This window comes from Salvia miltiorrhiza, chromosome 3, assembly GCF_028751815.1.
Source record: "Salvia miltiorrhiza cultivar Shanhuang (shh) chromosome 3, IMPLAD_Smil_shh, whole genome shotgun sequence".
NCBI classification, from domain to species: Eukaryota; Viridiplantae; Streptophyta; class Magnoliopsida; order Lamiales; family Lamiaceae; genus Salvia; species Salvia miltiorrhiza.
In genome coordinates, this window is record NC_080389.1 from 6,612,828 (window position 1) to 6,757,006 (window position 144,179).

The 144,179-nt window shown below is 37.5% G+C and overlaps 9 protein-coding genes and 6 long non-coding RNA genes across 20 annotated transcripts; 6 read left to right on the forward strand and 9 right to left on the reverse strand.

Annotated features, from left to right (window-relative positions):
* Positions 1–238: 238 nt before the first annotated feature.
* On the reverse strand, positions 239–3,273 carry LOC131017247 (uncharacterized). Its single transcript, XR_009099496.1, has 3 exons — positions 2,880–3,273; positions 1,131–1,212; positions 239–534 (listed from the first exon to the last, which is right to left on the reverse strand). It is a non-coding gene; the product is annotated as an uncharacterized LOC131017247 (long non-coding RNA).
* Positions 3,274–7,560: 4,287 nt separating this feature from the next.
* On the reverse strand, positions 7,561–9,202 carry LOC131018214 (uncharacterized). The gene is made up of 5 exons (XM_057946939.1): positions 8,811–9,202; positions 8,440–8,622; positions 8,203–8,259; positions 7,993–8,088; positions 7,561–7,881 (listed from the first exon to the last, which is right to left on the reverse strand). Exons 1-3 carry the CDS (start codon positions 9,200–9,202, stop codon positions 8,247–8,249), a joined length of 588 nt encoding a protein of 195 aa, XP_057802922.1. The 3' UTR covers positions 7,561–7,881; positions 7,993–8,088; positions 8,203–8,246.
* A 1,125-nt stretch (positions 9,203–10,327) lies between these two features.
* On the reverse strand, positions 10,328–13,866 carry LOC131017249 (uncharacterized). The gene is made up of 3 exons (XR_009099498.1): positions 13,175–13,866; positions 11,008–11,067; positions 10,328–10,502 (listed from the first exon to the last, which is right to left on the reverse strand). It is a non-coding gene; the product is annotated as an uncharacterized LOC131017249 (long non-coding RNA).
* Positions 13,867–34,782: 20,916 nt separating this feature from the next.
* Positions 34,783–38,257, reverse strand: LOC131017250 (uncharacterized). The gene is made up of 3 exons (XR_009099499.1): positions 37,636–38,257; positions 35,469–35,528; positions 34,783–34,963 (listed from the first exon to the last, which is right to left on the reverse strand). It is a non-coding gene; the product is annotated as an uncharacterized LOC131017250 (long non-coding RNA).
* A 20,512-nt stretch (positions 38,258–58,769) lies between these two features.
* On the forward strand, positions 58,770–61,529 carry LOC131017251 (uncharacterized). The gene is made up of 7 exons (XM_057945989.1): positions 58,770–58,936; positions 59,042–59,106; positions 59,329–59,469; positions 59,594–59,671; positions 59,786–59,857; positions 59,946–60,059; positions 60,557–61,529. The coding sequence occupies exons 2-7, from the start codon at positions 59,073–59,075 to the stop codon at positions 61,354–61,356; spliced, it is 1,239 nt and encodes a 412-aa protein (XP_057801972.1). The 5' UTR covers positions 58,770–58,936; positions 59,042–59,072; the 3' UTR covers positions 61,357–61,529.
* Positions 61,530–64,002: 2,473 nt separating this feature from the next.
* Positions 64,003–65,696, forward strand: LOC131017256 (uncharacterized). Its single transcript, XR_009099506.1, has 3 exons — positions 64,003–65,051; positions 65,235–65,392; positions 65,487–65,696. It is a non-coding gene; the product is annotated as an uncharacterized LOC131017256 (long non-coding RNA).
* A 72-nt stretch (positions 65,697–65,768) lies between these two features.
* Positions 65,769–68,578, forward strand: LOC131017254 (uncharacterized). Its single transcript, XM_057945991.1, has 13 exons — positions 65,769–66,027; positions 66,117–66,241; positions 66,327–66,405; positions 66,489–66,618; positions 66,689–66,852; positions 66,935–67,055; positions 67,132–67,318; positions 67,395–67,442; positions 67,552–67,641; positions 67,707–67,766; positions 67,845–67,940; positions 68,131–68,208; positions 68,466–68,578. Exons 3-13 carry the CDS (start codon positions 66,383–66,385, stop codon positions 68,531–68,533), a joined length of 1,065 nt encoding a protein of 354 aa, XP_057801974.1. The 5' UTR covers positions 65,769–66,027; positions 66,117–66,241; positions 66,327–66,382; the 3' UTR covers positions 68,534–68,578.
* Positions 68,579–69,295: 717 nt separating this feature from the next.
* Positions 69,296–73,102, forward strand: LOC131017255 (uncharacterized). Of its 6 annotated transcripts, XR_009099503.1 has the most exons (6): positions 69,300–70,070; positions 70,243–70,315; positions 70,425–70,525; positions 71,152–71,272; positions 72,570–72,673; positions 72,931–73,102. It is a non-coding gene; the product is annotated as an uncharacterized LOC131017255 (long non-coding RNA). The 6 variants fall into 6 exon arrangements; XR_009099505.1 differs by having other exon boundaries at positions 69,296–70,133; positions 70,243–70,525; XR_009099501.1 differs by having other exon boundaries at positions 69,298–70,070; positions 70,243–70,525.
* A 1,994-nt stretch (positions 73,103–75,096) lies between these two features.
* LOC131018215 (F-box/kelch-repeat protein At3g06240-like) lies at positions 75,097–76,233 on the reverse strand. Its single transcript, XM_057946940.1, has one exon. It carries the CDS (start codon positions 76,231–76,233, stop codon positions 75,097–75,099), a length of 1,137 nt encoding a protein of 378 aa, XP_057802923.1.
* Positions 76,234–76,552: 319 nt separating this feature from the next.
* LOC131017252 (uncharacterized) lies at positions 76,553–78,633 on the reverse strand. Its single transcript, XM_057945990.1, has 4 exons — positions 77,662–78,633; positions 77,290–77,473; positions 77,053–77,109; positions 76,553–76,938 (listed from the first exon to the last, which is right to left on the reverse strand). Exons 1-4 carry the CDS (start codon positions 78,423–78,425, stop codon positions 76,720–76,722), a joined length of 1,224 nt encoding a protein of 407 aa, XP_057801973.1. The 5' UTR covers positions 78,426–78,633; the 3' UTR covers positions 76,553–76,719.
* Positions 78,634–79,964: 1,331 nt separating this feature from the next.
* Positions 79,965–80,834, reverse strand: LOC131018216 (F-box/kelch-repeat protein At3g06240-like). The gene has a single exon (XM_057946941.1). The coding sequence runs from the start codon at positions 80,832–80,834 to the stop codon at positions 79,965–79,967; it is 870 nt and encodes a 289-aa protein (XP_057802924.1).
* Positions 80,835–93,635: 12,801 nt separating this feature from the next.
* LOC131018217 (glycine-rich cell wall structural protein-like) lies at positions 93,636–94,205 on the reverse strand. Its single transcript, XM_057946942.1, has one exon. The coding sequence runs from the start codon at positions 94,203–94,205 to the stop codon at positions 93,636–93,638; it is 570 nt and encodes a 189-aa protein (XP_057802925.1).
* Positions 94,206–101,980: 7,775 nt separating this feature from the next.
* Positions 101,981–103,128, reverse strand: LOC131018218 (F-box/kelch-repeat protein At3g23880-like). The gene is made up of 2 exons (XM_057946943.1): positions 102,533–103,128; positions 101,981–102,041 (listed from the first exon to the last, which is right to left on the reverse strand). The coding sequence occupies exons 1-2, from the start codon at positions 103,126–103,128 to the stop codon at positions 101,981–101,983; spliced, it is 657 nt and encodes a 218-aa protein (XP_057802926.1).
* A 13,628-nt stretch (positions 103,129–116,756) lies between these two features.
* LOC131017257 (protein C2-DOMAIN ABA-RELATED 5-like) lies at positions 116,757–118,123 on the forward strand. The gene is made up of 3 exons (XM_057945993.1): positions 116,757–117,049; positions 117,542–117,637; positions 117,719–118,123. The coding sequence occupies exons 1-3, from the start codon at positions 116,939–116,941 to the stop codon at positions 118,007–118,009; spliced, it is 498 nt and encodes a 165-aa protein (XP_057801976.1). The 5' UTR covers positions 116,757–116,938; the 3' UTR covers positions 118,010–118,123.
* Positions 118,124–135,010: 16,887 nt separating this feature from the next.
* Positions 135,011–136,753, forward strand: LOC131017258 (uncharacterized). Its single transcript, XR_009099507.1, has 2 exons — positions 135,011–136,265; positions 136,506–136,753. It is a non-coding gene; the product is annotated as an uncharacterized LOC131017258 (long non-coding RNA).
* Positions 136,754–144,179: the final 7,426 nt, after the last annotated feature.

Here is a 144,179-nt window from a genome sequence, read left to right on the forward strand (position 1 = left end):
CATCTTTAAAACGTTGAAACTGCAGTTACCTTCTTTCCTTGATTGAGCACGATGCAATGGAGTGTTGAGCGGTGCCATATGAACCCATGTAAGTATAAAGAATCAAACTAGACTCGACTCTTTAGAATAAGGTTTCTAGGGTCAGAGCGAACGAACCGCTCTGATACCACTCTGTCACAGCCCACTATCCCAATGACGGGTTAACCGGGGTTATGACTTGGGTGAACAATAAGAAATAGAAATGGACAATTACTTAACATTAAAGTATATGGAAATGTCACTCATAGATAAAATGCTAGGATCATATATGATTATTTGGATACTTATAAAACATACACATAAATGAGAACTGATTAAGGTGGTTTACCCAATAACACGTGTAACAATTTCATAACATAAAGTTATCCTAATCAAAGTGTTTTGCAGCGGAAAACGTGTGAGATATACATATGAAGATGTATACTCAAGGTTACATTTCTTGAAATGTCAAAGGAACACCCGCTCAACATCATTCCATTCCATCAACTGCTCAACCTGCACATTTAGAAATACATGCAGGGCTGAGTATAAAAATACTCAGTGGGCATAGCCGAAAATACAACATGCATACATATATAAATTGAACTGCCATAACAGTAACACACAGGGGTTTTCTTAAATGACCTGCGCTTACTAAAATATTTCTTTCATTTTCATAAAGTCGATCGGCCGATCATTTTCCTTCATATGATCCATATCTGTTCCTTTCTGTCACGCGCCGGGAAGGAGGCCTCCTTACCACGGACGCCAAGACCGGTCGCAAGCGACTCGCGGTCTCCATAAGTGTACACGTTAACCCTAGCTAGCGACCTTTGTCTAGCATAGGATCCCAATTGGATTTCCTTTAAAGTTGGCGAACCAACACAGATAGGATACATATAAAAACATAAACATTTTTGGCAGTCAATCATTTCATAAACATTTCATTTCATTTCATGAACATTTCATTTTCATTTCATAAGAGTCATTTATCATTTGGGCATAATAATAAACTGAAATTAACAGTTAAAATCATCTCATGCATATATTCGTATAAGAGGCCTACGACACGCAGGGGATCTCTATATACGTATAGTAAAAGTAATGCCCACCTGGTTATGCAAAGCCTGAAGATCATAATCACATATAAACCCGTCTTGGGAAAGCAGCGCTAATCCCCTTGGTCCACAAAGCCTACAAGAAATTCTATTCTTAATAGGTCTCCTTGAATCTAATCTTAAGTCATGGTGTAGTGCTTAATATTCTATGATTCACTTAGCCGGTTTTTCAAAATTTAATGAATAAATAATTGAAAACATTTCTCTTAAGTTAAGAACACCAACAATATTCTTACTCGTCTTTCTTTAATAATTGGAATTATAATTAAAACCAATTAAATACTTTTATTGCAAGTAAAAATGCAATTTCATGTCATGCTTAGCATATAATAAGTAATTTACTTAAAATATGCACATAATAATAATTTAATATTATTATGAAAACAAATCTTTGAATAAATTAATTAAACTAATTAATAGTCCAATTAATTAATATAAGTGTAGTCCATTTAATTAATAGAAGGCAGCCCAAAATTTTAAAGGAATGAAGGCCCAACTATTAATTAAAATTGAGTCCATGTTAAATAAATAAAATCAGCCCAAAGTTTTAAATAAATAAGGGCCCAGCTAAGATTTGGAAATGGCCCAAGCTTTTAAAAAAAAAAACGCAGCCCAATCTAATTAAAACCCGGCCCAACACTCAAGCCCACTCCCCAAGCCCTAGCCCAACACTCTCTCCCTTCTTCTTCCCCCCATCAGCCGCGCCACACACACATTCACTACCGATCTCACTCTCTTTCTCTTTTTCACACTTCACAGAGCAGCGGCGCACGCCGCCTCCCACCCCTTCTCCGGCGAACGACCGCGCCGACCGCCGCTGACTCCCCTCTACCTCGTCCTCTCTCTCGTCCCTCGCTCACCGAACGAGCACGCACACACTCCCACAACTGAGAACGCCGCTGCCTCTCTCCGAAGTCCGGCGGCCACAGTGGCTAGCGGAGCTAACCACCGCCGCGTGCCCGGCCCCTGCCTATCTTCCTCTCACTCTGTGTCGGACGGACGACAGCAACCAGCCATCGCCGACCGCCTCTAATTCCCACCAGTCTCCACCTCCCTACCCTCTGACTTCCGGCGACTGCACGGCTGGAAGACCGCCGCCGCCGATCCCCAGCCCTCAAGCTCTCTCTCTCTCACTTACTCGGCCAGACAGCAGCTCGGAGCCACCGCTGACCGCCGCCTGCCCTCTCTCAACTCCGGCCGATAGCAGCAGCCATATGCTGCCACCATCGCCGATTCCCAGCAGCTCTCTGTACCCCCCCTTGTTCTCTCTCCTCCTCGCTGCTCTCATGGCCGCTGGAGCTCGCCGGAGCAACGGCGACAACCACTGCCCCTCGGTTCTCCCTTCTCTCGGCTGAAACAGGCCCGACATCCCACCGCGAAGAGCGGCGCCCGAGCCCTCGCTCCCTCTCTCTCACCGTGGCCGGGCGACAGCAGCGCCGCTGCCGTCGACTCTCTCTCTGCCCTTCCCGACTCAAACGCTCCAAACACTCAGATTCGACAGCAAACCAAGTTCAAGACTCCATTTTTCAATAAAAACAACAAATCTCCTCTTCTGCTTTTCTTTTCTTTTAACAACAGTCATGTTATGATGTATGTGTATGAATAAATAAATGTCATTCTTTTGAAATGCTTGAAATGTTTTGCTGTGTAAATCATGAGGTTTATTTGTGGTTTCTGATAAACCAATTTGGAGCTAGAGGCGTAATGTATAAACAGAGGTAGGCGAAAAAGTCAAGTGGTTACCTTGGCGAGGATTTCAGTTGGTATTCTGATTTTTTGCTTGTTTGCTCAATACTTGATTTTTGGTGAAATGAGCTTGGGCAGCCGATGAAAATTTTCAAAATGAGTGGAGCATGTTTCTAATAGATAGAAGAGTGCAGATTGGAGACTATAATTGTGGAGGTTGCAGTGTAGAATGGTGAAGGGAGTTGCTAGCTGGAAAGCATGATTGAAATTAGTCAGTGATGAATGAGGTGTAATGCATGTATGGTAGGTGGGTAGGTGGGTAGGTGGCTAATGGATGATATAGGGTGTAGGTGATTTGACTAATAAAATATCTGTGTTGGTTTATCGAACTGTAATAATTCTTCAGTGTTCGCTAAATAAAATAGTTCGTGTAAATGATCGATGCTCAATTAAATAAATATATAATGCATATAAATTTAATAACTAAATTTACATATATATATTTTTGTAAATCGTCTTTGTTGGAATTAAAATAAATTCTTTTTTTCTCAATCCGGCGTGAATTATCTTACTTCTAAATTTAAAATTATTCTAAACTTAGCTCGAGGAAACGGGGTATTACATTCGGCAGCAGCTTAGGTGTGCTGACGATTGGGAACGACCAGCCTTGGTTGAGTTGTGGCTCAATTTCTTGTGTTGTTGTCTGTGTTGAGAGTGCTGGTCAGCGGCGGCATCCGCGCAGTTTTCTTAGCTGCTGATTGTCGGGCCGAGCCAAAGAGAGTGGGTCGACGATAGGGAACGGCGGTGAGATATAGGTGGACGGCTGATTGATGGAGAGAACAAACCGTTCTGGTTATTCGCCGGAAATTAGAAGAAGGGGATTTGGGATTTGATAGTTGGGGATGAGATTCACTCTCTGTTGCAAATGTGAAGTGCAGTGAGAGAGAGAGAGAGAGAGAGAGGTGAGAGGGTACACAAAGAGAGGAGACTATGGGTGCAACCGAGAATGAGAGAGTAGAGAGAGCACCGTGGAACAGGGGCAGTATATTGTGGGGATTTTAAATAGTGTATGTTTGGAATTGATCATGACTACAGATGATGATAATGAGATATTGTTGGATTTGATGATAAGGATTAAGGAATGGGCCTAGAGTTTTAACTTAAACTTATTTTGATTAATTAATTGAATATAATTGATTTAATTATTGTTTGATTTTTTACTTTTACAATGTTTACTAATTGAAGTAATTTCCGGAGGTATATTGGAAGTACTAGACAAAAATATAGTCGGGTGCTTTAGGATTATAAATAAACTTTGATATTCTTAGTTTTTCATGTACTAATTTTTGTAAAAAATGTAGTAGTATTAATATGACTTGTTTGATTTTTTCACGTGTGTAATTTAAATATTCATGTGATTCTTTTTTCTAAATTATTCCCAGACACGTGCTCTTTCACCGACATTCACTTCTTCAAGAGTTACATCTCCACGGGCGTAGTGAGCATTATCTTGCACTTGAGTAAGTCTCCATAACATGCATTTTCTCTCTTACACGTTGAAATCACGATAAATTAAAATGTAGTATTAGTTTTTATGGTCCATGTTAAAATGTATAAACAACTTGAGCTGCCTATGGAACATCAATTTTTCAAACACACCAACAAATTATGCCAATAGATCATATCACCATCATAAATATAGAACTACAACTCTGGAGAATCTTAGGTATACTATCATGTAGCCCAACTCAATACAGTAGACTCACCTTTTCTGAGTCTGATAAAATTTGAACAAATAATTGATCTCTCCACCTGGATAATCATCAAATTCAATATTGGTAACTAAAATTGGGTTTAAGTAAATAGCATAGCTACTAGAACTCTATAAGTGACGTTGGAAATGAACTTCAAGTCGTAACTTTAGAAAGTTGAAGCAACACTACTTTTAATTTGGAAACACCTTCGTAGCAGGATTGGTGATTGTAAATGAAGTGATATTCCCTTATGAAGAAAAAAAGATGCTTCATCATTAAATAAGGAGTACTATAGTTTATTCCTAATTTCCTATTAGGTGACTTGCTCACCTTTTCTGTTGGATATTTTTCGTTCTTGTGATTTCCAACATTTATTTTTACTTTCTAATTTTTTTTTAGCGTTTTGTCTTTCTACTCCAAGAAAGCTATTCCACTTCTCCAAATTTAACGGTGCACTTCGTTTTGTTCTATTTTTTTATTTGTGGTGTGATATTTTGTTTTCATGTGTTTTGCGCTCTTCCATTGTATTTAAAACTTAAAAGTCATTTCCCAATGATCGTTTAGTTATAGTAATCATTTCGAAGTTTAGAGAATGGGATTCATTACTCTAGGATTAGGCTTGGGTTATTGCCTATAGCCTTTAAGTTTTTTAAGAATTTGTTACTTTGTGTGTTATACGGAGATTGTTATTTTTGGTTTCCGATTTTCGACAGGTGCCCTCACGGTCCGCTTGTCTTTGCTCACATCGAATTTGTTTGCTGGAACACTTTTCATCCATTAATTACACCTTCTGTAAATCACTACCCTACTTTGTTCTCAAAATAGTATCTTTGTGCTCTATTTTCTTTTCATATTTTATTGTACCACTCACCACTGACTAAATTATTGAATTCTCATTTTGTGATTTTGCTTTAGAGAATGGTGCATGGTAATTTTAATTCTTCTATAATGCATGTTGCGAGCTGTGTTCTCAACCTACCATGTACTTCTCAATTCTTTGTTGCTTGTATTTGTTTTGCAGGGAATTTAATATTAAATCTATGTTCAAATGTCTTGCACGACCATGTGACAACTTCAAAACGTTTACGTTTTAGCTTACCTTATCCATCTGCAACTGTTATGGCTATGCTAAATATTTTGCCGTGAGTGTTCACCTGCGCTGACTACTTGGCTGACTACTTGGTCGAGAAGCTTAAGAGGTGCATAATTATATTTGTTGTGTCACTGTCTAGATTTGCACAATTCAATTTATCATTATGTTATATTGTTTAGTAAGTGGTGTTCCTATTAATTTTTTTATTGACTGTGGTTTGTAATTTTCAAATAAGAAATCGATAAAAAGAAAGTTGTGTGTTGTTGTTGACACTGGTGGGTGTTCCAATCTCATAGGTGGGCTGCGTGATATGGGTTGCCGTTACATGATGCACTAGCACTTGTTGCGAAATTTGGACTCCGAGGTATTTTTCTCACAATGACTTGTAATCCAAAGTGAGTGGAGATTCGAAGTGAATCATTTCCTGTTGAAAAGAGTCATAATAGAGATGATTAGTATGCAAGATTTTTCAAGAGTAAAAAAAGAGTACTTGAAAAGAGTCATAATAGAGTTGATTAGTATGCAAGAGTTTTCAAGAGTAAAAAAAGAGTACAGTACTTGAAAAAGGAAATCGTAAAAGACTCGTTGTTAGGGGTGGTTGCTGCTTATTTTTATGTGGCGAATTTACTTCCACATGTTCATTGCAGTGGTTGCCGAGAAATATAAAGGTGAGTATAATAAGGTGAATATTCCACATGAAACAACGATGTTAATAGTTTAATGAAGTCATCAACAATTAAGAATAGTATGCAAATACATTATTGTTTGTCATTAACTAAACGCCAACACTTGTATGTACTTTGAACAATTCTATGACTTTTCGTAGTACTACACCATGTCAGTGATATTTTATCAATGTTTTGAGGTTGTCTTTTGTATGTACATTGTATATGCCTCGATGTAGGTTCCGGTTGAATGCACTGCGTATACATGATGCATAATGTCTTAAAAATATTTATGTAGTTAGTATATAAAATGTACTCTGTAGATTGCTACAATGTTTATGAGTTTATGACTTGTAGAAATTCTCCTAAAAGTCATAGTATAATATGGCTGCACTTGGAAATGATTTGATTAGCATTGTTACTGATCCCATAATTCACGGAGCAATTATAGAAACACCGCGTCCTACGCGGTGTGAAATTTCTAGTATATTAATAGGAGTAATAAATATTAGTGAAAAATATTATATATTAGTGCAAATGCAAATGAAATAAGATTAGTGCAAATGAATCTGACGTAAGATTAGTGCAAATGCAGATAAAGTAAGATTAGTGCAAATGAATCGACATAAGATTAGTGCAAATACAATTGGAATTTTTTGTTACGGATTTGAGTTTGATTGCAGGTGGGATGGATGAATTAGAGCTAGAATGTGAAGTTGGGGATGTGAGCTGCAAGAAGTTGAGGGTATTGGGAGTGGTGAAAATGTGTTATAATTAATATTGAGAGTTGTGAAAAGTGAAAAGTAAGAGGATTATAAGTGGTGGGGTATAGTCCAAATATGTAGGAAGTTCTTTTATGGACGTCCCAAAAAGAAAAGATAGGAAGTTCTTTCGTGTACAGAGGGAGTAATTCAGATGTGGCCCACAATTTAGTGTGTACCACACTTAGCAAATAGCAACTTAGGGCTCGTTTGGTTTTCAGTAAAGGATTATGTAGGATAATTTATAACCAGGATATTTAGTGTGGATAATAACAGATTATTATTAATACTGAGTTGGTGTTTGCTATCATGGCTAAATGCAGAATATCCTGGTTTAAGTTAATCCTAGGGGGAGGTGGTATTATTAATCCTAAAAAATCTGGATTAATAATACTGGGTCGTGGGATTAATCCGTGTCATCCGCAGTATTACTAAATAATACCAAACACTAGACTGATCTGTACTAAATTAGCTAATACAATGTATTAGCTAATATCAAACATGCCCTTAATATGAAATAAAGATAGTTCTTGCAACATAATAAAGATAGTTCTAGCAACTCGGTTCTGAAACACCAACTATTCACTCAACTCTGCCAACAAAATTTGTTAGGACAACCTTAATTATTGGCATATTTTAACATCATCAACACTTAGAATCCACATCTAGTTTATACCACTCCAAACAGCTGAGTTCATTACTCTCTGCTTGGAGTGATTGACACAACGATTCCAGTTTGTCCTTCTGATTTCTCGTTTCCTCCAGTTGTTTCTTCAAGAGTTCACGCTGCTCGGAAACAGACATTACAAAGTTCAAAATAGAAAGAACAAGATCAAAGGGAGTTTGTCGACAGCTAATTGTAGTTCATATAGGTGCATGAGCAAAGCCTTAATCTACCTCGTTGGTCAGTTCGATGATGGTGATATCTGATTTATCGCAATTGCTCTTCATGATGGTGTTTTCCTCTTTAAGGTCCTTCATTACTTTCGCCATCTAATTTTGCAAACACAAAGATTATTATAGGAAAGGAAACAAATTAATGTGGGTCACGTAGAGGAATATATATCATTGGAAAAAAAGATGCTTTATATGACACTGTCTCTCTACCTTCTTGATTTCTTGCTTAAATGTTACAGAAACCTCGTTACTCTTCAATAATGCTTCCTGGGAAACATGAATTAGAAAGTGGGAAAAAGGAAAGAAAGTTAGAGAGAAAGAAACACAATGAACTAGCCAGAGGCTTAATTCAGCAATTCATGATTGATATAAAATTCAGTCTGGAAAAACAGAAAAGGTGTCAGTCAAACTAGATGATCTGAGCAAGCCTACAAGTGAAACATTTACCATTGGATTCCACTCATCTGAACATATGTTCGAACCACCCTCTCTCTTATACAGATGATGTCTAGAGATGTTTCCCTGAGGTGTTTTCTTTTTTTTCCCCCTTGTGCATCAGGATTTCCAGCCAATTGATTCTTTGATATATCAGGACCAACCTCCTCCTCCGTATCACGAAGGATGCGGAATCTACAGTCACACATGTTCAATTAGTAAAGAAACTACATATATGAAAGTTGCTTTTCATTAGAAAACTAGTCTAAAACACAAATAATTTATGCTACTTAAAAAACTAACTTTATATATTCAAAATTTATCTTTATGTTTCATTTGTAAAATGTCAGAATTAGGACATATATATCCACAAAAAAACTTACCCATTAGCAGCAACATCTTCAACACTAAACTTGTAGGCATCGCTGTAAGGTTGACAACACTCGCATCCTGGACCCTTGTTCCCTTTGCATCCGCAATGCCTTATGAACAGGTTAGGAACCTTGACTAAAGGAGGATTAATAAGAAATGAGGATCCATTGATTGCCTTTCCAAGCTTTCCATGGGGCAGCACAACGGTGCCCTCAGCATAACAAAGGATATGGTTTTTAACGCCATAAGTATAAATACCGAGTTCCTTGCAGTCTCCCTTAGTCCACTCGTAAGCTACTAGACGATGTTCATTATCACCCAGTTTGCCAGACCTTCCATAAAGAAACAAGAATGTTCCGCATATAGTCGCCGGTACTGTACCCATAGCACCACCAAGAGACATAAATTAGGAAAATCGTAGAACTCTAAAAAAGTATTAAACTTTTAAAAAGTTTAAATTGAGAGGGAACTTGATTGAGATCACAAAAATTATTTTCGTCCAATATTTGCATCATAGAACTCTAAAAAAGTATTAAACTAAAAGAAAATTAGGAAAATCAACCGAAATTTCACGTGATTCTTAAATTTTTGAGTTGGGGACTATACAGTTCTTTTTAGAGTTTATAAATGTATAAACGTGTTTCTTAATCAGATTATGATAGGGGCTATAAATATTCTTAGATTGCGATAGGCGCTATACGTATTTATTCTTTCAGCTTTATTTAAATTAAATTGTTAATTTACAATTTATTTTAATTTGTGACCTATAGAATATCGAGCAAAATAGTAAATTTCAATTTAATTATTATTACTATTATTTTAAAAAGGGGCTGTAATACCATCACCCAACAATTAATAGCTAATGAAGATGTAATGACCCACCCTTTTTAAACATTTAGTTAAGTCTACTAATGTAGACCAGTTATGATCATACAGATTACGATTATTAGTTTAAGCCAATTCAGTAATCTAAATTGAGATATCAATACAAGAAGCGATTGATTTAAATTATGTCTTTTAGCAAAAATCATGTTATTTATTTTATAAGAATACTCATCGAAATCTGCATATGTAATCAGTGTTCTCAACAATCTGCATATTGTATAGGAAACCTGAAAAGTTCTATCTAGAAATTAAATCAACTTAATATGAAATTAAACTCAGTTTGGTCTTCAATAAAACCATGAAACTCCTCGTTAATTGATATGGCATTTCGAGCTAGATCGAGAAATAATCACATCAGATAAGAGAATAACCACAATGTTTTATTTGTATAGAGACATTGACTTATTCAGTTCATGATGTGAACACAAGTTCTATAGACTATATATAGAGAGAGAAAGAAAAGAGCTTCATGTCACGACCGGTCCTAATTAAGGATAATTAAGCCGGGGAAACCGTGACTAATGGAGGGAGATTAGAAGCGGGGTAGAAAGGGGAATAATCAAACAAGAAAGGATCGTATTTCATCAATGTTAACACCATGGATATTTATAATATAACGGAGTTTTAGTCGTATAGACTCAAATAACTAGTAAATTCGGATAACTCCGACTTATCCAAAATAACATAAAACTTCTGAGTACGCAGCGGAATAAGGTTCTGATTACATGTATGAAGACATGTAACCCTAGAGTTCATTAATACATAATAAAACAAAAGAGTCCCGCTCGTCACTTCATCACCATCGGCAGCTGCTCAACCTGCACATTTAGAAATATATGCAGGGCTTGAGTACAAAAGTACTCAGTGGGCACGTATGCCTAAGTATAAAAACACATGCTTCAAAACTGTAAATTGTCATGCCATCATAAACAGTACAGCAAGGGAGTTTTTCGCTAAAAGGCCCAAGCTTACTAAATTCATTTGTGATTCTTAAAGTTCGACTGCAGTCTAAGTTCTCTTGTAATCTATCATATCTGGAACTGTGTGCCGGAGAGGTGGCCACCTCTCACGGTCACTTGACCGGCCAACCCGCTAGATGACTCACGGTCACTGGTGTACACTAGCCCTGGCAGGATAGCTATCAACTGCTCAGGACCCGAATTCGATTGCATAATAAAAGTCACATCAGATAGATATCATACTGAAATTTAAATATTTTATGGCAAGACAATATTTGAAATAACTTCAATTAATTTAGTCATGAAATAACTTGCTTGAACGTAACATTTAAACTCATTTGATATATATGAAAGTAATGCCCACCTGATAGTAATTTTCTGTGATACAAAAGCTCCTCAACAGATTATCAATCTCGCCCTTGACCTTTATTACGAGAATATATGTACATATATAAGATATTTGCTCGAATAAAAAAAATCCTCAAATGAGAATGTGTATTTAACTATGCATGATCCTTATGCATGAATTATTATTCTGAAATAATAATCAGGAAATTTCTATTGTTAATCCAAGCTATCGGATTTAAATAAAAACTAAGTTTCGTCTCATGAAGCCGGATAATTAATAAAAATTAATCCGTTCTCTTAGGGTGTTCTAATCCGCCAATTAAATAAACCTTGCTCCTCGTAGTCAATAGAAAATAAATACTTCAACTTATTCGCTTTATAATCTCATAATTAATCGGGCTTAATAAATAAGAACAAGTAATGTTATAAAATTTAAAAAAAATAAAATAAAATAAAAAGGCTCAACATAAGGCACATAAGAATCACAATCAAACATCATCAAAACATGCTCTGTTTTTACACTGACTCAACTTCAAAATTTAATCTGTTCTGACTCCGACATCGCCTGGACTCGAGACTCATACCGAAAGAAAGATCTTCGAGTCTAGTTTCATATAAAAAAAAGTAGAGTCGAAAACCCCAAGTGGTTTGAGAGATATGACGTTTTTACCACGATCTACCATGTTCGGTAGTTTTGAACAATCGAAAACTTGGATTTTTGAAAAATAGTAAACGTTGTCAAACTGGGCTCAACTTTGGTGGATATCTAGCTAACACAATAAGGTTAATACCATAAAAATTTGGAAAGCTAGATCACACAGGAAGCTACTGAAATAAATGACTCTTTCATCTGTTCTCTGAAATTCTCGGTAGTAATGTGCAGTTTAGGTTTCGCATTTTAAAGAAGTATCAAACGAAGTTGGAATGGCTTGAAATTTTACCAGGGTACTCAAGACTCATGTCGGGACTTGCTATAAAATTTTCAAAGCTGTTAGACATCAACAAACCGTCGATCACAGTAAGTCAGTAGGCCTACGAAATTCATATTTATAAGTCCTTAAAATAATTTATATAAATCAAGAAATAAGAGTTTAATCCCAAAAATATTCATTAAAAGTCCATCATAATTTAAATAAATAACGGACCTCATTTAAAATAAATATTCCCAAACTTGTTACGCACATATACTAAATCTTTCACGAAACATCCTTTAAAATAAACTTTGATACATAGAAAATAATTCAACAACTTGAGCTCTTAAGGGTTTGTTTTACAACAGACACCAAATCTACCTCGGATCTCCAAATGAGGCTCAAAAAGACATTCTGGAAACTAGACATTTCAAGGATAATTCTCCAATTTGAATCGAATGAAAAACAATTCAAACGAGCAAGATATGCCCTCTCAAAGATGGGTATTTAACAAGCAAAAATCTGAAAATTTCATATTTCCAGATTACAACCAAGTCAGTGGGCTTTCTTTAAAAATTCATATCTCCCTTTACAAAACTCCACTGGGAACCCCAAAGGTCAATCTGGAAACTAGGGAGAGATCATAACACTCTCCAGTTGGATTTACTCTAAGAACCTTCATGGTTTGGAAGATATGACTATCTAAAGTTCAGTGCACAAAAAGAGTTCAAATTTGGCAGATTCAGAACATAAATCGGAAAAACCACTTTAGGCTTCACCAAAAATTCTAAAACTGAACAAGTAAGTTCCCAACATGTCAGTGAATATTCAGTAGAAAGATAGGCTTGAGAATCAAATATTTAAGTCGGCCTTTTCCACCTCAAAGTCGTAGGTTTGTAAAATCTACTGGATGGTACATGGAATAAGAACTAGATTTCAAGAATTTATACCGGTTGTTTCCCTTACTCAAAAATGGTGAGGCCGATGTCAAAAGAAAGATACGGGAGTCTAGAGTGACATATTCAAGTTTCAAAGGTTTTCACAGATTGAAACTTTACTTATGATCTCCCAAAGATTGTTTACCAAAAATGTATTCCAGATGGGCAGTGATGTTTACAAATTCATAAATAAATCATGCGAGCTCTAAATATTCTGAAATTTTACCAAAATATAGAAAACGTATGAAAGATGATACACAATTAATTTGAGAATTTTTGGGAACCGTTTGGATGATATGAAACCGAATTCAAAATAAAGAAGCTTAGTATATACCTCTTCAAGTTACAATTTGGAGTTGGAGGAAACTCTCTCTCCCTTTCTCAACTTCTTCTACACGTTTTGGTGAGGGAAGAAAAGACTTGATGGCTGGAACAATATGTGTTGTTGCATAATTGAGTAGTGGAGAAAATGGTGGTGAAAGTGGTGGGGAAAATGGTGGTGAAAGTCAAAAAGTAGATTTAGTGGTAAAATGAAGTGGGGAACAAAATTAATGGAAAGAAAAAGAGAAGAAAAAGAAAGAAAAAAAAATGTAGAGGAGAATTATTGATGTATTTTCTCTGTCTCGGTGATTCTGTAACTGTAAGATGGATCGCGTGCTCGTATCTGCTTGATACTGTTTATTTAAATAATTCTCGTATTTCGACATGTGATTTCTCGCTTAAATCGATAAATTATAAAATGAATCTAAATTAAATCCGTAGATTTAATTCGTTTGTTGTTCTAATATTTAAATTAAATCCGCAGATTTAATTAACTCACGAGTCAGAAATAAATCACGACTTGAATAAAGATAAAATCTAATTTCATCTTGCTTAAATAAATAACGTGACTTTGCTAAGTCAGTTATAACTCTGAAATAATATCATTGACTGCTTTAACAATATAAATTCAGGATCATAAGCTGAATTCATATTAGGATAAAAACCGTTTTCATTCACTGATGAACAAAAATAAACACTCATTACTAGATTTAAAATATATAAAAGAGCGGGTCACTACATACTACCCCTCTTAACAAAAATTTCGTCCCGAAATTTGCATATTTCTTCTAAAACAATTCTGGGTATTTCTCCTTCATTTTGTCTTCAAGCTCCCACGTGGCTTCCTCTTGTCCGTGGTGTCTCCATAAGACTTTCACTGATGTGATTGCCTTATTCCTGAGTTGTTGTACTTTTCGATCTAGAATGGCCTCTGGTCTCTCTTCATAGCTCAAGTCTGGGCAAAGGATCATCTCTTCTTGGTGGATTATGTGCTTTGGATCGAAAACGTATTTTCTGAGTTGTGATACGTGGAAAACATTGTGAACGTTTTCAAAACTTGGCGGTAACGCCAACCTATAGGCTACTGGGCCTATTCTATCCAAAATCTCATAAGGTCCTACGAATCGGGGCCTAAGTTTTCCCTTGACACCAAACCTAGTTATCCCCTTGGTAGGAGATACCTTTAGGAAGACCTTGTCTCCTATTTCAAAACATAACTCAGTTCGACGTGCATCAGCGTAAGATTTCTGTCTATCTTGTGCCTCTTTTATTCGCCCTCTGATCTGGCGGACTGTCTCAACCATCTGATTGACCATGTCTGGTCCTAAAACTTTTCTATCACCCACTTCATCCCAATAAAGCGGTGATCTACATTTTCTTCCATATAATGCCTCATATGGTGCCATATCAATAGTAGCCTGATAACTATTATTATAGGCAAATTCAATCAACGGCAGCACTGCTTCCCAACTTCCACCCCTGTCTAAGACCACTGTTCTCAACATATCTTCGAGGGTCTGAATTGTCCTTTCAGACTGCCCATCTGTCTGCGGGTGAAAGGCGGTGCTAAAATTTAGCCTCGTGCCTAACTCCTTTTGTAAGCTCATTCAAAATCTAGAAGTAAATTTTGAGTCTCGGTCTGAAGTGATTGACACGGGTACACCGTGTAAGCGTACAATCTCTCGAACATACAACTGAGCTAGCTTGTCTGACCCGTGTGTGATCGGTATTGGTATAAAATGAGCACATTTTGTGAGTCGATCCACTATTACCCAAATTGCAGTGTTTCATTTCTTTGTTCTGAGCAAACTAGTCACAAAATCCATTGCAATGTTTTCCCACTTCCATTCCGGAATTTCTAAAGGTTGCAACTTTCCAAATGGCCTTTGGTGTAAAGCCTTCACTTGCTTGCAAGCTAGGCACCTCTATACAAATGATGCTATGTCTCGTTTCATACCTTCCCACCAAAAATACTTCTTCAAATCTTGGTACATCTTAGTACTTCCGGGGTGGGCAGTATAAGGGGTATCGTGAGCCTCACTCATGATTTTATCCTTAAGCTCATCATCGCGGGGAATGCATATTCTTCCCTCAAAGAGGATAGCATTATCTGCTGCTTCTTGATAATTCTTGACTCCTCCTTTCCTTACTGCTTCCCGTAGTTTCTCCATTTTCTCGTCTTTTCTTTGTGCTTCTACAATCATCTTTTTCAAGTTAGGTATCGCTTGCTATCATCCCTGGTGGTTTAACCACTTCTATGCTCATTTTTCCAAACTCTTTGATGAGCTCATTCTATTGGGTGACGAGGCATCCCAACCTAGATTGAGTTTTACGGCTTAATGCATCAGCTACTATATTGGCCTTACCCGGGTGGTAGTTAATACCGCAGTCATAATTCTTCACTAGTTCGAGCCACCTCCTTTGTCTCATATTAAGGTCCTTTTGCTCGAAAAAATACTTCAGGCTTTTGTGGTCTGTGAATATCTCACACCTAACTCCATATAGGTGGTGTCTCCAAATCTTCAGCACATGCACCACTGCAGCTAACTCCAGATCATGAGTCGGGTAATTCAGTTCATGTGGCCTAAGCTGTCGTGACGCATATGCTATCACTCTTCCTTCTTGCATTAGCACGCAGCCAAGTCCATTTTTGGACGCGTCTGTGTAGATCACGTATTCCTTATCAGCTGTTGGGACGGCTAACACTGGTGCAGTAGTCAACTTTTCCTTGAGTTCTTGGAAGCTCTTCTCGCACTCCTCTGTCCAAGAAAATTTTATTCCCTTCCTGAGTAGTTGCGTCATTGGCCTTGCAATTTTAGAAAATCCTTCCATAAACCTCCGATAGTAACCTGCCAATCCTAAGAAACTTCTTATCTCATTAGGGTTAGTAGGCGATTTCCATTCGCGCACTGCTTGCACTTTTTCAGGGTCCACTTTAATCCCTTCTGATGACACAATATGTCCTAAAAACGTGACTTCGCTGAGCCAAAACTCACACTTGCTGAATATGGCATAAAGGTGCTCCGTCCTTAACGTTTCTAGAACAATTCTCAGATGTTCCTCATGGTCTTTCTCATTCTTTGAGTAGATCAGAATGTCATCTATGAATACCAAGACAAATTTGTCTAAGTACGGATGAAATACTCGATTCATGAGGTTCATGAACACAGCTGGCGCGTTAGTTAGCCCGAATGGCACAACTACAAATTCGTAGTGGCCATACCTAGTTCGAAATGCCATCTTAGGTACGTCTTCTGGTCGAATCTTCAGTTGGTGATAACCAGACCGCAAATCAATCTTCGAGAACACGCTTGCTCCCTTGAGCTGGTTGAAGAGGTCATCTATCCTTGGTAAAGGATATTTGTTCTTGAGTGTCACTTTGTTCAGTTCCCTATAGTCTATGCACATTCGCAATGTGCCATCCTTTTTCTTCACGAAAAGTACGGATGCACCCCAAGGTGATACACTTGGCCTAATGAATCCAAGTTCCAAAAGTTCTTGCAGTTGTATCCTGAGTTCTTCCAACTCTTTAGGAGCCATTCGGTATGGTGCCTTCGAAATGGGAGCTGCCCCGGGCTCCAAATCAATGGTAAACTCAATTGGTCTGTCCGGTGGTGGCCCTGGCAGAATCTCTGGAAATACATCTGAAAAGTCCCGTACAATTGCTACATCTTCTATGCTCCTTTCATGTCACGACCGGTCTTAACTAAGGATAGGTAAGCCGGGAAACCGTGACTAGGGAAGGGAAATTAGGAGAGGGGACAGAAAAGGGGTGATAAATAATAATAAAGGAATTGAACTAAGATTGAGACATCATATGAGAAAAAAAACACACATAAATAGATAAGAGCGAGTAATCGGTCAAGAGTATCCGATTTAAGTGTTTATACAATAACTTGATTTGACAATCCAACATAATAGGATAATATGCATCATAACTGAGTGTTCGCAGCGGAAATAGAACGTGATACATGTATGAAGACATGTATCGCCAAGAGTTTATTTAGTAAATATGACAAAGCTCCGCACGACACCCCATCATCACTCATCACTGCTCAACCTGCACATTTAGAAATACATGCAGGGCTGAGTACAAAGTACTCAGTAGACATATGCCGAAAATCATATACATACATAATAAATGTAAATTGTCATGCCATTTCAATAGTATAACCAAGGGTTTTTTTTTACTTAAAAAGGCCCTAAGCATACTAAATTCATTTGTGATTCTAAAGTTCGTCTGATCAGACTAAGTTCTTTTGTAATCTATCATATCTGAATCTGTGTGCCGGAGAGGTGGCCACCTCTCACGGTCACTTGACCGGCCAACCCGCTAGATGACTCACGGTCACTGGTGTACACTAGCCAAGGCAGGATAGCTATCAACTGCTCAAGACCCGAATTCGATTACATGATAACTGGCAAAGCCATATCAGATAGATATCATACTGAAATTAAAACATTTTATGGCAAGACAATACTTGAAATAACTTCAACTCAAAGATTTTGTCATGAAATAACTTGCTTGAACGTAACATTTAAGCTCATTTGATATATACGAAAGTAATGCCTACCTGATTGCAGTGTTTTGCTACTTAAGACAATGATTCTCTTTCCTTAGCGCGATAGGTTACTCAGGCGCTTTTGTTTATTTGAACCTTTGATAACACGAAACATGTGTTCGAGTGAATAATAGAAAAGATAACAACAAATGCAGTGAATCACTATTCACTCATTTCTCTAACTACCCATATTTCCTTAAACGACTGTATCTAACTCATATACAATCGTTCTTCTTTTATCGAAATACTTCATGTACCTTTGAGGATGTAGGAAAGCCCATTTTATATTATTCCTTTATTTATCCATTATAAATAAAGAATAATTTATAAAATATTTTCCTTTTCCCCATTTAATAATGCCAATCAATATATATATATTGCTACTATTAAAAGAACTAATAAGTCATTAATAAATTCTAAACATTAATTCCTGATGAAAATTTCATTGTGAGATTTTAGGAACATTTGTAAAAATATTTTAAAATAATAAAAGGAGTTAACTATAAAAAGAAATTTTCGAGAAGATCTAATAATTTTAATATTTTAACCATTTAATTAATAAATCTTTAATATTTCATTTATCAACTATTCCATCTAATAAAATTTTACCAACAAGTTCTCATGAAATCTTTCTCAGAATATTTATATATCTCAATAGCTCATTTATAAACTAAAAGTGATATTTTATCAACAATAAAACTTTAAAATCCTTAATAAGAATTATTTTGAATCATTTCCATCTCAACAAAACTGTATATATTCAACTTCAACTAATAAACTGCTTTTACTCCGAACTCGTATGGAGTCTAATTTTATATCAATAGAAACCTCTTTGAGTCTAGTTTAATTAAAAAAAACAGTATGTTGAAAAACTCCAAGTAGTTTAAGAGATATAGCGATTTTCCCATCGCCTACCAGATTCGGCAGTTTCTGCCAACTGAAAGTCCAGATTTTTGAAAAATAGCAAACGTTACCTGAATGAGCTCAAATTTTATATGTAGATAGTTAACACATATATCTTCATAGAATAAAAATTTGAGAGCTAAATATCAACATATGGTTACTGAAATAATTAACCTAATCATCTGCCTCACGACAGTTTTAGCAGATACGGGCAGTAGACTTCTCGAATTTTAAAAGGGTAGTAAACGAAGTTCAAATGATATGAAACTTTGTACGAATATTTACCACACTCCCATCTATACCCCAGAAATTTCTCATAATATAATAGAAACGGGAATGCATCGAAATAAGGGCGTCAACTTACCCTTGTCCAAGTGAGCACTAATGGAAGTTGTTCGCCGGGGTTTTTTTTTCTGGTCGTCGTTCCGCGATGGGGTTTAGCCGCGAAGGTCTACGACTTAGTTTTCCTCGTGCGAGATAGATCAGGCTACACAACGGTGGTTTCTCGATCCTTTTTCGTCGTAAGGATAGTGAGAAACGAAGGCCGTAAGTTGGCCGGTGGCTAAGTCGGGAATTCGACGTTGGCCTCCGAAGGATATTGTGGCCTTTGGTCGGGAAAATATAGAGAAGGTTTTGGCCTTTCGATTGTTGGGTTTGGTAGCCTAAAGATGGAGGAACGAGTACACGTTCTCGGTTCAGAGCCTAGTGGCCGGTCGACGAAGAAATGGCCCGGCGAAGGGAGCTCACTTGAGCTCTTGCAAGTAAAAAAAAAATCTCCTAAACTCTCTCTTGCCTCACACCTCTTGCTGCACTTCTTCCTTCTGCAGAACTCTCCTCAATTTATAGAGGAGTTTCTGCAGACAACAGAATCAAAATGGTGGAAATTTTGGTACCGGGAGTTGCAACTTTTGAAGATTTGATCGTTGAAATTTGCATCCTTTGACAATTGTGATCTTGCCGTGAAATTTCTTTCTCGGCGTGCTGAAGCTTTTGAAAATTGTGGATATTGGCGTGATTTTCTTCTCCTACAGGAAACTTTGGGGTGTGATGGAGTTCAGATATGCTACAGGAAGAAATCTGAAATCTTTAGAAAAACTTCTGCAGTAATGGTGTATTGGAGGGGAAGGTGGAATAGTATAGGGAATAGTGTAGGGAATAGTGTAGGAAATAGTGTAGGAAATAGTGTAGGAATTGATGTGTTGGATGAAAAATCGAGACATACGTGTAGTGCCGTGATCTAGTTTCTCCTAGTTCCTGTAATAATTCTCCAATTCTCGTTTAATAAATACTCCTCGTATTTACATAAATTAAATCCTCAATCTTGAGATTTAATACGTGAAAGTCGGAATTAATTCGCGACTTAATACCTTAACTCATATAATGTGAAATAATAAAATTATTATGCATATGATCTCAAGTTATAATTCTAGCAGTTTGATTTAAATAACACGATTTATAAAATCGGTTATAAATCTAAATTTTCTAATAATATTGATTAAATCAATAAACTGGTAAAACAAAGTCTCAAACGTATAGTTAAACCAATAAATTTAATTATTGGTTTCATTCATGACTGAATATTAAATCGCAGCTCTGTATCTCTTATACAGACTTTTGCTGAAATAATATTATCTGAACAAAATAATCACCATAGATAATTAAAAGAATTTTATAACTAATGCACATATTTAATCTAATATGTATTTAAAAGAGCGGGGCATCACATACTACCCCCCTTTAAATAAATTTCGTCCCGAAATTTGCATACCTTCGTTAAACAACTCTGGATATTTTTCTTTCATCTTGTCTTCGAGCTCCCACGTAGCTTCTTCTTGCCCATGGTGCCTCCAAAGAACTTCCACTGAGGTGATTGATTTATTTCGGAGTTGTTGCACCTTTTTATCTAAAATCGCTTCGGGTCTTTCTTCATAGCTCAGGTCTGGATTAAGGATCATCTCATTTTGGTGTATCACGTGCTTTGGATTGAAAACGTACTTCCTAAGTTGTGATACGTGGAAAACATTATGGACATTTCCTAGGCTTGGCGGTAATGCCAGCCTGTAAGCCACTGGGCCTATTCTTTCTAGGATCTCATAGGGTCCTATAAATCGGGGTCTAAGTTTCCCTTTAACTCCGAACCTAATGATCCCTTTTGATGGAGAAACTTTCAGAAAGACTTTTTCTCCATTCTCAAATTGTAAGTCAGTTCGGCGTTTATCAGCATATGACTTTTGTCTATCCTGGGCCTCCTTAATCCTCTGTCGGATTTGGCGAACGATTTCAATCATTTCACCTATTGTGTCTGGCCCTAGGATTTTTCTCTCGCCCACTTCATCCCAATAAAGTGGCGATCTACACTTTCTCCCATACAGTGCTTCGTAGGGTGCCATAACGATAGTCGCTTGGTGACTATTATTATATGCAAACTCGATGAGTGGCAAAATGTGCTCCCAGTTTTCACCCTGGTCTAGCACTACTGTCCTCAGCATATCCTCCAATGTTTGAATCGTTCTTTCAGACTGACCATCTGTCTGTGGGTGAAAAGCTGTACTAAAATTCAATCTTGTGCCCAGTTCTTTTTGTAAACTGATCCAGAATCTGGATGTGAACTTGGAATCTCTGTCCGATGTAATTGACTTTGGCACTCCGTGCAAACGCACAATTTCTCTAACATAAAGTTGAGCTAACTTGTCGGATCCATGGGTGATTGGGATTGGTATAAAGTGCGCACACTTCGTAAGTCTGTCCACAATGACCCATATAGCCGTGTTACCTCGCTTGGATCTTGGCAATCCTGTGACGAAGTCCATTGCTATATCATCCCATTTCCATTCTGGTATCTCCAAGGGTTGTAGTTCCCCGTAAGGCCTTTGGTGTAAGGCTTTCACTTGCTGGCAAGCAAGACATCGTTCAACAAACGAGGCTACATCTCGTTTCATTCCTTCCCACCAGAAATTCTCTTTTAGATCTTGATACATCTTAGTACTTCCCGGGTGGGCAGTATAAGGGGTATCATGGGCTTCGCTCAAGATTTTATTCTTAAGTTCTTCATCTTGAGGAATGAATATCCTTCCTTCAAAGAGTATGGCATTGTCTGGTGCTTCTTGGAAATCTTTGAGATCTCCTAATCTTATCTTTTCCCGTAATTTTTCCATCTTCTCATCCTTTCTTTGTGCTTCTACCACCATTTTTCTTAAACTAGGTATTGTCTCAACAACGCCTGCTATAGTTCCAGGTGGTTTAATCACTTCTATCTTCATCTTGTCAAATTCTTTTATAAGCTCACCTTCTCTCGTGAGAAGATGTCCTAATTTTGACGAGACTTTTCGGCTTAATGCGTCGGCTACTACATTAGCCTTGCCTGGGTGGTAGTTAATACCACAGTCATAGTCCTTTACTAATTCGAGCCATCTCCTTTGTCTCATGTTTAGATCTTTTTGCTCGAAAAAGTACTTCAGACTTTTGTGATCAGTAAAAATCTCACACCTAACTCCATATAGGTGATGTCTCCAGATTTTTAATGCATGTACTACTGCAGCTAGTTCCAGATCATGAGTCGGATAATTCAACTCATGAGGTCTAAGTTGTCGTGATGCATATGCTATTACCTTGCCATCTTGCATCAACACGCAACCTAGTCCATTTTTGGACGCATCCGTGTAGATTACATATTCTTTGTCTGGTTCGGGGACTGCTAAAACCGGCGCAGTAGTTAGCATCTTCTTGAGTTTTTGGAAACTCTCCTCACACTCGTCCGTCCAAGTATACTTGATCCCCTTCTTGAGCAGTTGCGTCATTGGCCTTGCTATTTTCGAAAATCCTTCAATAAACCTTCGATAATAGCCAGCCAATCCTAAGAAACTCCTGATCTCGTTTGGATTTGTTGGCGACTTCCATTCTTGTACTGCTTCCACTTTAGCAGGATCTACCTTGATTCCTTCTGATGATACGATGTGTCCTAGAAATGTGACTTCTCTCAGCCAAAACTCGCATTTGCTGAATTTGGCGTAGAGTCGTTCATTCCTTAGCGTTTGTAGAGTGGTCCTCAAATGCTCTTTATGTTCTTCTTCATTTTTGGAGTAGATGAGGACGTCATCTATGAACACTAAGACGAACTTGTCCAAGTAGGGGTGAAAAACCCTATTCATGAGATCCATGAATACAGCTGGTGCATTTGTTAGCCCGAATGGCACAACTACGAACTCGTAGTGGCCATACCTTGTTCGAAAAGCTGTTTTGGGTATATCTTCTTGTCTGACCTTCAGTTGATGATAGCCAGATCTCAAGTCGATTTTTGAAAATACACTCGCACCCCTAAGTTGGTCAAATAAATCATCTATCCTTGGCAAAGGATATTTGTTCTTGAGTGTTAGCTTGTTCAGCTCTCTATAGTCAATGCACATTCTCAAGGTGCCATCTTTCTTTTTGACAAACAAAACTGGTGCTCCCCATGGGGATACACTAGGTCTGATGAAACCTAGGTCCAGTAGTTCCTGCAATTGAATTTTTAGTTCCTCCAATTCTTTTGGAGCCATCCTATACGGTGCCTTTGATACTGGCGCCGCTCCCGGTTCTAAGTCTATGGTAAATTCCACTTGCCTATTAGGTGGCAATCCTGGCAAGTCTTCTGGAAACACATCACGGAATTCTCGTACGATATCCACATCTTCAATTGCTCTTTTTGTCTCAGCTTTCCCGTTTAGGTACACGAGAAATGCCTGAGAGTACTTCTTATTCATCATCTTTCTTGCTTGTAGGGTGGATATAATTGGTATTCTCCTACCCATTCTTGTCCCGTGAAATTCCCAAGCATTTTTTTCTGGAAATTTGAAAGAGATCTTCCGCTCGTTGCATAAGATTGTAGCGTAGTTTTCAGCTAGCCAATCCATTCCTAGGATTATATCAACGTCCGACATTGGTATAACATATACGTTGTTTGCTATGACCTCTAGTGATCCTATGTTCAATTCTAAGTTCGAGCAAACATGCGTTACTGTCATTGTTCCTCCTATTGGTGAAGAGATACTCATGTCCTGATTAGATCTTTCTATTTTGAGTCCTAGGGTGTCCACACATGCACTTGCAATGAAAGAATGTGAAGCACCCGTATCAAACAGAAGTACAACAGGTGTGTTGAGTAGCATGCCCATACCTGCCAGGTTTCCCTGGTTTTTCTCGGGCTGGTTCTGTTTGATAGCATAGGCTCTTGCGTGATACGGTTGCATCTTTTGTTGCTGCTGACGTGGCTGTGGTTGTGGCAGCTGTGGTTGATGTGATTGTTGAGGCTGCGGCAATTGCAGATGACGTGGCTGGGGTAGCGCTTGGATAGCTCTCAGATGTGGGGCTTGGAATGGTGGGTTTGGCCTTAAGCTCATCCCGTGTTGCTTATTTGGGCAACGATTTGCATAATGCCCCTTCTGGTTACAGATGTAACAACTATCACTGCCAGCCTTGCAAATTCCACCATGGTTTTTGTTGCACTTTGGGCAGGGTGAAGTTTTCTGTTGGTTGTTCCCCGCCTGATTAGGAGCAACTTGCCTTCCAAAGCCCTGTTGCTGGGGTGGTTGTCCCTGCCATGGTTTCTTCTCAGTTTGGCCATTGTAATTGCCTTCCCATTTTCGTTTCCCTTTGTAGTTCTGGGATTGGGCTTGTGGGGGTGGTGGCATAGGTGTTGCCACTGGTCTTTCCCATGGCATTGCTGCCTCAATGTCTAGAGCTCTACTGAGGGATTCAGTATACGACAACCCTCCATGACTAGCCAAAGCCATCCTGATTTCATGCCTCAGACCGGCACAAAATTTTTCAGCCATTTTCTCATCTGTATCAACTAGTTTTGGGGCATATCTGGACATGTCGCAAAACATCCTATCATACTGTGTAACCGTCATCCTTCCTTGTTTCAGGTTATAGAATTCCATCTCTTTCTTCTTTCGGTAACTTTTGGGTATATATTTATCATATATCCCAATCTTGAACTGCTCCCAGGTGAGGTTTTCTAGTTGATCAGCTGTCATTGTCTTCATTCTGGCTTCCCACCAGAAGTCAGCCGATCCCGTCAGTTGGAAAGATACACAGGTTAAACGTTCCTGGTCGGTGCAGCGCAGAAAGTTGAAGATGCGTTCGATTGCACGCACCCAAGTTTCAGCCTCAGCTGGATCTCCTGTACCGCTGAATACAGGTGGGTTTTGACGTAAAAACAATTCCTCTATTCTACGTTCTGGCCGTATTGGTTGTGGAGCTATTTCTGGTTCTGGCCCTGGTTCTGGACCTCTTTCATCATTTTGTGGAATTCTTCTCCCACCTCTTGGACGTCCTCTCTTTGGTGGCATTCTGATAAGTCAATATAATATGTTTATTAGTACATGGTAGATGTATTCTAACACTCGTTCATGGCTTCTTCAATTCCTTGTACTAGCTATATCGTATGCAAAACTTTTAAATCAACGAAATATAATAAGTACTTAACACACGAATTTACTGAAGGCGTGAATTTATATATAAGTACTTAAAGATTCTGCCTCCTAGAGGCCTCTTCGAATAATATGGAGTTATAGAACGGTCCATAGGTAGTTACCGTTCCTGTAGTAACAACTTCCTAGATAGATGAATATTACAACCCACGAGTTCGAGATATATCATACAAGCAAATACAACTGCCCTAGACTATCGATCCATGGGAGCTAGCAGACTTGCTCTTCTTCGGATCCTCTTCTGGGTCTTCCTCCGGATCCTCTTCTGGGTCTTCCTCCGGATCCTTTTCGGAGTCGATATCCAGGTAGCAGTCCTCTGTTTCCTCACCCTCTGCCCCGAGCTGAACACGACCACCGAGAAGTCGGATTTTCACCACATCCTTGCAGGGCGTTCCTGCATCGGAGGTCGTAGTACCCTTCTTAAGGGAAAGAGGCTGAGCAGGTAGTGGCTTCCAACTCGTCTTGCCTGGAGTTTTCTTCCTACTTCCCCCAGTGTCATCATGGGCTGGAGTTTTCCCTTTTTCAGCAGTCTTGAGTGCCTGGCGCAAGATCTCACCTTCATCGTTGTCAGTGCCTGCCAGGGCTTTGCCCTTATCAATAAGTTCGCGTGCTTGACGCAAGACTTCTTCTAATTGTTTCATGGCCGCACTGTAAATGGGGTCCTCTTCCCCTGGTGGAGGTGGCTGTATCGGGGGTGTACCGACTGGTGATTGGGGTGGTGGCGTCTCTTTCCTTTGGGTTTTTGGACGTGATGTCCCGGCCTCGAAGTCGTTTCGGCATCGACGACCGAGAACAGACAGTTGTGGGGAAACACTCTGCACTGGGATGGGTGGATCTGCTGTTATAGGAGCCTGAGTAGGCATAAGTGGGGTCCTTTCTTCTGGACGAACTCCAACAGGAGCAAGGTCTCCTGGCCTCATATATGGTCCCCTGAATGCTCTGCCAAAGGCATCATAGGTGTAGTGAATTGCTGCGATGAACCGTGGAAAATCGCCTTCTGGATCAAACGACTCTTCTGCAGTGTGTACGTAGTCACCTGCGAGCTCTGTAGCCCATCCCTGCCAGTCTGGTGGAAGTAATAAGATCAAGCGCATGATCCCGTCATAACCAGTGGCTCCATGGGGATGTGCAGCTTTCCACAGTCGATAATAATGGGCGAGGAACTCTCCTAGGTCATCTCTCCAACAACGTGTGTAGGTTCGGTATTCCCTGAGGATACTTTCAGGACTTGGTCGCCTCGTCATTTGCTTTCTAGCGGTGCGTCGTGTTCTTGCCATCTTTGAAAGAATGACGTTCTATAATTAAACTCATAATAAGTTATTATAGCAGTAGGTTTCTAATTACTCTCATGTATTAACAACACAAGTCGTGATCATATCATAAGTAATATTGGTCTTAATCTCTGACTTATGCATAATTAATAATTCTCAAGTCCTAGATCGTGCAGTCATAATCCCAATACTTACATATGTATTGAAATTTTAAGGGTTGAAAGAGATTCAACTCATTGCACAAATAGTAAATCATTCAATGCACTTTTGTCACTACGAGCTATATAATAAATAAATTTATTGGGTAAGGCAATAGTTGATATGTTTGAACAATTCGAACTATGCCCGTATCATCATGAGTGACACGCTCCGTCATGTCTCTATCTTTATACATCCTCGAGTGACGCCTGATTTTCTTTCTTCTATTGTGTTTTTCATTTCAACTGTAATGAATGATAACTAAACTCATGTATATGTTTTGCTTCTATGTTCTTTGTAAGAGTGATCAAACATTTCTAACGCATCTAAGTTCATCAAGGAATCTACTCAATCATATAGCATGAGATTTAAGCACTTGTACAAACATTTGAAAATACAACTTTCTCAACATTTAATAAATATTTACCTCTGTTTCTCTGTTGAGCAGGATGTTGTGATGAGGTGCTGAGCTTTTGTCAACTGACCTTTCTAACACTAGTATTCAGTAAAGAATAAATTTTGGGATAACTCTTGGGTTCAGAGCAACCGAACTGCTCTGATACCATTCTGTCACGACCGGTCTTAACTAAGGATAGGTAAGCCGGGAAACCGTGACTAGGGAAGGGAAATTAGGAGAGGGGACAGAAAAGGGGTGATAAATAATAATAAAGGAATTGAACTAAGATTGAGACATCATATGAGAAAAAAAACACACATAAATAGATAAGAGCGAGTAATCGGTCAAGAGTATCCGATTTAAGTGTTTATACAATAACTTGATTTGACAATCCAACATAATAGGATAATATGCATCATAACTGAGTGTTCGCAGCGGAAATAGAACGTGATACATGTATGAAGACATGTATCGCCAAGAGTTTATTTAGTAAATATGACAAAGCTCCGCACGACACCCCATCATCACTCATCACTGCTCAACCTGCACATTTAGAAATACATGCAGGGCTGAGTACAAAGTACTCAGTAGACATATGCCGAAAATCATATACATACATAATAAATGTAAATTGTCATGCCATTTCAATAGTATAACCAAGGGTTTTTTTTTACTTAAAAAGGCCCTAAGCATACTAAATTCATTTGTGATTCTAAAGTTCGTCTGATCAAACTAAGTTCTTTTGTAATCTATCATATCTGAATCTGTGTGCCGGAGAGGTGGCCACCTCTCACGGTCACTTGACCGGCCAACCCGCTAGATGACTCACGGTCACTGGTGTACACTAGCCAAGGCAGGATAGCTATCAACTGCTCAAGACCCGAATTCGATTACATGATAACTGGCAAAGCCATATCAGATAGATATCATACTGAAATTAAAACATTTTATGGCAAGACAATACTTGAAATAACTTCAACTCAAAGATTTTGTCATGAAATAACTTGCTTGAACGTAACATTTAAGCTCATTTGATATATACGAAAGTAATGCCTACCTGATTGCAGTGTTTTGCTACTTAAGACAATGATTCTCTTTCCTTAGCGCGATAGGTTACTCAGGCGCTTTTGTTTATTTGAACCTTTGATAACACGAAACATGTGTTCGAGTGAATAATAGAAAAGATAACAACAAATGCAGTGAATCACTATTCACTCATTTCTCTAACTACCCATATTTCCTTAAACGACTGTATCTAACTCATATACAATCGTTCTTCTTTTATCGAAATACTTCATGTACCTTTGAGGATGTAGGAAAGCCCATTTTATATTATTCCTTTATTTATCCATTATAAATAAAGAATAATTTATAAAATATTTTCCTTTTCCCCATTTAATAATGCCAATCAATATATATATATATTGCTACTATTAAAAGAACTAATAAGTCATTAATAAATTCTAAACATTAATTCCTGATGAAAATTTCATTGTGAGATTTTAGGAACATTTGTAAAAATATTTTAAAATAATAAAAGGAGTTAACTATAAAAAGAAATTTTCGAGAAGATCTAATAATTTTAATATTTTAACCATTTAATTAATAAATCTTTAATATTTCATTTATCAACTATTCCATCTAATAAAATTTTACCAACAAGTTCTCATGAAATCTTTCTCAGAATATTTATATATCTCAATAGCTCATTTATAAACTAAAAGTGATATTTTATCAACAATAAAACTTTAAAATCCTTAATAAGAATTATTTTGAATCATTTCCATCTCAACAAAACTGTATATATTCAACTTCAACTAATAAACTGCTTTTACTCCGAACTCGTATGGAGTCTAATTTTATATCAATAGAAACCTCTTTGAGTCTAGTTTAATTAAAAAAAAAAAGTATGTTGAAAAACTCCAAGTAGTTTAAGAGATATAGCGATTTTCCCATCGCCTACCAGATTCGGCAGTTTCTGCCAACTGAAAGTCCAGATTTTTGAAAAATAGCAAACGTTACCTGAATGAGCTCAAATTTTATATGTAGATAGTTAACACATATATCTTCATAGAATAAAAATTTGAGAGCTAAATATCAACATATGGTTACTGAAATAATTAACCTAATCATCTGCCTCACGACAGTTTTAGCAGATACGGGCAGTAGACTTCTCGAATTTTAAAAGGGTAGTAAACGAAGTTCAAATGATATGAAACTTTGTACGAATATTTACCACACTCCCATCTATACCCCAGAAATTTCTCATAATATAATAGAAACGGGAATGCATCGAAATAAGGGCGTCAACTTACCCTTGTCCAAGTGAGCACTAATGGAAGTTGTTCGCCGGGGTTTTTTTTTCTAGTCGTCGTTCCGCGATGGGGTTTAGCCGCGAAGGTCTACGACTTAGTTTTCCTCGTGCGAGATAGATCAGGCTACACAACGGTGGTTTCTCGATCCTTTTTCGTCGTAAGGATAGTGAGAAACGAAGGCCGTAAGTTGGCCGGTGGCTAAGTCGGGAATTCGACGTTGGCCTCCGAAGGATATTGTGGCCTTTGGTCGGGAAAATATAGAGAAGGTTTTGGCCTTTCGATTGTTGGGTTTGGTAGCCTAAAGATGGAGGAACGAGTACACGTTCTCGGTTCAGAGCCTAGTGGCCGGTCGACGAAGAAATGGCCCGGCGAAGGGAGCTCACTTGAGCTCTTGCAAGTAAAAAAAAAATCTCCTAAACTCTCTCTTGCCTCACACCTCTTGCTGCACTTCTTCCTTCTGCAGAACTCTCCTCAATTTATAGAGGAGTTTCTGCAGACAACAGAATCAAAATGGTGGAAATTTTGGTACCGGGAGTTGCAACTTTTGAAGATTTGATCGTTGAAATTTGCATCCTTTGACAATTGTGATCTTGCCGTGAAATTTCTTTCTCGGCGTGCTGAAGCTTTTGAAAATTGTGGATATTGGCGTGATTTTCTTCTCCTACAGGAAACTTTGGGGTGTGATGGAGTTCAGATATGCTACAGGAAGAAATCTGCAATCTTTAGAAAAACTTCTGCAGTAATGGTGTATTGGAGGGGAAGGTGGAATAGTATAGGGAATAGTGTAGGGAATAGTGTAGGAAATAGTGTAGGAAATAGTGTAGGAATTGATGTGTTGGATGAAAAATCGAGACATACGTGTAGTGCCGTGATCTAGTTTCTCCTAGTTCCTGTAATAATTCTCCAATTCTCGTTTAATAAATACTCCTCGTATTTACATAAATTAAATCCTCAATCTTGAGATTTAATACGTGAAAGTCGGAATTAATTCGCGACTTAATACCTTAACTCATATAATGTGAAATAATAAAATTATTATGCATATGATCTCAAGTTATAATTCTAGCAGTTTGATTTAAATAACACGATTTATAAAATCGGTTATAAATCTAAATTTTCTAATAATATTGATTAAATCAATAAACTGGTAAAACAAAGTCTCAAACGTATAGTTAAACCAATAAATTTAATTATTGGTTTCATTCATGACTGAATATTAAATCGCAGCTCTGTATCTCTTATACAGACTTTTGCTGAAATAATATTATCTGAACAAAATAATCACCATAGATAATTAAAAGAATTTTATAACTAATGCACATATTTAATCTAATATGTATTTAAAAGAGCGGGGCATCACATTTCAGTTCCCAGTTCTCCGTGCAAGTATACGAGGTAAGCTGGGTATCCATTCTTCATCATTTTCGTTGCTTGTAGGGCGGAGATGATCATATTTCTTCTCCCCATGCTAATTCCGTGGAAATGTGACGGCTCCCTTCCTGGGGATCGAAACGATATCCGTCTTTCGTTACAAAGGATGGTGGCATAGTTCTCAGCTAACCAGTCCATTCCTAGGATTATGTCCACATCTCCCATCGGAATAACATACGAGTTGTTCACTACAATCTTGTGTGACCCTATGTTCAGTTCTAGGTTCAAGCACACATGATCTACTGTTGTCATCCCTCCTATAGGTGATGATATACTCAACTCCTGATCAGCTCTTTCCATTTTAAGTTTTAAGGTGCCGACACATGTACTTGAAATGAAAGTATGTGATGCGCCCGTATCAAATAGAAGTACAACAGGAGTATTGAGTAACATGCCCATACCTGCCAGGTTTCCCTGGTTGTTCTCGGGCTGCTTCTGCCTCATAGCATAGGTTCTAGCATGACGAGGCTTTTCATGTTGTTTCTGTTGTCGCTGCTGTTGTTGGCGGGCCTGTTGCTGATACGGTTGTTGAGGTTGTGGTTGGTACTGTAGCTGTTGGTGCTGCTGTGGCTGCTGATACTGTGGTTGCTGCCTTGGGTATGGTTGGGGCAAAGCTTGGATTGCTCGCAGATGTGGAGCCTGGATAGGTGGGTTCGGCCTTGAACTCGTTCCATGTTGCTTATTCGGACACCGATTTGCATAGTGCCCCTTCTGGTTACAGATATAGCAACTATCACTGCCGGCCTTACAGATTCCCACATGATTTTTGTTACATTTGGGGCAATGTGGGGCCCTCTGTTGGTTATTTCCCATCTGTTTCGGTGCGCTCTGGCTTCCATAGCCCTGTGACTGGAAGACCCGTCCCTGCCATGGCCTCTTCTCGCCTTGGTTCGGGTTACTGTTGTCCCATCTCCTCTTTCCTCTAAAATTCTGATTATGATTTTGATCATGTGAAGGTGCTGGAGTAAGTACAATTGCAGATCTTTCTCCTGGCATGGCTGCCTCAATGTCTAACGCTCGGCTGAGCGACTCAGTGTAAGACAATCCTCCGTGGCTTGCCAAAGCCATCCTAATCTCGTGCCTCAGTCCGGCACAAAACTTTTCAGCCATCTTCTCATCTGTGTCAACTTGTTCCAGCGCATATCTAGACATATCGCAGAATATCCTGTCGTATTGAGTTACCGACATCTTTCCTTGTTTCAGATTGTAAAATTCAGTCTCCTTTTTCTTGCGGTAGCTTTTGGGTATATACTTGTCATATATACCGGCTTTGAATTGTTCCCAAGTCAGGTTTTCTAACTGCTCTGCTGTCATCGTTTTCATCCTTGCTTCCCACCAGAAATCAGCTGACCCAGTCAACTGAAAGGACATACAAGTCAGGCGCTCTTGGTCGGTGCAACGCAGGAAGTTGAAAATGCGCTCAATAGCGCGAACCCAAGTTTCAGCTTCTGCCGGGTCTCCTGTCCCGTTGAAGGTAGGTGGGTTCTGTCGCAAGAATAATTCCTCAATCCGCCGTTCTGGCTGAACAGGTGATTGAACTATTTCTGGTTCTGGCCCTGTTTCTGGGCCTCTTCCTTCATTTCGGGGAATCCTGCCCCCGCCTCTTGGTCGTCCTCGTTTTGGCGGCATTCTATTAGGTCAAAACACAAGTTGTCATCGTATTAAAACACAATAAGGACATACTATCATTTCTATAGTTACTCCTTAACTCATCGAGTTCTGCTCCTACTAAAACTTGAGCGAACATATAAATAAAACATAGCGGAACGACTTGCCGCGAAAAACCAATAAGGTCACCATATATAACATAGGGAAAATTGCCTCAATGAGGACTTTACATCATCATAAATGTCTAGATTCAAAGACCTATCTAAGTACCACACATGATGAACTGGCTACCTAGCGAAGCCATCACAAAAAGTACTCAGTCATGGAACGCCCCAAGGTTTCGCGTCTCCGTACTAATACTAGTCAAAATAACTAAGCCAACATAGGGGCATACAAAAGTATCGAAATGATCATCGTTTTCGAAATACACAAATAACGTCCTACTAAATGCACAAGAGATTGTCTGTATGCATTACGTGCTTGACCCTTGGGTTAAAGCATACGTGTTTGACTAATTTAATCTAATGAGTATCTGTTTATCTTTGGGTCACAGAAAATCTACCAACAGCTAGTAGATCGCAATGATTCATATCACAAATGGCAATTAGGCAAAGTGTTTCAATAATTTGCCAAACAATTGAAAATGAATAACCATAGGGTAGAAATGAATTGACTGAAAGGTCGAAACGAAATGACCTAATAGTCTGAACCCGTTTGGCTTTTCAGATGAAGGTTTAAAATATATAGGTTTAAAGACCCATATATGACGACTACTGAGATTTTGGCCATGTGGACTGGCCAGGTCCGACACAACTACTTCTCAATCACTCGGAAATAATTTTCCGAACTTGGTAACTCTTGTTCATTGGCTGCAAAAGGTATATTTGGTCTAAAATCACCACTTTCTTCTTAACATCTTGAACATGTCCTTGAAAATATTCTAGAGCTTCTCAAATTTGGAGTCTGTCTCCTAGTTTAATGCAATCCTTAAACATCTTCTATAGGCGAAATAAGGTAGGTTCAACCTTACTCAACAATCTTCCTCTACATGCTCTTAATGTAGTACTTCTAGTACTTAGTGTTCATTCACATAGCGCTTGAAATGTAACCATATAATTCGAAGCACTCTCATGCCTTTACAGGAAATAGATTTTGCATCTCTGAGCATCTTTGCAAGGTATGTGTCACCACAGAAAATACTAAGTCATGGAATGACCTTAGTCAATGCTTGCATTCTGGCTACTAACTGAATGTATAATCCAAGACGTTCTAACTGAGGCGATGTCCTCGATAGGTTAAGGTATATATACTTATCTTGAGTATATCCTTAGGGTCTCATTAGAATCTTAATTCATTTGTTTCAGCATTGATCCACTATCGGCGCTTCTAGCTATTATTAAACTCTGAACCATCTTCGAGAACTTCTCTCGTCTTACACACTTGCATAGATTTTTCTAGTCAATCATAATGGTTGGTAACTTCTAGTTACCCATGGCACCTATCCTCCTTTCGATTTGTAGCAGGTGATCGTAATCAATAGGGATTCTAAATCATGCTCACGTGTAATATAATAGGTAATTGTAATAAATAAGGTTCTGAATATCTGAAACTATAAGCTGGCAGTTCTAATCGCGATGCTATAACATCATACACAAAGTGTTATAACTGCATGTGAGTCTGACTCTGAAGTTCGAACATAAATCATGAAGGTTCTCTTCATGTCATAACTGATGATAATCGAGAGTTAGTAATGAGTCTTAGCTCATTATGCGATAGCTAACTGATTACATAAGTCACACTCGTCGCTACGAGCAATGATTCACGTGATCTATCATCAAATAAGGCAATAGTCGATTCGGTGTTCTGTCACGCGTGAACAACCTGAATGAAGAACTATGCCTGCTTCAGTGATTCGTGCGTGGCACTCCGCTTGCACTGCTTTTATTGGATTCTCTTTTTTTTTTTTTTTAGCTCTTCACCATGGCTATAGTGAAATATAACTGAGTTTCTAGCTTCTATTGTTCTTCTCGTAACAGTGATCATGCATTCTTAACGCATCTAAGTTCATTGAGATATCTAATCAATCAATAAAGCATAAAACTTGAATGTAAGCATCAGTACATTCATATAGAACGTGAACTTCTCAATGTTTTAAGATCATTACCACCTTCTTTCTTGCTGAGCATGACGATGTGATGAAGTGATGAGCTTTGGCTGACTGACTCATATACTAGTGATCATACTAGAAAAATGGGCTAACTCTAGGGTTCAGAGCAAATGAACTGCTCTGATACCACTCTGTCACGACCGGTCCTAATTAAGGATAATTAAGCCGGGGAAACCGTGACTAATGGAGGGAGATTAGAAGCGGGGTAGAAAGGGGAATAATCAAACAAGAAAGGATCGTATTTCATCAATGTTAACACCATGGATATTTATAATATAACGGAGTTTTAGTCGTATAGACTCAAATAACTAGTAAATTCGGATAACTCCGACTTATCCAAAATAACATAAAACTTCTGAGTACGCAGCGGAATAAGGTTCTGATTACATGTATGAAGACATGTAACCCTAGAGTTCATTAATACATAATAAAACAAAAGAGTCCCGCTCGTCACTTCATCACCATCGGCAGCTGCTCAACCTGCACATTTAGAAATATATGCAGGGCTTGAGTACAAAAGTACTCAGTGGGCACGTATGCCTAAGTATAAAAACACATGCTTCAAAACTGTAAATTGTCATGCCATCATAAACAGTACAGCAAGGGAGTTTTTCGCTAAAAGGCCCAAGCTTACTAAATTCATTTGTGATTCTTAAAGTTCGACTGCAGTCTAAGTTCTCTTGTAATCTATCATATCTGGAACTGTGTGCCGGAGAGGTGGCCACCTCTCACGGTCACTTGACCGGCCAACCCGCTAGATGACTCACGGTCACTGGTGTACACTAGCCCTGGCAGGATAGCTATCAACTGCTCAGGACCCGAATTCGATTGCATAATAAAAGTCACATCAGATAGATATCATACTGAAATTTAAATATTTTATGGCAAGACAATATTTGAAATAACTTCAATTAATTTAGTCATGAAATAACTTGCTTGAACGTAACATTTAAACTCATTTGATATATATGAAAGTAATGCCCACCTGATAGTAATTTTCTGTGATACAAAAGCTCCTCAACAGATTATCAATCTCGCCCTTGACCTTTATTACGAGAATATATGTACATATATAAGATATTTGCTCGAATAAAAAAAATCCTCAAATGAGAATGTGTATTTAACTATGCATGATCCTTATGCATGAATTATTATTCTGAAATAATAATCAGGAAATTTCTATTGTTAATCCAAGCTATCGGATTTAAATAAAAACTAAGTTTCGTCTCATGAAGCCGGATAATTAATAAAAATTAATCCGTTCTCTTAGGGTGTTCTAATCCGCCAATTAAATAAACCTTGCTCCTCGTAGTCAATAGAAAATAAATACTTCAACTTATTCGCTTTATAATCTCATAATTAATCGGGCTTAATAAATAAGAACAAGTAATGTTATAAAATTTAAAAAAAATAAAATAAAATAAAAAGGCTCAACATAAGGCACATAAGAATCACAATCAAACATCATCAAAACATGCTCTGTTTTTACACTGACTCAACTTCAAAATTTAATCTGTTCTGACTCCGACATCGCCTGGACTCGAGACTCATACCGAAAGAAAGATCTTCGAGTCTAGTTTCATATAAAAAAAAGTAGAGTCGAAAACCCCAAGTGGTTTGAGAGATATGACGTTTTTACCACGATCTACCATGTTCTGTAGTTTTGAACAATCGAAAACTTGGATTTTTGAAAAATAGTAAACGTTGTCAAACTGGGCTCAACTTTGGTGGATATCTAGCTAACACAATAAGGTTAATACCATAAAAATTTGGAAAGCTAGATCACACAGGAAGCTACTGAAATAAATGACTCTTTCATCTGTTCTCTGAAATTCTCGGTAGTAATGTGCAGTTTAGGTTTCGCATTTTAAAGAAGTATCAAACGAAGTTGGAATGGCTTGAAATTTTACCAGGGTACTCAAGACTCATGTCGGGACTTGCTATAAAATTTTCAAAGCTGTTAGACATCAACAAACCGTCGATCACAGTAAGTCAGTAGGCCTACGAAATTCATATTTATAAGTCCTTAAAATAATTTATATAAATCAAGAAATAAGAGTTTAATCCCAAAAATATTCATTAAAAGTCCATCATAATTTAAATAAATAACGGACCTCATTTAAAATAAATATTCCCAAACTTGTTACGCACATATACTAAATCTTTCACGAAACATCCTTTAAAATAAACTTTGATACATAGAAAATAATTCAACAACTTGAGCTCTTAAGGGTTTGTTTTACAACAGACACCAAATCTACCTCGGATCTCCAAATGAGGCTCAAAAAGACATTCTGGAAACTAGACATTTCAAGGATAATTCTCCAATTTGAATCGAATGAAAAACAATTCAAACGAGCAAGATATGCCCTCTCAAAGATGGGTATTTAACAAGCAAAAATCTGAAAATTTCATATTTCCAGATTACAACCAAGTCAGTGGGCTTTCTTTAAAAATTCATATCTCCCTTTACAAAACTCCACTGGGAACCCCAAAGGTCAATCTGGAAACTAGGGAGAGATCATAACACTCTCCAGTTGGATTTACTCTAAGAACCTTCATGGTTTGGAAGATATGACTATCTAAAGTTCAGTGCACAAAAAGAGTTCAAATTTGGCAGATTCAGAACATAAATCGGAAAAACCACTTTAGGCTTCACCAAAAATTCTAAAACTGAACAAGTAAGTTCCCAACATGTCAGTGAATATTCAGTAGAAAGATAGGCTTGAGAATCAAATATTTAAGTCGGCCTTTTCCACCTCAAAGTCGTAGGTTTGTAAAATCTACTGGATGGTACATGGAATAAGAACTAGATTTCAAGAATTTATACCGGTTGTTTCCCTTACTCAAAAATGGTGAGGCCGATGTCAAAAGAAAGATACGGGAGTCTAGAGTGACATATTCAAGTTTCAAAGGTTTTCACAGATTGAAACTTTACTTATGATCTCCCAAAGATTGTTTACCAAAAATGTATTCCAGATGGGCAGTGATGTTTACAAATTCATAAATAAATCATGCGAGCTCTAAATATTCTGAAATTTTACCAAAATATAGAAAACGTATGAAAGATGATACACAATTAATTTGAGAATTTTTGGGAACCGTTTGGATGATATGAAACCGAATTCAAAATAAAGAAGCTTAGTATATACCTCTTCAAGTTACAATTTGGAGTTGGAGGAAACTCTCTCTCCCTTTCTCAACTTCTTCTACACGTTTTGGTGAGGGAAGAAAAGACTTGATGGCTGGAACAATATGTGTTGTTGCATAATTGAGTAGTGGAGAAAATGGTGGTGAAAGTGGTGGGGAAAATGGTGGTGAAAGTCAAAAAGTAGATTTAGTGGTAAAATGAAGTGGGGAACAAAATTAATGGAAAGAAAAAGAGAAGAAAAAGAAAGAAAAAAAAATGTAGAGGAGAATTATTGATGTATTTTCTCTGTCTCGGTGATTCTGTAACTGTAAGATGGATCGCGTGCTCGTATCTGCTTGATACTGTTTATTTAAATAATTCTCGTATTTCGACATGTGATTTCTCGCTTAAATCGATAAATTATAAAATGAATCTAAATTAAATCCGTAGATTTAATTCGTTTGTTGTTCTAATATTTAAATTAAATCCGCAGATTTAATTAACTCACGAGTCAGAAATAAATCACGACTTGAATAAAGATAAAATCTAATTTCATCTTGCTTAAATAAATAACGTGACTTTGCTAAGTCAGTTATAACTCTGAAATAATATCATTGACTGCTTTAACAATATAAATTCAGGATCATAAGCTGAATTCATATTAGGATAAAAACCGTTTTCATTCACTGATGAACAAAAATAAACACCCAATATTAAAAATCGCATCAATGTAGTATTCGTTGGAACAGCTAAAGGAGATAAAGAGATAGTATTTGCTGGCTCACTCATAACCGACAGCAGAGAACAACATTGCGGAGGCCAATCATCAAAATGTTCAAAAAAATAGTTCTTTAAAATGAGCCTTTGTTGGGGGAAAGATGGGTTTTTAATTGAATTTTGATGATGGGTTTTGATGAAACGTTCGCTATCAATTAAAGAGCCCCATGATTTCGAAACGCACCTGAACTTCAAAAGTGAATTCACCGCAAGTCTGGATAGTATTTCTTCAATGGTTTCTTCGGGAAGATGGAGAGATTTTCGTCTACTTTTTCCGATCTCCATACCCAAGCTTCGATATATTTTTTAGGGTTTTAGGTTTTTGTATTTGAAGTGGCGAGGGTGTTAGGTTTTTGTATTTATTTCGAGGGTTTCAGGAATAGAGAGATCAGATGATGGGCTGAAATAATATATTTCTGGATTCCGTTTGTTTGTTAATTACTAATTAGCGTTTACTAATATTCAATTTATAATGTTTATAATAACATTTTTTCAGTATTTAACTTTTAATTAATAATTCGGATGGGATCATGTCCCACAATTTAGTGTGTACCACTCTTAATTTGTTATAATTTTTAATAATGTTTTCTTCAATTTTAATTTAGGGTTAATTCGCTCTAAATCCTTAATCTATAGTCATTTTCCATTTTTTCCATCAATCTTTGAACTTCCCACAAAAAACCCCCAACTTTCAATTTTTCCTAATTTTTCCATGACGGGTTTTTCGGCCAAATCCGAAGTCGGAATTTTCCTATGTGGCCTTATTCATGCCAAGTCACCCTATACGTAGCAAATCACACCCACCCTCTCCCTCACACGTCACTCTCACCCTCCCACGTCACTCTCTTTCTCTCTTCCCCCATCCCCCTTCCCCCTCTCCCCCCGTCTGGCTCCCCCCCTCTCTCACCGCCACAACCGCCCAGATTCTCGGGACGGCGGTTTCCAGGAGACGGAACAAGCTGAAGAGCGGCGTCGAAGTACTCCGCCGGAATTTCAGAGGCGGCGAGCGAGCTCAGGCGGCGCCGGCTTGAGGACCGACATGTTTTGGGACCTCCGTCGACTCTCCCCCTTCCCCCATCCCCCACCGCCGCCACTTCCTCCCCCCTCCCTCTCCCTCTCTCCTCCACTCGATTCCCGGCGCCGATTGAAAACCCACGTTTGAAAACCCACTTCGCCCCCCCTCATCCCTCTCTCCTCCACTCAGATACCAAATTTGAAGAGGCTCGGGGCGTTAGGTGGCGTGACTGGGAGACAGAGGCTCACCAGAGGAGGCAGGTCAGGGCAGCGCTGCTATTTACGGCGCAAGCCCTAGGCGGCACGAAGAGGGGAAAAAACCCTAGCTGCAACTCTGAAAACGTGGATCAGAGAGAAGGGTTCTCAGGTCGGATCTTGGGAGCATGGAGCCTTTGAGGAGAGCGGTCATCGGGGCAATCTGTAACAGACAGGGATGAAGGCGGTAGTCTGCCGGTTTTTTGGAGGAAATGAGCGGCGGCGATCGGACATTGAGAAGAAGGTGGTGGACGTGGTAGAACGGCGACAAATTGAAGAATAACAAGCAAGAAATTTGGCGTGTCCATGTAACACCCCGCATTTTTTTTCCTCATTATAAATATTTTGAGTTTTAAGAGCATTGAGATATAAAAATAAGTTTATGATGAGATGAGATATTCATATAGTTTGAGCTAGTTTATTTTCGACGAAGAACTAGTGAATAAAATACTTTGAGGAAATAAGGATGTATAGAGATGTTGGTTGAACATTGATGAAGTTAAAAATTTCTTTTCTTTCGATAGTTTGTAGCCGAGCTCTGCTCTGGAAGCAGAGCTGAAGTTGAGCTCTGCTCTGCTCTGACGACAGAGCTGAAAGCTCTGCTCTGCTTTGGCTTTAAGCTCTGCTCTGACCTGGGAGCTCTGCTCTGGTTTTGAGCTCTGCTCTGGATGCGAGCTCTGCTCTGCCAAGTGAGTTATGTTTTAAGCGGTCTTTGCTTTGGACAGAGCTGGCGTCGATTGATCTGCTTTGAATTGAGAAATCATTCCTCTGCTATGACAGAGAAATCGTCATTCCTCTGCTCTGACAGAGAAATCATTCCTCTGCTATGACAGAGAAATCGTCATTCCTCTGCTCTGACAGAGAAATCATTCCTCTGCTATGACAGAGAAATCGTCTTTCCTCTGCTCTGACGAGCATTTCTCTGCTCTGGCGAGCATTCCTCTGCTCTGGCGAGTTTTTCTTCTCTGCTCTGACGAGCGAGGCAGAGCTGAGCGAGCTCTGCTCTGGTGGCAGAGCTGAAATCAAGCTCTGCTCTGATGGTTGAGATATGCTCTGCTCTGGTGCGGAACTGACTATAGAGAGAGAAGAGTCAAAGCAAGTGGATAAACATAGTTAACGGATAAGATATTTTATGCAAGTGGATAATTAAGCATGTGTTATTTATCCAATACTTGATGGCTAAGTAAATGGGGTTAAATAAAACAACACCTTTCTCTTTCATCCCTCATAACATACGTCCCTTTCCTCTCTCTTTCCTCTCTCTTCTCTCTCTCCTCTCTCGACTGTCTTCACCCAACACCATTGATGAGATAGTAAAAAGCTTCACAAGCTACTTGTATGCCATAACCACCGATTAAATCCAGCTGAAAACACTCTTAAATCCATAGAACAAAAGCTAGGTTGAAGGTTCAAGCTAGGAATCAAGAAGGTGGAATTATACTTTTCTCTACACAAATCATAAGAGTAAGCTTCTAAACACATGAATCTACTTATATCTAAGCTTTATGAGCATGTAAATGGAGGATTAAAGCATGAAAACATCACCTTATCTTTTCTTTAAAATTTTCGAAAATTATTTAGGGAAGGAAGTCTTCTAAAATTTTGTCATCTTCTAACTTTAAGTGGAGAGTATATACATGCTATTAAGATGTTATTTATTTGTCTTTTGAATGAAAAGAATGAATTAATTTTGAGATATGTAATATTAAAGATGTTAGGTTGTGTGATGTTGGAAAGTTGAAGTTCGTGAAGAAAGTGAGGATTTGAGTATAAAGATGAGCCTATGAGATTGTAGTTATGATAGTTGATGGATTAAAATGATGATTAGAGATGATTGATAACGATTATGATGAATTGGTTTGACAAGAAATAGAGTATGCTTGGCTATATGTTTAGGGTGGACTAATTGATGAGTTAATATGACTAGCAAAAAAAAAAAAAGAAAAAAAAAGAAAGAGCTACTGACTTGATGTAATTTGACAGGGTTATTGATATCCAACAATCTTGAAAATTTTATGGTAAGTATATATAAGTGTTAGGAACGTTCATGTAAAATTTGAAGTCATTTGGACATCGTTTGATACCCTTTTAAATTATAAGTCTCCAACTGCAACTTTCTACCGAAAGTTTGGAAGAAATTGATACTAGAGTCACTTTTCCAGTAACTTCCCCTGAGTTTATGGTTTCAAAATTTTTATATGAACAAGATGAACATGTAAGCTAGCTACCCATAAAGTTTCAAGTCATTTTGACAATATCTACGTTTTTTTCAAAAATCAAAACTTCCCAGTTGCACAAAACTGTCGAATATGGTAGACTGTAGGAAAATGGTCATATCTCCTAAACCACGTAGAGTTTTGCAACCTACTTTTTGTTTAATGAAACTAGACTTCAAGATGTTTCAAATGGTATGAGTTCCAAACCCAGGGGAGTTCCGAGGTAAAGCAGGTTATTGCTTGAAGTTGGGACAGAGTATATCAGGTCTAGTAATAGGCATTCACAACACTCCTACCTTTAATTTATTATAATTGCATCTGTTAATGGCGATAACTATACACCATATTAATCCATAAAAATGCTAATGGGATATATATATATATATATATATATATATGTTTATATATATATATATATAGATATAACACTTTTTCCGAGTTTAATTTACTTAACCAAATTTGGTTCTCTTGAGATATTTAACCACATAATGATGTCATTAAGCATTATGTGAATTATCGAGAATATATATAAGAATGTGATATAACATCATAACTTTAGTATGTGATTGTTAGATGTTATCTGGGTTTGAGTATTTAGGAGTTGTTCCTTGATGAACAGATTAGACTTAAAATTTGGTGATGAGTCGAGAGTAGAAGCAGTAAATATGTAGGAAGTATTATTTAGAAGGTACCAATGAAAAACGAAGTGTAGAAATAAGATAAGAACAGTGAATTTAGTAAGGATTTGTCTGATCGACGTTTATCTTCTTACATGAACCATCTACGCCAATAATGATATCTGAAGACACGAGTCGAGGGCATAAGTAGGATTTCTCTGAAGTACGAGGAACGAAGCTAGGATTTCCAGGTGGGCATTACTTTCTAATACCCCTATTACTGGCTTTCTAAATGATGATTATAATGATGTCTATAAGTTTTTAAGATGATTTGAGATAAATTGATGTTTGAACTAATTAACTTGCCGAGTTTTGATGTCGACGAGCCTGTACGTTACCCTCTACGGATGAAACGATTCCGGGTCCTGCCAAAGGCGGGATTGTGTACACGGAGGTAACTGTGAGCTGTATACCGGGTTGGCCGGTCAGAAATGACTGTGAGCCGACTGTCAGGTCGGCCGGTTACGGTGCTTGAGAAGGAGGCCTACTTCTCAGTACCATGATGATGATGAGTTGTAGAAGCGGTACTACATGCTAAGTATTTGTGACTGCAGTCTATCTTTCTTTACTTTATGATGCTTATAAGTTATCAATTGCTTACACGGGTTCTTTTAAGAAAAACCCCTGTGTAATGTATAAATGGCAAGTTAAATTTATAGCTCTAAGAGCGAGATTGTTTATTTTCGGCTTATGTCCACTGAGTATTTTATACTCAGCCCTGCATGTATTTCTAAATGTGCAGGATGAGCAAGGAGAGAGATTGGGGAACCGCTGGAGGGTTGTTGTTTCCAGACGACTTTTGAGTACCGTATTCTGCTCCTATACGGTAGTGTGAATTGTTGAAGACTATGTCCTTTGAACTTAATTAGGATTGTCACTCTCAGCTATATGTCCTCATACATATAGTCTGATCACGTTTTGCTGTGCTACCCTGAACAATACTCCCTCCGTCCGCCATATCGTTTCCACATTGTGGACGGCACGGGTTTTAAGAAAAGTGGTGGATAGTAGTGGATATGTAGTTAGTGGAGTTTGGGTCCCACAATTGTTGTGAGTGGAAGTTTGTGGACCCTACTTCTATAAATGGAAGTGGAAACGATATCGCGGACGGACCGAAATGGCAAATGTGGAAACGATATCGCGGACGGAGGGAGTATGAATCATTGTAATTTTTTAGTTGTACTCTCTTTATTTTCGTTGACTAGAACCCTGATACATTTGAATGTATGAAGCCGACAACGTATCTATCAAGATTGATGATATTTTATTTGCTTTAACTTGAATTATTAGTAGCTTCCGCTTGACGAGTCTTCTAGTTTCCCTTGTTTTACCCTATCATTTTATTAGTCGTATCGATACCCGATCTACACTATCACTGGCTAGATGTCGGGCTGCGACAGTCCACGTCACTTAATTCCGATTCCACGTGTGCTTGAATTTGGCCGGAAATTCCGTCATATGAATATTAGAAAAAATCAATAGTTGGTGGTTTTTTATGGGAAGTTCAAAGATTGAGGGGAAAAAATGGAAAATGACTATAGTTTAAGGATTTAGAGAGAATTAACTCTTTAATTTATTATGCTTTAATATAACAAAAAGATAACAATGGTTCACTCATCTAATCAGGGTTGATAATTATTTTTTTATATTCATTTGAATTAATAATTAATTATTTGGGTTCATTAATTCAAAATTAGGGTATATAATTTTTTTAAAATTTTAATTTTTAGTGATAAATATTAATTAGAGTTCATAATATAATAATATTTTTTATTTTTATAAAAATAATTATAAAATAGATAAATTAAAAGTGGTACACACTAAATAGTGGGACAAAGGATCTCATCCGTTAATAACTGGTCTCAATTTTTTTTATTAATAATTCATTATTGGGACTAGTTATAATTCCATAATTAAGGTAGCTAGGTTTTATGTTTTTGGGTATCATTTGATGTTATAATTTATATAAAAAATAAAGACATAGAAATTATTTCATAATATATTTATAAAGTACGGAGATTATTCACTAAAGACAATGTTAATATGTCATGTCAAACTATTATAATAAAAAAGTTTTACATACATGTAAACCTAAAATATAAAAGTTTCTTAAAAAGGACTTCCATCCACCCTTTTTATTCCACCTATTTTACTTGCAAAAAAAATCATAAAAATAAACAATATTTTTAAATATTTAATAATAATTTATATCAATAATAATCATAAGAAGTTTATTAAATCTCTATAGCATGACATAAAAAATAAAATTAAAAATGATATTCAAAATTACCTCACAATTTTGATTATCGTCATTGCAAAATAAAGACTCAGAGGGAATTGTCTCCTTTGAAATTGAATCGCAAATTTTATGAAGTCCGAGGGACTCATGATCTATCTATCATATAAAGAGCTACACATTGGAGAGCTCTCTACTATTTTCTATCCTATGTGGCACTCTCACGATTTAGTATTTGCTTCATTATCAATTCTACTCTATATATATGGTATTTTTATATTTTTTTTTCTTCATCTATCCCACATTGAATTTATACTAAACTTTATCAATTTATAATCTAAATAAAAGGTTCATTCTTCATGCATACATTAGCTCATTTATCTCTGCTTTATTGATTTAATTAGCACCAAAAAATTTCATTTCTCCTATTTATGTTTTACTATATGAATAATTCATATATTAGTGGTTTATTGATGTGGTATTATACAAGACTACACAACTTTTGGGAGCTACATTCACAATATACCCGCTTTTTGAAAACAATTAACTCCATATCCATTTGAATATTTAATTATTTATTTACTTGCCTCCCTTCACAATTTTCTATGTCTGTCTTTGGAAACATGTGTACTGACACAAAGTTTGTTTCCTTTTTGACCGAATTTAATTGTTAAAGGTTTGGGTAGGTAGTTTTGTCTTCATTTTGTTAGATTTTGAATTTCTCTAACCTCTTTATTTCTCTTCCGCAAAGTTCCCCTTCTCTGCGTGAAATAGCCTTCCTCTCCAAATCTTCATTCGTTGTTACTTCAAAAGCTTTTTCCTCGGAGTCCATTCGACGGTGGAGAACATGGCCGCACCTCAAGAGGTTTGTTATTTTTCTTTATGCGCATTTTTTGTATTTTGAATAATATTTTGGAATTAATTCATATTTTGAGTTAATTATTCGCAGTTGTAATACATGTTGGGAATTTTTGACCGTGGAGAACATGGCCTTATTCGGATTTTTTGTTCTTAAATTACTTAGCGCAGAGAATTTACGCATACAATTTCCATAGGATAGATCTAATTTCTTCGCAGAATACACATTTATTTAAGTTTGTGCGTAGAATACACCTTTAATTTGTGCGTAGAATTGTATGCGCATAGTATCGAAATTATTTGGTGCGCACACCATATAGACTATGTGCAATTGCATAGTCTATATATTGCGCAGTGTACACATTGCACATAGTATATGTTCCGCAATTTAGAGACAGAAAATTGCGCATAATATGTTGCGCACTGCGCATAGTTAAATTTCGAGCATAGCTAATTTTAATTTTGCATAGTTAAGTTAAATTCAATTTCAATTGCACATAGTTAAATTTAATTTCGCCTAGTTAATTTTAGGGAGGAATTCTAATCTTAATTTTAATTTTAGTTAAAATTAGTTAATTCTAAAATTAGGAATTTTAGGGAGGAATTTCGCATAGTTAATTTTAGGGAGGAATTTTAATTTTAGTTAAAATTAGTTAAATTAGTTAATTCTAAAATTAGGAATTTTAGGGAGGAATTTCGCATAATTAAGTTTAGGGAGGAATTTTAATTGTAATCTTAAAATTAGTTAAATTTAATTTCGCATAGTTAATTTTAGGGAGGAATTTTAATTTCAATTGTACATAGTTAAATTTAATCGAGCATAGTTAATTTTAATTTCGCATAGCTAATTTTAATTTCGCAAAGTTAAATTTCGAGCATAGATTAGAATGTGCATAGTATGTGTTTTTGGTCTTAAAATTTGTTATTTAAATATTTTTTGCGTTGTAACAGGGGCCTCTTACTCTGTTGAGACCTGACACTATCAGTGTAACGTCGGATGTGGGCACTTATTACAAAATCAAGTATTTAAGCAAGGTGCAGACAATTTTAAAGGAAAAAGGTGGTCAAGCATTATTGGATAGATTTTTAAATGGTTGTTTTGGATATTTGTTGGATTGGAATCCTGGTCCAAAATGTGCAATGGTCGTGCATCATGTAGTGTCTCGCCAAATTAAATCCAATGGGGATGGTCTATATTTTTTATTGAATAATACCAGGGTGCATTGTTCTAGGAGAGATTATGCTTTGGTGACTGGTCTTCAATTCAGTGATTTTAATTTTGATATGTCACGTAACCATGATTTGAGTGAAGTGGAAGTGTTTAGGAGATTTAGTGGTGGTCAGACGCATGTTAAATTATCTTTTATCATTGATCTTTTTGATGATTTTAAGATTAATGATGAGGATGGAAGTTTATACTTGAGGATTGCCTACATTATAGTCCTATATGGATTGCTGGTAGGTTACGAGACCGATAAAACAATTAAAAATTGGGTTTGGGCATTAGTGGATGATCTTGATGCATTATTTAACCAATTTTCGTGGGGGGCGTATACTTATAATTTGTTGTGTCAATACACTACAAAGTGTATGTCGAAAAAAAATTATAAATTCTATTGACCTGTTTGGGCGTTGCACGTGTGGTCGCTCGAGATCATGCCCGACTTTGGTAATTTGGTTGGCAATTGTGTTGCTGAGTTTGCTCACCCTCGGTGTTTGAAGTGTAAGTTTCAAAGTAGACCGGCTACGAAGAATTTATGTCTTTTTCGAGAAAGAGGTACTTAGATTTTAATATTGTACAAATATATATTTTACTATATTATTCTACAAATGTACATAGAAATGTTTGTTAAGCTAATTTATGTAGTCTATATTGCTCTAGTGATAAGATTTTACTGAACCCTAGCCGCCGGGGAGAGACGATTGAAAATGGAACCCTAGCCGCCACCTTCCATGAGCCCTCCGGTCAGGTCCCCTGGCGCTTCGCCGGACCGGTCAGGTCTTAACCTCCCCCCTATCTCTAACAACTTCGTCCGCTGTGATTCGGGAAACCGGCATGCCTTCCGAGACATAGAACCTTCAACTCACGCACAGCGTCTCCTTGCTGATGACGCCAGGTCCTCTCCGGGGGTCTCGTCGGGTGTCGCCGCCGGCAGAGTCACAAACCTGCCGGCTGATTCCTTGCCTCCGCTTGCTGCTCGGGGAAAGGATCTGATTTCTTCCCATGAACAGCGTATTCTAGCCACTGTCGATGCCAGATCCTCTACGGGGGTGCATCCGACGGCACTAGACACTCATCTCTCTCCGGGAAAGCACGCTTCTCATGCTGCTACGACAAAGAGCAGTTGTCCTGGTGGCTCCGGCGCGAAGGGGGTTTTTCTCCCGGATAATCAACGTGGTTCTTACGCGGGTGTGGTTGCTCCCCGCCTTTTGCGACGCCCAGATGTCTTTACTCATAAGTTCACGACGCTTCAGGCACAAGAATCAGGTCATGGCTTTACTCTTTCTTTGCCTTCTGAATTTTGCAAGAAACGGTTTGAGGAATATCGCTACGCGATGATTGGAAAACTGTTATTGGAAAAAGGTGATACGCCTCGTCCTACCGCTGAACTTAAGCAGGAACTACAATCGATATGGAAGATTTCCTCGGAGTGGAAGTTGATCCCAATGTGTAAGGGTTTTTATATCTTGAAGTTTGATACAATGGAGGATAAGAACATTGTTAAGGCTCGAAAGTTATGGGATTTGTCGAAGGGATCCCTTCGTATGAGGGAGTGGGTGAAAGGGTTTAATCCCTATAAGGAAGTTTCTTCGTTGAGCCAAGTTTGGGTAAGAATATATAATCTTCCTGTGGAGTTCTGGCATCCTGAAGTTATCACAGCTATTGGCAACGTCGTTGGCACTTCTATTAAAATTGATGGGGCGTCTGCCTATGCCGATGTTGGGCATTATGTTCGGCTGCTTGTCGAAGTTGATTTATCTCTTCCGCTGCAAGAGTCGATGCAAGTTCAAGGAGATGATATGGCTTATCACGTGGAATTCTATTACGAGAAGTTACCTCTTTACTGTACACATTGCAGGATCACTGGGCATAGTGTTGATAAATGCAAAAAGAAACAAGCTGTGGTTGGAAGGAAGTCCGCTATGGACACGGGTGGAGTTAAGCATCAGCCTCCTGTTGGACGACAATGGCAGGAGGTTGATGCGATTGAGGAGGCTGCAGATGGCTCACAATCTCAGCCAGAGACCGAGCAGCAGCAGGCTGCTCCTTTGAAGGAGCAACAGCAGTTCACGCCGAGGGGACTGGTGGTGCAAAATTCGGTTGCGGGTTCTCCGGCTTTGAGGGCAACTTCTTCTACTAAAGGCAATAGTTTTGCCGTTCTTGCTATTGAGGATTCAAGTCATGGGACGGATGCGGCTACGATGACAGGACCAGATTTATTGGAGGCCATCGCGAAACCGGTCCAGAATTCGGTTTATGACAAGCCTCTCCAAGAGTGTAGCTCTGAAGAGGAGGAGACGATCATTGCAGATGTTGTAGGCGATGTGGATGTGGGTGACGCTAATAAGTCCTCAGTTTTGGGCGTGATTGGAGAAGAGCAGCAATTGGTAGTTGGGGTAGAAGGTCTCAAGGGCCAGCATGTTAATTCTCCAATTAAGGAGGTGAATGGGGATAAGCAGTCCGCTCCCGAGGATATTGCGAATCGTATAAATCGGTTAGAGGAGCAGGTTAATCAAGGAATGCAGTTACTCTCAGAGCAGAAGCGCGGACGTGGCCGTTCAAAGGGATCAGGAAAGGGCAGAGAGTCTGTACATGCAATTCCGGAAGGCTGCATTAAAAGTAGACTTAGAAATGCGGAGGAAATGGGATACAAGCCAAGGGAGTTTGTGGTCGACCTTACCAATAGGCCCAGTATGAATGCAATGAATAAGGTCGTTCAGGGACGTTGGTCGGATGAAATGGATGATTTTCATGATTTCATGTATTAATTTTTGTTTGCTCCGTAGTTTTTCTTTCTCTTTTTGAGCTTTGTGCCCTTAGTCTGCGTCTCTGTGCTTTCAAGGGATTTTTCTTTTTTTCTTTTATAATAAATCTCAATTTAATAAAATAAGCTAATTTATGTAGTAAGTTCTTTTAATTGGTTTAATTAAAAGAAATGACATTATAAGATTTTCGATTTGTTAATTGTTATACTCCCTCCGTCCACGAAAAAGAGTCCCATTTCCCCTCTTTTTTTTGTCCACAAAAAAAAGTCCTGTTTCACTTTTTATACAATTATACCCTTTATAACTTTATGTATTTACTTCATTTGCCATTGAGGACCCACCTCAATAATTAAAAACTCTCTTCACTTTAAACTTAATTAAAAACTCTCCTCACTTTAAACTTTCCTTCTCTCTCATCGCCCTTCTTCCCCTTCCCCTTCCCCTCTTCCCCGGCGTGGTTCCTCCTCCGGCGAGGCTCGGACCCGACCTACGCCTCTCTTCCCCTTCACCTCTCCGGCAGCAGCTAGGTCGTCGCCTCTGCCGCCGTGCCTCGGCTCACCACCCCCATCAACTCTTCAAACCCTATCTTCTAGATTTGCGCCGCCTATCTCCGACAAAGGTGACGCCTCTCTCCGGCGAGGCTACCCCTCCTGAGTCGGTGACCATTGATGGCGCGAGTAGGCGGCAAAAAAGAACGTGGCGGTGGTAGGGGGATTTTAGAGAGAGGCGCGACATCGGTGGCGATTCAAGGTGAGGAGCCACGTGCACAGCGTCGTGCCGCCTTTCTTCACCGGCGAGGAACACCATCGTCGACCACCCCTCTCATCGACGCAGCAATTAGCAGCCGCTAGAGGACTTGTTGCCGCTGTCGTCGCCCTTCATCCTTCGCTCTCTCTATTTCTCACTCCAGATCCAGAAATCCCCCCTATCTTCTCAGGTAACAACGGCAATCCCTCGTTGTTTGTGAAATTTCGGCAACCATGGCTGCCTCCAGCCTTAACTCCCTCTCACCGTCCGGACGCACGGCAACTACAAGCTCAGATTTTTTCCAAAATGTTCATTTACTGATTTGGTTCTAAATTTGAGTGGGAAAATTGATTTTTCATTTGAAATGTAGCTATAGCAAATCTGAGTGTATGCTTATTTCTTGTTCATTTATTGATTTTGTTCATTTAGTTCAAGCTTGGTGAAGTCAGTTTCTAATTAAGGATTCGATTTGTTCCCAGTCTTGGCTTTGTTGTGTTTATTTATTTGGATTTCTTGTGCTCATTTCTTTGGATTGTTTTGTGTGTATAAGTATGGTGCCTTCAGTATGAATGTTAAGGGAGTTAGACTGAGTTCAGTCTAATGAAGAATTCGATCTCTTCCCACTTCCCAGCCAGAGTGTTAAAGGGTGACTGAATTCAGGTTTAGGCGAGATTTTCCATAGCTTTCAGTCTGAATAACTTCAAAAATTAAATTAGGATTAAGCATTTAAAATTGTTATTAACACTACCCCTATAAATTTACTTCTCTCTCCACTTACACCTACTTTAACAACTTTCTTAAAACTCGTGCCGAGTCCCAAATGGGACTCTTTTTCATGGACGGAGGGAGTATTAATTTGATGAATATAAGTGAATAGATTATATATGTTGGCCAAAATGCGCATGTTGGTCTTGAAAATTGCGCACAAATTGATGTGAAAAATGCGCAATTAGTGTCTTTTTATAATTATGCTAAATTTTGCGCAACATTGACTATTTTGCTTAATTATGCTTAATTTTGCGCATGACTTCACGTGAAATGCATCAATTGATTGCGCTAAAAAGATTAATTTATGACATTGTAATTCAAATTGAAATTGTATGCGCATTGCGCATACTTAAAGAATTGCGCATTGAATTGCCAGTACCAAATACAATAATTTCTGATTACAAGTGCGCATTCAAATAAATACAATTACCAAAGAAAAAAATTATGATTACAATTACCAAATACAATTATTATGATTACAATAATTTAACTTTAACATACAGTTGAATTAAATTCAATGCGCATTGAATTTAAAATTACAAGAATAGTTTATGATTACAAGAAACAAAAAAAAATGCGGCAAAGATTACTTTATGAATAGCAAGTGGGCAAAATTAAAATTATGAGTACAATACTAATTTATTTTTTTCACACAAAAAAAAATCAAAATTGCCCAAATATACTACAGATGTGCATATTCCATTTTCTGCGCAAAATGAGTATCTTTCATTACATTTCTTGCGCATACAAAGAACAAAATGCGGCAAATCTAACTATGCGCACAAACACTAATTTTGCGCATAGTTAATGCGCATATAATACATCTATGCGGCAAATTGGGATGTCAAATAAGGGAGCATAACACGAAATTCCAAATTACATTTCAGGCACCCAATCATTGTCGTCAGTGTGCAGTACAAACACAGCTTTTTCCTGGCAAGAAAATATTTAAAAAATAGAATGGATATGGAGTGTAGCAATTTGAAAAAGTGGATATTTCAAAAATTCACTCTAGGAAAGGTGGGTAGTTTAGAATTCCTCCCTTTATTGATTTAGCACCAATGGGCCTACGCACACACACATTAGTGACATCACCGTAATCCTAGATTCAATGTGGCATTTTTCTCATATCTCCTTCCATTGTGAAAATGGAGTTGGAGTAGTCCAAGAAATTGAGAATTTTTGTCAAGGTCGAAGAGGAGATTGAATCAGTGAAAATGACCACACATGGTAAATTGAAGAGGAGAGAAAGGAAACTTTTGTTTCTTGATCAAGAATCATGATCTGTTCATTACTGAATATCCTTATTTGATTTTTCAGATATCTCAAAAATTGGAATCGGATCAAGATGAAATTAACTAGAGTTGAGGAACGGGATTGCTCGAACAAGCTTGACCAGTGAGGAGATCAAAGGAGAAAGAGATGTTCCTATTGAGGTGGCTCTTGTAGACGATGAGCCAGAGGCCTCTGCAAAAGTCCAACTCTTTCTTCTCAAAGGCTAAGCCAGATAGATGCTTCCCAAGGAGATGATTGGACCGCCAGCATTGTCTCTACATTAGTGATGGATTTCTTAAATAATTAGATGTTGTTAGATTTCGAGGAATATTAAACTATTATTGGATTTTGAGGAATATTGAATTATTTGATATTTTGTAGTGTTGGTATTATTGATGTTAATATAGTTCTTTTAAAATTATCTTTTCTTCTTCTTGAAAAACACATATAGCGACGGAACTACAACGGAAGTAAGATATCAAGCCCTAACACAACCAAATTATTCTCTCGTTGGCACTATCACAACCAAATGACGGGGTTTTGGGACATATATAATTTGTTGTCGTTAGTCCGTGACTAAAGCTAACGACGGAAATATTTTCGTCGTTAAATCTTTTAACTAAAACAAGATTTTAGATTCGAAACTACAAAATTTATTGGTTTAACGACAAAATTTTCTGACGCTAACGGATTGTATTTCTTTTGTTTGTGTTGTGGATGGCGACGATTCCATTGTTTTGATTTGTTTTTTTCTATAGTGAGATCATAATTTTTTTATGAACGCATTTTATAGTATAAGTGTTGTTTGTATAAGAATCACTCCTCTAGCTAGATAAACTAAAAAAATCGTATAAAGACCAACTAAAATAAATACATAAGATCTGATCTGTAGCTTCTCTAAGCAGTTGATGTGGAAGGATGACTAATTCATAATAATAAAAACATATCAATAAGAAGAAATCGTAAAAGTACTGAAACATCTCACAAAAGGTGCTCAAAGGTTCTTGTGAGGATCTGGCGATACTAAACTTTCAATATTCTTCTGCGGCCAAAACATCCTTATCTTGTTTTCAATATTCTTGAGCAGCCAACACTTCATCAATATTCTTCCTCTTCTTCTTCCTCCTCCTCTTCTTCTTCTTCTTCTTCTTCTTCATCATCATCATCATCATCATCTTCTTCTTCCTCTTCCTCTTCCTCTTCCTCTTCTTCTTCATACTCATACTCAAACTCAAACTCTTCTTCCTCTTCCTCTTCCTCTTCCTCTTCCTCTTCCTCTTCCTCTTCATACTCAAACTCAAACTCAAACTCATCTTCTTCTTCTTCTTCTTCTTCTTCATCATCATCATCCTCTTCCTCTTCCTCTTCCTCTTCCTCATACTCATACTCTTCCTCTTCCTCTTCCTCTTCCTCTTCCTCTTCCTCTTCATACCTCGACCCAACAACAAACACCTTATATGCACCACTTTGTTCGTCGCGGCCGAACCCATATTTTTTAATTCCAAGGTCTAATTTGGGTAATTCGATGGAGATTCTAGTGACTGGGTTCCACAAGAAAAGGCTCCCTGGCTTCTTGAGAATGCAAATCAGCCCGTCGCAGTTGCCGACGACATAAGCATCTGTCGTCAGATGATGATTGGTTGGACCGTCGATAGGGAAAGGATCGACGTCGGGGTCATCCAAGTAGGAGCGCACAGAGCATTGCTTCAATCCAAATACTGAATTTTTTGACTCACAGTTGACCATAACTTGCCAATGGGCTGCAGTTGGGTCATTGCTTGATTTCTCGAGTTGGGTTCTGATGAATCTCTCGCTACTCATTAAACAACGCCATGATTTCGAAACGCACCTGAATCTCAGCAGTGATTTCAGCGCAAGTCTTGACAGTATTTCTTCGATTAATTCTTCGGGAAGATGGCGGAGTTTCGTGCTCGGAGGAGGAGCGTTTTCCCGATCCATCTGCAGCGGCGGCGGTGGTTTACAGATCTGTTAATAGGGTTTTGGTGGGTGTATTATTTATATATTCTAGTTCGAAGAATTCATAGGTTCCTAATTGACCTCAAAGACCAAAAAAAAAAATCCTCAATTCAACTTTAAAATTTTCTTATCGTGGCCCATGTGACAGCTATGTAACATAACAATTTCAAACCCAAAATCAACATAAAACTATACCTAAGTTTCAGATCTAAGATCATATAATCTCGTAGCATCTAACAAAAATTAGAATAAAATCATTGGAAAGCAAAATCAACATAACAATTTCAAACCCAAAATTAGCATACCTTTAATAAAATCAAGGGAGGTGGCCTATTGCTGGTCGCCGGTGGGGAGGTGGCGCCGGGGGGGAGGTGGCAGCAGTCCGGCGGAGGAGATTCTAGCGGAGGTCGCGCCTGACGCATGTCTGCTGCTGCTGCGGCGACGGCTCGACGCGGGCTAGCGCGGACCGCACGGTGGCCTGCTGCTAGTCGCCGGGGAGAAGGTGGCGCCAGGGGGAGAGGTGGTGACAGGCTGCTAGGGTTGCGGCAGGTGGGTGATTGAAGTGGAAGAGTGAAAGCGAAGTGCAGCGGGCGGCTGGGGTGTTAAGAGTTCTATAGGGTTTTTAATTTTCAGTATATTATTCATACTATTATATATATTAAATAATATATTTAATAAAATATATATAGATATATATATATATATATATATCGGTTCGGTTCGGTTCCCAACCGAACCATGGAGGGAAAATCGAAACCGAACAGATACCTCATCGGTTTTCAGATCTCAGAACCGAACCGAAAACCGACCCAAAAATTCAAAAATCAAACCGAACAAAAAATGATCGGTTCGGTCGGTTTATTTGGTCCGGTTCGGTTTACGCTCAGCCCTGGCTATGTTTATTTTTTCCTCATTAATGTTTCGGATTATTTTTGTGTTACAATAGAAATATCTAGAATCTATCAATTAATTGATTAATTAATTAATTAATATATAATAGCAAAACACAATACATACCACTTTAATCCTAAACTTGACGTGATAATTAAAAAAAATGTTTTATCCCCTAAATTTTACCATTCATGTTTTTATTAATTCTCTAAATTTAAGTTATTTATTTTCTTATTGAATGATTAATTAAGAAATTGGAATCAATTGACCAATTTACCGAGTACATATCAAGTGATAATTTTACTGAAGGGAGATTTCTCTCAATAAATTTTAATTATACTTTTATTTTAATTAAATTGAAATATAAATCAATAATTTCTATTACCGACGGGAAAATCCCTGGACAAATTATATTCAAATTTACCGAGTGATTATTCCCTTGTAAACTTCTCGAATAAATTGACCTGAACTATTATTCCCTTCGCCCCATAACAAATATCTACTTTGAGTTTGAGGGTTTTTTAGGACAGTAACTTAGATTGATTTGGAAATTAGGACAATAACTTTCGGACTTGTAAAAATAGGACACTATTTTTTTTAAGAATAAAATAGGACACTAATTAATAAGTGTTGCATCCGCATGACATTTTTCGGTCGATTATCGGCCGAGAAATGTCCTATTTTTACGACGCTTATTAATTAATGTCCTATTTTACTCTAAAAAAAATTAGTGTCCTATTTTTACAAGTCCGAAAGTTTTTGTCCTAATTTCCAAATCAACATAAGTTATTGTTCAAAAAAATCCCCCGACTCTATCTACTTTTTTTCAGCATAAAAATTTAGGTGATAATGATTAAGTGCTCTTTTGGTTCGAGTAGAAGAATGGAAATGGAATAGAATCAAATAAAAGGGTGAAATGGTAATAATAAATATTACTTTTATTGAGTGTTTGATTTAACAACGGAACTGAATCATTGATAAGCCATTCCATTTCTTTTGTTCCCCTCTATTTTTAGAAGTAACAAATTGAGTGATTGAATTACTCATTACCCAAACCAAACAGTAAAGTAATGAATTCAATTAATTGAATCCATTTTCAACCTCCAAATTAAAATACCCAATCAAACATATGCTAAAGATTAAAAAGATAAAAAGTGATGGAACCCAGAGGAATAGAATTTAGTTTTATTTTGTGAGATTATAGAATTTAGATGGATATAAATAAAGGATAAAAAGATAAAAAGTGGCTCCCAAATTTTGAGGTATATTTCATTTTGTTTTTAATGAGTATATAAAAAAAATGGGGTCATCAGCCCCCTTTCCCTTGATTTTCAGCCATATCAACGGATTCCATATATACTTTTATTTTAATTTTGTTCCAAAAATAAAAAAATTTAAAAATGTAGAATGCACAAGAATTTCGCTTTCATGAACTACATGAATAGAAAAATACTTGTTATCTTGAATCCTGTGCGCAATAAAATTAAACAATAACATGAATTACATAGATAATGAAGAATAATAAAATGTGAAAGAGTTTCGGGGCATAGAATGTGAGAGGGTGATTCGCCACTTAGCTAACTATGAGCTTCATATCCAAAAGCTAAGTCCACTAATTAATGTAGACCAGTTATGATCATACAGATTACGATTACCAGTTTAAGCCAATTCAATGATCTGAATTTAATTTAACAATCTTAATAAGAGAGAACTTTCTTACTATTGGGAGGAATAGTACTATTCAAAAAATAGTGCCCAGGGTATTTTGGTCATTTTTTTTTCATTTGTGGGTTTTTTGCAAAAAACAAAAAAATGCTTTATCTTTGTCTCCACACATTTTTCTTCTTCACATTTACTTTATACCACCTGCGTTTAGCTTCCTAGCAAAAACAAAGAGATTTCTTGTCAAAATATTTGCCTGTGAAAGTGTGAAATCCGATCTTAGTTCAACAAAAAATCACACTAGACAAATCCATAACACCAACAAAACAAGGAGGTAAGCTTTGATTTCTGCACCTTGCTTTTATCATTTTTCGTTTTTATAACCCTAGAATTTTTATGAGAAATTGAGCTGAGAATAACACAATCGAATTAGTTTTGGGGCTGGGTTTCTTGCTTTGTTGTTTGCTTGAGCTCAGAATAACACAATCGAATCAGTCTTGGGGCTGGGTTTCTTGCTTTGTTGTTTGCTTTGAGGGTGCCGATCGGGAACATCGAGTCTTGGTTGAGTTTTAGCTAAGTTGTGGTTCAGTTTCTTGTGTCGTTGTCTGCGTTGAGAGTACTACCCGGCGTCGGTATCGGCATCAGCAGCGGCTTTCTGGTTATTCATTTGAAATTAAGAAAAAAAGGAGAAGAAGAAGAGGGATTTGGGATTGAGATTTACTCTTTATTGCAAATGTGAAACGTACAGAGAGATATGAAGGTGTGAGAGAGGGTAGAGAGAGAAAGAGAGTTACAGGGTAGAGAGAGGAAATTGTGGGTGCAAGTGTGCAGAAGAAAAAACGCAGATGGAGTATATTGTGTGGATTTTGACTAGGACTCTATTTTTAATTGATGATAATAATGTATGGTTGGGCTTGCTCATGAGTGCAGGTGATGGTAATGAATTATATATGATTGGTGGAATGGGCCTACAGTTTTAATTTAAATTTATTTTAATTGATTAATTGAATATAACTGATTTAATATAATTATGTATAGTCAGTATTAATTGTTCTATTCAATATGTAAGTTAGGTTAGTTTTTTTTAGACCTCTACATATATTGATATTTCACTAATCTTGTAGTACATTATTTTGAGACCTCTAGGTCCTCTACATATATTGATATATTCATTCTAATTTTTTTTTTCTAAATTATTCTCAGACACATGCTCGTTCATTGACATTCACTTCTTCAAGAGTAGTGAGTATTGTCTGACACTTGAGTAAGTCTCCACAACATGGATTCTCTCTTATGTCTTCAAATCTCTGTAAATTAAAATGTATTAGTTTTTAGGTTCAATGTTAAAAAGTATAAACAACTTGAGCTTGCCTATGAAACATCATTTTTTCCAACACACCCACATATTATGTACTAATGCACCATCATAAATATAGAACTGTAATTCTTGAGAATTAAATGTATACTCTCAAGACCTTCATCATTAAATAAGGAGTACGACAGTTGATTCCTATTAGGTTACTTGCTCATATGTTTTGTTTGGTTTTTTGACATCTTATGATCTCCATCATTTTTTAACTTTCTAATTTTGTGTTTTTTCTCCCCAGCGTGTTTCTACTCCAAGAAAGCTATTCCGCCTCTCCAAATTCAACTGTGCGCTTGGTTTTGTTCTATTTTTTATTTGTGTTATGATCTTTGTCTTCATGTGTTTTGGCACTTTCATTGTATTTAAATGTCATGTCGCATTGTTTCTTCGTTATAGTTATTGTTTTGAAGTTTAGAGAATGAGGTTCATTATTCTAGGACTAGGAGCAAATTGGGTTATTGCCTTTAGCCTGTAGGTTTTTTAAGGATTCGTTATTGTTTTATACGGGATTATTATTTTTGGTTTCTGGTTTTCAACGGGCGGCCTCAGCGTCCACTTGTCTTTGCTCCCATCAAATTTCTTTGCTGGAACACTTTCATCCATTTCTTGCAGCTTCGGTGAGTCGCTGCCCTACTTTGATCTCATAATAGTATTTTCGAGTTTCATTTTCTTTTCATATTTTATTATATCACCAGCTAAATTACTTACTTCTCATGTGTCAGGACTTTGACCGCATTATTCATATATTTTATTATGGCAAAAAGAAGATGTGTGCTTTCAACGGAAGGTTACTTACTGTTGAGCTTTCTGTGTTTTTATTTTATTTTATAACTCATTTGTATCACTTGCACACTTACCTTTATTTATTTCGTGTTTTTATTTTAAACTATGGTGTATGGGAATTTTAATTATTGTATAAGGCATGTTGCTAGCTGTGTAGTCACACCTACTATTTACTTTCCAATTCTTTGTTGCTTTTATGCAAATTTAATATTATTTTTGTGTTCAGATGGCTCAGACGGCTCTGTGACAACTTCAAGACGTTTATTGTTTAGTTTACCTACTCCATCAGCAACTGATATGGCTACGCCAATTATCTTTGGCCCTGAGTGTTCACATGCTCTAACTACTCAGTCGAGAAGTTTGCGAGGTGCATAATATTTGATGAATTGTGTCTAGATTTGCACAATTAAATTTAATATTATATGGGATTGCTTAGCAAGTGATGTTGCTATTATTATTATTTTTTTGTGACTATGGTTTGTAATTTTCAGATAAGACTTCGAAAAAAAGAAAGAGGCGTGTTCTTATTGTTGACACTGGTGGGAGTGTTCCAATCTCACAAGTGACAGGTTATGATTTCTCTTGTATTTGTTTTAAATTTCTTTAGAGCTTTTGAGAATTTAGCATATATTTGAAAAACTAATTTCTTTTATATTAACAATCGTTTTGTTTTCATTTGCCAGGCTCTTCTTCTAAAAATGGTCAACTTTTCCTTGGGCCAACAAATGTGATCCCTCGTTCCATATTGTCAAAAGGTATTGTTATAATTAATTTTATTTAGTGTTATTGTTTATTTACTTATCTTAATTTTGTAACTACTCTTGCATTTTGATGGTTTTGCAGGCTGCTTGCGCCGGTTGGGTTCCGATGTGACGCAACTGCCTTTGTCTAATGATGTTAATGTTTCACGGTCTAAACGTTTATCTAAAGGTTCTTGTGGACAGAGGCGCTCAAAAGGTATGTGTTTATGTCTGTTGATTACCTTATTAATTTATTAACAGTTGCACCTTTGTTTATAAAGAATATTAGTGGTTTTTCTCTCAAAAAAAAAAAGAATATTAGTGGTTAGTGTGGATTGGATGATGTAAAATTTTGGCATATTGCTTGTCTGTAAATTAATGTGACTTTTGCTCAATATGGATAGTCTGATTTTTTAAGGAGAATGCTAAACATATTCTCAATCAAAGGCTTTCACTCTTTTTTATGTTTCTTGTTTATTTAATTTGTTTATTATAATTTTGATATGCACATTGCTCACTTTTGTTTTTTTTTCTTTATTGCACAATTAGGCCGCACATCAACTTCACGCTCGGCTATGCAAAAAGATATTGAGATGTTCAGAAGATTAATTGAAATACCCAATGAGGCTTATGAACTACCACATAAAGACCCTTGTCAGCATTGTAAAGCTATTCGATTCTCTAATGAACCTCCTGGCTTCTGTTGCGCGTCAGGTAAAATAAAGATGCAGTTGCCCAAAATGCCAGATGAGTTATGGAACCTCTATGTAAATGATATGACAACTTTGGGGGTCGAGTTCCGTCGGCGTTGCAGGACATATAATAATTCTTTGGCATTCACATCTATTAAGATGACTTATGATGAAGCTTTGGCTAAAGCTAACAAAGGGGTTTACGCCTTCAAAGTGCAGGGTATTGTTCGGCATTATATCCATGAACTAACACCTAAGGATGGTGTTCCAAGGCATCTGCAGTTATATTTCTATGGCACTGAGAGAGAGTTGGATAATCGTGTATCTCAATCTGAAGGATTAGACCGTGTTATAGTTTCATTGTTGGTGAACATCTTGACGAATAATCCATACCATAATTTCTTCACCAATTTACAAAACAAAGATGACCTAGATAGTTATGCTATAGTGTTGCGTGCCAATCCTAAACTTGACCAACGTGTTTATAATTTTCCAGTAGTTGACCATGTTGCAGCAGTTTGGAATGAGGGTGTGGGAACATCTATGGAACAACCTCGTGATATTAGGGTCAACCTAAGATCAGGTGGTGTTCGCTATGTGCACTATTACTATGGATGCTATGATCCGCTTCAGTATTATCTAATCTTTCCGTATGGCGAGCCGGGTTGGTATGCTGGAATACCCAAAACTATAGACAACATTGATTTGAATTTGGACCCAACTGAACAAGATACTGAAGATCATGAAAATAATACTGTTGATCCGCATATGCACGAAGAAGCTGACACCCTACTTGTTGCTGAGCAAAATAGTACGTTTTAATTGTTTTGCTATATGTTCATTTGTTAGGTCTTCTGCAATGTGGTTTATGTTTCTCCACTACTATATTTTTCATATTACTTTTTGCATTCTATGATGTGTTGCATTGATTTCATTATTAACTTAGTATTATGTCTTTGTGCTTATATTAATATACTAGAAATTTTTGTTGCTTATATGCGAGTTATTTAGGTTGACTTCTTTTTGTAGAGCAATAGTATTTTTTTTGTTGTTCATGAAAAAGGGTTGGTGCTTGAATCAATTAGTAGGAATATTTATTGATAATTTTTTGTTTTATATTGTTTGTTCTACTTTTAATAAGGACTTATCCATTACTCCATGCAGATTTCTTGAGGAATTTCAAAGCTCTTTCATGTGTTGCTATGAGAGAATATTATTGCTATCTGTTCCAAATACGCACCGACGATATAACAAATATCCTTAGAACTGGTCCTGTAATTCAACAGTTTCAGATTGATACTTATGTTAAGATCGAGACACAAAGACTAGATTTTTTTCGCCATAATCAGTCTAAGTTTGAAATGAGGGCTGAATCGTATCAAGGGATAGTTGAGAGTATAACATCTAATGGTGTTATTAGCGCAAAATCTGTTGGTAAGCGTGTTCTTCTTCCTAAGACCTTTACAGGTGGCCCGCGTGATCTACGTTGTCGTTACATGAATGCGTTGGCACTTGTCGCAAAATTTGGATGCCCGGATATTTTTCTCACAATGACTTGTAATCCAAAGTGGGTGGAAATTCAAAGTGAATTATTTCCTGTTGAGAAAAGTCATAATAGAGCTGATTTGTATGCAAGAGTTTTTAGGGCCAAAAATGAGGAACTAAAAAAGGAAATTGTAAAAGACTCTTTGTTCGGGGTAGTTGCTGCTTATTTTTATGTCATTGAATTTCAAAAAAGAGGCCTTCCACATGTTCATTGGTTGATAATATTGCAACCACGATATAAGGTAACTTCAACTGAGGCCTATGATCGATTTGTATCAGCTGAGATTCCAGATCTTGACCTGACTCCGCATCTACATTCTTGTGTTATCAATCATATGATGCATGGGCCATGTGGTGAACTCAACCCAAAGAATGCATGCATGATAGGGGAAAAATGCAAAAGTTATTATTCAAAAGAGTTTAAGTCAAACACTGAATTGGACTCATACCCCGACTACAAGCGTAGAGATGATGGAAAAAAGGTTTTGGTGCGTGGCAAGTGGTTGGATAACAGATGGGTGGTCCCTTATAATGCTTATTTGTTGGCAAAGTTTGATTGCCATATTAACGTCCAGGTTTGTACAGATGTTAGATCAGTGAAGTATCTTTACAAATATGTTTGTAAGGGTAATGATCAAATAGCATACAATATTGTTGATGTTGAATCTACTGAGCCAATAGATGAGATTTCTGATTTTCAAAAGTCACGGTGGCTTTGTGCTCCGGAAGCTATGTGGCGAATTTATGGATTTGATATTTTTGATATGTATCCATCAGTTTTGCAATTACACGTTCATTTGTCGGGGTATCAGCAGGTTTTCTTCGCGGCCAACCAATCTCTTCCGAAAATTGTAGATTATGATCGTGCTAACAGGACACAACTTACAGAGTTTTTTTAGATGAATAAATTTGTTGAAGTTGCAGCACTAAATTTATTGTATCGGGAATTTGTTGAACATTTTGTGTGGAGCTTACAAACTAGGAGGTGGACACCGCGCTCTAGGTTAGGGACAATCGGTAGACTTGTCTCGGTCAATATTACAGAAGTGGAGCGTTTTTATTTAAGGTTGTTGCTGAATCATGTTAGGGCTCCAACATCTTTTGAAGATTTGACAACATCAAATGGCGTATTGTTTTTGTCCTTTCGCGAGGCAGCTCTTGATAGAGGCTTGTTGGATTCTGACAACGATGTTAGGCATGCGATTCAGGAAGCTGCAACTTATCAAATGCCGTCTGCTCTGTGAAAATTATTTGCGATTATACTTGTTTTTAATTCCCCTTCTGATCCCAAAAATTTGTGGATTGAATTTAGAGAAGCTTTATCTGCTGATATAATACGGGATTATCTGTTAGACCATGCAGAGGGTTATCGGTTATCTTTAAGGTCCATTGATTCTTTGTTGCAAATGATGGGTCATGGGATAGATGAGTACTCTGTGGTTGATTATATAGTTGGGTTGACTCGTGAAGAGATAAATAGTCGTGAGTTTGCAGCAGAAATTAATATACCGATTGCAGAATCTGATTTAGCTTCGGTGGGTCGTTTTAATGAAAGACAACGCTTTGCTTATCTTGAGATAATGTCCAGTCTTGCTATACCAATTGGGTCAGGCTTTTTCATTGATGGTCCTGGTGGCACTGGAAAGATATTTTTATATAAGGCAATCTTGGCCACTGTTCGTTCAACTGGTGACATTGCTCTTGCAGTTGCTTCATCTGGTGTTGCGGCTTTTTTGTTACCAAATGGTCGAACAGCTCATTCTAGATTTAAAATTCCGTTAAATTTAGATGAATCTATGTCATGCTCGATAAGCAAGAATACTGCGACGGCAAAGTTAATAATTGCAGCCAAGCTAATATTGTGGGATGAGGCATCGATGGCAAATCGAAAGGCAGTTGAAGCATTAAATTTATTGTTGCAAGATTTGATGGAAAACCAGTTATTGTTTGGTGGCAAAACAGTTGTTCTTGGTGGAGATTTTCGGCAAACTATACCAATTGTTCGAAGGGGTTCTCGTGAAGAGATATTGGATGCTTGTTTGGTATATTCATCCATATGGCTTCTTTTTCGAAAAATTCATTTGACACAGAATATGCGGGCAATGGAGGATCCTGTTTTTACAGATTTGTTATTGAGGGTTGGTGAAGGCATAGAGCCAAATGTTCGTGCTGATTATATTAATCTTCCTGAAGATATGTGCCTTCCTTACCATGGTTCAGATTCGCCTCTTGACACACTGGTCAATGAAATATTTCCGTCGTTTGATGCATATTCTAGCGGTTCTTCGAGCCTTATAAATACCGCTATTTTAACTCCTAAAAATGAATGTATGGGAGAAATTAATGAATCATTGATTGGAAAATTCCCAGGCAATATGGTTGAATATGTTAGCACGGATTATGCAAACGATCCAAGCCAGCAACAATACTATCAAGATTATATGAATGCAATTAGTGTTGGTTCATTGCCACCACATGTTCTTAAATTAAAGGTTAACTGTCCAGTTATGTTACTTCACAACTTAAATCCATTGGAGGGGTTGTGTAATGGAACACGTTTAATTGTGCGTGATCTTGGTAGGCACGTGATCGGAGCCGTCATTGCTGTAGGGACTCATTCTGGTGAATATGTTTTAATCCCAAGGATTCCATTGGAGTTGGATGATACACACATATGTCCAATTACTTTTAAGAGGCTACAATTTCCGCTAAGATTGTGTTTTGCAATCAGCATCAACAAATCTTAAGGACAAACATTGGATCGTGTCGGTGTTTATTTGCCTCATCCTGTTTTTTCACATGGACAGCTATATGTTGCTTTATCAAGGGTCAGAACATCAAGTTCAATAAAATTCTTAATTCGACCGCCAGTTGCTGATATGGATTCAACATGTGAAACAAGAAATGTTGTGTACACTGAAATTTTGCATGCGGCGACATGATGATAAATCTGGGTACTTTGTAGAAGGCAGGTATTTATAGGGGTGTACTCTTTTTTGGGGTAGTCTTAGTTTGAAATAGAGATTAGGATAGAATTAGTTAACCATTTAGGATCATATAATATTGAATTCCAATTAGTTAAGATTATGATCTAACTGTTATTGTTTGTTTTGTAATTCAAATGCTTTTGTTACTTACTGCCATGATCCAATTAGGTTGTCAAGAAATGGAAGAGCGTTTGATTCCAATGAATGAGATTCTCCCAGGAACGAAGGAATGGAAATGCAAGGTGAGAGTGATCAAGAAGCAAGAACCTAAGCAAGCTAACAATAATCCTAATAAATTTCAGAAATTAATCTTGGGTGATGGCTTGGTAAGTTTATGAGTATCCCTTACATTTAAGCTGTTGTTGTGAGTTTTTCTTACCTTTAAAAGGTTACATATATTAATTTTTTTGTTCTTTTTAGGGCCACACTCTTGATGCCGTGATATTCCATGATAATATAGATAGGTTCAAACATGTGCTTCAAGAGGGTAATGTTTACATGGTGAAAGGAGCCTATGTTTCTGATCCAAAGCAATACAGGAATCCAATTGTGACATGTAATTACCAATGGACGTTCAGAAAAGATACTTCGGTGAATGAAGAACCAAATGATTTGATACCTGCTGGTGGACTAAGTTTTAGAACAACTCCAAGTTGCGAGTTCCACAAATTTCTCTCAACAAAGACATTGATCAGTTAAGCTAAGCAACTTAATTATTGAAGAATTGAAAATGATATTTTTATATTTATTTTAGCAATATTTTGTGTAAGTTTAGGAAAAGAATTATTGTACTTATTATATTTTAGAATGGGATTATTTTATTGTGACTTAAATGTTAATTAATCATTTTCTTCTCTTACTTAGATACTGCTTGTGTCATTATTGGTACCCATGAACCTCGGGTTGTCACAGTCAAAGGACAGGGTAAAGTCATTCGTGAGTATGCTGCCATTGATACAGAGTATGTTAGATACACGATGAGTTTATGTTTTTTTATTTCTTTACATATGTTTAGTTTATTTTATAATAACATAATTCATGGAAATGTAGGCTGGAAACGTTTGTGGTGACATTTTGGGAAACTTCTGTATCCGATGAGATCTATGCTAAATTGGAACCTATTTCGAATAGGACACCGTTGCTGTTGTTGAATTTTTCAGTCGTGCCATATTACGGTATGCATGATTTTACATGGTGTGGTAAATTATACATACATAAATTGTTAGGCACAATCGATGATGGTTTCTCTTTAATGTTCAGGATTGAGTCTGACCACCAATGCTCAGTCAATTGTCTTGGATAGCTCTGAGAATGAAATGCTAATTGAACTAGAGATATGGTATTGTATAATCTGTATAACAATTAAGAACCTTATCGTGTAAATATTTTTGTTCCTAACTTGCTTATAATTATCATAAATAGGAAGCAAGAGAATGAAGAGGCCATCAACATGTTAGTACAAACTGGTGGTTTTTTTGAAAAGAAAGTGTTGCGCTCACCTAAGCAACCCCTGCAGATTACTAAAGTGGAACAAATGTTGCAGAATCAAGAGGTGACTTACTTTATATTGTACTTGCACAAGTAACATGATTTTAACATTTTTTTTTTAATTTCTTTTCCAGAATACATACTTTAATGTAAAAGTTAAAGCAAGATTGGAAAATGAATACCAAGACTACTTTTACATTGGTTGTCCAATATGTTCCACAAAGACAGTTGCCTCATATGGTACAGAGTTCATGTGTTACTCAACTCCATGCAAGAATATGAGAATAGCCAATCGGAGGTGCTAATCGATCAATACCTCTTTTCTTAGTTTGTATTGATTTGTACAAGTGTGTATATTAGAACACTTGATTTTACTACAGCTTCAGATTTAGTCTCATGGTCTTTGATGCGTCTGGACAAGTGGAAGTCACTTTTTTGGGGAAAGAAGCTCAGAAACTTCTTGGCCTAGATCCTTCTGAGTTTTATGAAAAACAAAATCAAGTGAGTATTCTAACTAAACAATGGTCGATTATTATCACATTTACAAAAATAAATAATACCCTTTTAAAAATTATAGGGACCCATAACGCAGATGGATTTTCTTAGGCAACGCCTATGCAATATTGTCTTACTCTTAAAGATAAAAAGTCGAATATTTAAAGATGTTTGTACTTTCACTGCGGATGCTATTGAGATTTTACAAGATGATGGTGCAATACCATCTGAGAAAATTAGCATTGAACCTGAAGTTCATCTGGAGCAAGGTTTGTATAATTTTTGCTTCTACTCCATGTATTATTAAATTAAGATGATAATAATTTAAGTATTTTATTTCTTCAGGGCTGCTAAAAAGTGCGACGAGACAATTGGTTTTTCATGATTCATTAGGTGAATAATTTTGTGATGGCAACCGGTTAATATTTGCTGTAATTTAATATGAACATTTTAGTTAAATTATTTTTGTTTTTTGTAATGATGATTACTGCAATTATTATAGATAATGATAAAGTCATTCGAGCAAAGATTGCTGCCAAAGCTAAAGGCAAGGGGAAAGTGTCCCAAGAAAGCCATATTGAACATATCAAAGGTGAAAATGATTATGATATGCTACTCTTGCTTGAAAGGATAATAATTATAATTTTGCAACAACAGATACAATTGGAAGCTCATTTAAAGATAGTCTTTCTTCTGATGATGATAAACCAATATCAGGTATAACATCCACTATTATAAATAGATACTTGATATTGCAAATTCATTTAATATAACTATATTTCTTCTCCATCACAGAAATCTTCAGGGGTAAAAAGAAAATTTGCTCTATTGTTTTGTCTGAAGATTCAAGCAATGATAGTCTGAATTGTGTAGTGGAATCGGTTGAAAGAGGTATATCACCAAAATTTAGAAATTTATTTTCAAAGAATCTAGGTTACACATGTGTATTTGATTTTTTACATATATAATAACAAAAGTATATGTAATGAAAAAATGCACACACCCAATAAGAAATTTTCTAAATTTAATTTTCATATTTTATTCATCTAAGAAATCGGGTTCAATTCATATACTATATCAGGTAACATTGGGAAAATCAAAAGAAGATTTGTTAGCAAAAGGAAAAAAGTTGTGCACTTAGATCTTTCTGAAGATTCAGGTATTCAATTATTATTACAAGATTTAGTGCATTTTGCTAAAGATTTTGATGATATGTTTTCCACCAGAAAATGATAATCATGGCTTAGTGAAAATGAGGATTCTTTTGATCACTTTGAACAAATGTTGGTGAAACTTTTTATTTTCTTTTCCATGAGTAGTGAGTTTTTGATTTTTTTATTGCAATGGAGAAATTGTATAACCAATATAAGAATAATGATTGATCTAACAATATTTATATTGGTTTTGTAATGTTAGATGATGTTGATACACCTGAGAATTTTGATGATGCACATTTGGATATGCCTCTATCAGGTAATAGTTAGACATGATAGATAGTATTTTAAATCTTCTAGAATTTATTAATCGAGCAAATGTTGAAATATTATTGTGCCGTTGTTAGAAATTTCAAAAATAAAAAGAAAGCTAAAAACATTAGCATGAGGTCATAAAGTCACGTGAACATGAAGATCAAAGATCCTCAAGCATGCACATCTAAACATTCTAATTTTAAATTGATATCGCCTATGTTAATCTATCATGTTTTGAACTACCACTTGGTACCATTGTGTGTAATTACTATGAAATCTGAACCAGTACACATGTGTACCAGCTACTTGCTTAGCTCCAACAATTTATAAAACATATACAAATATAATTAAGCAACTTTATTTGTAGATCAATTAGTGGGGAGAGCAACTGATTGCAAACTTGTTGAAGATTCTCATATGGAGTCATGTCTACCTTTGGCAGGTAATTATTCAACCAATTAGATAAATTTTCGTTTCCAATATTCTTCGTTGTTAACAATATTAACTCAATCATTTAGGCACACTATACCATGAGGAGAAACAGGACCTTGTGGCAAAAACATCAAAGAAGACTAAAATAACTCAAGCTAAGGACAAACAAGTAGCTAAGGGTACAAAACTAAAAAACTAGAGAAAAACTAACTATTCACTACTACAAAATGCACATACATAACACCTCATACATAACGGTTTTTTCAAAAAACCGTTATGTATGAGCGCATTTTTAGAATAGATAACGATTTTGACAAAAAACCGTTATCTATGTAGTGTTGTCCATACGTTTAGATAACGGTTTGAGTTATTCCGTTATATTTGTGCGTTATCTATTAGATACATACATAACGGTATTACAAAACCGTTAAGCCGACCGTTATCTATGAGCATCTTTTTATAGAATTTTAAAAATTAAAAGAAAAAAAAAATCAAAAAATTGGCTTCTTCTTCCCCAAATTGGCTTCGACACCTCCACTTTCCCCAAAAACTTAAAGAAAAACAGGGCTTCTGCAATTCTTCTTCTCCATCCGCCTTCTTCTCCATCCGCCTTCTTCTTCGCCTCTCCTCCCCCCATCCGCCTTCTTCTTCCCCAAATCGACCCCTCTGCCATATACCAACTCTGTTCGCCCCGATTCTCCACCAAGTCCCGACTTCGAACCATGCCGATGCTCCAGCGCGGCGCACACTTCGGCGACCCGGATCGACGCCTCCTTCACCAACTCCAGCGCGGCGCACGCTTCGGCGACCCGGATCGAACCAAGTCCCAGCTTCGAACCCTAGGTTGTCGCAGGTTGCCTGTCATCGAAGCCTCTCAGGAAAGCCAACTTTCCCCTCACGACCTATCTCGAGCTCCTCTCTTTTTTCCCCAAATTCAGAACCCTAGGTCGTTTGTCGCCACCTCCACCGCTTCCATCGGTAGTCACCTCCCTCGCACTGAAATACTCCGATTTTAATGGCAGCGACCCTCTCTCTCTCAGATAATATGCACAAATTGGGCACAACTTTATCTTTCTAGGGTTCTAAATTGCTCCGGTAACGACAGTTCTCTCCAACTCCAGTAAGTCCTGAACTCTGCACTTCTCTACTCTGGGTTCGAATTTTTAAATTCTCGAGCAATTTTGTAAGTTATGCATACTTAGTAAGTTCTAGTTCTCTTCTTCGGAGAACGGGGTGTTGCAGTTGATTGATTCTTGTAGTCCGACTTAATTCAATTGCTTCTTGCACTGTAGTTATTGAATTCGCGGGGGATTCTGAATTCTTGATTGCTCCGGGTCCGAATTGTTATGACAGTTTTCTTAGGTGGTAAGCTTTGCTTAATTGAATATTAGGCATGGTGGATGCTCACAATGAAATCATGTCTTGTATTCCTGTGCTCTAAGACCTAAATTTGAAACTGATCGTGTATTGTTAGGCTGATGCTGGAGGTTCACCCTCACTTGTTGCTCGAGGATTCAGCACTGTTCAGGCTGCTAGTGGTGGTGAGCAACTTGAAATTCAAGTTCCAGTTGAAAGGTTCATTCTTCATTTCTCATCTGCTATCTCTTTATCTATATGCATATATTTATATGTGTATTTGTGTTTTTTTATTATTTACTATGTTTGTGGAACTGAGGTGCTAAGTGATTTGTCACAATTTCAGAAACGACTATCTCTGTCCTTGGAATAGTCATTAAGCCCAGATTCCTTTGACTCTTCATTTCTAAACATATTCATCTTAATAAAATACTGCTCAACCTCAGATATATTTGGCTAAAACTGGCAGATTTTTGTATTATATTTTGTCTTACCCTCTTGAAATTTGTTTATGGGAGAGAGAGAGCGAGAGATTGTATATATATGTGTATATATATAAAAATGGTTATTGTGACGTAAGAGCTAGCTTGCTTGTTGAGTATTGAAAGCTAAGGCTGCCTATGGTTCATGCTTGCACGTATGGAACTATTACTTTGAAATTGATGCTTCATTCAACCAAAAATATTGTCTTTGTAAATAGCATATCCTAATCCAAGATTCCTAGTTTTTTTGCATGGAAATATGGAGCTAGATTTAATGAAGTAACTCCCACTCTAGCTATAGCAGCAACCTGTAGGGCTTTTTTGGATTGCTGGATCAGGTATTAATTTTGGATCTATAATCAGAATTGTGTTGTTATCAAAAAGCTTGAAGCAGCTTCATCGAAGATATTTGGTGGGGATAGATCTAAGATCAAGAAAATTGAAGAGCTGCGAGACAATATCAGAGTAATACAAACGAATAAAGGTGGGATATCTAACCTAGTCCTAGTGTTTGTGCTTTTTCTGTAGTATTATTTTCACTATCAAAAAGACACAATCGAGTTTGATTTTTGGGGCAGAAATAACATCTTTGTCACAGTTGAAAAAAATATTACATGTATGTTAAAGGGGCTGCCTTCTTGTAGTTTTTGTGGATTTGCTTCTTCTAGTTCTTTTATGTTAAAGGGGCTGCCTTCTTCTAGTTCTTGTAGTGCTTTTACATGTATGTTAAAGTGAATCTATGTTACATTTTTGGGGATTTGCTTCAAATTTTGAATAGTGTTCTTGTGGTGAAAGGGGCTGCCTTCTTGTAGTTCTCTTAGAATGACTTCGTCTGCATTCGTTTCTTTAGGATGGCCATTTGCTTAGTTTCTCCCAATATCCTACTTCTTACATGTATATTACTGTGTTTAGTATTCGAAGTTGGGTATCATGTGAAGAAGAGAGTTTGCTTGAATCTGACTAGTGAAGAGTTGGAAGTATTCATCCAGATTTTGGACCCTTGTCCAAATTGTTGTTTTCTCTCATCCTATGATTACCATAAAAAAAAAAAAAAACTAGGCTAGATGGTTATTTGATTTTGATGGAATAGATTTGATGTTTGAGTGTTTAATTATTCTGTAGGCAATAAGAGTATTATATGTTAAATTAGTTTTTGAAATTCCTTTAGTTAGATAATAATGGGAATTAAGTTGGAGAAAGTTGGTCAACTAGTTGGATTCTAGAATACCAAGAATGAGGAAGAAACGAAGGGATAATTTTTTTCCTACTTTTTTTTTTATCTTTATCTCTTGTAAATTAAATTTTTATCATGTGAACTTGAAATGATGTAAAATTTGGGGATCTAAATGTTGATTGCTTTATGGTAGTTCTCAATCGAAAATTTGGGAACCTACTGCTTGATTGCTTTATGGTAGTTCTCAATCGAAAATTTTCTCATTCTATTAATTGTTTGGAAGATATGGATGAGTGAGTGATTTATTGCCCATTGGTTGAATTGGATGGTTGTGTGACTAGCTTGTTTAGTGTCTTCCTTGATGTGAGGGGAATTGTGATTATGAGGATTACTCAGCTTGCCGTCTAATTTGTAGAAATTTGTACATGGTTTTGTGTTCACTGCCTTTTTTGCTTGTATCTCTAGTTTGTGGATAATGAAGTAGAAAATGAGCTGTAATGATGATGAAAATGGGCTTTTAGTTTGGTTGATGCATTTGGTTTTTGTTGTGATTTAAGGCGTTTTGAGCCCTGCTTGCATTTAACATAATGATGCAATATTGTGATAGGGATACACACATAAGTTTGAGATTGCAGAGACATGTTTTGGAGAGATGGGGAGCCATTTAGGATAATTGGAGGAGACTTGCATTATTTCCGAGTGCATCTTGAGGTATGTAAGGTCACTATTATGTTGGTATTTTGTTTTACCTTGGACCAAAAATCATATGCTTGTTCTTGCATCAATTTTGGGTACTTTTAGTGCTTAGTAATATTTTCCTAAAAAATGTGAAATGGAGAAGTTTTTAGTGCTTAGTAACTTGATAGGTTTTGTTCATTTTACCAATCACTTTGATATGCTTTTTAAGTGTTTATCATGATGCTCTATATTGTGATTCTTGGTTGGCTCTTTGTATGATTTTGTGGCAGGTTTGTGGTGGATTAAATGAGTCGTACGTTGAGCTGAAGAGGCTTGTGAATTCACAAGAAAAGTTGTACCATATGGCTAGCTAGTTGCATATTTAATATGTTTAGTATTTTTGTAAGGCATAATAGTATAGATAGAGCAGTTGTTGAATTTTGACTATATTCAAATCTTGTATGAATTCTCTTTTATGATAATAATATAAAATTAAATATTTTGGATGATATATAATATTATTATTGTTGGTTTTATCATTTATACTGTTATGTATAAATTAATAGATAACGGAGAAATAGAAATCTAATTACGGTAAAAAACGTTATACATAACGGATTACCAAACGTTATTAATATCAAAAAACCGTTATGTATAGGTGTGTACATAACAGTGAATATTAAACTTTCATGACGGTTTGAAACATTATGTATAATACTATAGATAACGGATATAATCCGTTACGTATATATAAACAATCATTATGTATAATAGAATAGATAACGGATATAATACTATAGATAACGGATATAATCCGTTATGTATAATAGAATAGATAACGCTTAAATCTCCGTTATGTATGAAATCCACATACATTACACAATTATATATTACGGATATTTTCGCACATAGATAACGGATAAAATCCGTTATCTATGAGCGAATCTGGCGTAGTGATTGTCATTATATAAACACTTAATCTTTAATGTGTGTTCTCGTATGATTGATGAGAGTTTCTGTGCAACATTATCAGCAAAGAAGGCGAAGAAAATGAAGTCTAATATCTTAAAAGACAAGATACAAAGCATATCTGATTCATCCCACCAACTTAGCGAAGTGGTTATTGAGCATAATAAAGGTTAGAATTCTACATGAGACAACGGTGTGAATAGTTCTAAATCAAATCATCAATGATATAGGATATTATATATGCAAATACATTATGTTTGTCATTAACTGATTTTGTTAATATTATCATCAACTTTTAGGCAAAAGAGTTCCACAAACACCAACACTCAAGTCAAGGAGTGGCAGAACAATCAAGCGAAGAATATTGGACTGATGAAGTGAAAGATTTTATGAGACTTTGAAGCAACTTTTGTATGTACTTTGTACAATTCTCTAGCTATGACTTTTGGCTCTATTACACCGTGTTGGTGACATTCTACTAGCATTTTGAGGTTACCTTTTGTATGTACATTGTATATGCCTCGATGCAGTTTTTGGTTTAATGTGCTATGTATATATAACGCATAATGTCTGAAAGGATACTTAAATAGTTTATATATAAATTGTATTATGTAGATTGTTGCTCCTAGCTGTACAAATTAAATACTCCTAAATGTATTACAATCGTGACCTACAAGTCAAGTATAATATGTCTGCACTTAAAAATGATTCGACCAGCGCCGTTATTGGTCCCATAATTCACGGAGCAATTATGGAAACACCGCGTCCTACGCGGTGCAAAATTTCTAGTACAGATATAAGTACGTGAAGCAATTAATTAAATTATGCCTTTTAGCGAAAATCATGTTATTTAATTGAAAGACATTTTCTAAGAATACTCATTGAAATATGCATATGATCATGTAGTCAGTGTTCTCAACAATCTACAATCTAGCGATTGCATAATTATATCAAGGGAAGTACACTATGTGGGAGATGCATGTCTATAAATCAAACAGCTAAGTTGTTCAATTAATAGTAAAATGCCAAAAGAAATGAAAATACAAAATATAGTGAAATTAACCTAGATGGTAACAAAACAAAGAGCCGGGAAAAAGTAACCATAACCCAATTTTTATTCGACACTTCATTCTCAACACTTGAAAGAAGCATAACCAAATAATTCGACAAGAAATTTATTTCAAACTTTTAGGGAAATATTATATAGGGAACGAAAACCTAAAAGTTCTATCTAGAAATTAAAGCAACTTAATATGAAATTAAACTCCGTTTGGTCATCAATAAAATAAAACCATTAAACTCCTCGTTAATTGATATGGCATTTTGAACTAGATCGAGAAATAATCACATCAGATAAAGAGAATAACCACTATGTTTTATTTGTAAAGAGACATTGAATTATTCAGTCCATGAACTGAACACAAGTTCTATAAACTATATAGAGAGAAACCACTCATCATCATGTTCTAAGACTTTATTTTCATCTTTCATAAATCTTCTGGTGAGACTAAACTTTCAACATAGACATGAGTTGAACGGTAATCGCAACAAACCTTGGGACAGCGGAACACATTATCCTGACGATCAAAAACCAACAAAGTGGATCCACAATTTACCAAAATCTCACCCTTTAGACCCACCACCAAAGGTGCTGGTTGAAGTAGCTCAACAAGATGATGAACATTCACCACTTTCTCCCAAGACTTCTTCATAACCCAAACTTGAACGATTGTTTTAAAATAATAAATATCCCAATGTAGCGCGCAAAGGCAACCACCAAGCACACCCAATAACTTTATAGCGCGATATTCTTCATCAAAGGGAAGCTCAATCCTTCCAAACACCTCACTCTTCAAGTCCAAGAAAATAATATCCTCTTTATGTCCATTATAATTCGTCCAGTAAAGCTTCCCACCTGCAAACACCCCCTCTTTGCAACGATATGTACATAAATATTCCTCGCAGTGCTCTATTGTTTTCCATGATTTTGTCTTTGAACTATAAACTTTACCAACCCACTTCCACCGATAATTATCAAGATTAGCCACATTCACAAACACCTTGTACTCACCACTTGATTCAACCCAACCGAATCCAAAATCACTAACATACCCGACATTAGAAATTTCAGGCAGTTTCTTGGAGATTCCAGTGGATGGATTCCACAAGTGAATTCTACATGGTTGCTCTGGCAGATTCCTGGAGATTCCAATGGATGGATTCCACGAGTAAATTCCACTTGGTTGCTCGAGAATACAGAGCAGCCCATTATAGCACCCCAAAATCTCAAATCGTATAGTATTCGTTTGAACAGCTAAAGGAGATAAAGAGATAGTATTTGGTGGTTCACTCAAAACCGACGGCAGAGAAGATTGCACAGGCCAATCATCAAACTCATCAAACAAATAGTTCTTTAAAATGAGCCTTTGTTGGGGGAAAGATGGGTTTTTAATTGAATTTTGATGATGGGTTTTGATGAAACGTTCGCTATCAATTAAAGAGCCCCATGATTTCGAAACGCACCTGAACTTCAAAACTGAATTCACCGCAAGTCTGGATAGTATTTCTTCAATGGTTTCTTCAGGAAGATGGAGAGATTTTCGTCTACTTTTTCCGATCTCCATACCCAAGCTTCGATATAATTTTTAAGGTTTTAGGTTTTTGTATTTGAAGTGGCGAGGGTGTTAGGTTTTTGTATTTATTTCGAGGGTTTCAGGAATAGAGAGATCAGATGATGGGCTGATATATTTCTGGATTCCGTTTGTTTGTTAATTACTAATTAGCGTTTACTAATATTCAATTTATAATGTTTATAATAACATTTTTTCAGTATTTAACTTTTAATTAATAATTCAGATGTGATCCTCTGTGGCTCTGTCCCACAATTTAGTGTGTACCACTCTTAGCAAATAGCAACTTAATATGAAATAATGATAGTTCTTGCAACATAATAAAGATAGTTCTAGCAACTCGGTTCTGAAACACCAACTATTCACTCAACTCTGCCAACAAAATTTGTTAGGACAACCTTAATTATTGGCATATTTTAACATCATCAACACTTAGAATCCACATCTAGTTTATACCACTCCAAACAGCTGAGTTCATTACTATGGAATACTGTCCGAGGCAGCTGAATTTGTCTTCCTCTCTGCTTGGAGTGATCGACACAACGATTCCAGTTTGTCCTTCTGATTTCTCGTTTCCTCCAGTTGTTTCTTCAAGAGTTCACGCTCGTTGGTCAGTTCGATGATGGTGATATCTGATTTATCGCAATTGCTCTTCATGATGGTGTTTTCCTCTTTAAGGTCCTTCATTACTTTCGCCATCTAATTTTGCAAACACAAAGATTATTATAGGAAAGGAAACAAATTAATGTGGGTTACGTAGAGGAATATATATCATTGGAAAAAAAGATGCTATATATGACACTGTCTCTCTACCTTCTTGATTTCTTGCTTAAATGTTACAGAAACCTCGTTACTCTTCAACAATGCTTCCTGGGAAACATGAATTAGAAAGTGGGAAAAAGGAAAGAAAGTTAGAGAGAAAGAAACACAATGAACTAGCCAGAGGCTTAATTCAGCAATTCACGATTGATATAAAATTCAGTCTGGAAAAACAGAAAAGGTGTCAGTCAAACTAGATTATCTGAGCAAGCCTACAAGTAAAACATTTACCATTGGATTCCACTCATCTGAACATATGTTCGAACCACCCTCTCTCTTATACAGATGATGTCTAGAGATGTTTCCCTGAGGTGTTTTCTTTTTATTTCCCCCTTGTGCATCAGGATTTCCAGCCAATTGATTCTTTGATATATCAGGACCAACCTCCTCCTCCGTATCACGAAGGACGCGGAATCTACAGTCACACATGTTAAATTAGTAAAGAAACTACATATAAGAAAGTTGCTTTTCATTAGAAAACTAGTCTAAAACACAAATAATTTATGCTACTTAAAAAAGTAACTTTATATATTCAAAATTTATCTTTATGTTTCATTTGTAAAATGTCAGAATTAGGACATATATATCCACAAAAAAACTTACCCATTAGCAGCAACATCTTCAACACTAAACTTGTAGGCATCGCTGTAAGGTTGACAACACTCGCATCCTGGACCCTTGTTCCCTTTGCATCCGCAATGCCTTATGAACAGGTTAGGAAGCTTGACTAAAGGAGGATTAATAAGAAATGAGGATCCATTGATTGCCTTTCCAAGCTTTCCATGGGGCAGCACAACGGTGCCCTCAACATAACAAACGATATGGATTTTAACGCCATTAGTATCAATACCGAGTTCCTTGCAGTCTCCCTTAGTCCACTCGTAAGCTACTAGACGATGTTCATTATCACCCAGTTTGCCAGACCTTCCATAAAGAAACAAGAATGTTCCGCATATAGTCGCCGGTACTGTACCCATAGCACCACCAAGAGACACACTAAACTTAACAACCCACTTTAACTCTTCACTCCATTCCCAAAGGTCAAAATCAATACCAACTTTAGGATGTCGATTCCGAATGCGAACATAACCTAACGAATCTCCACCATTAAACTGGACAAGCTCACCCCATTCAATGGGAATCGAGGGATGACACTCTGGTGGTAAATCAATGTAAGATAAGGTTTTCTCACTACAATCCAACGATACAATTCTGTCAAGCAAATTAAACCAATAAAATTTACCTCTAACAGATATAGCCATAGAACCATACATATATGTTTCTTCAAGATTATCAAAGGGCTTCTTAGGAGAAATTTGGTTCCAGGAATCCTCTTGGAACGAATACAACTCAATAGTTTGGGTCATTCTAGAAAAGGATCCCGGTGGAAAATCACCTTCACGAACTCTTAGGATTTTGTAATCACCAGATTTAGAATCATAGCAGACACAAGCACCAACCAACGAGGTCCTCGTCTCATCAAATGCAGAGACTTCGTCGGTAGGAAAGAAAAGACACTGTTTGGTTGTGGGGTTCCAAAGATAAAAATGGCCTCTATATTCGTAGATACATAACCAATCCTTTATTTCGAGGGTTTCAGGAATCGAGAGATCAGATGATGGGCTGAATCATATATTTCTGGAATCCTTTTGTTTGTTAATGACTAATTAGTGTTTACTAATATTCAATTTATAATGTTTATAATAACATTTTTTCAATATTTAACTTTTAATTAATAATTAGATGGGATCCTCTGTCCCACAATTTAGTGTGTACCCACTCTTACATCCAACAAATTTTTATTCCAAATTGTTAATGAGATGACAGTCAAATTGAGAGGAAAATTTGAAGTTCATAATGAAGCATAAAATTAGGAAAATCGTAGAACTCTAAAAAAGTATTAAACTTTTAAAAAGTTTAAATTGAGAGGGAACTTGATTGAGATCACAAAAAATATTTTCGTCCAATATTTGCATCATAGAACTCTAAAAAAGTATTAAACTAAAAGAAAATTAGGAAAATCAACCGAAATTTCACGTGGTTCTTAAATTTTTGAGTTGGGGACTATACAGTTCTTTTTAGAGTTTATAAATGTATAAACATGTTTCTTAATCAGATTATGATAGGGGCTATAAATATTCTTAGATTACGATAGGAGCTATACGTATTTATTCTTTCAGCTTTATTTAAATTAAATTGTTAATTTACGTACAATTTATTTTAATTTGTGAGCTATAGAATATCGAGCAAAATAGTAAATTTCTATTTAATTATTATTACTATTATTTTAAAAAGGGGCTGTAATACCATCACCCAACAATTAATAGCTAATGAAGATCATGTAATGACCCACCCTTTTTAAACATTTAGTTAAGTCTACTAATGTAGACCAGTTATGATCATACAGATTACGATTATTAGTTTAAGCCAATTCAGTAATCTAAATTGAGATATCAATACAAGAAGCGATTGATTTAAATTATGTCTTTTAGCAAAAATCATGTTATTTATTTTATAAGAATACTCATCGAAATCTGCATATGTAATCAGTGTTCTCAACAATCTGCATATTGTATAGGAAACCTGAAAAGTTCTATCTAGAAATTAAATCAACTTAATATGAAATTAAACTCAGTTTGGTCTTCAATAAAACCATGAAACTCCTCGTTAATTGATATGGCATTTCGAGCTAGATCGAGAAATAATCACATCAGATAAGAGAATAACCACAATGTTTTATTTGTATAGAGACATTGAATTATTCAGTTCATGATGTGAACACAAGTTCTATAGACTATATATAGAGAGAGAAAGAAAAGAGCTTCAATTCTTAAGAAACAATACACATCATCAAAAAAAGCTACGAAACCACTCATCATCATGTTCTAAGACTTTATTTTCATCTTTCATAAATCTTCTGGCGAGACTAAACTTTCAACATAGACAAGAGTTGAACTGTAACGACGACAAACCTCGGGACAACGGAACACATTATCCTGACGATCAAAACCCAACAAAATGAATCCACAATTTACCAAAATCTCTCCCTTTAGACCCACCACCAATGGTGGTGGTTGAAGAAGCTCAAGAAGATGAGAAAGAGTCACCACTTTCTCCCAAGACTCCTTCATAACCCAAACTTGAACGACGTCTGTTCCAACATAATCTAGCGCGCAAAGGCAACCACCAAGCACACCCACAAACCAGGGCTCTTCCACGCAAAACTCGTGATCAAAGGGAAGCTTAATCCTTCCCAACACCTCACTCTTCAAGTCCAAGAAAATAATATCTTCTTTATATCCATTATTATTCGTCCAGTAAAGCTTCCCACCTGCAAATATCCCCTCTTTGCAAGGATATGTATATTCATATTCCTCGCAGCGCTCTATTGTTTTCCATGATTTTGTCTTTGAACTATAAACTTTACCAACCCACTTCCACTCGTTATTATCAAGATTAGCCACACTCACAAACACCTTGTACTCACCACTCGATTCAACCCAACCGAATCCAAAATTATGAACATAGCAGACATTAGAAATTTCTGGCAATTTCTTGGAGATTCCAGTGGATGGATTCCACAAGTGAATTCTACATGGTTGCTCTGGCAGATTCCTGGAGAATCCAGTGGATGGGTTCCACGAGTAAATTCCACTTGGTTGCTCGAGAATGCAGAGAAGCCCATTATAGCACCCCAATATTAAAAATCGCATCAATGTAGTATTCGTTGGAACAGCCAAAGGAGATAAAGAGATAGTATTTGCTGGCTCACTCATAACCGACAGCAGAGAACAACATTGTGGAGGCCAATCATCAAACTCATCAAACAAATAGTTCTTTAAAATGAGCCTTTGTTGGGGGAAAGATGGGTTTTTAATTGAATTTTGATGATGGGTTTTGATGAAACGTTCGCTATCAATTAAAGAGCCCCATGATTTCGAAACGCACCTGAACTTCAAAACTGAATTCACCGCAAGTCTGGATAGTATTTCTTCAATGGTTTCTTCGGGAAGATGGAGAGATTTTCGTCTACTTTTTCCGATCTCCATACCCAAGCTTCGATATATTTTTTAGGGTTTTAGGTTTTTGTATTTGAAGTGGCGAGGGTGTTAGGTTTTTGTATTTATTTCGAGGGTTTCAGGAATAGAGAGATCAGATGATGGGCTGAAATAATATATTTCTGGATTCCGTTTGTTTGTTAATTACTAATTAGCGTTTACTAATATTCAATTTATAATGTTTATAATAACATTTTTTCAGTATTTAACTTTTAATTAATAATTCGGATGGGATCATGTCCCACAATTTAGTGTGTACCACTCTTAATTTGTTATAATTTTTAATAATGTTTTCTTCAATTTTAATTTAGGGTTAATTCGCTCTAAATCCTTAATCTATAGTCATTTTCCATTTTTTCCATCAATCTTTGAACTTCCCACAAAAAACCCCCAACTTTCAATTTTTCCTAATTTTCCCATGACGGGTTTTTCGGCCAAATCCGAAGTCGGAATTTTCCTATGTGGCCTTATTCATGCCAAGTCACCCTATACGTAGCAAATCACACCCACCCTCTCCCTCACACGTCACTCTCACCCTCCCACGTCACTCACTTTCTCTCTTCCCCCATCCCCCTTCCCCCTCTCCCCCCGTCTAGCTCCCCCCCTCTCTCACCGCCACAACCGCCCAGATTCTCGGGACGGCGGTTTCCAGGAGACGGCACAAGCTGAAGAGCGGCGTCGAAGTACTCCGCCAGAATTTCAGAGGCGGCGAGCGAGCTCAGGCGGCGCCGGCTTGAGGACCGACATTTTCTGGGACCTCCGTCGACTCTCCCCCTTCCCCCATCCCCCACCGCCGCCACTTCCTCCCCCCTCCCTCTCCCTCTCTCCTCCACTCGATTCCTGGCGCCGATTGAAAACCCACGTTTGAAAACCCACTTCGCCCCCCCTCATCCCTCTCTCCTCCACTCAGATACCAAATTTGAAGAGGCTCGGGGCGTTAGGTGGCGTGACTGGGAGACAGAGGCTCACCAGAGGAGGCAGGTCAGGGCAGCGCTGCTATTTACGGCGCAAGCCCTAGGCGGCGCGAAGAGGGGAAAAAACCCTAGCTGCAACTCTAAAAACGTGGATCAGAGAGAAGGGTTCTCAGGTCGGATCTTGGGAGCATGGAGCCTTTGAGGAGAGCGGTCATCGGGGCAATCTGTAACAGACAGGGATGAAGGCGGTAGTCTGCCGGTTTTTTGGAGGAAATGAGCGGCGGCGATCGGACATTGAGAAGAAGGTGGTGGACGTGGTAGAACGGCGACAAATTGAAGAATAACAAGCAAGAAATTTGGCGTGTCCATGTAACACCCCGCATTTTTTTTCCTCATTATAAATATTTTGAGTTTTAAGAGCACTGAGATATAAAAATAAGTTTATGATGAGATGAGATATTCATATAGTTTGAGCTAGTTTATTTTCGACGAAGAACTAGTGAATAAAATACTTTGAGGAAATAAGGATGTATAGAGATGTTGGTTGAACATTGATGAAGTTAAAAATTTCTTTTCTTTCGATAGTTTGTAGTCGAGCTCTGTTCTGGAAGCAGAGCTGAAGTTGAGCTCTGCTCTGCTCTGACGACAGAGCTGAAAGCTCTGCTCTGCTTTGGCTTTAAGCTCTGCTCTGACCTGGGAGCTCTGCTCTGGTTTTGAGCTCTGCTCTGGATGCGAGCTCTGCTCTGCCAAGTGAGTTATGTTTTGAGCGGTCTTTGCTTTGGACAGAGCTGGCGTCGATTGATCTGCTAGAATTGAGAAATCATTCCTCTGCTATGACAGAGAAATCGTCATTCCTCTGCTCTGACAGAGAAATCATTCCTCTGCTATGACAGAGAAATCGTCATTCCTCTGCTCTGACAGAGAAATCATTCCTCTGCTATGACAGAGAAATCGTCTTTCCTCTGCTCTGACGAGCATTTCTCTGCTCTAGCGAGCATTCCTCTGCTCTGGCGAGTTTTTCTTCTCTGCTCTGACGAGCGAGGCAGAGCTGAGTGAGCTCTGCTCTGGTGGCAGAGCTGAAATCAAGCTCTGCTCTGATGGTTGAGATATGCTCTGCTCTGGTGCGGAACTGACTATAGAGAGAGAAGAGTCAAAGCAAGTGGATAAACATAGTTAACGGATAAGATATTTTATGCAAGTGGATAATTAAGCATGTGTTATTTATCCAATACTTGATGGCTAAGTAAATGGGGTTAAATAAAACAACACCTTTCTCTTTCATCCCTCATAACAGACGTCCCTTTCCTCTCTCTTTCCTCTCTCTTCTCTCTCTCCTCTCTCGACTGTCTTCACCCAACACCATTGATGAGATAGTAAAAAGCTTCATAAGCTACTTGTATGCCATAACCACCGATTAAATCCAGTTGAAAACACTCTTAAATCCATAGAACAAAAGCTAGGTTGAAGGTTCAAGCTAGGAATCAAGAAGGTGGAATTATACTTTTCTCTACACAAATCATAAGAGTAAGCTTCTAAACACATGAATCTACTTATATCTAAGCTTTATGAGCATGTAAATGGAGGATCAAAGCATGAAAATATCACCTTATCTTTTCTTTAAAATTTTCGAAAATTATTTAGGGAAGGAAGTCGTCTAAAATTTTGTCATCTTCTAACTTTAAGTGGAGAGTATATACATGCTATTAAGATGTTATTTATTTGTCTTTTGAATGAAAAGAATGAATTAATTTTGAGATATGTAATATTAAAGATGTTAGGTTGTGTGATGTTGGAAAGTTGAAGTTCGTGAAGAAAGTGAGGATTTGAGTATAAAGATGAGCCTATGAGATTGTAGTTATGATAGTTGATGGATTAAAATGATGATTAGAGATGATTGATAACGATTATGATGAATTGGTTTGACAAGAAATAGAGTATGCTTGGCTATATGTTTAGGGTGGACTAATTGATGAGTTAATATGACTAGCAAAAAAAAAAAGAAAAAAAAAGAAAGAGCTACTGACTTGATGTAATTTGACAGGGTTATTGATACCCTACAATCTTGAAAATTTTATGGTAAGTATATATAAGTGTTAGGAACGTTCATGTAAAATTTGAAGTCATTTGGACATCGTTTGATACCCTTTTAAATTATAAGTCTCCAACTGCAACTTTCTACCGAAAGTTTGGAAGAAATTGATACTAGAGTCACTTTTCCAGTAACTTCCCCTGAGTTTATGGTTTCAAAATTTTTCTATGAACAAGATGAACATGTAAGATAGCTACCCATAAAATTTCAAGTCATTTTGACAAGATCTACGTTTTTTTCAAAAATCAAAACTTCCCAGTTGCACAAAACTGTCGAATATGGTAGACTGTAGGAAAATGGTCATATCTCCTAAACCACGTAGAGTTTTGCAACCTACTTTTTGTTTAATGAAACTAGACTTCAAGAGGTTTCAAATGGTATGAGTTCCAAACCCAGGGGAGTTCCGAGGTAAAGCAGGTTATTGCTTGAAGTTGGGACAGAGTATATCAGGTCTAGTAATAGGCATTCACAACACTCCTACCTTTAATTTATTATAATTGCATCTGTTAATGGCGATAACTATACACCATATTAATCCATAAAAATGCTAATGGGATATATATATATATATATATATATATATATATATATATATATGTTTATATATATATATAGATATAACACTTTTTTCGAGTTTAATTTACTTAACCAAATTTGGTTCTCTTGAGATATTTAACCACATAATGATGTCATTAAGCATTATGTGAATTATCGAGAATATATATAAGAATGTGATATAACATCATAACTTTAGTATGTGATTGTTAGATGTTATTTGGGTTTGAGTATTTAGGAGTTGTTCCTTGATGAACAGATTAGACTTAAAATTTGGTGATGAGTCGAGAGTAGAAGCAGTAAATATGTAGGAAGTATTATTTAGAAGGTACCAATGAAAAACGAAGTGTAGAAATAAGATAAGAACAGTGAATTTAGTAAGGATTTGTCTGATCGACGTTTATCTTCTTACATGAACCATCTATGCCAATAATGATATCTGAAGACACGAGTCGAGGGCATAAGTAGGATTTCTCCGAAGTACGAGGAACGAAGCTAGGATTTCCAGGTGGGCATTACTTTCTAATACCCCTATTACTGGCTTTCTAAATGATGATTATAATGATGTTTAAGATGATTTGAGATAAATTGATGTTTGAACTAATTAACTTGCCGAGTTTTGATGTCGACGAGCCTGTACGTTACCCTCTACGGATGAAACGATTCCGGGTCCTGCCAAAGGCGGGATTGTGTACACGGAGGTAACCGTGAGCTGTATACCGGGTTGGCCGGTCAGAAATGACTGTGAGCCGACTGTCAGGTCGGCCGGTTACGGTGCTTGAGAAGGAGGCCTACTTCTTAGTACCATGATAATGATGAGTTGTAGAAGCGGTACTACATGCTAAGTATTTGTGACTGCAGTCTATCTTTCTTTACTTTATGATGCTTATAAGTTATTGATTTATGCTTAATTGTTCTAATTTTAGGGATTTGCATGTGCATATTTTAAATTAAATCTTCTGGAAATTGGTGCGTTTTATGGTTTGTTTGATGCTTTGCAGGAGATTTGGGTTTATAGATGGAAGAATGCAATTTTGGAGATTTTTGGGCTAAAAATGGTGTTTTTAGCAGACATCGACATAGTCAGCGCCAAAGTCAAAGTCAAAGTGCCAAAGTCAAAGTCAGCGCTACTGCAGTCAGCGCTGCCGAATCCAGCTCCACCCATTCTTGCCAGCGCTGACCATTTTCAACTCAACTCATTCTTGTCAGCGCTGACCATTTTCAGCTCCGCCCATTCACGCCAGCGCTGACCATTTTCAACTCAACTCATTCTTGTCAGCGCTGGCCATTTTCAACTCAATTCATTCTTGCCAGCGCTGACCATTTTCAGCTCCACCCATTCTTGTCAGCGCTGGCCATTTTCAACTCAATTCATAACTGCCAGCGCTGGCCATTTTCAACTCAATTCCAGCGCTGACCATTTTCAACTCAGCCCATAAATGCCAGCGCTGACTACTTTCCAGCTCCGCCTATTTCGCCAACGCTGACTACCTTTCCCAAACATAATCATAAGGGTTCACTTTCCAGAGCTATGTTTATTCTTTCCAGCTTCGCATATTCTTGCCAGCACCATTACTTTCCAACTATGTTTATTCTTGCCAGCGCTGCCGCATGTGTATCTAGCTATGCTTATTCTCATCAGAGCTAGGTCTATAAATAGGGTTTCATTTCTATTGTAAAATCATCTATCTTTTGCTATAGTTTGAGACTCCATCTTTGAGATCTCTTGGCATCCGAAAAATAGAATTTATTGCTTTCATAGTTCTTTTTCATAGTATTGAAAATTCATTGTTTTTAGTTAGTTTTCGATTAAGTTAAGTTTTTAGTTATTTATTGGATTGTGATTGCGTGACACAATTACACGTTCAAGACATTTACGGTATTTCGTATTTCAATTCAATTTATTTTCGTTTAATCATATTTATGTTTTTAGTTCATGTTTATGCTTTCTTTTTAATTATGCAATTTAAATTATGCACTTTAGTTTCATGCCTAGATTAGTTTTATTTTTAATTTACAAGTACTTAATTTCTTAAGTTAGATTTTATTTAAGTTGTTTTAATTCTGCCTAGGGTTAATAATTTAATTCGCCTAGTAATTTTACAATTTGGTTTTAATTCAGTTTTAAGTTTCAGTTCTAGATTAATAATCAAACTCTTTACTGCTTTCTTTTATTACTTTTTCCACGATACTGCTAGAAGCCCTTTAAGACTTTCCTTGAGAGATGACACTGGGTCAACTTACCATCACTAGAATGTCCTTGTTCTATTGCAAGTCAAACTAGAGGTGTTCTAGGTTGAGTCAAATTTTGGCGCCGTTGCCGGGGAAAGTTTTGGGCGTTTTAGTTGTGTCGTTTTTACTTGCTTTATTTAATTTCCAGTTTTTCTCGGTTTTGATTTTACGTTTCTTCCACTCGGTACGCGTAATCTGTTTGTTCAGTGTTATGCATGCAGGGACGCCGTAGTCTTAAAGGCAAATTGGTGTCTCCAACTGACGATTTCTACTCTGGCTCTGAATCTGAACCTGAAATTTCAGAGCATACCGTAGAGACAAAGGAGAAAGAGGCCAGCCCTGCCTTCAAGTTCTTCGCTGCCGAAGTCAACGCTGCCAGCTCTGCCGAAGTCAACGCTGCCAGCCCTGCCTTCAAGGAGGAAGAGGCCAGCCCTGCCTTCAAGTTCTTCGCTGCCGAAGTCAACGCTGCCAGCTCTGCCGAAGTCAACGCTGCCAGCCCTACCTTCAAGGAGGAAGAGGCCAGCCCTGCCTTCAAGTTCTTCGCTGCCGAAGTCAACGCTGGCAGCGGTGCAGAAGTTCGCACTGCCAAATTCAGCACAGACCAAGCCAGCCCTGCCAACTTCCGCACTGAGCAGAAAACCACCAAGGAAGAAACCAGCTCTGAACAGGACAAAGTTGAGCAGAATTTAAACGAGGAGAAGAAGGAGATGGCCCAGAACAAGGAATACATGGGAGACTTCACCAGACCTGTGATTGGAGATACCAACACGTCGGCAATCGTGCTCCCCACTGCTGTGAGAAACTACAATCTCAAACCAAATGACTCGAGTTTACTGCCGGTGTTCCACGGGATGCCAAGCGAGGATGCTCTGCAATTCATCCGGGATTTTTACACCCAAGTGCAAACAATTCCTTTGCTTAGTCTCACGGAGGACCAACTCAAGCTCAAGTGCTTCCCCTATGCACTTAAAGACCGGGCGAGGACGTGGATGCTATCTCTGCCACCCAACTCAATCACTACGTGGGGAGATGCTTGTGAAAAATTCATGCTGAAATACTACCCAAGCCATAAGACACAGGAGTTGAGAACAAAAATAATGGAGTTCACCCAAGGAGCGGACGAGCCTTTGCATGAAGCTTGGGAGAGATATGAAGAACTCCTCCGTCAATGCCCTCAACATCAATTCACTAATGTTATGTTGATGCAGTTCTTTTACGATGGGTTAGTGCAAACTGCCCAATTTATGGTGGATAGCACGGCAGGAGGTAACATAGCTCGGAAGACAGCAACTGAGTTAAAAGGGATTTTTAAAACTTTAGCTGAGAGCTCCCAACAAAAATCCGTCCGTGGAAGAAGAGTTGAAGCCAGCGCAGTGACGAATCAATTTGAAATACAACAACAATTGGCTTCAATCATGCGGGACGTACAACAACTGAAGATGGGCAAGATGGATACACCTTCCGTTCCGGTGCAGAATTCAGCTCTGCAGAATGCAGTGCTGCCGACACCAGCTCTGCAGAATGCAGAACTGCCGATGTCAGCTCTGCCGATGTCAGCTCTGCCGAACCCAGCTATGCAGAATATGGAGCCTTGTGGTATTTGTGGAGATTTCAGCCACGGAGCTAATGAGTGCCATAGAATGGGAGAGTTTACTCCGGAAGGACAAGCCGAGGTCTATGCGGCACAAGGATTTCAAAGCTATAATCAAGGGCTAAGTAGACCATATGGGCAGAACATGAATCAAGGGCAACAGAATGTCAATGGAGGATGGAGAAGTCAACCGAATGCTGGATGGGGAAATCAAAATTTTGGGGGGAATCAATACCGTCGACCACCCCAAATGGGCTACCAACAGCAACCACAATATTTCCCCCCGCAGCAAAGCTCCTCTCAACCATATAGACCGCAATACCAACACCAACAATCAGCCCTGCAGCAGAGTGCACAGCCCATGCCACCACAGAAAACATCCCTAGAGGATACCTTGCAAGCTTTCATGGAGATTAGTAAGCAAAATATGGAGATGACTAAGCAGAATATGGAGTCCCAAGCATCTACCATAAAAAGGCTTGAAACAACTGTCGGTCAACTTTCCGGTACTTTGAATCAAATCCAACAACAACAGCAGCCCGGAAAGTTTCATGGCCAACCTGCTCAGCCGCATCAAGCTCTAGCTGTAACTGTTCTTCGTAATGGTAAGATGGTGGATAACAAAGTGGAAGTGCCAGCGCTGCCAAGATCATCCCTGACGAACTCAGCATTACAGAATCTCTCAAAGTCAAAGTCAGTGCTACTGCAGTCAGCGCTGCCGGATCCAGCTCCGCCAATGTCAGCGCTGCCAAGTCCAGCTCTGCATAATTCAGCTCTGACCAGCCCTACCAATGTAGAGAAGGCAGATCAACAAAAAGATGGAGAGATGGAGGAAGAAAAGGAGAATAAACTTCATAAGTCTACCACACCCTATCGACCTCCGATCCCTTTTCCTAGCAGATTGAAGAATGAAAAGCTGGATAAACAGTTCGCCGACTTCTACAACATGCTTGCCAAGGTGAACGTGAATCTTCCTCTCCTTGATGTGATCAGAAAAGTACCGGCGTATGTGAAGTTTTTCAAGGAGTTGGTTTCCAACAAGCGAAAGTTCGGGGACAATGAGAAAATTTTAGTCTCGGAAGTAGCGACCTCAATCATGCAGCAATCCTTACCACCAAAGCAGCGCGATCCAGGTAGCTTTGTGATTAATATTGCTTTGGGAAATGGTAAGAAGGCCACGGGTATGTTAGATCTGGGAGCAGGAATTAATTTGATGCCTTACTCTATTTTTCAACAATTAGAGTTAGGTAATTTGAAATCCACTCGCATGTGTCTACAACTAGCTGATAGGTCTGTTAGGTACCCCCGTGGGATAGTAGAGGATATTCTGGTTAGAGTCGGGGGTTTGATTGTGCCTGTTGATTTCGTAGTGCTTGAGATTGGGGATGTGCATGAGAATGGTAGAGACCACACTCTACTATTAGGAAGACCCTTTATGGCGACCACTAACACTTTGATTGATGTTAAACATGGAACTATTAAAATGACGGTGTTAGGGGAGTCGGTGTCTTTTTCGGTGCATGAAAATCGTGCAATGCCTTCTACGAATTTCATAAGTGAATGTTCATATATAGATGCTATTAATGGCTTGGTTGAGAAGGTATTTATTCAGGAACAGGAGTATATGGAAGCTTTTGCTGGATCGGCCGACATGGAGGAATTAGCTAAGGAAGCTGAAGAATCAGCGCTGCCGCAGCCAGCTCTGCCGATTCCCGCGCTGCTACAGTCAACTCTGCCGAGCTCAGCACCCTTCAGCCATACCGAGCTGCCCTTTGATGAACAGATGGAAACCAAGAGGTCAGCGCTGGAACTAAAGGAACTCCCTGCCAATCTCAAATATGTATTTTTAGAAGCAGGTGAGGAGAAGCCAGTGATCATATCTTCCACGCTGACTTGGGAGCAAGAGGCAGCGTTACTCAAGGTATTGAAGAGAAACAAGGCAGCTTTGGGATGGAGCCTGGCAGACATTCGTGGCATAAGTCCAGCCACATGCATGCACAAAATTAACCTAGAGGAGGGAGCAGCACCCAAGCGAGACGCTCAGCGACGATTGAATCCTATTCTGATGGATGTCGTGCGCAAGGAAATCCTTAAGTTGCTGGCCGAAGGGATCATCTACTCTGTCGCTGATAGTGAGTGGGTGAGTCCCGTGCATGTCGTGCCAAAGAAAGGAGGAATGACGGTTGTGCGCAATGACAAGATGGAGTTGGTACCGACGCGTCCTACGACGGGGTGGCGGATGTGTGTTGACTATAGGAAACTCAATGCCGTCACCAAGAAGGATCACTTTCCTCTCCCTTTTGTTGATCAAATGTTAGATCGTTTAGCTGGGCATGATTTTTATTGTTTTCTTGATGGTTTGTCAGGATATTACCAGATCGCGATCGCCCCGGAAGATCAACTCAAGACTGCCTTCACCACTCCTTTTGGGACGTTTGCATGGAAGAGGATGCCGTTCGGGTTGTGCAATGCACCCGGGACGTTTCAACGATGCATGATGTCCATATTCTCTGAAATGATTGGTAAATTCGTGGAGGTTTTTATGGATGATTTTTCGATTTTTGGGCAGTCATTTCATGATTGTTTGACGAAGATTGATGTGGTGTTGCAAAGGTGCATTGAAAGTGGCTTAACCTTGAGTTGGGAAAAGAGTCATTTCATGGTTACACGTGGTATTGTCTTGGGTCATGTGGTGTCTAAGCATGGACTAGAGGTCGACAGAGCTAAAGTGGAGGTAATCCAAAAGTTACCACCCCCTATTGATGTTAAAGGAATTAGGAGTTTCTTAGGTCACGCCGGTTTTTACCGACGTTTCATTAAAGATTTCTCTAAAATTAGCCAACCTCTATGCAAACTGCTAGCTCAGGACATTCCGTTTAATTTTGATGACTCTTGCATGAATGCCTTTGAAACATTAAAACTAAAATTGAGCTCTGCCCCGGTGGTGATTGCGCCTGATTGGTCATTGCCCTTTGAAATTATGTGTGATGCGTCTAACTCTGCTGTAGGAGCTGTGCTAGGTCAGCGTGTGGATAAAATGTTACGTGTAATTTACTATGCTAGTTTAACTCTGAACAGTGCACAAGTAAATTACACCACTACTGAAAAAGAGATGCTTGCTGTGGTCTTTGCCTTAGATAAATTTCGTGCCTACATCATTGGGTCTAAGGTTATTGTTCATAGTGACCATGTTGCGCTGCGATATTTGATGACTAAACCTCAAGCTAAAGCTCGTCTGATCCGTTGGGTTTTACTGTTGCAAGAATTTGATGTAGAGATCAGGGATAGAAAAGGGAGCGAGAACCATGTAGCTGACCACCTTTCACGCTTGGATAATCATCGGATAGAGTCGAATCTTAATTGCATCCCTGAATCTTTTCCTTTTGAGCAAACATATGCATTAACCTTTGACAAGTGCAGCGCTGCAGAGTCCAGCTTTACCGAGCCCAGCTCCACCGAATGCAGCGCTGCCCAGCCCAACGCGGCTCAGTACAGCCCTGCGAGCGCCGAGCCCTGGTATGCCGATATTGTCAATTACTTAGTTTGTGGTATTCTATGACCTAAGCTGACATCACAGGAGAGAAAGAGGTTTTTAGCTCAGTGCAGGCACTACTATTGGGAGATTCCTCACCTCTTCAAGCTTGGAAAGGATGATGTCATTAGACGGTGTGTGCCGACAGAGGAGCAACAACAAGTGTTGAAGATGTGCCATGAAGATCATTGTGGTGGACACTTTGGGGGACAGAAAACAGCACATAAAATTCTTCAATCAGGTTTGTTTTGGCCTTCCATTTTCAAAGATGCACACATTTTCACTCTTGCATGCGATAGGTGCCAGAGAGTAGGAAATATCGGCCGCAGGAATGAGATGCCTCTCCAAAGCATATTAATTGTTGAAATTTTCGATGTGTGGGGCATTGATTTCATGGGGCCATTTCCTACTTCGCATGGGTTTCAATATATTTTACTTGCTGTAGATTACGTGTCCAAGTGGGTTGAGGCTATTCCCACGCGAACATGTGATGCTAATGTGGTACTTAAGTTTGTGCAAGAGAACATTCTTTCTAGATTCGGATTTCCTAGAGCCATCATTAGCGATGGAGGTAAGCACTTCTGTAACAAGTTGTTTGCAAAGCTCATGAAGAAGAATGGAATCACGCACAAGGTAGCAACACCTTATCACCCGCAGACCTCTGGCCAAGCCGAGACGAGCAATCGACAAATCAAGGGAATTTTGGAGAAAACGGTTCAACCCTCGCGTAAGGACTGGTCCGCAAAGTTGAATGATGCTCTTTGGGCGTACAGAACTGCCTTCAAGGGCGTGCTTGGGATGAGTCCGTACCGTCTCGTATATGGCAAAGCCTGCCATCTGCCGGTGGAAATTGAGCATAAAGCTTATTGGGCGATCAAGGCTGCTAACTATGACTTGGACTCTGCTGTGAAGCAGCGCACGCTACAAATGGAGGAGCTAGATGAGCTACGCAATGAGGCGTATGAGAATGCGAGAATTTACAAGGACAAAGTGAAGCGACTCCACGATCGCCGCATTTGCCACAAGAATCTTTGCCCTGGAATGAAGGTGCTCTTATTCAATTCTCGACTTAAGTTATTTCCGGGAAAGCTGAAATCCAGATGGAGCGGTCCATTTTTACTCAAAGAGGTGTTCGAGCATGGTGCGGTAGAGCTGTTGAACGAGCACACAAAGGAGAGTTTCCGAGTGAATGGCCATCGAGTGAAGCCGTACTACGAGCACCAGAGCTCGCCTATGGAGGTGGAGTCTCAAGCTCTGCACAACCCTAGCTGAAGTTCAACTCTGAAGTCGGGCTGGAGACTTTAACTCTAGCGCTTAGTGGGAGGCAACCCACCTTTGGTTTGTTTTTAATTTTTATTTTTCTTTTGCTTTCTTTGTTTTCGTTGATTGTTTTGAGTCTTTCTTCAGTTTTGGTTGCTAACGCCGACAAAGGGAAGAAGGGAGCCAACGCTAATATAAAAAAAAAAAAAAAATGAAAAAATTCGTAAAAAAAAAAAAAAAAAAAGGCCAACGCAGCTTTAGCTAGGAAATTACGTCAACGATTGAAGTTAAAAGAGTCAGCGATGGCCAAACGTCGAATGGAGCAGGCTAGCAAAAGAAGGAAAAGTCACCAAAAAATAACCACCCGCCAACCGCAGCCCGCCCCCGGCAGCGCTGCCACCCGCCAGCGCTGCCACCCCGAACCGCAGCCCACCCCGTCAGCGCTGCCAGCACCGACAGCCACACCCCGCCAGCCACGCCCCACCCGGCCACACCGCCACATGTCCGCCCAGCCACCCGCCTGCGCTGCCAAGACGCCAAGACCGCCCAGCCACGCCCCGGCAGCGCTGCCACCCGCCAGCGCTGCCACCCCGCCAGCCACCCCGCCATCCACACCCCGCCCAGCCGCCCCGCCAGCGCTGCCAGCTGCCAAGACGCCAAGACCGCCCAGCCACGCCCCCGGCAGCGCTGCCACCCGCCAGCGCTGCCACCCCGCCAGCCACCCCGCCATCCACGCCACGCCCACCCGCCCCGCCAGCGCTGCCAGCTGCCAAGACGCCCAGCCACGCCCCCGGCAGCGCTGCCACCCGCCAGCGCTGCCACCCCGCCATCCACGCCCCGCCCAGCCACCCCGCCAGCCACCCCGCCATCCACCCCGCCAGCCACCCGCCAACAGCCCAGCGCTCTCGCTCTCCATATTAAGCGCCGAACCATGCCAGCGCTGACCAGCCAGCCCGGTTGCGCTCTGCCAACCTGCCCAGTGCCTTCGCTCTCCAAATTCATAGCAACACCCGTCAGCGCTGTCACGCCACACGGCAGCCCAGCCCGGCTTCTTCGCTCCACACCGCCATCGCTGGCCAGCCCGCTGTGCTACGTTCAACACGACGAGTCAGCGCTGCCTTTCTATTCTGCAGCTATCAATGCTGCCACTCTCCACTTGCAACAGACAAAGTCCTTTCTATTCTGCAGCTATCAATGCTTCAGTTTTTCAATGCCGATAATCAGAGAAGTTTTCTTAACTTTTCATATTTCTTTTCTTCCCTGAGGACATGGCATGCTTTTAGTGTGGGGGTGTTTTCTTGTGCTTATATTAAAAATTAAAAAATAATAATAATAAAAAATAATAATAATAATAAAAAAAAAATAATAAAAATTGGCGAGATTAGTCTTCTATGCTTAGTTTTTGGTCTTTGTCTCATGCGAATTTTTATGAATTTGTGGAAGAGAAGATGGTTTTCGATGTGCATTTAGGGTTTGTGAATGAATGGTGGTTATTCTTGTTTTATTTTTAATATGCGTCTCTTGATTATACAAAGAATTATGAGTTTTGTTGCAACATGATTGTAAGTTAGTAAAACGTGATTTGTCCGGCAGATACTAGAAGGAGTATTGTCAGTGTGATTACCTACGATTGTATCTTATCTGTGAAATGTGATAAATGTTGGACGAATTGCCAACTCTGAAAATTCCAGCTCTGAAACATCTGGCCTGTTCTGAAAACGTGACAGCTCTGAGTCTCTGCTCCTCTAGACTAACTATGAGCATGGGAAACCACGTGAAAAGACTTTGGATTACATCCAAATGGTTTTATTTCATGAATTATGGCTCAACTGTTGAAAATCTTAAGCACAAAAAGTGTGAAAAATGGGGATATTGATTATAAAGGTGATCACATTAGGGAATTCACTTCTAGCGGAGAATCGGGTCTGATCGAATTACTTGCATTACTCTTTTGTTGCGTCTTAAACTTTGAGTTACTTGCATGATCAAGAGATGTGTGTTGTTGATAAAATTTTGAATTGACTTTGTGAATGTTTGGATGGAAATTTGCATTGTTGAAATCAATCTCTTCCTAGGATTCATATGGATTTTGCTTGAGGACAAGCAAAAGGCTAAGTGTGGGAGGGTTGATTTATGCTTAATTGTTCTAATTTTAGGGATTTGCATGTGCATATTTTAAATTAAATCTTCTGGAAATTGGTGCGTTTTATGGTTTGTTTGATGCTTTGCAGGAGATTTGGGTTTATAGATGGAAGAATGCAATTTTGGAGATTTTTGGGCTAAAAATGGTGTTTTTAGCAGACATCGACATAGTCAGCGCCAAAGTCAAAGTCAAAGTGCCAAAGTCAAAGTCAGCGCTACTGCAGTCAGCGCTGCCGAATCCAGCTCCACCCATTCTTGCCAGCGCTGACCATTTTCAACTCAACTCATTCTTGTCAGCGCTGACCATTTTCAGCTCCGCCCATTCACGCCAGCGCTGACCATTTTCAACTCAACTCATTCTTGTCAGCGCTGGCCATTTTCAACTCAATTCATTCTTGCCAGCGCTGACCATTTTCAGCTCCACCCATTCTTGTCAGCGCTGGCCATTTTCAACTCAATTCATAACTGCCAGCGCTGGCCATTTTCAACTCAATTCCAGCGCTGACCATTTTCAACTCAGCCCATAAATGCCAGCGCTGACTACTTTCCAGCTCCGCCTATTTCGCCAACGCTGACTACCTTTCCCAAACATAATCATAAGGGTTCACTTTCCAGAGCTATGTTTATTCTTTCCAGCTTCGCATATTCTTGCCAGCACCATTACTTTCCAACTATGTTTATTCTTGCCAGCGCTGCCGCATGTGTATCTAGCTATGCTTATTCTCATCAGAGCTAGGTCTATAAATAGGGTTTCATTTCTATTGTAAAATCATCTATCTTTTGCTATAGTTTGAGACTCCATCTTTGAGATCTCTTGGCATCCGAAAAATAGAATTTATTGCTTTCATAGTTCTTTTTCATAGTATTGAAAATTCATTGTTTTTAGTTAGTTTTCGATTAAGTTAAGTTTTTAGTTATTTATTGGATTGTGATTGCGTGACACAATTACACGTTCAAGACATTTACGGTATTTCGTATTTCAATTCAATTTATTTTCGTTTAATCATATTTATGTTTTTAGTTCATGTTTATGCTTTCTTTTTAATTATGCAATTTAAATTATGCACTTTAGTTTCATGCCTAGATTAGTTTTATTTTTAATTTACAAGTACTTAATTTCTTAAGTTAGATTTTATTTAAGTTGTTTTAATTCTGCCTAGGGTTAATAATTTAATTCGCCTAGTAATTTTACAATTTGGTTTTAATTCAGTTTTAAGTTTCAGTTCTAGATTAATAATCAAACTCTTTACTGCTTTCTTTTATTACTTTTTCCACGATACTGCTAGAAGCCCTTTAAGACTTTCCTTGAGAGATGACACTGGGTCAACTTACCATCACTAGAATGTCCTTGTTCTATTGCAAGTCAAACTAGAGGTGTTCTAGGTTGAGTCAGTTATCAATTGCTTACACGGGTTCTTTTAAGAAAAACCCCTGTGTAATGTATAAATGGCAAGTTAAATTTATAGCTCTAAGAGCGAGATTGTTTATTTTCGGCTTATGTCCACTGAGTATTTTATACTCAGCCCTGCATGTATTTCTAAATGTGCAGGATGAGCAAGGAGAGAGATTGGGGAACCGCTGGAGGGTTGTTGTTTCCAGACGACTTTTGAGTACCGTATTCTGCTCCTATACGGTAGTGTGAATAGTTGAAGACTATGTCCTTTGAACTTAATTAGGATTGTCACTCTCAGCTATATGTCCTCGTACATATAGTCTGATCACGTTTTGCTGTGCTACCCTGAACAATATGAATCATTGTAAATTTTTAGTTGTACTCTCTTTATTTTCGTTGACTAGAACCCTGATACATTTGAATGTATGAAGCCGACAACGTATCTATCAAGATTGATGATATTTTATTTGCTTTAACTTGAATTATTAGTAGCTTCCGCTTGACGAGTCTTCTAGTTTCCCTTGTTTTACCCTATCATTTTATTAGTCGTATCGATACCCGATCTACGCTATCACTGGCTAGATGTCGGGCTGCGACAGTCCACGTCACTTAATTCCGATTCCACGTGTGCTCGAATTTGGCCGGAAATTCCGTCATAGGAATATTAGAAAAAATCAATAGTTGGTGGTTTTTTATGGGAAGTTCAAAGATTGAGGGAAAAAAATGGAAAATGACTATAGTTTAAGGATTTAGAGAGAATTAACTCTTTAATTTATTATGCTTTAATATAACAAAAAGATAACAAGGGTTCACTCATCTAATCAGGGTTTATAATTATTTTTTTATATTCATTTGAATTAATAATTAATTATTTGGGTTCATTAATTCAAAATTAGGGTATATAATTTTTTAAAAATTTTAATTTTTAGTGATAAATATTAATTAGAGTTCATAATATAATAATATTTTTTATTTTTATAAAAATAATTATAAAATAGATAAATTAAAAGCGGTACACGGTGGTACACACTAAATAGTGGGACAAAGGATCTCATCCGTTAATAACTGGTCTCAATTTTTTTTTATTAATAATTCATTATTGGGACTAGTTATAATTCCATAATTAAGGTAGCTAGGTTTTATGTTTTTGGGTATCATTTGATGTTATAATTTATATAAAAAATAAAGACATAGAAATTATTTCATAATATATTTATAAAGTACGGAGATTATTCACTAAAGACAATGTTAATATGTCATGTCAAACTATTATAATAAAAAAGTTTTACATACATGTAAACCTAAAATATAAAAGTTTCTTAAAAAGGACTTCCATCCACCCTTTTTATTCCACCTATTTTACTTGCAAAAAAAATCATAAAAATAAACAATATTTTTAAATATTTAATAATAATTTATATCAATAATAATCATAAGAAGTTTATTAAATCTCTATAGCATGACATAAAAAATAAAATTAAAAATGATATTCAAAATTACCTCACAATTTTGATTATCGTCATTGCAAAATAAAGACTCAGAGGGAATTGTCTCCTTTGAAATTGAATCGCAAATTTTATGAAGTCCGAGGGACTCATGATCTATCTATCATATAAAGAGCTACACATTGGAGAGCTCTCTACTATTTTCTATCCTATGTGGCACTCTCACGATTTAGTATTTGCTTCATTATCAATTCTACTATATATATATGGTATTTTTATATTTTTTTTTCTTCATCTATCCCACATTGAATTTATACTAAACTTTATCAATTTATAATCTAAATAAAAGGTTCATTCTTCATGCATACATTAGCTCATTTATCTCTGCTTTATTGATTTAATTAGCACCAATAAATTTTATTTCTCCTATTTATGTTTTACTATATGAATAATTCATATATTAGTGGTTTATTGATGTGGTATTATACAAGACTACACAACTTTTGGGAGCTACATTCACAATATACCCGCTTTTTGAAAACAATTCACTCCATATCCATTTGAATATTTAATTATTTATTTTGGTACTTGCCTCCCTTCACAATTTTCTATGTCTGTCTTTGGAAACATGTGTACTGACACAAAGTTTGTTTCCTTTTTGACCGAATTTAATTGTTAAAGGTTTGGGTAGGTAGTTTTGTCTTCATTATGTTAGATTTTGAATTTCTCCAACCTCTTTATTTCTCTTCCGCAAAGTTCCCCTTCTCTGCGTGAAATAGCCTTCCTCTCCAAATCTTCATTCGTTGTTACTTCAAAAGCTTTTTCCTCGGAGTCCATTCGACGGTGGAGAACATGGCCGCACCTCAAGAGGTTTGTTATTTTTCTTTATGCGCATTTTTTGTATTTTGAATAATATTTTGGAATTAATTCATATTTTGAGTTAATTATTCGCAGTTGTAATACATGTTGGGAATTTTTGACGGTGGAGAACATGGCCTTATTCGGATTTTTTGTTCTTAAATTACTTAGCGCAGAGAATTTACGCATACAATTTCCATAGGATAGATCTAATTTCTTCGCAGAATACACATTTATTTAAGTTTGTGCGTAGAATACACCTTTAATTTGTGCGTAGAATTGTATGCGCATAGTATCGAAATTATTTGGTGCGCACACCATATAGACTATGTGCAATTGCATAGTCTATATATTGCGCAGTGTACACATTGCACATAGTATATGTTCCGCAATTTAGAGACAGAAAATTGCGCATAATATGTTGCGCACTGCGCATAGTTAAATTTCGAGCATAGCTAATTTTAATTTTGCATAGTTAAGTTAAATTCAATTTCAATTGCACATAGTTAAATTTAATTTCGCCTAGTTAATTTTAGGGAGGAATTCTAATCTTAATTTTAATTTTAGTTAAAATTAGTTAATTCTAAAATTAGGAATTTTAGGGAGGAATTTCGCATAGTTAATTTTAGGGAGGAATTTTAATCTTAATTTTAATTTTAGTTAAAATTAGTTAAATTAGTTAATTCTAAAATTAGGAATTTTAGGGAGGAATTTTAATTGTTATCTTAAAATTAGTTAAATTTAATTTCGCATAGTTAATTTTAGGGAGGAATTTTAATTTCAATTGCACATAGTTAAATTTAATCGAGCATAGTTAATTTTAATTTCGCATAGCTAATTTTAATTTCGCAAAGTTAAATTTCGAGCATAGATTAGAATGTGCATAGTATGTGTTTTTTGTCTTAAAATTTGTTATTTAAATATTTTTTTCGTTGTAACATGGGCCTCTTACTCTTTTGAGACCTGACACTATCAATGTAACGTCGGATGTGGGCACTTATTACAAAATCAAGTATTTAAGCAAGGTGCAGACAATTTTAAAGGAAAAAGGTGGTCAAGCATTATTGGATAGATTTTTAAATGGTTGTTTTGGATATTTGTTGGATTGGAATCCTGGTCCAAAATGTGCAATGGTCGTGCATCATGTAGTGTCTCGCCAAATTAAATCCAATGGGGATGGTCTATATTTTTTATTGAATAATACCAGGGTGCATTGTTCTAGGAGAGATTATGCTTTGGTGACTGGTCTTCAATTCGGTGATTTTAATTTTGATATGTCACGTAACCATGATTTGAGTGAAGTGGAAGTGTTTAGGAGATTTAGTGGTGGTCAGACGCATGTTAAATTATCTTTTATCATTGATCTTTTTGATGATTTTAAGATTAATGATGAAGATGGAAGTTTATACTTGAGGATTGCCTACATTATAGTCCTATATGGATTGCTGGTAGGTTACGAGACCGATAAAACAATTGAAAATTGGGTTTGGGCATTAGTGGATGATCTTGATGCATTATTTAACCAATTTCCGTGGGGGGCGTATACTTATAATTTGTTGTGTCAATACACTACAAAGTGTATGTCGAAAAAAAATTATAAATTCTATTGACCTGTTTGGGCGTTGCACGTGTGGTCGCTCGAGATCATGCCCGACTTTGGTAATTTGGTTGGCAATTGTGTTGCTGAGTTTGCTCACCCTCGGTGTTTGAAGTGGAAGTTTCGAAGTAGACCGGCTACGAAGAATTTATGTCTTTTTCGAGAAAGAGGTACTTAGATTTTAATATTGTACAAACATTTATTTTACTATATTATTCTACAAATGTACATAGAAATGTTTGTTAAGCTAATTTATGTAGTAAGATCTTTTAATTGGTTTAATTAAAAGAAATGACATTATAAGATTTTCGATTTGTTAATTGTTATATTAATTTGATGAATATAAGTGAATAGATTATATATGTTGGCCAAAATGCGCATGTTGGTCTTGAAAATTGCGCACAAATTGATGTGAAAAATGCGCAATTAGTGTCTTTTTATAATTATGCTAAATTTTGCGCAACATTGACTATTTTGCTTAATTATGCTTAATTTTGCGCATGAGATTCTTCACGTGAAATGCATCAATTGATTGCGCTAAAAAGATTAATTTATGACATTGTAATTCAAATTGAAATTGTATGCGCATTGCGCATACTTAAAGAATTGCGCATTGAATTACCATTACCAAATACAATAATTTCTGATTACAAGTGCGCATTCAAATAAATACAATTACCAAAGAAAAATATTATGATTACAATTACCAAATACAATTATTATGATTACAATAATTTAACTTTAACATACAGTTGAATTAAATTCAATGCGCATTGAATTTAAAATTACAAGAATAATTTATGATTACAAGAAACAAAAAAAAAATGCGGCAAAGATTACTTTATGAATAGCAAGTGGGCAAAATTAAAATTATGAGTACAATACTAATTTATTTTTTTCACACAAAAAAAAATCAAAATTGCCCAAATATTCTACAGATGTGCATATTCCATTTTCTGCGCAAAATGAGTATCTTTCATTACATTTCTTGCGCATACAAAGAACAAAATGCGGCAAATCTAACTATGCGCACAAACACTAATTTTGCGCATAGTTAATGCACATATAATACATCTATGCGGCAAATTGGGCTGTCAAATAAGGGAGCATTACACGAAATTCCAAATTACATTTCAGGCACCCAATCATTGTCGTCAGTGTGCAGTACAAACACAGCTTTTTCCTGCCAAGAAAATATTTAAAAAATAGAATGGATATGGAGTGTAGCAATTTGAAAAAGTGGATATTTCAAAAATTCACTCTAGGAAAGGTGGGTAGTTTAGAATTCCTCCCTTGATTGATTTAGCACCAATGGGCCTACGCACACACACATTAGTGACATCACCGTAATCCTAGATTCAATGTGGCAAGAAATCGTAAAAGTACTGAAACATCTCACGAAAGGTGCTCAAAGGTTCTTGTGAGGATCTGGCGATACTAAACTTTCAATATTCTTCTGCGGCCAAAACATCCTTATCTTGTTTTCAATATTCTTGAGCAGCCAACACTTCATCAATATTCTTCCTCTTCTTCTTCTTCTTCTTCTTCTTCTTCTTTTCTTCTTCTTCTTCTTCTTCATCATCATCATCATCATCATCCTCTTCCTCATCCTCTTCCTCTTCCTCTTCCTCTTCCTCTTCTTCATACTCATACTCAAACTCAAACTCAAACTCTTCTTCTTCCTCTCCTCTTCCTCTTCCTCTTCCTCTTCTTCTTCTTCATACTCAAACTCAAACTCATCTTCTTCTTCTTCTTCTTCTTCTTCTTCATCATCATCATCCTCCTCTTCCTCTTCCTCTTCCTCATACTCATACTCATACTCATACTCATACTCATACTCATACTCTTCCTCTTCCTCTTCCTCTTCCTCTTCATACCTCGACCCAACAACAAACACCTTATATGCACCACTTTGTTCGTCGCGGCCGAACCCATATTTTTTAATTCCAAGGTCTAATTTGGGTAATTCGATGGAGATTCTAGTGACTGGGTTCCACAAGAAAAGGCTCCCTGGTTTCTTGAGAATGCAAATCAGCCCGTCGCAGTTGCCGACGACATAAGCATCTGTCGTCAGATGATGATTGGTTGGACCGTCGATAGGGAAAGGATCGACGTCGGGGTCATCCAAGTAGGAGCGCACAGAGCATTGCTTCAATCCAAATACTGAATTTATTGACTCACAGTTGACCATAACTTGCCAATGGGCGGCAGTTGGGTCATTGCTTGATTTCTCCAGTTGGGTTCTGATGAATCTCTCGCTACTCATTAAACAACGCCATGATTTCGAAACGCACCTGAATCTCAGCAGTGATTTCACAGCAAGTCTTGACAGTATTTCTTCGATTATTTCTTCGGGAAGATAGCGGAGTTTCCTGCTCGGAGGAGGAGCGTTTTCCCGATCCATCTGCAGCGGCGGCGGTGGTTTACAGAGTTAATATGGTTTTGGTGAGTGTCTATTATTTATATATTCTAGTTCGAAGACGAATTCATAGGTTCCTAATTGACCTCAAAGAAAAAAATAAAAATAAATAAAAAAAATCCTGATTTCAACTTTAAATTTTTCTTATCGTGCCCCATGTGAAAGCTATGTTTATTTTTTCCTCGTTAATTTTTCGGATTATTTTGTGTTACAATAGAAATATCTAGAATCTATGAATTAATGGATCAATGTAGTATTCGTTTGAACAGCTAAAGGAGATAAAGAGATACTATATGGTGGTTCACTCAAAACCGACGGCAGAGAAGATTGCACAGGCCAATCATCAAACTCATCAAACAAATAGTTCTTTAAAATGAGCCTTTGTTGGGGGAAATATGGGTTTTTAATTGAATTTTGATGATGGGTTTTGATGAAACATTCGCTATCAATTAAAGAGCCCCATGATTTCGAAACGCACCTGAACTTCAAAAGTGAATTCACCGCAAGTCTGGATAGTATTTCTTCAATGGTTTCTTCAGGAAGATGGAGAGATTTTCAACTACTTTTTCCGATCTCCATACCCAAGCTTCGATATAATTTTTAGGGTTTTAGATTTTTGTATTTGAAGTGGCGAGGGTTTTAGGTTTTTGTATTTATTTGATGGAACCCAATTTTATTTTGTGAGAGGAATAGAATTTAGTTTTATTTTCTGAGATGATAGAATTTAGATGAATATAAATAAAGGATAAAAAGATAAAAAGTGGCTTCCAAATTTGAGGTGTTCTCGTGTTTTGTTTTATTCTCTCTCTCCCCGTATATTTCATTTTGGTTTTAATCAGTATATATACTTTTATTTTTATTTTCAGCCCTATAAACGGATTTCATATATACTTTTATTTTGATCCAAAAATCAAAAATTTTAAAAATGCAGAATGCACAAGAGTTTCGCTTTCATGCATGAACTACATGAATAGAAAAAGGGAAATTATATGGAGCCATAATTATGGCTGCCATAATACCCTTAAAATTTTATGGAAATAATTTATGACTAATATGTCCTTTAATTAATTTTAATATATATTATTTAGTTTTCTAAAAGTCAACCGAAAGATTCTAGTTTCCCAATATATCAAGGTTCTTAAAAAGGAAGTGGCCAGAATCATAATATCAATTCCACAATATCAAATTTTATGCTCCCAAATATAAGGCTGAACGACACATCCAAAAATTTACACTCTTATTATACTCTTACATTTTTCGATTAAAAAAACATATTCCAAACACTCTTTCAATGACGTAGTCCTTTCAATCAGATTCGCCATGGATTATCTGAATTCTTTCAATCAGTCCAGACATCCCACTCCATTCAATGACGATGCTGGGACTTCGAAGGCATCTGAAGAGCCCTTCATCTCTGAACGAGTAGTTGATTTACTCAGTTCGTCGCCACATCGCCAGGATCCCCAAGAAGCATCTGCTTGTGAGACTGCTCCTCCAGCAGAATCTACAGCAGATATTGCTTCTGAACAACTGATGACTGACCCAATCAGTCAGTTGCACTCTGAGCCTTCAGCTATTCTGTCAACCTCAGCTGAAGATGATCAAGCTGGTATCATTGACGATGATACACCTTTCTACTCATCGCAGCAGAACTAAAATCAGCTGACAATGCTGATCCCTCATCCCCTGAAGGTCGAGTCGAGGCTATCACAGAGACTCCTCAGCCTTCATCACCATCCCTCTTCAACACTGATGAGCCTACTCCTTTCGAAGGCATCGCCATCAATCAAGAGCGGACGAGTTCTCAGCTCCCTGCTGAAGAAGAAGCTGAATGCCCTGCTCCTCCGAGCAACGCCGAGGCATCCACTTCAAAAGCTCCCCTTTCCGATCAACAAGCGAAGGCCTCTTCTGCCGACCCAGACACACCGATAGAACACGTCGAGCTTCCTCGCCCAACAGGACCTGTTCTATTTGACTCAGACGAAGAAACTGACGAGCTCCTTACCATCTGGAAAAGCAACAGACCGCACAAGAATCAGTTTTTGATTCCTGAAGGTGTGGAAGATCCAATTGCTGTCCTGCTCGAACATATTTCCAATCAGCGGCATGAAATCGAGTCACTCCATCATGAACTCGAACGTGAGAACATCTACGGAGCCAAGTTTATGAGGAAACTCCAAGAAGTTCAGAAACAGGTGACTGATGACATGATTCATCATGCCGTTTTGATCAATCAGCTCAAAATTAATTTGACGAATGAGGAAATTGCTCTTATCAATTTCAAGAAGGAAATGATTGATCCGGCCAAAGGCCTTCCCAAAATCAGGAAGGATCACAATGACCTGTGTAACCTTTTTCTTGAAACAGAGATCAAGACAAAGACGCAACTTCATGAGTTCAAAACTCGGTTCGACAAATTGGAGATTGAATTTATGAAGACGTTCATGCCCTCAGCTGAAGCCAGATTGCTCGTTGCAGAAGCAATGCGCCCTGTCTTGGAGCGCCTTGCAACAGTTGAACATCAACTCCAATGTCCCCGAGAGTCCCCTGACTCTGCCCTTCTTCAGAAGATGCTTGACGATCTTCAAGAGCTGAAAAGCCGACTCCCTCCTAATGATGCCAAAAAGGGGGAGGAGGATATGAAGAAGCGCGACCGAAGGAAAGAGGATTGGATTCCTCCATCCTTGAAGAATAACTTTGCCAAGGCTGAAGACCTTATCTCAAAGTTTGCTCCTACCACTGCCTCAGTTGAACTCAACAGAAAAAGAGCCAGAGAAAGCTCTTCAAAAGAAACAGAGCCAAAGGCCAAGAAGACTCTTCATCAGGTTGAAGACAAGAAACTCGATTTCTTATAAATCTCCTGGACGGTCAAAGGCTCCAGCACTACTTCAGTGAAGGTCTGATGGTATCATACTTGGACAAGTTTGACCGTCAAGACAAATGGATACCGACTGATCTGAATGACTGGTGGGAGAAGATTAAGGAATGCTACACCAAATGGATGGTCTTCGCCAACATCCAAGGAGACAGAGATTTCCAGAATGTTGCCTGGAAATACTTCTTGATGCAGCAGCCTGAACGAGCATTGGTCTTGAGAATGCAAGATGCTCAAAGAAGACTCGGAACTAGCATTCCTGATCCTATGAAAAAGATGGTGACTCCACCAAGGATCAAGAACGGAGTCAACAGAGACAAAATCAAAGCGGAGATCAAAGCCATCTGCAAGATCTAGAATGTGAATCCAGACTCCCATGCAGCCGATGAAATCAGGAAAGCATTCTTCAAGTTATATAATCAGAAACCTTGAGTCTTTTGGTTGTCTTCTCCTTTTCTGTGTTGTTCCTTTCTGTTTCAAATTGTAAATTAGACTGATGACTTATCAGTCTTTCATTAATGAAAAGAACTTCTTTTTTATCTCAACCTGAAAACAATAACTCTTTGTCCAGGCTCTGATTATGTTTTTCTGTCTTCTCCTTGTTCTGTTTTAGAACTGTTTCGTTCTTAACTCCAAGTACAAGTTTTTAGGTTCTATTGTTAAGGGGGAACTGTTTTCACCCCAGTTTTAGAACTTGTGCTGTGAGTTCAGTCTTTTTGTTTGTCTTAAACTGACTGATATCCAGTTAAGCCTGTTCAAACTGTGAGTACAATTAGTAAACTTACTGACTGCTAAAAAGCAGATCAGTTGTCCTGACTGACTTGTGTAAATTAAATAAGGTGGTGTGGTTACTCACTTTTACAAAATCTTTCTAAGTTAACTTCTAACTTACTCAGTATTCAGTTTATGATCAGAAAGCTTAAATCAATTTTATATGTTGATTGTGATGAATGAGCTCATCAGTATGCAAATAATATAAACAATAAAAGCAATATTGAATGTAAGTGCAGAAAATAAGAACACAATTAGTTTAATGTGGTTCCAAGCAAACTCGTAAATCAACGTCTATGCATGCATGAGAATCCACTATCTGTTGGAACTTCTTGTTATGAAACTGCAAAGTCACCATATTAGTCGGGTCTCAGCTAGTCAGTACTTCACTTTGTACTACGGAAGTGACCCGTTGTAATTTACACGGATTGCAACCGACAATACTTAGCTATCATATTTTAGTCTCCACGAACTTGTAGATTAATATCTGAACGTTATTCTCTACTCTAACACCGATATTAAATTGGAGCTATGAGAGATATAGAAGGTAAGTTTCCAACTAACGAGTACACTGTTACAATAAGAATTATGAGTATAGAGTGTGTTCGAGTTCTAGGCTTATGATACAAAATTAAGATACCTAGTGTTGGGAACCTTGTGGAATATCATAATCCTTGTCTTGATGATACCAAAATGCGTAGGTCTTAATTGTAATAGACTAGAACTATTTTGAACTCAAGTGTTAGAGTTCATTTCTAGTTTAGCTTGCGGTTCTGAAGACTGAAGGACGAAGGACTGAAGACTGAAGACTGAAGATACCAACTGAAGTATCAGTTGAAGAATCAGTTTGGAACTGATTACTTAATGCGTGCCGCGTGGACTCAGCGGACTGATACTAAAGTCAAGTATCAGTTAAATATTCTTCCTCGGACTGATCTTCCAACGTTCAAAGGAAGCCACGTACTCACAAAAGTACAGCCGCATTAAATGCAGAGATCTCAGGATCTCCTTATCTTTGCAGAGGTCATTCCTATTTGGTGGCTACTTTATAAAAGACGTCACATCTCATGTCCCTCAAGAGAGCCGTTTCCACCAAATAAGGAACCTCGAAGATTGAAGCCTCAGCCCAAATTCGAATTGCTCTCCAACGGAAGAAATCTTGAGGACGTTCTATGCCAACGGATCTATTCAAGAGTTCTCCTACAAATAGCGCTCGAGGATCACTTCAATCTTCACTGATTCAACGACATAAGCTGAAGCTCTGCCAAAATCGCTACTCAGCCTAAAGCTTAACCTCCCCAAAGCTTGAATCGAAGAAGAGAATTCCAAAGCCAAAATCAGTCACTGCTGATTACATACATTCTCTTAGACCTTAGGCAAACCTCTGTTTACCCAGAAGCCAAGGTCAAACTTGCTCCAAAAAACTTGTTCTTTGCAGTATAGTTGGCATCCGTTCAAACCTCCTTTCAGGAAGAAAGATTAGAGTGTTTGAGTGATTCGGAGTTCAGGAAGGTACTCTGACTTTGAGAGTCTTAGCGCGGGTTGTGCTAAGCAAGAGAAATCCGACACGAGTGAAGTGTGGGTACTGAAGAAGTGGTTTCTTCAGTGGTACTGTCACAGCCCGACCTAAGCTAGTGAATAGTTAAGTCGGGAAAAAGTGTGACTGAAAACAAAATAAGAAAATGAAAAAGAAAATAGATCTCAATAAAAATCACTAACCTGCTTAAACGATAATTTACCAAAATATTTGGTTTAATTGGTGAATGTGAGGGTGAAATCATTTGTGCGTGAAGGGGAATTGAAATTGGTGATATCGAAAATTAGTGAGGAAAATAACTTAATTAAATAATCAAATATAAAATAAGTGATGTGGAATTATATTGCCACGTCAGTGATAGAGAATTGAGTGAGAGGCTCTAGAATTGCAGGGATTTTGAATGGTGAATTATTAGAGATGCCACGTACGACCCCGGATTAAGGAGAGCGCAGGATTCCTTAACCGTATTATATATTTGATTAAAACGCAGTATGTATATACGAGTATAGTGGATGGTATATATTATGATACTATTATGTTGATGACGAATACATTAATGTGTTTATTAATCCGGTGGTCAAATTCTTTGTTAACTAACCATGTAACTCTATTATTATAAAACCACTATATAAATCGATATATTTAGAATAATTTTGGCGAATTTATCTATATTATTAATATGTATGTAAGGCTACTGTTTGTCACGGCTATAAATTCAACTAAAGATTGAAATATTTACTTTGAGAAATGATTACGAATATTACATAGCTCTGAAAAAATATTCTATTATTATACGTTGACAACAGAATTTAAAATCAAAGTTTTCTGGTAAACATCTCGACTTTATATAAACTAAAAACTCATAATTCAACCTTCGCATGAGAAAGACTGAAGAAATAATTAAAATATTAGGGTAATCTGTTATAGCATGCACATTTGATTGACTTAGAAGTGTAGGTTTTATTTTAATTTAATTAACACAGGATCACAATCACTTCTTACGCATATTACACCCCCTATTAACCATCGTATGATATATTATTTCCGTATCATTTCAACACGATGTATTGAATGATGTATAAATTTCACCTCAATTATTAAAACTAATAAAATAAGAGATGCATCACACATAAAAATAGGAAAACCCAATTAATTCTGTTGGAATATGGAGTCTGAGTTTTTTGGGTTGTATGATCCGTTAATTAGGCTTAATTAATTAGGATTTAATTATTGATACTATAAATAGTTGTGCCTTCTCTATATTTTGTATCTTAAATATACTACAGTGAAAAATCTGGCTTGACATTACCCCAGACGTAGTTACATATCGTAATGAATTGGATAACAATTCTCGTGTGTTCTTTTACTCCTTTCGTGATTTGCGCGTGTATTATTTTCTAACAACTAGTATCAAGGCCTCCGGATTTGGTGGGAACAAATCACGATGGGTGGTGGAAAGATTCCTATTGAGAAGTTTGATGGTTCAGATTTAGACTTCTGGAAAATGCAGATCGAGGATTACTTGTACAGGAAGAATCTATACAAACCCCTCAAGGCAAAACCAGAAAAGATTGATCCGGAAGAGTGGGAGTTGCTGGATAGAAAAACGATGAGTGCGATAAGTCTATCGCTGTCCAATGATGTGGCTTGTTACACGACGGGAGCAAGGTCGATCAAGGAGATTCTGAGTACAGTTAATTAATTGGACAACGAATGCACTAATTTTACACGTCATTCAATATAGTGTTCTTAATTCTTATTTTAAATTGTAATTTTCACTATGACCAACTCCTATATATATATAGTATCAACAGAATGAGCCCAAAATTATATAGAGTATTATAATTTCTAAGATATAAATTAATGAGGAATTTTGTGAGGGATTATTATCAGATAAAGGTCCGGATACAATTATTTGACAATATTATGGATGTTGACAATAAAGGACGACTTGCAATTTTTTGTGTAAAAATAATGAGTGTTGAAGGATTTGAACCTCGCCTAAAGATTGTATATAGTACTCTCTGTGTCCTATGAAGCATGATCTAGTTCTTTTCGGCACGAGAATTAAAAAATTAGTATTTTGTGTGTTAAATGCAGTAGGTGAAAAAGTGAAAAGGTGAATAAAGGATAAATTTTTTGTTGTTTTTAAAAACAGATCAAGCTTTATGGGACAAACCAAAAAGAAAACTGTGTGATGCTTTGTGGCACGCTTCGTGGGAGAGAGGGAGTAATTCGTTATTTGCTGGTTCTTCTAGAAAGGAATCAGAACTATATGGCGCCTGCATCAAATTTATTTTTGGTAGCCGCCTTTGTATGACTGTTACTCTTAAGACCTTTTCTTCTATGGAATTGAGTCGCACAAACACCATATCCACCTACAATTAAATGCCTGTCTCCTTTTATTTTAAATTTTATATAAATAATTAATATCAAGCCCACAACTTTTGGAAGCTTCTCTTCTCTATATATCTATATCAGAACCGATCACCTACCCACCGTGGACATGCATAACGTGCCCACCATGATGTGGCAATTGTAATTATAGTAAGATAATTTTAATTAGAGTAAGATTTATTAATTCTCTTTCCTAATTAAAATTGTTACGTCAGTGGTGGGCACGTTATACTTGCCCACGGTGGGTAGGTGATCGGTTCTGATATCTATATATGCATTTATGCATGAAAATTGGAAACTGGACTCTCTCTCTCCTTTTCTTTTTCTTTTTTATCAGACTCTGTTTGCTTTGATAAAAAAGAGAAAAACAATAAATTTTCACTTATTTTTCACCATTTTCACATATTAAAATATATAATGAAAAAAATTCTCGAGCAAGGTGAAATATTTTCTCAGACTGTAGCTCATTTTCACTCATTTTCTATCTAATGTTGGATAATATTATCCTTGGGTAAGGGGTCGGTATGAAAATATTTTCCAACATTTTCTCATCTTCTCATTTCTAGTGAACATATAATAAAAAAAAAAAGATATAATATTTTCTCATTTTTCTTATTCATTATTTTTCAATGAAAATTTTATTATCAAATTAAACGCACATCTATACTATATTAAAACATCAGTTTTCAATTAGAAATTGATTTCAAATCAATTTGAAATTGATTTGAATGGCAATTTTGATAATACTTTTAATATGAAGGTTACAAAAAATTATTCAATATGGATGTTAAATTAAAGATAATGACGATATCTTTAATTTGATGTAAAAATTATAAAAAATAAATTTAAAACCAATAAGTTATTATAGTTTAAAGTCACCAAATAATTTTTTCTCTCTCTCCTCTCTCTTCTCTCCTCTCTCATTTCTCATTTTTTAAAATTCACGGTTCTTTCATTCCTTTTTCCATATTTTTTTATTTTATTTTTTATGTTTTTACTATAGATCAGTATTTTTTATATTTTACTATTTATATTTTTATTATATCAGTTTAATGCAATTACAATGATGAAACTTATATTTGTTCATTTTAGAAATCTTTAGCTTAAAAATATTTTTTTAAAGGTCAACTTTATATTAATATAAATTTGTAGATAAATAACTAATATATAGTATATCTTAAAAATCGAATTTTTAAGCTTCAAAATTACTCATTGGAAAATCAGTAATTAGAGAACCATTATCGATTTTCTTTAAAAATAAAAAATAAAAGTAAATTGAAGAGTTTAATTTTTTAGTAGCACATTTATTTAAATTTACTGAAATTGTATACATTTTATTTTGGAAAATGAACGACACATATCTCATGTTAAACCCTTTATTTTTTCACTTTCCAATTGAAAAAAAAATGTATACATTGTAACTTTATTTTAAAATTTGAGCATAAACAAAATGACCTCATAAATATGCATTCGAAAACTATATTAAACTACAGTTATACTATATGTAAATAAATAGTTTTGTACATCTTAGAATATTATATGATCCATAATGATACTCATTATCATCTATACTTGCTTTTGATATTTCATAATTTATTTATTTATAAATTTATACACATTATCAATTAAATCAATTAATTGCTATTTCAATAATTGAAAATTCGAATGTTTTCAGATTGATATTTTTATTGAGATTATATTGTGAATAATTTATTTTTTATTGAGATCATTTATGTTTATATTTACTTATATATATATATATATATATATATATATATATAGGGTTGAGTTCAACAAAGAATTATCTTTTTCGAGAGAACGAATAAATCTATATATTTTACGAACAGATCAACATAAGTAATGAACAGACGTATTTAGTAAAAATATAGAAAAACTCGCCACCAGCAGGATTCGAACCCGGGGCAAATTGTTGTTCATGCGGTACATTGATCTGTTCATTAAAATTATAGATCTGTTCGTTTATATTTTACGACTTCTCTATTCTCCACAATATTTAGCTTCTCTGTTGAACCCTTCTCTCTCTCTCTCTCTCTCTCTCTATATATATATATATATATATATATATATATATATATATATTATGTTTAACATTTTTATTTATTTATTTAAATTATCGTTCAATTTCGATGATGATCGTGCATCGCACGAGCGGGCACATACTAGTTCAGAATAAAAGACTAGTCTTTAATCCGTCTCACTTTAATAATTCATATGACCTTTTCATACATTTTAAGAAATATAATTAATATTTTACATAAAATGTAATTTATTATAATACTATGTTTTCCTTAATTATTTATTTTACATATTATATTCACAAACACTAAGGTTAGTTTAGTAAAAAGCAATTTAAATTATAAACTAGACTATATCTTGAATATCCCCAAAAAAAATTAAGGACTATCATCAAAATGAGACGAAGAGTTGTCAATTTTTGTCTCGCATTAATATCCTTTCTCACATTTACAAAAGTGAAAATTAATGTCAATCTTACTGTATAGTTCCAAATGATATTTAGTGCAGTCATCGATACTAAGGGGGGTGTATTCGTTGTGGATTTCCACAGACTTTAAAAAGTCCATGGAATTCACATAGATTCCAGACGACTTTCAAAGAATTCGTGGTTGGATTTCACCCCGATTTTCACTGATTTTCGAAGAATTTAGGGGATAATTCTGGAATTGAAATCCATGATGCCAACGCCCGCTGAGTCCCAGCACCGCTGGAAACCCAGCGACCGCTGGGAATCCAGCGAGCGCTGGAAACCCAGCGAGATTAGTATTTTGTCAACAAACATGCTTCGAATCTTGGAAGGACGAATGAGAAGATAAAACATTATGAATAAGAATCACAAAACCAGATGAGCTACAAACAATAAAGGAAAATATATAATAAAATAAAACAATGAACTACCAGCAACAAAAATCGGTTTCAGTGAAGTGTTGAGCAATGCATTGGGCACCAAAAAGGCAAAAACCATTCATTTAAATGAATTGCAGAATGTCAGCACGGGAAACTCAAAATTGATAATAGATTTCAATCTCAGCACAGGGCAATGAGGCAATAGATAAGTCAAAATCAGAAAAAATAAAAATTCGACGACGAATACAGAAAAATTCGAACCTAGAAGGCTGAAGGAGCGGCGCGTCGGGGGCGACGGGACGGCACAACAGCTGAGAGGTGAGGGGTGCGCCGGGGCGGTCCCGGAGGAGTCGGGGAGAGGAGAGATGGTGCGGCGCTCACACTGCGCTGGGGGACTGTGGGCCTGCGGCGGCGACGGCGGCAACGGCGTGGCGAGAGACACGGAGCGCGTAGAGAGAGAGAGGCAGAGAATTCAGACTCGCTCGAATCCAGCATATGCTGGACTCTCTCAACGGTGGCTGAGTTCCAGCGCTCGCTGGCTTCTTGGCCGCGGGCGCTGGAACTCAACGCTCGCTTAAAATTTCATGGATTTCAATTCTCGTGGTTCTTGGCCGGATTTCGTCGTGTGTTTTTTTTGGATGAAATCCATGAAAGTCATTCCAGATTTTAAGTCAATGGAATAACGAATACACCTAGATTTGTATGGATTTTAAAAAGTCTGAAACGAATACACCCAGATTTATATGGACTTTTAAAAGTCTTAAACGAATACACCCAGATTTCTGCAGACTTTTAAAAGTCTGGAACGAATACACCCAGACTTTTAAAATCCATAGAAATCTATTAAAATCCACAACGAATACACCCCCCTAAAGTTAAGTTTGCAAAATTAAATTATGAAGAGTTCTTTCTTCTTCCAAAAATTTAAATATAGTAGATTAAACTAAAAAAGTATGAAAGTTATCATTTTTATCTGTTTTTTATAAGTAATATAAAATCCCTATTTATAATCACATTCTATAAATTCTGCAACAGCTTAATCAATTTAAATTTTCAACAGTGAAGATCTGACGTAGTAAACAGCGTAATTTGAAAGTTGTGCAACGGTGCAAGTGGTAGAAAATTGACTGAGAAAGCGAAAGCGAGAAAGCGAAAGCGAGAAAGTCTCATAAATTGTTACTGTATAAATTTTAATGTGAATTTCAATTTGAAAAATGGAATATTCATGACATAATTGTTGCTGGAGAAATTTTAATGTGAATTTCAATTTGAAAAATGGAATATTCATAACATAATTAATGCATTCATATTGTCAGAATGACACTAATTTTCAATCGATCTAGAAAAGTCCATTTATATGCACAACACTCTCATTTGTTTGTGGGTTCCATAAAGATGTGACCTCTACATACGCATCATACGTTAATTGTCAAAGAAAATATAAATTTTGGTTTACAAATTATAAATTCTTGCTTCTTTTCTTTCCTTTTTTTGTTGTTGCTATAAGAGCACTCTCAGCAGATCACCTAAATACATCACTAACTCTAAATTTAGGCTAAAACAATTGAAAATGAGATAAAAAATGCATCCAGCAGATCCCCTAAATTGGATAGGGCCCACAAAAAAATTTACACCTACCTAAATTCAATCTTAAAGTTACACCCACCCTAAATTTATTTTAAGCTTATAATCAGTAGGGCCCACACATAATTATTGTTTTTATGTAGAAAATAGGTGATCTGGTGTATGTATTTATAAAATCAAGATCCTAAAATTAAATAGGGTAGCTTTAGGGAAGAATATAAGAGCATAATTTTGAGATTTCTGCTGGGAGTGCTCTAAGGCCTTAATTATACGAATCTACCTCCTAACTATGGATATAAAGTTACTTCACTAACTTGTCTACAGATTTACCACCCATGTTCCGACCACATATAGAATTTAGCCTATAAAACTAGGTAATCCTATTAAAAAATTGAAATTAGTATACATGTACTAATCTTGTACTAATCTAGCAATAAGATATTCAATGCACGGGTATCGGGTGCGGGTATTGTTTTCTCAAAAACTGCGGGTATTGGGTACCCTCGGGGTACCCGCGGGTACCCGCATGTAACTTTTAATTAAATAAATAATTTTTATAATTATTAATTACTTTATAGGAAATATGAAATAGAAAGGATATTTTCAATTTTTTTTTTCTAATTAATAATTAATTTATTATTTTTTCGTCACAGATTTTATGGATAATCGATAAAATAGAAATGATATTTTCAATTTTTTTTCTAAAATGAGGGACAAAATACCCGCGGATAAAGAGGATACCCGCACATTGCGGGACAAGAATATCCTCCGGCGAGACAAAACACCCTCCAGCGGGACAAAAAAACCCGCAAAATTAAAAACAATCAAGAACTTGCAGGAAATAAGGGTACCCTCATTCCCGCAGCGGGTATCCGTTGCGGGCATTCGGGTACCCGCAACATGTAGGCGGGACGAGTGAGGGTGGGGGTTTCGGACAATTTTGTCCCGCGGGTACCCGAATTTACACCCCTAATTTTAATGTATTTTTCGAACCAATTATTGGTTAGTTCTTAAAAGTATAATGTTATAGAACTCATAAAATTAAAATATTAATTTTAATTAATTAAACATCACTTAATGGATTTTAATTACAATATTTTTTTTGAGGGAAATATATAATAGGGGGTTCAACCCAAATTTTTGTAAAATTTAGTTTCTATGTGTAATACATTTGTTTCTGGCGATGCGTCACCTTTTTTATTATAATAGTTTGACATGATATGTTAACATTTTTTTAATGAATTATTTTCATAATTTATAAATATATTACAAAATAATTTCTACGTCTATTTTTTATATAAATTATAATAATAAATAATACCCATCGAAATTCGACGGGTTACACACTAGTTAGTAATATGAAATTCAACGTTATTAATAGTATCCAACTGTGAAGAAGTAATATCTTTTTGACAATTTAGAAATAGAGACTCTAAAGGAGAAAAGACGAAATAAAAACGTGTAGTGAAGAGAAGGTAGCATTCCATTGTTGTTGAAGTCAACAACTGTTGCCTTGTCTTTCTCTTTCTATATAGAAAATACCGCATTGAATTAGCGAGTCAACACAGTAACAATGTGGCTTCACCATTCTTAATTCTTATTCTTATAAACCCCCCCCCCCCCTCTCCCACTCTCTGTTAAACCCAAGAATCTCTCTCTCTCTCTCTCTCTCTCTACTCGAATCGGCTGATTGTTGGATATTAATTTGAGTTATCGAGACAGAAAATAATTAATTCCAATTGATATCAATGGATAGCATATTTGGTTTGCTAAGGATTAAAGTTGTGAGAGGCTTCAAACTGGCTAAAAGAGATGCCAGAAGCAGCGATCCTTATGTGATTGTTCGGATGGACAAGCAGGTAACAGACGATACCTATCATTTTTCTTTCTGCTTCGATAACTCCGTCGCTTTTATTTTATCTAATTGTTTTCAAATATATATATCCCAATCATACCATAGCTAATAGCTTGAATGTTGATTGTAAACAATCCTACTTTCAATGCGAGATTAATCCGATCACAGTTAATTGAGGTTAAATTTTCATTACATTTTTTTAATCAATGGAGAAATACTGTGTTTTGGAGGTGGTTGGTAATGGTGAATCTCAAGGGATAATATGTTTTAATATTTGTCGTTTATTTTAAATATATATATGGAATTAAGGAGAGTTTATTTAATCAATCCGTGTAATATGCATGGAGATTTGGGTGGGTGCATGCAGAAGCAGAGAGGCGTAATAAACGCCAATGAATTTAAATTTGTTGCTTAAAATTAAAAGTGAAGGTGGATTTAGATGCAAGATCACATGATTAAACATGCTAATTACGTTACTGGCCCTTATGGAAATCAGAAACTAAAGACTCGCGTGGTGAAGAAGAATCTGAACCCCGAATGGAACGAAGAGCTCACTCTGACCATCGCCGATCCAAACCAGCCCATCAAGCTGGTAGGTATCTCGTCTTAAATCTTACAAAATTCACAAAATTAATCAAAGTAATTAAGGAAACATGTTGGTGATTAATTGCAGCAAGTTTACGACAGAGACACGTTCACTCCGGACGACAAAATGGGGGATGCAGAGTTCGACATCAAAGAGCTGGTGAGGGTGCTGAAGATGCAGTTGGAGAATGTTCCAAGTGGGACACTCATCACCAAGGTTGTGCCCAACAGGGACAACTGCTTGTCGGAAGCCAGCTCTATTCTCTGGGAAAATGGGAAAGTCACGCAGGATATGGTGTTGAGATTGAGGAATGTTGAGTGTGGAGAAGTTGAGCTGCACCTGCACTGGATAAATGTCCCTGGCTCTAGATCTCTCTAATGTTCAATCTTTCTTCTACATGCACATTTTTTCATCTCCAAATTTTACATTTTCCTTTTCCTTTCTAATTTCTGTCTAATCTATTAATATATGAAAACACAGCTTTTTTAGTAATTTTTTCCCACCAAGTTAATGCCATTTTTGCAATGATAGCATCAATTAAGGGCAATTGTGTTAGAAGTTAAAAAAAGAAGAGATCAACAATTCAACATCCACGTTCTCACGTAATGAGAGAGGAAATACGTGACAGGGGAGAGAGAAGAAAAGCACAAATACTCCTGTGCAACTGGTTGCACCATTTACCTGGTTTCTAGAATGATACTACTTCATTTGGGAAATGACACTTGAAAATCTTCAAGTGTCATTTGTATGCTAAAGTAGTGTACATTCAGAAACCAGTTGCATGGTGTAACCGATTGCACGGGAGAGTGCCTCGAAGAAAAATGTGAGAAATATTTTTATTGAATTTCAAATAATCATATGTTATTTATTTTAAATCTATTTCTTATTGTTTTTACACTAAATTAAAGATTTTATCACAATCTTTAATTTAAAATGCATATTGATTTTTTTTATGAATAAAAAAATATTATTAAAATGTGATTATATATATATAAAAAAAGGAGAAAACCTAACCACCCTTGAAAGCACAGAAAAAACTGACTAAGGGTCGAACCTCATTAACACCTCATTAAGGAAAACACAGTGGGAAAAACCTTAAGGAGAGAAAAAGAGTACTCGTCTATCACAGGGAGAGAAGTCAGAAAAAACTAACAAAAAAGAGCAGAGGGAATGTGGAAAAACATCAGGAACTCCGGCCTAACCATCGCCCCTAAGTAATCCCGGCCATTTCACTGCTCGAAAAACAACAAAAAACTCGAAACAAAAAACCAAAAGAACATGACTTCAACCAACAACCCGGACGTCGGTAAAATCCGACACACTTCTAGCACCTCAATGACCAATCTGCCAGAAGCAAAAAGAATGGCTCGATGCCGATGGAAAAGAGCTCGACCACTCAGGCCCCAACTATGAGCGCACCCAACAGTTGTAAAAAAGCCCGAGCGACGCTCCAAGCCCAACCACCAAACAATGAACGCCCCAAAACCAAAACAAGTCGAAAAACTCGTTCAAAATAAAACTGACCAAACCTCTGTCAGCATGCATCAAAGAGAAGACACCAAAGGCATCGTCCCACACACGAATCCAGCAAAGTTCCACAACAGCAAAGGCCGAGATCATCTAGCCTTCATTCTAACGTGGCTATGAGTAGCCATCTCCAACCGAACCGCCTTTTTAATCTCCTCAACTTCATGCGTGAAGGAACCATATTTTGACGTATGATTCACGTGCCCGTGACCTATTTCGGATGCCAAACGAATACATACAAAAATCATTCGTGCCTATTAAAAGAGAACAAATCTTACTTGCAAATTCGGGGATGAGCAAATATAGAGTGAATCTTCCGACTTGTTTCCCGGCAAGACTTGACGTTGGATGACAACGAGCTTCAAGTCCTTTCCACCTTCTAGGAATGGCGTCTCCCTTCTCTTTCTTTCTATTCTCACAGAACTCTCTTTTTTTGGTCTCACGTAAGCGTAGAAGTAATTAAGTTTAAGGGCTTCCTTATTATTTATACTAGGTATTAGCCATACCTAAATAATAAGCCTATAAACTTAATTAAATCAAATAGAGCCCAAGAGAGAATAAAAGAGAAAAGGGACGCCCCCATGGAATTACGCCTTTATTGGGCCAAGCGGGGATCTACTAGCTCGAATAAAGTTTGGCCTCCCAGTGCTCGATTTTCTTATTCAGCCCAGAATAAAATCGAGACACAAGTATTAATTTATTCCACTAGAAAATTAATACTGAATCACCTCTTTATTCTTTAGGTGAGTCGGGGCTAGTATTAGACTTAATTAATCCCCGTGTTTAAGATATCCAATATCCATTAATTAATTAATTACTCTGACGACTGATTAATTAATTAATCAATCATTCAGTTATAAATGACATCTCGAGTGCTACCACTTAAACTTATTATGTATTGGAACTCATTCCGCCTGCAGGGTTTAATACGATAAACTTATTAAGTTCCTCGAGAGGATATTATCATCCTGTTATTAGCAGGACACAGATCCTTATTGCAATATAATCGCATGTCAAATAATAATTGCTATCACCCAAAATATCGAGTATATTGAACTTCAAAAGAACTCTCACCCATGATAAATCAAAGCAATAGTCAATTGATTATCCACACCGATTAATTCAATTAAGGTTAAGACTATTTAAGTCATCGAGATCTTGATTCTTAATTAGTCAGAATATAAGAATTCATCTCACTGTGATCATGTTCCATACACGAAGGTACTAGCATAAATAAATAGCCAAGACAAACTATTTATCCATTTATGCTACAATCTAAACCAGCAACTCGTCCATAGTTGCCTCGATTGTGAACTCAATTTATATCTCAACTTTTTCCAATTATATGATCTTCTGTGATCTACAACACACCATATAATCTATAGTATGAGATAAATTGGACTATAATAGGATAATTGTCACAGCCCGACCTAAGCCAGCGAATAGTTAAGTCGGGAAAAAGTGTGACTGAAAATAAAATAAGAAAAATAAAAGATAGATATCAATAAAAATCACTGACCTGCTTAAACAATAATTTACCAAAATATTTGGTAATCATAAACAATCTTTTCTAAAACTCAAAAGCAGACAACTCGCAATACATAACGACAAGTTGTCTAAGTATCAAGTGACATAATTCTGTAAGCTATTAGTTTGAAATCTTTGCAACACATCAATAAAGTAAAACGCACTAAGCGTTGCAGCGGAATAGCTTAAGTGGATTACATGTATGAAGACATGGAATCCTGAGCCTAATTTAGTACTTATATATCAAAAGCTTTGCTCTGCTGACATCCATCTGCATCACAGCTTAACCTGCACATTTAGAAAACATATGCAGGGCTGAGTACTAAAAAGGTACTCAATGGTCACATGCCGAAATAACTTTAAAGATTGCTCTTAGAGCTATAAATTGAACTTGCCATCTCAAGCATCACACATGAGTTTTATTTAAATAACCTGTGCACGCCAAAACTGTAAAACTTCTATATATATATATATATATATATATCATCATATACGTCTGCAGACATACTTCTTTGTACTCTACCATATCTGCAATGATAACTGTGTGCCGAGAAGGTGGCCACCTTCTACGGTCACTGACCGGCCGATATGCTAAACCGGCTCACGGTCCTAGACCGGCCGATACTGTCACGACCGGACATAATTAAGGATAATTAAGTCGGGGAAACCGTGACTAATGGAGGAAGATTAGAAGCGGGGTAGAAAGGGGAATAATCAAACAAGAAAGGATCGCAGTATCATTGTTAACAACAGGGATATTTATAATATAACGGAGTTTTAGTCGTATAGACTCAAATAACTAGTAAGTTCGGATAACTCCGACTTATCCAAAATAACATAAAACTTCTGAGTACGCAGCGGAATAAGGTTCTGATTACATGTATGAAGACATGTAACCCTAGAGTTCATTAATACATAATAAGACAAAAGAGTCTCGCTCGTCACTTCATCACCATCGGCAGCTGCTCAACCTGCACATTTAGAAATATATGCAGGGCTGAGTACAAAAGTACTCAGTGGGCACATATGCCTACTATGAAATATAACATGCTTCGTAAAGTTGTAAATTGTCATGCCATCATAAACAGTACAGCAAGGGAGTTTTTCGCTAAAAAGGCCCAAGCTTACTAAATTCATTTGTGATTCTTAAAGTTCGTCTGCAGACTAAGTTCTCTTGTAATCTATCATATCTGGAACTGTGTGCCGGAGAGGTGGCCACCTCTCACGGACACTTGACCGGCCAACCCGCTAGATGACTCACGGTCACTGGTGTACACTAGCCCTGGCAGGATAGCTATCAACTGCTCAGGACCCGAATTCGATTTCATAATAACTGGCAAAGCCACATCAGATAGATATCATACCAAACATTGAAACATTTATGGCAAGACAACAGTTGAAATAATTTTCAGTTCAAAGATTTTGCAATGAAATAACTGTTCAAACATAACATTAAACTCATTTGATATATATGAAAGTAATGCCCACCTGATAGTGATTTTCTGTGATACAAACGCTCCTCAACAGATTATCAATCTCGCCCTTGACCTTTATTACGAGAATATATGTACATATATAAGATATTTGCTCGAATAAAAATCCTCAAATGAGAATGTGTATTTAACTATGCATGATCCTTATGCATGAATTATTATTCTGAAATAATAATCAGGGAATTTCTATTGTTAATCCAAGCTATCGGATTTAAACAAAAGCTAAGTCTCGTCTCATGAAGCCGGATAATTAATAAAAATTAATCCGTTCTCTTAGGGTGTTCTAATCCGTCAATTAAATAAACCCCATTCCTCGTAGTCAATAGAAAATAAATAAATACTTCAACTTATTCGCTTTATAACCTCATAATTAATCGGGCTTAATAGGAACAAGTAATGTTATAAGATTAAATAATTAAAAGGCTCAACATAAGGCAGCCTAATAATTAATTAAGTAGAAGTGGGCTTGAATAATTAACATGAGAGGCCCAATTGAAATAATTCATCAACTCAAGTAATTAAATAAATCTTGGCCCAAATAAATAAATAATTTGATTAGCTGGGCTCAATTAAATAAATCAAACGAGGCCCAACGAAGATAATATAACAGCCCAAATAAAATAGATGGCCTTCAATTTAAACAAATTCGGCCCAATGAAATAATGTAATAAAAGCCCATCTGAGTAAAATAAATAAATTCAGAGGCCCAATCAGTAATTAAAATCGGCCCATATAAATAAATTCAGAAGCCCAATTCATAATTTAAAATCGGCCCAAAATTAATAAATAATCCAGCCCAACTCAAGCCCACTGAAAATAAATAACTAAACCCAATAAAATAATAACTAGAAGGCCCAAATCAATTAAATAACAAGCCCATTAAGCAAAGCCCAATTTTCATAAATAAGGAAAGAAGCCCAAATCCTTCTCCCCCAAACATCTCGGTTCTCTCTCTCTCTCATAATACACTTTCGCCTTTCTCTTTCTGAAGGAGCCGCTGCCCCCCTTCTCCTCAAACTCGACGAGCGATCTTCTTTTTCTTCTCCGGCTGAAATCTGACCGGCTTCGCTTCTCCGGCTGTTTAGCCGTTGTCTGCCGACGCGTCGAATCCCGGCGTCGTCCTCCTTCTCCCTTTCTCACGCAAAACCCAGCCGAGTCCTACTCTAGAAATCGTCGCCGCCGTCTGGAGCTGCTACTGCTTCGCCTGGAGTCGCGGCCTGGAGTTGCTGCTGCTCGTTCGGTGGTCAGCGGCTCGTTGGAGGAGCGCCGCCGCCGGCCGCTGCTGTTGGCCGCTGCTGGTGGTCAGCCTTCTCCCTATCTCTCCCTCTCGATCCGGCCTCAGCCGAAGCGGGTGCCGCCGCCGCTGCCGTCCGTGGAAGACCGGCGAGCGCCTCCTCTTCCTTCCAAGGTCGATCTCTCATCTGATCTCTCTCAATTCAAAACCGGTCGCTCGGCCTCTCTCCTCTCACCGAGATTCTGTTCGGCCACCGACTGCTCCGGCCGGCGTCGTGGCTATTCTGATGCAGGCGAGACGACGAGAGTTCGCCGCCTTCTCCCTCCGTTCCAGCAGTTGGGTTTCAGCAGATGCTTGGGCAGTCAGCCCTTCCCCATCTAAAAGCTAAGTCTAATCTCTCTCTCCAATCCATTTACTAATCTAGTTTCTGTGAGTTCTTGTGATTGTTACTCTGGAGTGTAGTGAAAGTGAAGCATGTAAAATCTTCTGTTGTAAAGTATTTCCCTATTGTACAGCATATCTTGACTATATCGTGTAGATGAACTGTGATTATGCTAAGCATGGATGTGAACTGAATTGAATATTCAAGATAGTAGAATACCTTGAATGTTTTCGAGCTGATGGGTGGCTGTTGAAGTTCGAATAGCTTGTGAAATGACTGAAATGAATTGGTCTTCTGTTAATGCAGGTGAACTTGATGAAAAAAAAAATGAATATTGAGGCCAAGCCTTACCTTGAGATCTTAGCAGAATGAATTGGGACTGCTCTTCGATATTTTTCGGTGAAGTGAAGTGAGATTGAGAGCTGTTTGTTGGCTGGGTTTGATACTAATAGTTCATTGGCGCATACATGAGTGTGGTGGGGGAAAAAAAAAATAATGATAGTGGTGTATAGAGGTTGGGGAACAAAATTTAATGGAAAGAAAAAGAGAAGAAAAAGAAAGGAAAAAAAAATGTAGAGGAGAATTATTGATGTATTTTCTCTGACTCGGTGATTCTGTAACTGTAAAGTGAATCGCGTGCTCATATTTGCTTGTACTGTTTATTTAAATAAATCTCGATTTCGACATGTGATATCTCGCTAAAATCGATAAGTTATAAAATGAATCTAAATTAAATCCATAGATTTAATTCGTTCGTTGTTCTGATATCTAAATTAAATCCGCAGATTTAATTAACTTCTTGAGTCGGAAATAATTCCCGACCTGAGTAAAATAAAATCAAATTCCATCTCGCTTAAAAAAATAAATAAATAACGTGACTTTGCTAAGTCAGTTATAACTCTGAAATAATATCATTGACTGCTTTAACAATATAAATTCAGGATCATAAGCTGAATTCATATCAGAATAATAACCGTTTTCATTCACTGATGAACAAAAATAAACACTCATTACTGGATTTAAAATATATAAAAGAGCGGGTCACTACATACTACCCCTCTTAACAAAAATTTCGTCCCGAAATTTGCATATTTCTTCTAAAACAGTTCGGGGTATTTCTCCTTCATTTTGTCTTCAAGCTCCCACGTGGCTTCCTCTTGTCCGTGGTGTCTCCATAAGACTTTCACTGATGTGATTGCCTTATTCCTGAGTTGTTGTACTTTTCGATCTAGAATGGCCTCTGGTCTCTCTTCATAACTCAAGTCTGGGCAAAGGATCATCTCTTCTTGGTGGATTATGTGCTTTGGATTGAAAACGTATTTTCTGAGTTGTGATACGTGGAAAACATTGTGAACGTTTCCAAAGCTTGGCGGTAACGCCAACCTATAGGCTACTGGGCCTATTCTCTCCAAAATCTCATAAGGTCCTACGAATCGGGGCCTAAGTTTTCCCTTGACACCAAACCTAGTTATCCCCTTGGTAGGAGATACCTTTAGGCAGACCTTGTCTCCTATTTCAAACTGTAATTCGGTTCGGCGTGCATCAGCGTAAGATTTCTGTCTATTTTGCGCCTCCTTTATTCGCCCTCTGATTTGGCGGACTATCTCAACCATCTCATTGACCATGTCTGGTCCTAAAACTTTTCTCTCACCCACTTCATCCCAATAAAGCGGCGATCTACATTTTCTTCCATATAATGCCTCATATGGTGCCATATCGATAGTCGCCTGGTAACTGTTATTATAGGCAAATTCAATCAACGGCAGCACTGCTTCCCAACTTCCACCCCTGTCTAACACCACTGTTCTCAACATATCTTCGAGGGTCTGAATTGTCCTTTCAGACTGCCCATCTGTCTGCGGGTGGAAGGCGGTGCTGAAATTTAACCTCGTGCCTAACTCTTTCTGTAAGCTTGTCCAAAATCTAGATGTGAATTTTGAGTCTCGGTCTGAAGTGATTGTCACGGGTACACCGTGTAAGCGTACAATCTCTCGAACATACAACTTAGCTAACTTGTCTGACCCATGTGTGATCGGTATTGGTATAAAATGAGCACATTTTGTAAGTCGATCCACTATTACCCAAATGGCAGTGTTTCCTTTCTTTGTTTTGGGCAAACTGGTCACAAAATCCATTGCTATGTGCTCCCACTTCCATTCTGGGATTTCCAACGGTTGTAGTTTTCCATATGGCCTTTGGTGTAAGGCCTTCACTTGCTGGCATGCTAGGCATCTATCTACAAATGATGCTATGTCTCGTTTCATGCCTTCCCACCAAAAACACTTCTTCAAATCTTGGTACATCTTAGTATTGCCTGTGTGGGCAGTATAAGGGGTATCGTGAGCTTCACTCATGATTTTATCTTTAAGTTCCTCGTTAAGGGAAATACATATTCTTTCCTCAAAGAAGATAGCATTATCCGATGCTTCTCGATAACCCTTGAGGTCTCCTTTTCTTATCGCTTCTCGTAGCTTCTCCATTTTCTCGTCCTTTCTTTGTGCTTCTAATATCATTTTCCTCAAGTTGGGTATCGTTGCAACAACGCTTGCTATCGTTCCTGGTGGTTTAACCATTTCTATACTCATTTTTCCAAACTCCTTGATGAGCTCATTCTTTTGGGTGACGAGACATCCCAACCTAGATTGAGTCTTATGGCTCAATGCATCAGCTACTACATTGGCCTTACCCGGGTGGTAGTTAATACCGCAGTCATAATCCTTTACTAGTTCGAGCCACCTCCTTTGTCTCATGTTAAGGTCCTTTTGCTAGAAAAAAATACTTCAGGCTTGTGTGGTCTGTGAATATCTCACACCTAACTCCGTATAGGTGATGTCTCCAAATCTTCAGTGCGTGCACCACTGCAGTTAGCTCCAGATCATGAGTCGGGTAATTCAGTTCATGTGGCCTAAGCTGCCGTAACGCGTATGCTATCACTTTTCCTTCTTGCATCATTACACATCCGAGTCCATTCTTGGACGCGTCCGTGTAGATCACATATTCCTTGTCGGCTGTTGGGACTGCTAACACTGGCGCAGTAGTCAACTTCTCTTTAAGTTCTTGAAAATTCTTCTCGCACTCTTCTGTTCAAGAAAACTTTATCCCTTTTCTGAGTAATTGCGTCATTGGTCTTGCGATTTTGGAAAATCCTTCTATGAATCTTCGATAGTAACATGCCAATCCTAAGAAACTTCTTATCTCATTAGGGTTAGTAGGCTATCTCCACTCTCGCACTGCTTGTACTTTTTCAGGGTCCACCTTGATCCCTTCCGATGACACAATATGCCCTAAAAACGTGACTTCGTTGAGCCAAAACTCGTACTTGCTGAATTCGGCATAAAGGCGCTCCGTCCTCAATGTTTCTAGGACAATCCTCAGATGTTCCTCATGGTCCTTCTCGTTCTTCGAGTATATCAAGATGTCATCTATGAATACTAAGACAAATTTGTCTAATTATGGATGGAAAATTCGATTCACGAGGTCAATGAATACGGCTAGTGCGTTGGTTAGCCCGAATGGCACAACTACAAATTCGTAGTGGCCATACCTAGTTCGAAACACCGTCTTAGGTACGTTTTCTGGTCGAATCTTCAGCTGGTGATAACCAGACCGCAAATCAATCTTCGAGAACACGCTTGCTCCCTTGAGCTGGTCGAAGAGGTCATCTATCCTTGGCAAAGGATATTTGTTCTTGAGTGTTACTTTGTTTAGTTCTCTATAGTCTATGCACATTCGCAATGTGCCATCCTTTTTCTTCACGAAAAGTACGGGTGCGCCCCAAGGTGATACACTTGGCCTAATGAATCCAAGATCCAAAAGTTCTTGAAGTTGTATCTTGAGTTCTTCCAACTCTTTAGGAGCCATCCGGTACGGTGCCTTTGAAATGGAAGTTGCCCCAGGCTCCAAATCAATGGTAAACTCAATTGGTCTATCCGGTGGCGGTCCTAGCAGAATCTCTGGAAATACATCTGAAAAGTCCCGTACAATTGCTACATCTTCTATGCTCCTTTCGGTTCCCGATTCTCCGTGTAAATACATGAGGTAGGCTGGGTGTCCTTTATTCATCATTCTCGTTGCTTGCAGAGCGGAGATGATCATTTTTCTTCTCCCCATGCTAATTCCGTGGAAATGTGACGACTCCCTTCCTGGTGGTCGAAAAGAAATTTAACTTTCATTGCAAATGATGGTGGCATAGTTCTCAACTAGCCATTCCATTCCTAAAATTATGTATATGTCTCTCATCGGCATAACATATGAGTTGTTCACTCCAACTTGAATAATTTTTTTTTTATGCTCAGCTCCAAATTCAAGCACACATGTGCTATTATTGTTGTTGTTGCTATCGTTGGCGTGGTTACTGCTCTTGGTATGGTTGGGCAAAGCTTGGATTGCCCAAATGCAGAGTCTGAACAGGCGAGTTTAGCCTGAGACCCTCCCTTTGTTACTTATTCGGGTAACGATTTGTATAATGTTCATTCCAGTTGCTATGCAACAACTTTCATTACCAGTCCTGGAGAGTTTCCCATGGTTCTTGTTCCACTTTGGGCAGGGTGGAGTCCCATACTTGTTATCCCCCATCTGTTTTGAGGTGTCATAGCCACGTTGTTGGGACGTCTGCCCCTGCCATGGCCCTTTTTCTTAGCTTGGACAAGATTACTATATCCCATTCTCTTTTTCTTTCTCAAAAGTTTTGAGCCCGAGTCTGTGGAGGTGCAGACGTAGGCGCAGTTGCTGGTCTCTCTCCCAATATTGTTGCCTCAATGCCTAACGCTTTGCTAAGCGACTCCACGTAAGACGATCCACCATGGCTTGCCAAAGCCATTCTAATCTCGTGCCTCAGTCCGATACAGAATTCTTTTAACCATCTTTTCATATGTGTCTACTTGCTCTAGCGCAAACTTGACGTATCACAGAACATCATGTCGTATGGAGTAATTTTTGTTCTTCCCTGCTTCGGATTGTAAAATTCCATTTCTTTTCTTTTTGCAATAGCTTTTGGGTGTATACTTGTCATATATTCCAGTCTTAAACTATTCCCACGTTAAATTCCCTAACTGCTCAGGTGTCATTGTCTTCCTCCTTGCTTCCCACCATAAGTCAGTTGAAAGGATACGCGAGACGTTCCTGTGTAAGAAATTGAAGATGCGCTCACTAGCTTCTCAGCCTTCGTAGGATCTCCTATCTTATCGAAGACAAGTGGGTTTTCTCGTAGAAATAATTATTCTATTCTACATTTTTGTTGTGTGGTTAGTGGGGCTTGTTCTGGCCCCGGTACTGGGCCTTTTCCATTATCTCGGGGAATTTTTTTTTTTTTTTCCCTCTCGGACACCCTCATTTGGTGGCATACTGATGAGTTGACATATAGTCATTAACGCATTATAAAACATACAGATGTATATCATCACTTCTGTAAATTGTTTTCTTGATTCTCAAATCTTGATCGGACTCTTTCTCATGCAAGCATATAAGTAACACGTGGCAGAAGTGACTTGCCGCAAAAGACCAAATAGGTTGCTGAATAGACATAGGAAATTTACATCTATAAAGACTATTTCATTAACATTTGGATATAGATCTATTCATCTATTCAAGTACTACACGTGGTGGACTGGTTGTCTAGCAGTTATCACAAAAGAACTTAGTCACATTACGCCCTGTGGACCAGCGTTTCAGTACTAGTACTAGTCAAACAACTAAGCCAGCATAAGGGCATAAAAAGCATCAGAACAATCAACGTTTCGGAAAAAACACAAATAACGTTCTACTAAATCCATAAGAGATGGTCTAGTTGGATCACATGCTTGACCCTTCGGTCGAGGCATACGTGCTAGATGGATTTAATCTGGTGAATACTTGTTTGTCTTTAGGTCACCGGAAATCTACTAACAACTAATAAACCACAATGATTTAAGTCACAAAAGACAATTTGGCAAAATGTTTCAACAATTTTGTCAAACAATTGAAAATGAATGACCTTAGGGTAGAAATGAGTTGACTAAAAGATCGAAACGAAATGACCTAATAATCTGAACCCGCTTGGTTTTTCAGATGAAAGTTTAAATATATAGGTTTAGAGACCCATATATGACGACTACTGAGATGTTGGTCATGTGGACTGGCCAGGTCCAACACAATTATTTCTAAGTCACACGGAATTACTTTTCCGAACTTGGTAACTCTTTGTTTATTGGGCTGCAAAAAGTACTTCTGGTCTGAGATCTCTATTTTTTTTTTTTTTTTTCACATCTAAAATTTATCATTGAAAATACGCTGAAGCTTCCCAAGCTTGAGGTCTTCTTCCTAAAATCAACACTTTCTTAAAATCTTCTTTACACGAAACAAGACCATTCAAACACATTCGACCTTATTCAATATTCATCCTTTGAACGATCTTAATATCGTACTTCTTGTATCAAGCGTTCATTCTCATAATGCTTGTAATGCATTTATATAATTCGAAGCACTCTCCCACGCCTTTACAGGAAATGGATTTTGCATCTCTGAGCATCTTTGCAAGGTATGTGTCACCACACACAATACTAAATCATGGAACGACTTTAGTTATTGCTTTCATTCTGATTACTAAATTGGATGTTTCACTCGAGACGTTCTAGCCGGGAAATGTCCCTGATCAGCTAAGGTATGTATACTTAACTTGAGTATACCCTCAGGGTCTCATTAGAATCTCAATATATTGACTTTAGCATCGAACCATTGTCGATACTTCTAGCTCTTGTTAAACTCCAAACCATCTTCGGAAACTCCTCTCGTCTTACGCACTTGTATAGATTTCTCTGGTCAATTATAATGGTCGGTAACTTCTAGTTACCCACGTCACATCTCGTCTTTCCGGTTCGTAGTAGACAATCATAATCAATAGGGGTTCTAAATCATGCTCGTGTGTAATGTAATTGGTAACTGTAGTAAAAAGTTCCGAATATCTGAAGTTGTAAAGTGACAGTTCTAATTGCAACACTATAACATCTTTACATAAAGCTTTATGACTCTATGTGAGTCTAATTCTGAAGTTCAATCATAAATCATGAAGGTTCTCTTCACACCATAACTGGTGATAATTGAGGGTTTTGAGATGAGGCTTAGCTCATTACGCAACTGCTAGCTACTCATCACTATGAGCAATGTCTCAAGTAAGTTCTTGTCGGGTCAATCAATAGTTGGTTCGGTATTTTATCACGGGCGAAAAGTCTGAATAAGGAACTATGCCCGTATCACAGACTCATGCGTGACACTCTTCTTTTCGTCTCATTGCATTTTTTTCATTGAATTCTCGTGTCTCTTCAAGTGACATTTGATGTTCTTCCTCTTGCTTAGCTCTTCACTATGGCTATATTGAAAGATAACTGAATTTCTGCCTTCTACTGTTCTTTCGTAACAGTGATCATGCATTCTTAATGCATCTAAGTTCATTGAGATATCTAATCAATCAATAACGCATAAAACTTGAATGTAAGCATCAGTACATTCATATAGAACGTGAACTTCTCAATGTTTTAAAATCATTACCACCTTCTTTCTTGCTGAGCATGACGATGTGATGAAGTGCTGAGCTTTTGTCGACTGACTATTTCATACTAGTTATCATACTAGAAAAATTGGTTAACTCTAGGGTTCAGAGCAAATGAACTGCTCTGATACCACTCTGTCACGACCGGACATAATTAAGGATAATTAAGCCGGGGAAACCGTGACTAATGGAGGAAGATTAGAAGCGGGGTAGAAAGGGGAATAATCAAACAAGAAAGGATCGCAGTATCATTGTTAACAACAGGGATATTTATAATATAACGGAGTTTTAGTCGTATAGACTCAAATAACTAGTAAGTTCGGATAACTCCGACTTATCCAAAATAACATAAAACTTCTGAGTACGCAGCGGAATAAGGTTCTGATTACATGTATGAAGACATGTAACCCTAGAGTTCATTAATACATAATAAGACAAAAGAGTCTCGCTCGTCACTTCATCACCATCGGCAGCTGCTCAACCTGCACATTTAGAAATATATGCAGGGCTGAGTACAAAAGTACTCAGTGGGCACATATGCCTACTATGAAATATAACATGCTTCGTAAAGTTGTAAATTGTCATGCCATCATAAACAGTACAGCAAGGGAGTTTTTCGCTAAAAAGGCCCAAGCTTACTAAATTCATTTGTGATTCTTAAAGTTCGTCTGCAGACTAAGTTCTCTTGTAATCTATCATATCTGGAACTGTGTGCCGGAGAGGTGGCCACCTCTCACGGACACTTGACCGGCCAACCCGCTAGATGACTCACGGTCACTGGTGTACACTAGCCCTGGCAGGATAGCTATCAACTGCTCAGGACCCGAATTCGATTTCATAATAACTGGCAAAGCCACATCAGATAGATATCATACCAAACATTGAAACATTTATGGCAAGACAACAGTTGAAATAATTTTCAGTTCAAAGATTTTGCAATGAAATAACTGTTCAAACATAACATTAAACTCATTTGATATATATGAAAGTAATGCCCACCTGATAGTGATTTTCTGTGATACAAACGCTCCTCAACAGATTATCAATCTCGCCCTTGACCTTTATTACGAGAATATATGTACATATATAAGATATTTGCTCGAATAAAAATCCTCAAATGAGAATGTGTATTTAACTATGCATGATCCTTATGCATGAATTATTATTCTGAAATAATAATCAGGGAATTTCTATTGTTAATCCAAGCTATCGGATTTAAACAAAAGCTAAGTCTCGTCTCATGAAGCCGGATAATTAATAAAAATTAATCCGTTCTCTTAGGGTGTTCTAATCCGTCAATTAAATAAACCCCATTCCTCGTAGTCAATAGAAAATAAATAAATACTTCAACTTATTCGCTTTATAACCTCATAATTAATCGGGCTTAATAGGAACAAGTAATGTTATAAGATTAAATAATTAAAAGGCTCAACATAAGGCAGCCTAATAATTAATTAAGTAGAAGTGGGCTTGAATAATTAACATGAGAGGCCCAATTGAAATAATTCATCAACTCAAGTAATTAAATAAATCTTGGCCCAAATAAATAAATAATTTGATTAGCTGGGCTCAATTAAATAAATCAAACGAGGCCCAACGAAGATAATATAACAGCCCAAATAAAATAGATGGCCTTCAATTTAAACAAATTCGGCCCAATGAAATAATGTAATAAAAGCCCATCTGAGTAAAATAAATAAATTCAGAGGCCCAATCAGTAATTAAAATCGGCCCATATAAATAAATTCAGAAGCCCAATTCATAATTTAAAATCGGCCCAAAATTAATAAATAATCCAGCCCAACTCAAGCCCACTGAAAATAAATAACTAAGCCCAATAAAATAATAACTAGAAGGCCCAAATCAATTAAATAACAAGCCCATTAAGCAAAGCCCAATTTTCATAAATAAGGAAAGAAGCCCAAATCCTTCTCCCCCAAACATCTCGGTTCTCTCTCTCTCTCATAATACACTTTCGCCTTTCTCTTTCTGAAGGAGCCGCTGCCCCCTTCTCCTCAAACTCGACGAGCGATCTTCTTTTTCTTCTCCGGCTGAAATCTGACCGGCTTCGCTTCTCCGGCTGTTTAGCCGTTGTCTGCCGACGCGTCGAATCCCGGCGTCGTCCTCCTTCTCCCTTTCTCACGCAAAACCCAGCCGAGTCCTACTCTAGAAATCGTCGCCGCCGTCTGGAGCTGCTACTGCTTCGCCTGGAGTCGCGGCCTGGAGTTGCTGCTGCTCGTTCGGTGGTCAGCGGCTCGTTGGAGGAGCGCCGCCGCCGGCCGCTGCTGTTGGCCGCTGCTGGTGGTCAGCCTTCTCCCTATCTCTCCCTCTCGATCCGGCCTCAGCCGAAGCGGGTGCCGCCGCCGCTGCCGTCCGTGGAAGACCGGCGAGCGCCTCCTCTTCCTTCCAAGGTCGATCTCTCATCTGATCTCTCTCAATTCAAAACCGGTCGCTCGGCCTCTCTCCTCTCACCGAGATTCTGTTCGGCCACCGACTGCTCCGGCCGGCGTCGTGGCTATTCTGATGCAGGCGAGACGACGAGAGTTCGCCGCCTTCTCCCTCCGTTCCAGCAGTTGGGTTTCAGCAGATGCTTGGGCAGTCGGCCCTTCCCCATCTAAAAGCTAAGTCTAATCTCTCTCTCCAATCCATTTACTAATCTAGTTTCTGTGAGTTCTTGTGATTGTTACTCTGGAGTGTAGTGAAAGTGAAGCATGTAAAATCTTCTGTTGTAAAGTATTTCCCTATTGTACAGCATATCTTGACTATATCGTGTAGATGAACTGTGATTATGCTAAGCATGGATGTGAACTGAATTGAATATTCAAGATAGTAGAATACCTTGAATGTTTTCGAGCTGATGGGTGGCTGTTGAAGTTCGAATAGCTTGTGAAATGACTGAAATGAATTGGTCTTCTGTTAATGCAGGTGAACTTGATGAAAAAAAAAAAAATGAATATTGAGGCCAAGCCTTACCTTGAGATCTTAGCAGAATGAATTGGGACTGCTCTTCGATATTTTTCGGTGAAGTGAAGTGAGATTGAGAGCTGTTTGTTGGCTGGGTTTGATACTAATAGTTCATTGGCGCATACATGAGTGTGGTGGGGGAAAAAAAAATAATGCTAGTGGTGTATAGAGGTTGGGGAACAAAATTTAATGGAAAGAAAAAGAGAAGAAAAAGAAAGGAAAAAAAATGTAGAGGAGAATTATTGATGTATTTTCTCTGACTCGGTGATTCTGTAACTGTAAAGTGAATCGCGTGCTCATATTTGCTTGTACTGTTTATTTAAATAAATCTCGATTTCGACATGTGATATCTCGCTAAAATCGATAAGTTATAAAATGAATCTAAATTAAATCCATAGATTTAATTCGTTCGTTGTTCTGATATCTAAATTAAATCCGCAGATTTAATTAACTTCTTGAGTCGGAAATAATTCCCGACCTGAGTAAAATAAAATCAAATTCCATCTCGCTTAAAAAAATAAATAAATAACGTGACTTTGCTAAGTCAGTTATAACTCTGAAATAATATCATTGACTGCTTTAACAATATAAATTCAGGATCATAAGCTGAATTCATATGAGAATAATAACCGTTTTCATTCACTGATGAACAAAAATAAACACTCATTACTGGATTTAAAATATATAAAAGAGCGGGTCACTACAGATACGCTAAACCAGCTCACGGACCTAGACCGGCCGATACGCTAAACCGGCTCACGGTCCTAGGCCGGCCGATATGCTAGATCGGCTCACGGTCCCTTGTGTACACTAATCCTGTCTAACATCTGGATAGAACAGGATCCGAATTCGATTAACTTCTGGTGCCAGATAGGTATCATACAAGCTCATAAAAGTTTTGGCAAGTCAACTACTTTAATATAACTTCATTCATGTAAACATCATGAAATAGTGTGCACTTCAGATTTTGAGTTTAGAAAGCCCACCTGATCGTGGTCTGACGACACTAGTAATTCTGAACTATTGCTTTACCCTTGCTTGTATCCGACCTTCAGTATAAAAACTGACTAATAAATAATGAGGAAAATGACCATGGACTAATTTATAAAGAATGCTTATGTTGGTTTTAAGGTGATAGTTCTACTGAAAATTTTGATATAAAGACTAGCTGCTACTTGATAACTTATCAAAATACCAACATGGACTTTAAACTGTGATATCATAACTACGTCATTAGTCATAACTCTACTTGCACTAATTAATAAATAACTATGAATTTAGAAATACTATAAATCTCTTTTTCTTTTCTTTAAAGACTTGATTCTGGAATACTCTAATGTGTAACTATTAGGCTCACATTGAAATGATTTCAGCCCAGTTAAACAAATTAAAGACTCAAGTATATAAATTAAATCTATTGTCTAATTAACCATCGAAGCTAAGAATTAAAACTAACCCAACTCAATTGAATAAATGAAGAGCCCAATTAATAAGTTGAGTCCATAGTTAACTTACTATCCTGGTCCAATATCAATTTTGTTAAAACCAAGTCATCCGAAATAGGGCCCAAAAATAAATAGGCTTAAGAATTTACTTAGCCTAATTAAATTAATCACTCTTATAACATAAATCTATATAAAATAAAAAACTAGTCTTCTTCTTAAAATAAAGGAAATCAGATTCCTCCTTCTCTCCTCAGACGTGGTCTTTCTCTCTCTGTTCACTCGCCCGCGTCTGTCACTCTCCCTCTCTCTCACGCTTGGCGACGTCGCCGGTCATCGCCGCCTCCGGCGCAGCGAGGCCGGCGCCTCTCTCTCCCCTTCTTCTTCCTTTCCTTCATTTTCCCTTAATTCTTAAATCAAAATCAACCTAGGGTTTTTTAATCTCCCCCATCACTTTCACTCCTCTGGAGAATCCCGGCGAATAACGTCGCCGCCGCCCCAGCTCGTCGGATTTCCGCTCCTCCGTCGTTCTTCCTGCCTCAGGTAAGTCCCCTATCTCTCTTCTTCTCTCTATATCCTCCCTCTCAGTCTCTCTCACTCTGCCCCTCTCGATCTTTCTTTCTCTGCCCTGTTTGCGGCTGCCGCCGTGAGCCGTGGCTGCGTAGCAGCGCCGGGGTGGCCGCCGCCTCTGCTTTCCCTTTCTTTCTCTATCTCTTCTCTTTTTCTCTATTTTCTGGTTTAATACGTTAAATTAAATAAATCTCTAACTATGTTCTATATCAGGGATTGGTTGGCATCGTCGACTCCGGTGTGGCAGCTTCGTCTACTGCCCAAGATTCTACCTTTTCTTCCTTCGTTTTTATTTATCTGGTTTCTTGTTCAATTACTGAAAATTGGGATCGTTGATGATAAAGCATACTGCTTATGCTTAACTTGTATAACTATATCATTTTTCTATTGTTCGTGGCTGTTGATCTATACTCAATGAATGGATTATTGAATAAAAGAAAGACTACCTTCTTTGCTGTGAATATTGCTGTGGATGATTTGTGTTTGGATGAGGCGTCTGCTTTGCTTTTGCTGTGTAGAATTTGCAGAATGAGAAAAGAAATGGAATTACAGTGGCTTCTCAGTCATATACTGGACTGAGTCGGTTAGCAAAGTAGCTGCGTCAAAAGTTGAAGGCTACGTGTTGGATTGATACCTAATCAAGATTAAAAATTCTAACGATCTAATTTAGAGTTAATAAACAATCCAACTAATCATATACATAAGTTGGGCTCGACTACTCCAGCCCAAAATAATTATTGGGCTTTCTACTCTTACACAATTTTTAGCCCATTTATCCATAATTGTTGGGCTTTTTGCATAAAATCCTATCAACCTTAAAATTATGAAATACTTGGGCTTCTACGATTTTAAAAAATCTCGATATAATCTGCTCATAAATAACTAAGTTCAGGTTTTGCATAAAAATTGAGACTTCTCTTTCTTCTTTAAAATCATAGAAAATAATATTAATAATATATATACTGCAGTGAAAATGCTGGGTGTTACAATAATGCAATATCAATATTTCAGATAGAAGAATCACAATGAACTAAGGAATCAATGTATACAAGCATATGGTCTTGCTTTCAGTATACAACCCTTCAATTATCCCACTTATACTAAAGCAAACTTTTAGTATACAATGTGACTGATAAACTGATAATATCCTTTAGCTATTACAATATCTCCCACTTATACTAAAGTTTAATTTAGTGTAGGGAGGTCACGAACTCCAAGGCCTTCAACATGTTTGTTGAACACCGCACCAAGAAGACTCTTCGTGAAGGGATCAGCCAGATTATCAACTCCCGCAATATGCATCAATGCAACATCACCATGCTTGACCACAGACCGAATGTAATGATACTTGCCATCAATATGTTTCATGGATTGATGACATCTTGAATCCTTGCTATTCGCAATAGCAGCCTCGTTATTACAATAAATTGTGATGCACTTCGGCAAACTATGAATCACATCAATCTCAGTTAAGAAGTTCCTGAGCCATACAACTTGTTTAGCAGCTTCACAAGCAGCTACATACTCGGCTTCCATTGTGGATAGTGAATTGCATTTCTGCTTTACACTTCTCCACACAATGGCTCCACCTCCAAACATAAATTTATAGCCAGTAGTAGACCGCCTCTTATCTGCACCTTGATAATCGGCGTCCACATACCCTACCGGTGTCAGATCATCAGACTGGTAAACTAGCGCATACTCCTTAGTCCGTTTAAGGTACTTGAGTATATGCTTTACAACAGTCCAATGAGCTTGACCTGGATTCGCCTGATATCTTGCTGCAATACCAACGATAAAATAGATATCGGGACTTCCTACAGCGGAAGCATAGGGAACTATCTTCATGCTCGCTATCTCATCAGGTGTTGTGGGACACAACGCCTTAGATAACGGAACACCATGTCTGAAACGTAGAAAATCTTTCTTGGCATTCTGCATGCTGAACCGCGCCAATACAGTATCAATGTAGGCTGTTTGAGACAAACTCAACATTCTCTTAGATCGATCACGACCGATCTTTATCCCGAGAATATATGTTGCCTTTCCCAGATCCTTCATTTGAAACTGTTGGGATAACCACTCCTTAATGCCAAATAATACATTCACATTATCATTAATGAGAAGTATGTCGTCCACATAGAGTATGAGGAATACCAAATTCCCATCGATACAGACCCTATAAACGCAACTATCGTTGACACACTGCTCAAAACCATAAGTTTTGACCACGTCATCGAAATGTTTGTTCCAGGATCGTGAAGTTTGCTTAAGTCCATAAATGGACTTCTTAAGCTTCCACACTAGATGCTCTTCACCTTCTTTGATGAACCCCTTTGGTTGTAGCATATAGATATCTCTATCTTCGTCAAGATACCCATTCAAGAATGCGGTCTTGATATCCATTTGCCACACCTTTAGGTTCATATGAACAGCTATGGCCAAGAGAGCTCGAATAGACTTAAGCATGGCTATTGGCGAAAAAGTTTCCTCATAATCGATACCAGGTCGTTGAGTATAACCATTCACCACTAGTCTCGCTTTGAAGGCCGTAACCTTCCCGTCTGGTCCTCTCTTGTGTTTGTATACTCATTTGCAACCAATGGCCTTTCGACCTACAGGAAGCAAATATTTCTAGTATACATCCATGGCAGTTATGAATTCATATTCAGAAACCATACATGCTTCCCATTCAAGAGCATCTGGATCTGCTAGTGCTTCTGAGAAAGTCCAGGGATCTTCTTCAACAAGCTCATCATCAACTAAATTCGTAGATTCGTTGACAAACGCATATCGACTGGGCGGTTTGCCCTTTGTTGCCCTCTCACTACGACGTGGCAGTGAGGAGATCAAAGGAGAAAGAGATGTTGCCCTCTCACTACGAGCCAGAGGCCTCTGCAAAAGTCCAACTCTTTCTTCTCAAAGGCTAAGCCAGATAGATGCTTCCCAAGGAGATGATTGGACCGCCAGCATTGTCTCTAAATTAGTGATGGATTTCTTAAATAATTAGATGTTGTTAGATTTCAAAGAATATTAAACTATTATTGGATTTTGAGCAATATTGAATTATTTGATATTTTTGTAGTGTTGCAATTTGGTATTATTGATGTTAATATAGTTCTTTTAAAATTATCTTTCTTCTTCCTAAAAAACAAATATAGCGACGGAACTGGAATTAAGATATCAAGCCCTAGCACAACCAAATTATTCTGTCGTTGGCACTATCACATCCAAATGACAACCAGGGTTTTGGGTCATGTCGTTGGTACTATCACAACCAAATGACAACCGGGGTTTTGGGACATAACTTTTTGTCGTTCGTCGGTGACTAAAGCTAACGACATAAATATTTTCGTCGTTAAATCTTTTAACAAATCATGATTTTAGATTTGAAACTACAAAATTTTCTGACGCTAATGGATTGTATTTTTTTTTGTCTGTGTTGTGGATGGCGACGATTCTATTGTTTTGATTTGTTTTATTCCATAGTGAGATCATAATTTTTTATGAACGCATTTTATAGTATAAGTGTTGTTTGTATAAGAATCACTCCTCTAGCTAGATAAACTAAAAAAATCGTATAAAACCAACTAAAATAAATACATGAGATCTGATCTGTAGCTTCTCTAAGCAGTTGATGCGGAAGGATGACTAATTCATAATAATAAAAACATATCAGTAAGAAGAAATCGTAAAAGTAGTGAAACATCTCACAATCTCACAAAAAGTGCAGTAGTACGTGCTCAAAGGTTCTTGTGAGGATCTGGCGAGACTAAACTTTCAACGTAGACATAATTCGGAAAGCAGCGGTAATTATCAATATTCTTCAGCAGCCAAGAAATCCTTATTCTCTTGTTTTCCATACTCTTGAGCAGCCAACAATTCCTCAATCTCTTTAAACCGGTGTACATGTCGGGTTCATAACGCTCCGCCACCCGCACCATATTGCTAAGCCACTCGTCGTGACTTTTAGCTTCAAAAACCTCACTCTGCAAGTTGAAATGCTCGAATATAGAATCATTATTCCGTTGGAACCAATGAAGCTTCCCATTCATAAACAGCGCAGCTCCAGCTCCAACTCGAAATTTGATGTGATGAAAACCGTGCTCCACTGTTTTCCATGAATTCGTCTTCGAACTATAAAGCTTTCCTATCCACTCTTCCTCGTCTTCTTCTTCTTCATCAACATCAACATCATCATCTTCATCTTCATCTTCATCTTCATCTTCATCTATCCACTCTTCATCGTCTTCGTCTTATTCTTCTTCTTCTTCTTCTTCTTCTTCTTCAACATCTTCATCTTCATCTTCATCTCCATCTCCATCTCCATCTCCATCTCCATACCTCGACCCAGAAACAAACACCTTGTATGCACCACTTTGTTCGTCGCGGCTGAACCCATATTTTTTAATTTCAAGGTCTAATTTGGGTAATTCGATGGAGATTCTAGTGGCTGGTTTAATTTCAAGGTCTAATTTGGGTAATTCGATGGAGATTCTAGTGGCTGGGTTCCACAAGAAAAGGCTCCCTGGTTTCTTGAGAATGCAAATCAGCCCGTCGCAGTTGCCGACGACATAAGCATCTGTCGTCAGATGATGATTGGTTGGATCGTCGATAGGGGAAGGATCGACGTCGAGGCCATCCAAGTAGGAGCGTACAGGGAATTGCTTCAATCCACATACTGAAAATTTTGACTCACAGTTGACCATAACATACAAATGAGTGGCAATTGGGTCATTCCTTGATTTCTTGAGTTGGGTTCTGATGAATCTCTCGCTACTGATTAAACAACGCCATGATTTAGAAACGCACCTGAATCTCAGCAGTGATTTCACGGGAAGTCTTGACAGTATTTCTTCGATTATTTCTTCGGGAACATGGCAGAGTTTTGTGCTCGGAGGAGGAGCGTTTTCCCGATCCATCTGCAGTGGCGGCGGTGGTTTACAGAGTTAATAGGGTTTTGGTGAGTGTCTATTATTTATATAATCTAGTTCCAAGACGAATTCCTAGGTTCTTAATGGACCACAAAGAAAAAGAAAAAGAAAAAAAAAATCCTGATTTCAACTTTAAAATTTTCTTATCGTGCCCCATGTGAAAGCTATGCTTATTTTTTCCTCGTTAATTTTTCGGATTATTTTGTGTTACAATAGAAATATCTAGAATCTATGAATTAATTGATTAATATATAATAGCAAAACACAATACATACCACCTTAATCCTAAATTTGATGTGATAATTTAAAAAAAAAAAAATTGGTTTATCTGCCTAAATTTTACAATTCATGTTTTTATTAATTCTGTAAATTTAAGTTATTTATTTTCTTATTGAATGTGATTAATTAAGAAATTGGAATCAATTGACCAATTTACCGAGTACATATATCAAGTGATAATTTTACTCAAGGGAAATTTCTCTTAATAAAATTTAATTATAATTTTATTTTAATTAAATTGAAATATAAATCAATAATTTTCTATTACCGACGTGAAAATCCGTGGAAAAATTATATTAAAATTTACCGAGTGATTATTTCGCTTGTAAACTTCTTGAATAAATTGACCTGAATTATTATTTCCTTCGCCCCATAACAAATGTCTACTTTTTTTTTTCAGCATAAAAATTTAGGTGATAATGATTAAATGCTCGTTTGGTTCGAGTAGAGAAATGGAAAGGGAATATAATCAAATAAAAGGGTGGAAGACAACGTCGGGTGTTCGATACAAACTCAACTCGACCTACGAAAATCTAAAGCATCAAAAACACATATGTTACAATCAATACAAAACACAAAGTATGAAGTCTACACTTCGTCTCCTTCAAAGACTTCTTCAATGACCTATTTTCAACACGATACTTATGAATCTTCAACTCTAGGTCGTCCTTCAATTCTTGAAACTTTTCGGCTGCATCCTTTTGCTCATTTTCAATCAAGACGTTGCTTTTCCGTATGCAATGTAGTAAAGCCGATTTCGCTCCTCCATCGAACGGCTCATCGTACCACACAAAATATTTGCAATCATCCAGCTAAATTAACAAATACTTTGACAATTACATAGAATTTTGACTTCAAATATTTTTTGCAGGACACGGACGATATTTTATGTGATACGTTGGCTACCGTTTTGATATTATCGTTAGGGTAAACGATAGGACAGAAAGTGACCTTTACCCTATTAATTTATTAGATATTACACTAAATCTATGTGATATATATCTATAGCTATTGATAAGGCTTATAAATTAATATATCCATCCAATAAATCATCTAATAAAATTAATGAATTGATAAATTTTCTAAAATAATAGATTATCAAATAAAATAACATTAGTTACACGTACAACATACGTTGCGTCTAGAAAAGAAAAAATCTACAATGGAGTTGTAGCCTACAGAACCACAAAAGAAAAAAAGAAGAGTAGCCAAACAAAAAGTTTGATGACTACATTGAAATTACAAGTGATGGCGATCTGCCACTGAACAACATTCTGGCGCAAACCAAAAATAAGAAGAATAGATCCCAATTGTCAAAATCAAACAAGAAAATATTTAAAATTCGTCTTGCTCCGTACTAAGATAATTTATGATGTTTTTTCATAGATCTTGTAAACCAACACAGCTGATCCACAATCTACAAAAATCTCTCCATTTAGATGTACCAATGGTGGTTGAAGAAGCTCAAGAAGATGATCAAGAGTAACCACTTTCTCCCATGACTCCTTCATAACCCAAACTCGAACACCTCTTTCATAAACTGAAATCCCTCTTTCATCATGATAAACATTAGAATATAGCACGCAAAGGCAACCACCAACAACATGTTGGAATTTAAGAAATATATAAAGGAAAATTTGGCTAAATTTGGAGGATAGAGAATAAGTGCACTTGTGTGTGAGTGGACGTGTGTATTAGAAAAGAAAGGAAATTAAGAACTTGATTTTAAACTTGTGATTTGATTTGTTTTTCTTCACTACTACATTTAACTCCACAAGTGCATATATATAGTTGTCTAATGTCGGTTTACTAAACCGACTTTTCCTAAAAAATCTAGCCAAACCAACTTTGCTAGAATAATCTAGCTAACTAGACATTTAATATTTAGATTCTAGAATTCTCTATATTTTACTTCATCTACTATCTAATATTTTATTTCTTTCTTTTAGTTTCTTGTTAATTCTAGAATACTTTACATAAATCAAGTTTATTATTTTTTTCCAACACTCCCCCTTAAACTTGATTTATCATTCCGAGCAAACTTCTCAACTTGATAAAATCTTCGTACTTGAGCGGCTTTGTGAAGATGTCGGCAACTTGATCTTGTGATTTCACATATTCCACTTGAACCTCCTTCTTTGCAATGCATTCTCTGATGTAGTGAAAGCGGGTGTCAATATGCTTGCTTCGATTATGAAACACCGGATTCTTTGAGAGCGCGATTGCCGACTTGTTATCCACACAAATAGTTGTTGGCTCCTTTTGTGGCCATCCAAGCTCTTCCAGTAAACTTCGTAGCCAAACTGCATGACAAACACTGGATGTGGCAGCCACATATTCAGCTTCACATGTTGATAGCGTGACTATGAGTTGCTTCTTTGACATCCAGGTGAAAACAGTGTCTCCCATGAAAAACACGAATCCGCTTGTACTCTTGCGGCCATCATTATCTCCAGCCCAATCGCTATCACTATAGCCAACAAGCTTATAATCATGAGTATTTGAATAGAATAAGCCGTAGTTGAGCGTACCTTTGAGGTAGCGAAGAATTCTCTTTGCCGCCTTAAAATGCGTAGTGGTTGGATTCTCCATATAGCGACTCACGAGTCCTGTCGCATAAAGAATGTCCGGCCTTGTTCAAGTTAAGTACCGTAAACTTCCAACCAAGCTCTTG

What these genes read in the sequence shown, in the direction of transcription:
- LOC131018214 (XM_057946939.1), bottom strand. Translation starts at nt 9,202, where the DNA reads ATGTCTCTTGGTGGTGCTATGGGTACAGTACCGGCGACTATATGCGGA. An exon ending in GAAGATGTTGCTGCTAATGG is followed by an intron (nt 8,623 to 8,810) that starts GTAAGTTTTTTT and finishes GTGTGACTGTAG; the next exon opens with ATTCCGCATCCTTCGTGATA.
- LOC131017251 (XM_057945989.1), top strand. Translation starts at nt 59,073, where the DNA reads ATGGCAAAAAGAAGATGTGTGCTTTCAACGGAAG. An exon ending in ATGTGTGCTTTCAACGGAAG is followed by an intron (nt 59,107 to 59,328) that starts GTTACTTACTGT and finishes TTTTGTGTTCAG; the next exon opens with ATGGCTCAGACGGCTCTGTG. An exon ending in TCAGTCGAGAAGTTTGCGAG is followed by an intron (nt 59,470 to 59,593) that starts GTGCATAATATT and finishes TGTAATTTTCAG; the next exon opens with ATAAGACTTCGAAAAAAAGA.
- LOC131017254 (XM_057945991.1), top strand. Translation starts at nt 66,383, where the DNA reads ATGCTAATTGAACTAGAGATATG. An exon ending in TGAAGTTCATCTGGAGCAAG is followed by an intron (nt 67,319 to 67,394) that starts GTTTGTATAATT and finishes TTATTTCTTCAG; the next exon opens with GGCTGCTAAAAAGTGCGACG. An exon ending in TGATGATAAACCAATATCAG is followed by an intron (nt 67,767 to 67,844) that starts GTATAACATCCA and finishes TCTCCATCACAG; the next exon opens with AAATCTTCAGGGGTAAAAAG.
- LOC131018215 (XM_057946940.1), bottom strand. Translation starts at nt 76,233, where the DNA reads ATGGAGATCGGAAAAAGTAGACGAAAATCTCTCCATCTTCCTGAAGAA.
- LOC131017252 (XM_057945990.1), bottom strand. Translation starts at nt 78,425, where the DNA reads ATGACCCAAACTATTGAGTTGTATTCGTTCCAAGAGGATTCCTGGAAC. An exon ending in GAAGATGTTGCTGCTAATGG is followed by an intron (nt 77,474 to 77,661) that starts GTAAGTTTTTTT and finishes GTGTGACTGTAG; the next exon opens with ATTCCGCGTCCTTCGTGATA. An exon ending in CAGATGAGTGGAATCCAATG is followed by an intron (nt 77,110 to 77,289) that starts GTAAATGTTTTA and finishes CATGTTTCCCAG; the next exon opens with GAAGCATTGTTGAAGAGTAA.
- LOC131018216 (XM_057946941.1), bottom strand. Translation starts at nt 80,834, where the DNA reads ATGAGTGAGCCAGCAAATACTATCTCTTTATCTCCTTTGGCTGTTCCA.
- LOC131018217 (XM_057946942.1), bottom strand. Translation starts at nt 94,205, where the DNA reads ATGGAGAGCGAGAGCGCTGGGCTGTTGGCGGGTGGCTGGCGGGGTGGA.
- LOC131018218 (XM_057946943.1), bottom strand. Translation starts at nt 103,128, where the DNA reads ATGGATCGGGAAAACGCTCCTCCTCCGAGCAGGAAACTCCGCTATCTT. An exon ending in GAGTATGAGTATGAGTATGA is followed by an intron (nt 102,042 to 102,532) that starts GTATGAGGAAGA and finishes GTGTGTGCGTAG; the next exon opens with GCCCATTGGTGCTAAATCAA.
- LOC131017257 (XM_057945993.1), top strand. Translation starts at nt 116,939, where the DNA reads ATGGATAGCATATTTGGTTTGCTAAGGATTAAAGTTGTGAGAGGCTTC. An exon ending in TTGTTCGGATGGACAAGCAG is followed by an intron (nt 117,050 to 117,541) that starts GTAACAGACGAT and finishes TATGGAAATCAG; the next exon opens with AAACTAAAGACTCGCGTGGT. An exon ending in CAAACCAGCCCATCAAGCTG is followed by an intron (nt 117,638 to 117,718) that starts GTAGGTATCTCG and finishes GATTAATTGCAG; the next exon opens with CAAGTTTACGACAGAGACAC.